A 122,392-nucleotide genomic window follows, 5' to 3' on the forward strand; every position below is an offset into this window, starting at 1 on the left:
TAATCCCTTTCAGTCTGATGCACATGAAACCAATACTGTGCAACACCTTTCTAGAGTTCAGGTATGAGGCCCTCTTTACCCAAACATTGAATTATCTGTAGCCTATCTGCACTTCATCTCCTTGTTGATATATATATATATACATATATATATATATATATATATATTTTTTTTTTTATTATTATTATTTTTTTTTCTATTTTCCCTCTTGCAGGAATCAATTAGGTGGCAGCTATTAAGAAGGGCCAGGGATAGACTGGCTGCTGTAATCAGTAGGGAGTCCATTGATTTTGAATATCTCCACTTCATCACCTATCACAGGGATGGGCAACTTCGGTCCTGGAGGGCCACTGTCCTACAGAGTTTAGCTCCAACCCTGAAAAAATCACCTGCCTGTAATTTTCTAGTAATCCTGGGGACCTTGATTAGCTTGTTCAGGTGTGTTTGATTAGGGTTGAAGCTAAACTCTGTAGGACAGTGGCACTCCAGGACCGAAGTTGCCCATCCCTGACCTATCAGCAGTGGTGGAATGTAACAAAGTACAAATACTTTGTTACTTTACTTGAGTACATTTTTCACGTATCTGTACTTTACTTAAGTAGAATCAACAGTGCATACTTTTGACTTTTACTTCATTACTTTTTGCAGCAATTATTATACTTTCTACTAGGGCTGGGCGATTTAAATCGCGATATTGTTATGCGCATCTCGTCAGTAAAGCCGGTTCCTTGATTAGTAGTAAATCGCCATCACCTGCTTTCAGATGGAGCGGCATTGACTACAAAGAGCCGTAGTTAACTGACAAGCTGAGCCATATCGCATTAATATCGCGGACGTAGGGCTGGGCGATATATCGCGCGATATTGTTATGCGCATCTCATCAGTAAAGCCGGTTCCTTGATTAGTAGTAAATCACCATCACCTGCTTTCAGATGGAGCGGTGTTAAATTAACACTCCTGGGGCTGTGAGTGTATATGAGTCCACACTCAAGAGTGTTAAAGTTAATGAGATAATTAAGAGATTAATTAAGTGATTATTGAGCATTATTGAAGACACCTGATGTTAGCAAGCAGAATCACTGAAGGAGGAAATCTCAAATTGTAAGTTACCATTAAGGTGATGGGTGTTTGCTTTAGGTGGGGTCTTGACCATTACGTGTTTACTTTAATTTTTACTGTTGTTTGACTGCTGTTATTGATTTATAACAGTTAAATGAACAAAGTAAAGTGTTATCTGATAGTGTTGGTTGTGTTTTGACATAATCATACTGTGATCTGAAAAATGAAACTTATTGAGATAGTTTGGTTTAACTTGTTATCAGCAGTTTTGTGATTCTTCAGCCTATGATTATCAGTATTTTATTTATAATTCAAAATATTTAATAAACAGTGTTCTGGTCAAAAGACTTTCAAATGAATTTTTTCAGAAGAACAAACATCAATAATCAGCCTGTGAATCTCAACAATGGTGACAATAATAAAGCATGTTGCAGTGGCTGCCACCAATCACAACTCATTAATGGCTCCCATCATGCATTGCGGTATGAATAAATTATGATCTGAATGGTCTATGTAATTTACTTTTCCTAATTGAATATTCTGCTCGTCACCATTGTTGAGATGCATAGACTGAATCTTGACGTCTGTGTGTGCCTAAAAGAAAGATTTTTTTTTTAAACAACTTTTAAGAAATCCTTTATATTATATCAAAAATTCTGGGCATTTATGCAGATTCACAGTTATGCTTTAACCAACAACATACATGAAGTCAGAAAGAAGGATCTTAATGAGTTCAGTGATCAAGATCAAATGATGATTATCATAATATAACCAACACCATCAGATCACTTTTTTTTCTTTGCTCATCTGGCAGTTATAACTCAGATACAGCAGACAAACAAGGTCTAAAGTAAATGTATAATGGTCTAGAGCCCAACTAAAGCAAATACCCATCACAATAATGGTAACTTACAATTTGTGATTTTCTCCTTCTGTGATTCTGCTTGTTAACATCAGGTGTCTTCAATAATGCTCAATCATCACTAAATTAATCACTTAATTATCTCATTAACTTAAACACTCTTGAGTGTGGACTCATACACTTCCAGGAGTGTTAATTTGACAGGAGTTTTTGCCGTGTACAAAGAGCCGTAGTTAACTGACAAGCTGATCCATATCGCATTAAATATCGCTGGCGATACGTCCGCGATATTAATGCGATATGGCTCAGCTTGTCAGTTAATTACGGCTCTTTGTAGTAAATGCCGCTCCATCTGAAAGCAGGTGATGGTGATTTACTACTAATCAAAGAACCGGCTTTACTGACGAGATGCGCATAACAATATCGCACGATATATCGCCCAGCCCTACGCGGACGTATCGCCAGCGATAATTAATGCGATATGGCTCAGCTTGTCAGTTAACTACGGCACTTTGTACACAGCAAAAACTCCAGTGTTAAATTAACACTCCTGGGAGTGTATGAGTCCACACTCAAGAGTGTTGAAGTTAATGAGATAACTAAGTGATTAATTTAGTGATGATTGAGCATTATTGAAGACACCTGATGTTAACAAGTAGAATCGCTGAAGGAGAAAATCGCAAATTGTAAGTTACCATTATTGTGATGGGTGTTTGCTTTAGTTGGGCTCTGACCCTTTTATGTATACTTTAGGTTTTGTTTGGCGGTTGTATCTAAGTTAAACCTGCCAGTTGAACAAATAATAAATAGTGATCTGATGGTGTTGGTTATATTATGACAATCATCATTTGAACTTGATCACTGAACTCATTAAAATCCTTCTTTCTGACTTCGATTTATGTTGTTGGTTACAGCATAACTGAGAATCTGAATAAATGGCCAGAATTTTTTATATAATATAAAGGATTTCTTAAAAGTTGTTTAAAAAAAAGATCATTCTTTTAGGCACACACAGATGTCAAGATTCAGTCTATGCATCTCAACAATGGTGAGTTGCAGAATATTCAATTAGGAAAAGTAAATTACATAGACAATTCAGATCATAATTTATTCATACCACAATGCATGATGGGAGCCATTAATGAGTTGTGATTGGTGGCAGCCACTGCAACATGCTTTATTATTGTCACCATTGTTGAGATTCACAGGCTGATTATTGATGTCTGTGTTTTAAATGATTATCAGTGTTGCCAGATGTATGATAATAATCGTATTTGTACAATAATTTTGACCTCTGTGCGATGTACGATCAATAATGGAAAAAATCCTATAATGTACGATAATTTCAGAACTGTGTGACACTTCAAATGATGGTCGTTGTAATAGGACTTCTCATTGATCTAGCCGTGGATTCTACGTCTACTGGGGGAAGAACGTGTAGAGAGAGGGAGCGAGAGACCTTGCGTGTGTGTGCTAGTGTGCCTCACGAAGCGCACGTAAGGACCCAACCAATCAATTGTAAGTGCGGGCGGGCTTTTATCTATACTCCCGAATCAGAGCCGAAATATATATATCGTGAGATTGTTATGCGCATCTCGTCAGTAAAGCCGGTTAATTGATTAGTAGTAAATCGCCATCACCTGCTTTCAGATGGAGCGGCATTTACTACAAAGAACCGTAGTTAACTGACAAGCTGAGCCATATCGCATTAATATAGCGGACGTATCGCCAGCGATAATTAATGCGATATGGCTCAGCTTGTCAGTTAACTACGGCTCTTTGTACACAGCAAAAACTCCAGTGTTAAATTAACACTCATGGGAGTGTATGAGTCCACACTCAAGAGTGTTTAAGTTAATGAGATAATTAAGTGATTAATTTAGTGATGATTGAACATTATTGAAGACACCTGATGTTAACAAGCAGAATCACTGAAGGATAAAATCTCGAATTGTAAGTTACCGTTATGGAGAATAGTGTTTGCTTTAGTTGGACTCTAGACCCATACATTATTAACTTTAGAGTTTCTGAATTATATTCACCAGTTGAACAAAGAAAAAAGTGATCTGATGGTGTTGGTTATGTAATGACAATCATCATTTGAACTTGATCACTGAACTCATTAAAATCCTTCTTTCTGACTTCGATTTATGTTGTTGGTTAGTGAATCTGCATAAATGCCCAGAATTTCTGATATAATATAAAGGATTTCTTAAAAGTTGTTTAAAAAAAAAAATCATTCTTTTAGGCACACTCAGATGTCAATATTCAGTCTATGCATCTCAACAATGGTGAGGAGCAGAATATTCAATTAGGAAAAGTAAATTATATAGACAATTCAGATCATAATTTATTCATAACGCAATGCATGATGGGAGCCATTAATGAGTTGTGATTGGTGGTAGCCACTGCAACATGCTTTATTATTGTCACCATTGTTGAGATTCACATGGGTGATTATTGATGTCTGTGTTTTAAAGAAATTTATCTGAATGTCTTTTGATCAGAACAATTTTTATTAAAATATTTAGAATTATAAGTAAAATACTGATAATCATAGGCTGAAGAATCACTAAACTGTGGCTAACAAGTTAAACCAAACTATCTCAATAAGTTTCCTTTTTCAGATCACAGCATGATTATGTCAACCAACACTATAAGATAACATTTTACTTTGTTCATTTAACTGTTATAAATCAATAACAGCAGACAAACAACAGTAAATATTAAAGTAAACATATAATGGTCTAGAGCCCAACTAAAGCAAACACCCATCACCTTTATGGTAACTTACAATTTGTGCTTTTCTTCTTCAGTGATTTTGCTTGTTAACATCAGGTGTCTTCAATAATGCTCAATCATCACTAAATTAATCACTTAATTATCTCCTCAGCCCTAAATGCCGCTCCATCTGAAAGCAGGTGATGGTGATTTACTACTAATCAAGGAACCGGCTTTACTGACGAGATGCGCATAACAATCTCACGATATATATCGCCCTACCCCTGCCAAAACAACACTGTAAAAAATGTTCGTAATTTTAACAGTAAAAAACTGTAAAAAGCAACAGAAAAAAAATGTTAATTCCTTAACGGTATGTACCCTTACTATATACAGTGAAAAACTGTAATAGCTCTCACGGGACATTTCATGTAATTTTACATTAATAATCTGTTAAATGTACGGATTTTGGAAGTACACTGTAAAAAAAAAAATTACCGTTGCATTTACCATACCTGGTTGCCAGTACTTTATCGTACAAAATACGGTATAAATATTTATGTTTTACGGCATTGAACTAAAGTTTACGGTAAAAAACTGGCAGCTGTGGTTGCCAGTATTTTACCGTAAAAAATACAGTAGAATTTTTTTTTGCTTTTACGGCACTGAACTAAAGTTTACGGTAAAAAACTAGCAGCTTGCAAGTGCTTTACCGTAAAAAATACGGTAGTAATATTTTAGGTTTTATGGCATTGAACATTGAACTGAACTTTTATATAAAAAATAAAAACCTGCCAGCTCTGGTTTCCTGTAATCTAATTATTGAGAATTACCAGAGGTTTAGACGATGTTTTATTGAAAATAATTAAGTTTGAAGTTACCATTATGGAGATGAGTGATTGCTTTAGTTGGGCTCTTGACCCTTGACTTTTTAACTTTAGATTTACTCTGACTGCCTTAACTGTGTGGTTATATAACACAAACATTATGGCATGAAAATCAGAGAGAAAATGTGACCAGGTGATGATGGCAGGTTAATGATGAGATAATCGTCATGTAATGGCCTGATTCACATAAAGAGTCTTATTTCTCACTTTATAAACAAAGTGATAATATTAATTATAATATTAAAATAAATATTTCATATTATTGAGTATAATATCTCTGTAAGTGAGCAACAGATAATCTGAAGAACTCTAAAATGCATGGTGTAGATAAAAGGTTTTGAACTACTGCTTGATGTAAACCAACACAGACATCAAGAATCAGCGTATGAATCTCAACAACGGTGAAAATCAACACAATAATCAAATAAAACTCTGAACATCACAAAACAAGCTACTAAAAAGCTGCAACAAAAACAACTTCAATAATAAAAGCAGATATAATAATAAAAGAAAATACTAAGGCAATTCAGCATAATGTATTCCTGCTGCAATGCATGCTGGGAGATACTGATGAGTTTTGATTGGAGGCTCCATCAAGTGCACTGCACTTTTATCATCACCATTGTTGAGATTCATTACGCTGATTCTTGATGTCTGTGTGTGTCTGAAAGATACAGCAGTTCAAACCATTATTGTACACAATGTTTTAAAAATTCTTCGGATTATCACAGTAATGATGGATCACATGCTGTACAGGGGCGATTCCAGGATTTTATAAATGGGGGGGGGGCACAGGGGGGACCAAGAACCAGTAAGGGGGGGCCCATGGGAAATCAGAAAATTCAACTGGAAAAACTTCTAAAGTAGAACAGTCTTTTTATTTTTCAATAAATTATTATGCAGTCTTTACTTGCATACATCATTGTTTATTCTTTCAAGCAGATATATTTATTTGTATGAATTAAATTTTATTAAAGCTATTATTAAAGAGCAGTGAATGCTTTTCTCTTTTTATTTTGTTGTTTGAACAATATTAAGTGTACAGAAGGCATTAGGTTTATTACGCACTGTCACTTTAAGACCGAGTGTGCAGATCCAATTGCACTGCTAATGCACATCCGATATTCTCACAACTGTACGTTCTGTAAAGACATAACCGACTGTGTTTTACGTGAATACTCTCAAAAACGGACATTTAGACAACATGTTGTGTGTATTTGTCCATTCAGACGCGAAAGAGAGTTCAATTCAGTCCATTGCGCGCAGCGCGCAGGGCTGCACTCTTCGGGTCGCGCGTGTGTGTGTGTGTGTGTGTGTGTGTGTGTTCGCACAGAAAAACATACCGAATAAAGCTCTCTTTCGCGTCGTCACTCTTATTCAGATCTGTCCATATGTCTGCCCTTCTCTTTCTCCCAGACGTTTACATTTTTGAACGATTTGTGAGACATGCAGCAAGCGCATTCCAACTCGTGTGCCGCTGGGTAGATCAGCACGTTACAATTCAAATGTGCGCATCTACCACAAACGCAAATCAGTTCTGACTGGATCTCTCGTCCCTCCCTAACATTTTCGTCTATTTTTTATTCGTTGTTCATAATTCATAGTTGTCGTCATTTAAAACTGTTTTTTATATAGTTATCGAACGTGTTAGTCTGTGAAAAAATGTCGTTGACGAAAATAATGACGAACATTTTTCGTCAACGAAATTTACAATATATATACTGTAATTGAGTGTGTATACCATAAACAGTGACGTATCGAGGTGTCTCTCTCCTGACTCCTGTTTAAAAAACGCAGACCAGAGATTCTGCTTTGCAAATCGCAAATCAAGCAGTGATTGACAGCGCTCTGATCCAATGGCGTTGGACATTGTCATGTTGACAGTAAATCTAGCCCAATGATGTTAGGGGGGCACCAGGGGGGGCCAATCATATTCCAGGGGGGGCCGGTGCCACCCCGTGCCCCCCTTCTAGACACGCCCCTGATGCTGTAGAATCATAGGGCTACTACAATTAATAATGTAAAATTAATAACACATATAATAAAAGATAAGAGCTCAGTGAATCAAACATGGTGATTGCCATCACTGGTACACAATCAACATCACATGATTCACTTTCTCTCTGATTTCCTAGCCATAATCAACATGTCTTATAAACACAGAGTTACAGCAGGCAGAGAAAAACTTATGTCAGAGAGTCAAGGGTCAAGAGCCCAACTAAAGCAGTCACTGATCTCCATCATGGTGACTTAAAATGAAACAATAAATCATCAACATCTAAACCTCTGTTAATTCTCAAACAGAACTGTAGACGTCTGACAGAAATAAAGTCAGTCTGGTTAGTAATAAGTGAAGCTGGTAATGCTGTTTGTGGAGTTGTTTAATCCTCCTCTGCTGAGATCTTCACAGATTTAATGTTTTTTATCTTCAGTTGATTTCATCTAAGACTGTGGCTGACGTCAGTTGTAGTTCTTGTGTTTCTCTTTTTCTCTGTTCTTATTGAATGTCTTTCATTCAGTGATTCTGCTTGTTGACAGCAGGTGTTCATCATTAATGCCCAATCATCACTTAATTAATCACTTAAGTATCTCATTAACTTTAACTCTGATTCAGAGTTATTTTAACTCTCTGTAGAGAGGGACCAAATGTTCTCTGAGCAGAGTTAATTTAACTCTGGGGATTTTGCTCTTTTAGCGCTCGTTAAGTAAGTACTTATTGAAATTAAGTACCTACTCATTGAGTATGCGGTCTCGAACGCAGCAATTGTGTTAAAAATGAAATGTTGGAAAATGTGAAAATGAAAAGGATTACATAAATTCTGATTTTAATTCAGCATGTGTGTAATTATATATATATATATATATATATATATATATATATATATATATATATATATATATATATATATAGTCAACGATTGTACCCTGTCAAAGCCAATTTTGTACCCTTTTTGAAGGGTCCATTTTTGTACTGTTAAATAAAGGTACACAATTGTCACCACAGGTACAAGACTGGTCTCTTAAGGTACAAATCACAAGGGTACAAATATGTACCCATATGCCAAGGGTACAAAAGCTGTAAATGAAACAATGTAAGTATTCTTTTAAATAATGAAACTAAAACAGCCAGTATAGGTGGCAGCAAGTAGCCTAACTGTTTAATCATTCACTCAGCTGATTAGTTCAATTCAAATACGGCGATTCATTCAGTATAGAAACACCACTAGCCTATAAAGCTCAGAAAATCAGCAGTTCTGCTGTGGTGTTTGGATACAAAACAGTTAAACATTCAAATAAAACCATTAAACAGTCTGTGTAAATATGCCTAATGTAACTTCAAAGTCAGTGGCATTAGTGATTTCGGACCGGAGGACAGTCTCACCTGAGTTCACAAATCATGAATAATGAATTGCTATAATATGTGTATGTCTATGCAGTGCACTGCAAATTTATAGCCATACAAATCTCAATTTCAAACCACAAACTGTCTTTTACTTAACGAAAAATAATCTCTAGCTCTGTTCTTGGAATGTTCTGACAAAATTAGTCTAACATTCTCAGAATGTTCTAGAAACCAAACATGTTTAGTTGGGTTTTGATAAAAGCATCTGCTAAATGAATAAATGAAGAAAAAAAAAGTCAAACCTGTCCTGAGGGAATCTGGATTCCAAACAGCAAGCTGAGCACTATAAAAGTCTTTGTCTTTTGCTATTTATCTTCACTCGCACTGTGTACATATATGTTCCTCAGCCAATCAGAATGCTTTGGTAGGTGATGTCAGATGTCTCCTTTTCTAGTAAATCACATGATATTATTGAAGCCTGCATTATAGAGGGTCTGGGAGGGGCTCATATCAACTGGGGCTGTGTGGTGGTTTCCAACAGGGAGATCTGCTGAGCCTTGTGGAAATGGATAAATACTCATAAACTCTCCCTCTTCAATAATGTATGCTAGGGGAAGGCTTGCAGATTTTACATTATCAAGGGCCAAACAGGAAATAATTCAATTAAATCCAAATATATAAATATAAGTATAAACATATTAAGTTATAAGCAATTGAAAACTGACAGAACGGTAAGTAATTGAACTAATACTCTTTTTCAGTAAAATCCCTGGTGTTAAATTTAACACCGGTCGGTGTTTATATGGGAACCACCAGCAGGGTGTTAAAAGTAACACTGAAACAGTGTTAGAGTTAATGAGATAATTAAGTTATTAATTGAGTGATGATTGAGCATTGAAGACACCTGATGATAATAAGCAGAATCACTGAAGAAAAGAGAAACACAAGAACTACAACTGACTTCAGACACAGCCTTAGATGAAATCAACTGAAGAGAAAAGAAGACATTAAATCTGTGAAGATCTCAGCAGAGGAGGATTAAACAACTCCACAAACAGCATTACCAGCTTCACTTATTACTAACCAGACTGACTTTATTTCTGTCAGACGTCTACAGAAGATTTTATTGAGAATTAACAGAGGTTTAACTCTAATGTGTTTCATTTGAAGTCACCATAAGAGTGATTAGTGTTTCCATTAGTTGGGCTCTTAATTCTTAATATATCTTTTGTTTATTTTGGCTGCTGTGACAGTGTAGAGGCTAAAGTGAAATGAAATCAGGTGATGATAGTTACCTGTTTATGGAATTATAATTATAAACAAGCAACCTGATTTACTGATGCCATTTAAATCGAACAAAATCTAAAAAAAAAAAAAAAATGTATCTGTTAATATATTTGTGATATATTAATCTGGCAGTATTGAAGCAATCCAAATTTGACAACAATGAGCACAATAATCTAGTATGTAGTGTAATGGTGACACACAGACATCAACAATCAGCGTATGAATCTCAACAATGATGACAATCAAAAGTGCCATGCTGCAATGCATGCTGGGTACCAGCATAGTACAAAACTCCCAAATTGTACAAAACTCCAAAACAGCTGAATTGTCCTATTATTTTGTTTAACCCTAAAATATTTCCTTTTATATTTTGCTGTTGTTTTGTAGTGACATTTAGTAGCTTTTTTGTGATGTTCAGAGTTGATCCAATTATCTGAATATTTTGTTGATTGTCACCATTGCTGAGATTCATACACTGATTTTTGATATATGTGTGTGTCATGAAAGATTAAAATAGTATGCTCATGTTTGTTAAAATCTTCTAACTTATTGTTGCAGTACTTGTGGATCTAATACAGCAAGATATAATGTGGGTTAAATGTGATAAAGGAGCAAGTAGTGCTGGTGAAATGAAGCTTTGTGAAGCACTGGGGCTTTCCCCCTTGACTGTATTATAAAATGGTTTGTTACTCAAAGCTTTTAAACACTTTGCACACTAACGACATCTTGTGGTCAAAAGGTGGAAAAGCTGCCTTTCTATCCCAGAAGACTGTTTTTAAAAATATATTTATTTTTCATTTAATAAATCACTTTGCGCTCTGTAAACCGCAAAGCAATCCAGTTAATCCTCATAATTCATGTGTTAGTGTTGATGTAGTTCTTATACAATGTATGAACAAACAACTGTATGAATTAATTTATGAAAAAAATTATAATGAATGGAACTTATTCATTTGTACAGAAACAATTCTTATGAATCTGCTTTGATCTACAAATGCAGCCTTATTCACATAAACTTTAGCCTCAGTCCTAATCCTACGAGTTCATAGGCAAGGCTCATGTAGGCATATATAATCAAAATAAAATAAAATTGTGTGGAATGGTGAAGTGCTTGTGAACTGGGGAGCTGACATTTTATTTTGTGGGTAATTTCATAAAGTTAAGTCTATATCCGAAAGTCAAATTTTTTTTTATTTACTACTACCGAAGGGCATGACACTCGAAACCTGCTCAAGGGGTTCGCGCTATTTTTGAATCTGAATACGAAGCATGTCACGTGACTGTAGGCTTGTTCGACTTCATACAGCTCTCCCCAGACCAATCGGCGGCTGACTTGAAGCAGTGCATGCCGGTTAGAAATTTTGTCAGACTTGATACAGCGCCGACGCCACGTGACTGTGACGTATGCCATACCGCGAGAGCGACTCAAGAGTAGCCAGAGAACTCAGCCAGCGCAGCTTCTCAAGAGCGGCTGCACGAGCTCTGATGACGACACAGCTGTTCCATGGTTGGCCGGATTCACCGCATGACAACGATCACGTTTGTTTCGTGTATTCGAACACCTAGTTCCTCTAAAGCTCACAAATAAAACATTTTATAACAGTAAACACTCTTTTCATGTACTTGCGATGTTATATTGTGTCATGTTTATCAAATTAAAACTCCACTTCAGAGATAGTAGCTTGTTTTGAACTTTATTCTTGTTCAAACAGACGCTGTATGAAGCAGTACATAAAGTATTGAATGAAAATGTCTCTGAAACATCCGTGTATTATTTGGCAAATATTGCATTTATTTCACTGCAGCTGTGGTAAAGTATGCAAACACCACGTGAGCGGTCACTACGGGAACCAGAAAATGTCCGACTTCACGTCTCCGTTTGCAGCTCCTCCCCGCCTGCACGCGGCTACTCTCGCCGATCGCTTACATACAGCCGCAGCCGATGTCAAACACACCTTGTGTGTGGAAATGAAGCTTCGGATGTCACAGATCACGTGGTTATGGCAAAACAAATCAAGCTCCAATACACTGCTTCAATGTGTGATACTTCATTTTTTTGATACAAGCTTCAGGCTACTTCATGACGATTATAAAACCATCAACAGGTAACCATCATCACCTGCTGATCTCATTTCACTTTGCCTTTCTTTGCAGCTGCAAATGTGCTTGTTGAACAATACTGTCACAACAGCTGAAATAAATCTTGTAAGAGTTAAGACCCCAACTAATGGACACACTAATCACTGTTATGGTGACTTCAGATGAAAGTTAAACCTCTGTTAAATCTCAATAAGATCTTTTTGGACGTCTGCAGAGATTTAATGTATTTTATCTTAAGTTAATTTCATCTAAGGCTGTGTCTGAAGTCAGTTGTAGTTCTTGTGTTTTTGGTCGTCTCTTTTTCTGTTCTCTTCTTCCCTTCAGTGATTCTACTTGTCAACAGGCTTATTAAGGCTGAGATGAGTCCATATTTAATATTCCCAGATGTTGTGGCTGTAAGGACCACACATTGGCCCAATGACGGAAATCCAACGGTATGGGCGAAGGGATAATGCGTGTATGTCTTTTCAGCACTCCAGTGAAGTTAATTTAATTTATTGGAATTTAGTTTCAATATTACTTTAGCTCTGCGGTTAATCTGACTCAAATTTCAAATGATAATCAAATTTAGATCGTGTTTCTTATTAGAAAATAGTCATAAATACTGATTATGAATTCACTTAGATCTTTCATTATTCTGAGTATCCCACACTTTCAGTTATTCATTCATTAAAGTGAATGCCACACAGAGTCACACGCCCCAGGTTTACATGGATCTCACAGACACAGCCTCGCCAACCTAATCTTGGTCAGTGGATGTAGAGTTTGCTTACATCTATTAAGTCAGTTGCCTTATACATACATACAATCATTCTTCAAGGCACACACAGAAATCAAGATTCAGTGTATGAATCTCAACAATGGTGACAAACAGAATATTCAATTAGGAAAAGGAAATCACAGGCTGCTGTAATCAACAAGTTAAACCTAACTCTCTAAATGAGATTTGTGATTCAGGTCAAATTATGATTATGACAAAACATAACCAATACTACTTGATCAACTTTTTTCTTTGTTCATCTAAGAGTTATAACTCAGATACAACAGCCAAACAAAATCTAACATTAATAGTTTAAGGGTCAATAGCCCAACTGAATCAAACACTGATCACCATAATGGCAACTAAAAAAGAGAGATTTTCTACTTCAGTGATTCTGCTTGTTAACATCAGGTGTCTTCAATAATGCTCAATCATCACTCAATCAATCACTAAATTATCTCATTAACTTTAACACTCTTGAGTCTGGAGCCAAATAAACTCCCCGGAGAGTTCATTTAACACTGGAGTTTTTGCTGTGTTCATGGATGGAATAAACATATGGCAGGACTTTTACTTTCTGACCCCTAGACTTTCCGCCTCTGCTTGAGTGTAGACTCAAAGGCTACGTTCAGACTCTCAGTTCATTTGATTATTTGTGTATCGTTGTGTGTTATGTTATGTTATTTATTTAATTTATTTATTTTATTTATTTATTTAGCTAAACTCTGCAGGACAGTGGCCCTCCAGAAACAGCATATCAGTGATTTCTGAAGGATCATTTGACACTGAAGACTATAATAATGATGTTGAAAGTTCAGCTTTGATCACATAAATAAATTATCTTTTAAAGTATATTCAAATAGAAACCCATTATTTTAATTGTAATAATATTTCACAATATTACAGTTCTTTTCTGTATATATATTTGATCAAATAAATGCAGGCTTGATGAGCATAAGAAACTTATTTCATGGCATTTTTTTTTTTTTTTGTCACTTACATGTAGGTTGTGAGAACTAAGTAAAGTACTATATCATTTGTTCCACCCCTTATAGTCTGGGGTTTATTTTAACCCTTTATTCAGTACAGTTTATGGTGACTGTACTGGGGCGTTGGTGAGATGTGCTGTAAGGACTATTTTACACCAGGGTTCCCCTTTATACAGTACAGCTTATTGCAACTGTATTGGGGCATTAGGACCCACTCAGGCCTCAGGTTGATCAGACCTGTGCTCTCTCTAACACCTCTTCCAGCAGCAACCCAGTCTCCCAGAGATTTCACATCCAGATGAAGACTGGGCTCAACCCTCCTAAGTTTCGGTGGGAGTGCAGGCGAAAGCTTCAGGTTGATCGCTGCTGGCTGGTGCTTCAGATCTCCTCACCACACCTCTCTCCAGCCACTGATGGTTGCAACAATGGTGACAGTAAAAACAAAAAAGCTTGGGAATCAAGGATGAGTTTGTATTATATATGAAGCCACCCATCATGCAATGCAGCATGAAGCTTTTTTGTTTTGATTGTCACCATTGTTGTGATTTATATGCAAAATCTTGATGTCTGAGTGTAACTGCATGATCAACTGGATCAAAATATTTTATTCTCATGATTTTTATTAACTTTTGGGTTAATGATCTTTAAAGTACATGTATGTTTTTCTGTGACTATATTACAGTGTTTATTTATTTCATAATAAAAATCTTGTTGCGAATTAATAGAAGTTTAGAAGTTGATGTTTTATTGAAAATTATAAAGTTTGATGATTAGTGTTTGCTTTAGTTGTGCTCTTGACCCTTCAATTATTAACAATAGTTTTTCTCTGGCTGCTTTAACTGTGTGTCTCTGATACATATTTGTTATGATAGAAATTAGGGCTGGGCGATTTAAATCGCGATATTGTTATGCGCATCTCGTCAGTAAAGCCGGTTCCTTGATTAGTAGTAAATCACCATCACCTGCTTTCAGATGAAGCGGCATTTAGGGCTGAGGAGATAATTAAGTGATTAATTTAGTGATGATTGAGCATTATTGAAGACACCTGATGTTAACAAGCAGAATCACTGAAGGAGAAAATCACAAATTGTAAGTTACCATTAAGGTGATGGGTGTTTGCTTTAGTTGGACTCTTGACCCTTACATTATTAACTTTAGATTTTGTTTGACTGCTGTAGCTGAGTTATAACTGCCAGATGAACAAAGAAAAAAAGTGATCTGATGGTGTTGGTTATATTATGACAATCAGAATTTTAAAAATAATAATAAGGATAAGAAAATCTTATGTCATGTTATACAACAAAAAAAAACAAAATGCTGAATGGATGTACGAGATACTGAACAAGGACACTGTGAAGAACAATTGTAAGGAGACCATGAGCTTTGGAAAGAATGAATTTGAGGGCACTGGCTATGATCAAGGTCATCTTGCTGCGGCTGCCAATCACAGATGGTGTCAGGAAGCCTATCATGACACTTATCTGATCAGCAACATGGTACCACAGAATAAGAGCTTAAACAAAGGTGACTGGAAAACTAGTAGGGCTGGGCGATATATTGCACGATGTTGTTAGGCGCATCTCATCAGTAAAGCCGGTTCCTTGATTAGTAGTAAATCGCCATCACCTCCTTTCAGATGGAGCGGTGTTAAATTAAAACTCCTGGGGCTGGAAGTGTATGTGAGTCCATACGTGTAAAGTGTTAAAATATGAGTGTTAAATTAACACTCAAGAGTATTAAAGTTAATGAGATAATTAAGTGATTAATTTAGTGATGATTGAGCATTATTGAAGACACCTGATGTTAACAAGCAGAATCACTTAAGGAGACAATCACAAATTGTAAGCCACCGTTATGGCGATCAATGTTTGCTTTAGTTGGGCTCTTGACTCTTATATGTTTTCTTTAAATTTTACTGTTGTTTGTCTGCTGTTATTGATTTATAACAGTTAAATGAACAAAGTAAAGTGTGATCTGATGGTGTTGGTTATGTTTTGAAATAATCATGCTGTGATCTGAAAAATGAAACTTATTGAGATAGTTTGGTTTATCTTAGCAGCAGCTTTGTGATTCTACAACATGTGATTAACAGTTTTTTTCTTATAATCCAAAATATTTAATAAACATTGTTCTGATCAAAACACTTTCAAAATGAATTCATTAAGAAACACAGACATCAATAATCAGCCTGTGAATCTCAACAATGGTGACAATAATAAAGCATGTTGCAGTGGCTACCACCAATCACAACTCATTAATGGCTCCCATCATGCATTGCGGTATGAATAAATTATGATCTGAATTGGCTATGTAATTTACTTTTCCTAATTGAATATTCTGCTCGTCACCATTGTTGAGATGCATAGACTGAATCTTGACGTCTGTGAGTGCCTAAAAGATTTATTTTTTTTTTTTTCAAAACAACTTTTAAGAAATCCTTTATATTATATCTAAAATTCTGGCTATTTATGCAGGATCACAGTTATGCTGTAACCAACAACATAAATCAAAAACAAAGTTCAAATGATGATTGTCATAATATAACCAACACCATCAGATCACTTTTTTTTCTTTGTTCATCTGGTAGTTATAACTCAGATAACAGCCAAACAAAATCTAAAGTTAATAATATAAGGGTCAAGAGCCCAACTAAAGCAAACAATGATCGCCATAACGGTGGCTTACAATTTGAGATTGTCTCCTTCAGTGATTCTGCTTGTTAACATCAGGTGTCTTCAATAATGATCAATCATCACTAAATTAATCACGTAATTATCTCATTAACTTCAACACTCTTGAGTGTGGACTCAAAAACACTCCCAGAAGTGTTAATTTAACACTGGAGTTTTTGCTGTGTACAAAGAGCCGTAGTTAACTGACAAGCTGAGCCATATTGCATTAATTATCGCTGGCGATATGTCCGCGGTATTGATGCGATATGGCTCAGTTTGTCAGTTAACTACGGCTCTTTGTAGTAAATGCCGCTCCATCTGAAAGCAGGTGATGGCGATTTACTACTAATCAAGGAACCGGCTTTACTGACGAGATGCGCATATCAATGTGATGCGATATATCGCCCAGCCCTAATGTTTATTCCACCCATGAACTCAGTCAGCTGATTTCACTAATTATAATTCTATCTCCTGGCTGAAAAACTGTCCTGTTGAAAAATGCTGAATATGCAAATTGGTCCTCGCCTCCACTCAATCACACCAGTATACTTAATTTATTTTGCGTACACGTGTACTTGTACTTTGAGTTTTGCACACAGATGTGTTTTCTCTCTTTGGCCAGGTGAGGGAGCCACATCATCTGACAAATATATTCTGCTCATTTTTTGTTTAAAAAAAATCTTGTAAAAACTTTCTAAGTGTCACCTCACTTCTTGTCACCATGGAGACACCGAACTGTCTCTCTTGCTCTTTAAAACATCAGTATAATATGAATAAGCATTTTCTCTGCCAAACAGCCATGTGTTTGTCATGTACTGTACACTGATAAAATCTTGATTTTTCACTGTATTTACACTGTTTTATCATTGCTTTTGTTGTTAGGATTAGTAACTTGCCATTTTGTGAATAAGTTCTGATATGAATATATGGAGTCTCACACAATAACTATTTTTATTACTCAGATTTTTTTAAGTACAGCACATTGTGGTTTAGAAGTGTGGTTTAGGTCAGTATTTTATTGTTTGAGTGAAATGTGTTTCAAAGGAAACTTCAACTAAATAGATACTATTCAACCTTTTAATAGCCAAGTTAAAAATGACTTATTTTCTTTGTTACTTTCACTTAACTTAGTTAAGTAGAGTTTACTTAAAAATATGCGTTCAAAAACTTGCCAAATAAAAATAAAGTAAAAAAAAAATTAAAATCTTGATTTTCTCCTTGATTCTTTTAACTCAAAAGTTAAAGGTATAATTGATGATATTGCTCCTGTTAAAGTCAGGAAGAAGAGTGGCAGACAAAAAGCACCTTGGAGAAACTCAACAGCAGTGCAAAATATGAAAAGACAATGCAGAAAAGCAGAGCGCATATGGCGGAAGACTAAACTTGTAGTCCATTATAATATCTACAAAGACAGCCTTCATGCTTTCAATATGGAACTAGGCAAAGCTAGACAGACTTTCTTCTCAAATATTATAAACAGTAATTTAAACAACACACGCACTCTTTTTGCTACTGTAGAGAGACTGACAAACCCTCCAAGCCAGATTCCCAGTGAAATGCTCTCAGAGAACAAGTGTAGTGAGTTTGCTTCTTTCTTCTCTGAGAAAATCAGTAATATCAGAAAGGTGATCAGCACATCCTTGAGTTGCGCTGGGATCAGACAGATCAGACCACCTGAGAAAGTAGTTACTATGTCTGATTTCAAAGAAATGAATGGCAAAATTTTGGAAGAAACTGTACAGCACCTTAAAACATCAACATGCGCTCTTGACACACTTCCCACATCATTTTTCAAAAGTGTGTTAAACAGTTTAGAAGCAGATCTCCTAGAAGTGGTAAATGTCTCACTTCACTCTGGGAGTTTTCCATACTCCCTGAAAACTGCAGTTGTCAAGCCCCTCCTGAAAAAGAGCAATCTGGATAAGACCATATTAAGCAACTATAGGCCGATCTCAAATCTTCCTTTCATAGGCAAGATCATTGAAAAAGTTGTCTTCAATCAGCTGAACAAATTCTTGAGCTTGAATGGATACTTTGACAATTTTCAATCTGGTTTCCGACCGCACCACAGCACAGAGACAGCGCTCATAAAGATAATAAACGATATTCGCTTAAATACTGATTCAGGCAAATTATCAGTGCTGGTACTACTCGACCTCAGTGCTGCATTTGACACTGTCGATCATAACATACTTCTTGACAGGCTGGAAAACTGGGTGGGGCTTTCTGGGATAGTCCTAAAATGGTTCAGGTCATACTTAGATGGGAGAGGTTATTATGTGAGTATAGGAGAACATAAGTCTGAGTGGACATCCATGACATGCGGAGTCCCTCAAGGCTCAATTCTTGCACCACTCCTGTTCAACCTGTATATGCTCCCAATGAGCCAAATAATGAGAAAGAACCAAATTGCTTACCACAGCTATGCAGACGACACACAGCTCTACTTAGCCCTATCGCCTAACGACTACAGCCCCATTGACTCCCTGTGCCAATGCATTGACGAAGTCAACAGTTGGATGTGTCAAAACTTTCTTCAGTTAAACAAAGACAAAACTGAAGTCATTGCGTTTGGAAACAAAGATGAAGTTCTCAAGGTGAATGCATACCTTCACTCTAGGGGTCAAACAACTAAAAATCAAGTAAGGAATCTCGGTGTGTCCCTAGAGTCAGACCTTAGTTTCAGTAGTCATGTCAAAGCAATAACTAAATCAGCATACTATCATCTGAAAAATATTGCAAGAATTAGATGCTTTGTTTCCAGACAAGACTTAGAGAAACTTGTGCATGCTTTCATCACCAGCAGGGTGGATTATTGTAATGGACTCCTCACTGGCCTTCCCAAAAAGACCATAAGACAGTTGCAGCTCATACAGAACGCTGCCGCCAGGATTCTGAGCAGAACCAGAAAACATGAACACATCACACCAGTCCTCAGGTCTTTACACTGGCTCCCAGTTACATTTAGGATTGATTTTAAAGTATTATTACTGGTATATAAATCATTCAATGGCCTAGGACCTCAATACATTGCAGATATGCTCACTGAATATAAGCCCAACAGATCACTCAGATCATTACACAGCAAAATCCCCAGTGTTAAATTAACACTCCTCAGTGTTTATATGTGTCCACACTACAGGGTGTTAAAAATTAACACTGAAGCAGTGTTGAAGTTAATGAGATAATTAAGTTAACACTGAAGCAGTGTTGAAGTTAACCCCCTGAGGTCGGATGACGCGCGGGCGCGTCAACTCGATGTTTACTAAATGTTTCTATTAATATCTCCGCGATTGTGCAGCACACATAAATGGTTCTGATTTTGCCGTAATCGATAGATTCTCAGCTTCAACGTCCTTATTCTCACGAAATCGTACGTGACTCAAACAGAGCAAGAGGGAAGACAAGATGACCGTTCGCCTTGCGTGATTGGTGGGCTAGCTTGCCTGTCTGCATTTTGTGTGAAACCAACCAATAGATGCAGTTGAAATCCCTAAGTCCCCTCCCATCTCCTCACAGTGAGGAAAATACAAGCTGACATGGAGAGAGAAAGAGTAAAAAAGTCCGCGAAAAAACATGGCAAAAACATAAAGAAAAAGACGATGAAAGATAATGGCGAAGACACTGACAGACGTACTTGCGGCGGTTTTGGAGAACAGCGACGAGGATGAAAGGCGAGTTTCCGAGCCTGATGGATTTTCTTCTGATGAAGATGAGGATTATGATCACAGAAGAGATCCAGTTGAAGACGGGTAAGCGTATTTATTTTATAAAAACATTGTTCGCATGGTGCACTTTGTCCTAGACTAACTGTGACCATATTGGCTAAAATAAGGTGCGCTGTGGTGCTTTGTGTAACGTTATCTGAACTTTGACAAATTGACTGCGCCTTTAGCAAAGTGTTTACTTTATGTAAAAGTTATTTTCTTGTGTAAAACTGGGGTACACTTACAAATAGTAACGTTGTAGGCATGTAGGCTGTTCTTGGTGGTCTAACTAATGTAATATTTCTTCACCTCATTTCACAATTTGAATAAAATTATCTCTTGTAGTGATGAATCAATATGTTTTGGCCAAATTGATAATGCAAGTCCTAACTTATTTGTTTTTGTGTTTTTTTTTTTTTCAGAGAGGATTCACAGCTACCAGGGCCCAGTGTAACACAGGAAGCCTCACCTGTGCCTGCCACCAGTCACCAGGTCACCACCAGCCCTTACACAGCAACCATCATCACCAACCCGGCCAGCCAAGAGGTCCCGTAACACCCCAGCATCAACCAGCACTATTTCTAATATCTAATATATAGTTCATCTTTGGTTTGAAAAAAAATGTTGAAAAGTTGACATATCATAGACAAGAAAACATGAAAATTTGTACATTTTGTGAATATTGTTAGTAGTGAGCTTTTTTCACAAAGTAAACATTTGCTTGAAAGAAATACCTGTTGTAATGCTACTTTTTCATTTGCACACATCCCATAAAGCTTGATATGTAGTAGGAAGTTATTTTAGTCCTATTTTATCTCAGTCCCTCTAACATTTGGTGAAGGTAGAGTCACAGACAAAACTTGTACTAAAAAACGATTTTTCAAAATGTCTCTTTAGACAATTATTATTCATTATCTACTATTTTATTCATATATTACACTACTTTTGTGACCCTAAGACTTTGGGGAACCCATATCAGGGGCCAAAATAATTCGTCCACATGAGTAATGGTATGTTTCCACAAGAGATTTGAAGAATTTCAAAAATCGGACTTATATTTTTCACCTTTTAGAGCCAAATTATCCCTCTCTCTCTCTTTACACAATGCTCTAGGACAAGTGGTGAGCTCATCAGTGAAAGAGCTGGGTTTTCTCTGCACATTTTGATATAAAACACATGTGATTATGTTATGTAATTGCCTTTAAAAGGTGAATTTAATAAGATATGTAAAATCGAAGAAAAAGTGAAAAAATGCCCTTAGACCTCAGAGGGTTAATGCAATAATTAAGTGATTAATTAAGTGATAATTGGCTATTAGTGGTGACACCTGATGATAACAAGCAGACTCACTGAAGGAAAGAGAAAAAACAATAACAGAAAAAAGAGAAACACAAGAACTACTGACTTCGAGTCATTACACATTGTTGCACTTATTATTACCAGTTTGACTTTATTTCTGTCATACATCGACAAAAGTTCTTGAGAGTCAACAGAAGTTTAGACGGTATTTTTTTATGGGATTTTTCTTTTCAAGTTACCATTATGTTGGTCAGTGTTTGCTTTAGTTGGGCTCTTGACACTTTTCATTTTTTAACATCAGTTTTTCTCTGGTTGCTACAACTCTGTGTTTATAAAGCACATTTGTTACTGCAAGAGAAAACATGACCTGCTGACAATATGTTTTGATGATAAAAACATTATCATGTAGTGACCTGATTCACTGATGTGAGAGTCACATTTTTTTACTATATGCTTGATGTCTTGTTTTAGTATTGGTGATTGTAGCTCTGAGATTCTACAGTTTGAGATCCAACAGCAATATCAAAAATTTTGAAAATACTTTGAGCAAACAAGTTATTCTGTTTAAACACACAGACATCAAGAATCAGCATATGAGTCTCAACAATGGTGACAATAAACAAACTAGTGACAAACAGATCAACTCTGAACATCACAAAACAAGCTACTAAAGTCAGAACAAAACAATAGCAAAATAATAGCAAACAGAAAAAACAATGAAAATTACAGGACAATTCAGCTGCATAATTTATTCATGCTGCAATGCATGATGTCAGCCATTGATGCATTCTGATTGGTGGCTCCCATCATGCATTGCAACATTAAGCATTTGTTTGATTGTCACCATTGTTGAGATTCATATGTAGATTCTTGATGTCTGTGTGTGATTTTAAAACTCTCAAATCATTAAAACATTGCTGGAAGTAACTATTGTAGTGAAAAATTAATAAAACAAATAGATAACCAGTTTATAATGCTGGGTGATATCATTGAATCAGGTCACTAGTAATTTCATCATCGAAACATAACCAGGGCTGAATTTCCAAAAGCATCTTAAGGCTAACTTGATTGCAGACCAACTGCAACAAATGGTCTATATGATCAAATTAGGCTTGCGATGTTTTCAGGAAACACAGCCCAAATCACAGTTTCTTTTGCCACAACACATATGCTCTATAAACACAGAGTTGGAGCAGCCAGAGAAATACTAATGTTAAATAGTAAAGTGTCAAGAGCCCAACTAAAGCAACCACTGACCACCATAATGGTGACATGAAACGAAACATTCCATAAAACATTACCATCTAAACTTCTGTTAAATCTCAATAAGACCGTGTGTAGATGTATGACAGAAATAAAGTCAAACTGGTAAAATAATAAGTGCAATAATGGCTCGAAGTCAGTAGTTCTTGTGTTTCTCTTTTTTCTGTTCTTGTTTCTCTTTCCTTCAGTGAGTCTGCTTGTTATCATCAGGTGTCACCACTAATGGCCAATCATCACTCAATTAATCACTTAATTATCTCATTAACTTCACCACTGCTTCAGTGTTAACTTAATTATCTCATTAACTTCAACACTGCTTCAGTGTTAATTTTTAACACTCTGTAGTGTGGACACATATAAACACTGAGGAGTGTTAATTTAACACTGGGGATTTTGCTGTGTAGGATCATATCAGCTAGAAATACCAAGGGTTCACTCTAAGCATGGCGAATCTGCTTTTAGCTATTATGCCAGCCGCAGCTGGAACCAGCTTCCAGAGGAAATCAGACGTGCTCCTACAGTAGTCACATTCAAATCCAGACTCAAAACACATCTGTTTAGCTGTGCATTTACTGAATGAGCACTGTGCCGCTGTTCGTCCGACTGTTTGTACTGTATTTTATTTTATTTTTCTAAACTGTTTTAATTATTCTTATTTCTTTTATTATTTTAATTTCTTCTATGTAAAGCACTTTGAATTGCCATTGTGTATGAAATGTGCTATATAAATAAACTTGCCTTGCCTTGCCTTGCCTAAATTTACAACAAAAAAAAATTCAGTGTAGCCTACATCTGTAGATGAAACGATTTACAGTGAAATTTTAATGTATGCAGATTCCCTCACTGCAATAATATAATATGCAAAGTAACTCATGCATGTTCAGTTCATATCTTATCCCATCTTAAAGAGAGATTGCAGATCGATTAATAAACAGTTTATCAGTCGCACAGTGGCATCCTGAGCATTTTTACGTTCACCATGAGAAACTCAACAACGACTGTTGAGATTTGAGGGTTGATGTGTGTTAAAGCTCCAGAGAAGCAGATATATTTGGGTTTTCACTCATCAGTTTGGTTCCCATAATCTGGACTCTCTTGAGGAGCAGAGAGGATGTGAGAACGCCTCGCAGAAACACACGTGTATTAAACATACAGTCATATCTCTGATCAGGTTTTGAGGATAGAGTCTCTGATTTCATGGCTACATTGTTTATAATTGCATGCTGGTTAATAAATCATAGAAAATGAGCAAACACTGGCACTCAATTTCTCCAGAATATACTGAATGATTGATTCTTGTGTCCTTCAGTGTCCTGTTAGCCTGGTTAAAACCAGACCATTCTCAGTAGTAACTGAGTTATGGTCTGGCAAAGCTCCTTTAATAACTCATTTCCAAAGGGGCGTCACCAACGGACGTCGCTCAAATGCCTCTGGGCGCAATTGGATAAACCTAAAACTCCTAAAACTAATCAGAGATCGTCATGTGTAAAGCCATATGCTGCGTCCCAATTCGCCTATGTTACCCTACGCCATATGTACTCTTTCTGTGAAGAAAATGTATTAACTTTTGAATCTGTAGCAAAAAAGTAGGCAACTTTGGGACATACTACTTCGTCATCTTTATCGGACGGATCTGTCGCGTGCATCCTGTCACGTAAACTGCCCTGTCAATCATCTTGTCACAGTTAACATCCTCTATTAAATCTAATTTAATTTCCTACCGTTTCGGAGAGAAATGTAGTAGCACGTTCATCTGCCAGTGGGTCTTTCATGGAGACTGTCCTCATGTGTTTGCAATTTGAATATAATAATGCATTTAAAAGATGGTGCGCTTCACCAACGGACGTCGGAGTGGACGTCGCTCAAATGACTCTGGGCGCAATTGGATAGGCTAGACCTAAAACCAATCAGAGCGATCGTCATGTGTAAAGCCCGCCTCAACGTTTCTGATTGGTGCCGCGATTTCTCATCATGGGGAAATGGACTTGAATGAGCTCTTTGTTGTCATTGTTGAAGTGATCTTGTTTTAAAATTGATGAACTTTGACGGCGTTATTTAACTGTATTGAATCAATATTGAACCTAGGCGGTTCATTCCTCGTCCTCTGTGACCTTTGCATGAAGGAACCAATAAGTTTCTTCAAAGACCAGAGGAATGAGGCGGGTGTTGAGGATATTTACAGTGCATGACAGGAAAACTCCAGTGGCTTTGTCAGATTTGAGTCAACTGCATGTTTCTTCATTGGTCAAGATGTTTTACCACTTTACCACACTCTAAAAAATGCTATGTTGGCTTTAATTAACTTTTTTATGTCATTCAGGTCAAATTATGATTATGTTAAAACAAAACCAACACCATTTGATCAACTTTTTTCTTTGTTCATCTGAGAGTTAAAACTCAGATACAACAGGCAAACTTAATCTAAAGTTAATGATTTAAGGGTTAAGAGCCCAACTAAAGCAAACACTGATCACCATAACGGTGTCTTAAAATTGTATTTTCTCCTTTGGTGATTCTGCTTGTTAACATCAGGTGTCTTCAATAATGCTCAATCATCACTCAATGAATCCCTTAATTAGCTCATTAACTTTAACAATCTTGATTGTTAATTCAACATTAATATTTTAACACTTTAACACTCTTGAGTGTACAAAAGCCATCTGCAGATGTGGGACGTGCAGACGCTGACTCTGAAATTGCATTAGACTATATTTACGCAGACTGTTTAATGAAAATGGTGCATGAATGTATTTACACTGCAATTACATTTGCATAAATAATGTTATGAGCTCGTTTTTTTTTTTTTTAAATCTAAAAATTTGGATATAGAAATATTAAATGATGGAAACAATGAAATTATACTTTTAAATAATGAAACTAAAACAGCCAGTAGGTGGTAGCAAGTAGCCTAACTGTTTAATCATTCACTCGGCTGATTAGTTCACACACGCTGATTCATTCAGTATGGAAACACCACTAGCCTATAAAGCTCAGAATTGCAGCGGTTCTGCTGTGCTTTTTGGATTTACACAAAACAGTTAAACATTAAAATAAAACCATTAAACAGTCTGTGTAAAAATGCCTAGTGCAACTTCAAAGTCAGTGGCAGTGATTTCGGACCGGAGGACAGAGTCACCTGAATTCACAAATCATGAAGAATGAATTGCTACATTGTTTCGGCCCACATCTGGCACTTGTGGAATGCGGATCTGGCCCACATGCAGCGTGGAATGATGGCACTTGACTGGGCCGCTCCTGTTTGCCAGATCTGGGCCACAAGCAGGCCATAGCAATGCCACATGTCAGCCAAGAGCAAAGAAATAAACCAGAACTGGACCTTATCTGAGCCACAAAGTCTGTGTATATTAAATATGGAGTCATCTCAGCCTTAATAAGCCTGTTAACAAGCAGAATCACTGAAGGAAAGAAGAGAACAGAAAAAGAGACGAGCAGAAACACAAGATCTACAACTGACTTCAGACACAGCCTTAGATGAAATCAACTGAAGAGAAAAGAAGACATTCAATCTGTGAAGATCTCAGCAGAGGAGGATTAAACAACTCCACAAACAGCATTGCCGGCTTCACTTATTACTAACCAGACTGACTTTATTTCTGTCAGACGTCTACAGAAGTTTTTATTGAGAATTAACAGAGGTTTAACTCTAATGTGTTTCATTTGAAGTCACCATAAGAGTGATTAGTGTTTCCATTAGTTGTGCTCTTAACTCTTATTATATTTTAACTGTTAGTCTTTTTTGGCCGCTGTGATAGTGTGTTTGTCCAACACATTTGCAGCAGCAAAGAAAGCTAAAGCGAAACGAGATGGTAATTTGTTGATAGTTGTATAATCATCATGAAATACTCTGTAAGAAATTCAGCTGTTCTGCATCAGATTTATCAAACATGAGCATTAAAAATTAGTCAACAGTGACACACACGCACATCAACAACCAGCACAATCTCAACAATGGTGACAATTAAAAGTGCCATGCTGCAATGCATGCTGGGTACCAGCATAGTACAAAACTCCCAGCATGCATTGCAGCATGAATAAATTATGCAGCTGAAGTGTACTATTATTTTGTTTAACCCTAAACATTTGCTTTCATTTTTTGCTGTTGGTGTTGCTGAGATTCATATGCTGGGTTTTGATATCTGTGTGTACTGAATCATAGGCAATTATAAATTTGTGCTCGCGTTTGTTAAAATCTCTCTATGTTAATTACAAAAATTGCAATAGGAAAGAAGAAAAAACAGTTATGCATGCAGTGAACTTTCTTTGATTACACAGATTAAGTGTTAGAAGTAATTTGTACCACCCCCCTCCACTGTGGTCTTTTTCCTGAAAGTCATGTGATTTGCTGGAGAGTGAGAGCAGACATCGGAAGACACAGATCCTTTTTGATTGGCTGACGTGTAAGACGAATAGGCTGCTATTTAAGCCCACAATGTTGTGGCAAAAGACTGCAGCAAAATAATTCAAGGAAGCAAGACACTTATCTTGTATAATTTCATTCAGAAAACTCAGTTTGCTGTTTTGGAACACAGATTTCCTCAGGTTTGACTTTTTTACATTTGCATGTATTGTTATTTCACTTTTATTAAAACCCAACTTATCATTTCTAATGCATGGGAGATTGTGGGAATGTTAGTTCTATTGGAACATTAGAGTGTCTTGGTTATTGAGAATGTATGTTTTATGTCTCACGCAGGTTATAGGTGAATTAGGCATGTGCTAAAATCTGAAAGCACTTGGTTTAATTCACAAAAAAAAAAAACTTGTACTGTGATATAGGCTATTTCTTCAGACTGTTTAGATCTGCAACTGCAAACCGCAAAAAAAATAAAATAAATAATAATAATAATAATAATAAGACATCAGGGAATGGATGCTGCATATGGATTGTGACTCATAATAGAAATATCTGAGTCACAAAGAAAATCTTTTGATCAATTGATTATTTTTAAATCAATCAAACCGGTTCAATCTATTGATTTAAATTAATTGCAATATATTTCAGGCTTAAAATTTTGGTTTTCCTAGTGTGATGTTTATGATGATAACTACAATATACTGTAATACAACACTAATTTGTTTAATGTGCCCCTATTATGCTTTTTCAAATATTATCTTTCATGCAGTGTGTAGTATAGCTGTTTGTCAGTGTAAAAAGTTTTAAATAGCAAAATGCGCTACGAACAAATGTATTGACTTCACAAATTACATTGTATTTAAAAAAAAAAAAAAAAGTCAGAAAGTCTGATCTTTCGCATGAACATTTTGTTGGTGTAAAAAAACAATTAATAACAAACAACCACTTTTGGTCACTAATGAGCTGTAAATAATATAATTTCCTGTCAAAACCTATCACTTCATCATCCTTGCTTCTTTTGTTACCTTCTTTTGTAAGGAAACACAGAAATAAAGGGTCTGGTTTGTAATAAGAGAAAAGTAATGTATTCTCAGTTGATTCATCTAAGGCTGTGCAAGTCAGTTGTAGTTCTTGTTTCTCTTTTCTTCAGTGATTCTACTTGTTATAATCAGGTGTCTTCAATAATCATCACTCAATCATCACTCAATTAATTACTTAATTATCTAATTAACTCTGAAACTGCATCAGTGTTACTAATAATGAACACGAGTGGTGTTAATTTAATAACATCAATTATTAAAGTTTTTTATGTATTATTAAAGGGGTCATATAATGGTACATGCACTTTTACAAGTTGATTGTACTGAAATGTGTGTTGGCAGTGCCTGTACACAACCATCATAAAATAATAAAAATCCATCCAGTGTTTAGGCTTATATGTTTCCCCCTCTCCTGAACCAACCCGTTCGACCTAGTGACGTCACAGGGTCGGACGCCCCTCCCACGATTGTTGAGTGACAGGAGTGTTTCAACACAGACCCGCCCTCGCTCGTGAGCGAGCTGTCAATCATAGCCCGCGCGGATCGGCACGGTCATTGTTGTGATAGCTGGAGCACTGTCTATGAGCAGAATGTCGTCTAGGCCAGCGGTCCCCAGCCTTTTATGCGCCATGGACCGGTTTAATATCAGACAATATTTTCACGGACCGGCCTTAGGTGCAGGCACGTGCACACATAGACATCAAAGGGGGCTTGAGCACCTGCCCTTTTTATTCCTGGAGAGAAAGTGCCCTTTTTTCTGGGGTGCTTTTTTTCTATTTTAAAAATAATATATATTCCTGTTTGCGCACAGCTTCCCTGTCAAACAAATATATTTATTTAATTAATTAATTAATAATAATTTAGCCGTAAATAAAATGACCCACATGATGACCTTTCACCTCATTCCTCACGCTGCACGCACATTTTTTTTTATTTCGCGCGGCTATGCGCACTACCAGAGGATGTCTTCAAATCTGCGGCTGCTGGTAAGTGGCGTTTCATTCTCAGCGAAGTGATTTTGATGTTCGTTTATTTATTATTATTTTACAAGGACGACGTGAAGAGAGCATGCAGAGATGTTGTTTATATTGCTGTGTGTAACGTTAGGCTATAGAAGTAACTGTTTTCCTGAATGCCATCAAGATTGAAACCGAGACTGATTTCATAGCAGGTCAATAAACAAATAGTTAAAATTAAGTCATTTACATTTTAGACGCAATGACTATTTTTGTTATGTTTCAGCAGCGAAAATAGTTCCAAACAAAGATCACTGCAGAACCATCGCGAATCTCACAGCAACACTTGTTGCATTACTGAATGATTCAGCGTTTTGAACGAATCGGTTGAGTCAAAGATTCAATTACCCATTCATAAACTGCCTCATTCTGAATAAATCAGCCGTTTGAATGAATCGTTTGAATAAATGACTCAATGACTCGCTCATTAAGACGGTCGCCTGCCGCCTCCTACTGGCGGTTTAGTTTTATAAAGTATCATTCTTTTCAACATTCCTTATTTGTATATTCAAAAAATATTTAAAATAATCCAAATTAATACAGTTATAATTTTTCAATGTTAATTATTTAATTTGATTGGTAACAGCCTAGTGTCTTATTATTTTAATTGAATATATTGATCAAATTTGAGAATTTGAAATAAAAGATGGAGCATACATTTAATAAAATTAGTGGAAAAATGCCCTTTTTAAAAGGTACAAAAAATTAGTGTTTTCAAAGTGATGTAATGAAACATTGACAATTTAAGTTTGAAGGGAGTAAAGCCTCTGTTTAGGCTATTAAGGAAATGTAATTTTGCCAAAAGAAGAACTTTTATTTTAAATAAATGTTCGTTTTAAATCAGCCTACTTCAGTGTGATATGTTACCATATTGTCATGCTTAACACTGAGAATTTGAATAATTGTAATGTGATGATCAGATGCAGATATTAAATCAAAGAATATGGGCGGTTTGCGGGTGGATTATTTATTTTTAACAGTGGATTCGGGTGACTCAAAGTGCACCAAATTAATGAATTTATCTTTAAAATGTACAAAATTTTCTTCCGGGGGGGCATGCCCCCGGACCCCCCTACAGATACCAAGCTCCACCAACAAAAATAATGTGGGAAACACATTAGGCTATATGATGATCTACAAAAAAATATGAATTTAATTATCTTATTATTAAAATACATTATTAGGATTTTTACCACCTCCGCCTCATTTTGAGGCTGTAAAAACCCTGTTACTGTATTTTGATCACAGCCCTATTTAAAGCCTTGTTCCATGTGCCCCCTTTTATACTTTGAGCACCTGCCCCTCCAGAGGTCTCTGCACGGCCCTGCTTAGGTGTGGCGGATAAATACAACTAAATAAAATGATATGACCGGCATAAAAACTGGGGTAGGCTATTTTTTAAATATATTAATAAACGTGAATCCAGTGTGTAGGCCTACTCGCAACTTTATTAGCAGCGTCCTCGTAACATCGCGCCTAAAGACAACTGAGAAAGCCTGAACACAAACAAAATGCCCCCAAAAAGAAAAAAATCTCCATGTTTTCGGTGCTGATGCGTTCATGTAACATGTAAGGGTGGCGCTGCTAAAGCACCTAAAAGCTGTCACAATGAACCGGCAAAATTAATGATTACGAATAGGCCTATGTAAAATATAGGAGGAGACATTTTAATTGTTCATTAATAAACCAGTTTTTTTATGTCAGTGTCGGCTGGAAAGATTAAGTTGACGATGCTGACTCGCGATCTTCGCAGTAGTGAACGCGCCAGAGAGAAATGCACAATTCATACGGATGAAATAATCAGAGAACAGTCAGTTTTCTTTCGTTTTGAATTGTTCTGTTTAAAAGTAGACATTTCAAGCTTTAGCTATATGTCTCAGGTCTGTGAGGCAAGTAGCCTACCTTACACGCTGAGTTTCGGTTAATTTCCTGAGACGAGCTCCTGTTCACGCGCTGGCGCCTCTGTGTCGTGATTATCTATTTTCTAATATATTTACTTCTTATTTATTAAATCCAGACAATTGGTTGATGAAACATTGATTAAAATTAAGATACAATTAATACAAAACGAAATTAAAATTTAAAGACACGTTTGTGCTTTCTGTTTGAGGTCTCTGTGAAAGTTTTAAAGCAGTCCAGTGACGCTTTCAGAGTGCTCACGTCTGTAACGGAGAACTGTCCCGTCTGTAACATTGTTTTTTTTTGTGTGTGAAATAAATTTCTGAAGGAATGTGACTTATACTGCCGTGCAAAGGCAAAAGACCGTAACTTCGTTTTTGGTCGAAAATTAGTTATTTATATTTTTGGCACATTCAAGACCTTCTTTATCATGTGGATAAGTATCTTGAATCAATTCCGTTTTTTTTTCGAGAAAATAATGATTTGTCTTAACAGTAACTTCCAAAAGCCCATGAGAAACCAAGGCAGAACACCGTAACATCAGTTACCGCTCTTTGGCTTTGTTTTGGAACGCTCAAATTACGAGTTACGGTGCTCTGCCTTTGTTTAGCCGCGCGTCAATATGAAGTTACTGTGCCGGTGTTCAATCAAATAATGCTACCTACCAGATTGTACGGTTATCTGCCTTTGTTTTAATGTCCATTAAAATTTAAAGTACGGTGTAGCCTGTGTACTTTGTACAGCTGCCATCAGTCGCTCTAACTTCTGATGTTCTCAGAGCGGTCAGAACATTTAGTATGGTCTGCTCCATCGACAAACGTGCGATATCGATCGCGAAGGATTATGCAGAGTTGACAGAAAAACGTTACACATTGCCGTATCAGATGAATACAACCAAGAATTAAAGCTTGGCAAACTAGCTGGCAGAGTGCCAAAACTTCGCCTTCAGCCCCGCCCTAAACGCGGTCGATCGAGTCAACGCTGGACTAATAGGTATTTTGTCATGTCAAATGTATTAATAATGCCATCAGAATGCAACCAAAGCACAGGATAGCAATAAGTAGATGGCTATAAATAATTGTAAATCATACAAAATAAATGCCATGATCACTAGATTTTATACAGGTGTTACTATAATGATTTTGTTAATGGTGATCAGCAACTAAATATTGATAATGTGGAAGTTACTGCCTTTTGCCTTGGCATGACTTCTCACTTTTTGCTGACAATACAAAGGCAGAGTACAGTAACTTTAAAATAGTGGTCAAAAGTCAAGTTTGAGCTCAAGATTTTTTTATGTATATAATTTCCATTACTAAAACATCTATTTGCCAGATTTCCAGTGTCCTACCTATAATTAATTTGGCGGGACAACTAAAAATCTTTAAAGTCATTTTTCTCAGTTCCACACTCTAGCGACTTAAGGTCTTTTGCCTTTGTAGGGCAGTATAGTCCAGTGCGACTTAGGCTATATGTTTTTTTTTTCTTCATGGCGCATTTTTTGACTGATGCGACTTATAGCCTACTCCGGAGCGGTACCGGTCCGCGGCCCGGGGGTTGGGGACCCCTGGTCTAGGCGATTGTGGTGTTCTGTTATTCGGTGCAATAACGAACACAGCAGTCATGCTGATGTTCCTAAATCCGAACCACTGAAGACGCAGTGGCTGAGTTTGTTTTCGAAGGGAATATTCCCCACGATCAACAGCAATGCTTTCATGTTTGCGCGAATCATTTCACACACCAGACAGCTTTACAAACGAGTTCAGTAAAAAGCTGTTTTTGCTAAGAAGCTGCTCCTGAAAAAAGGATCGGTACCAACTATTCGTGTTCCTGCTGCACCTCCAGAAGAACTGAAGTGAGTGTAACGTTTTATTAACCTTTATATTAATATTTATATTAATCTTTGTAAATCGCTTGCTGCACGCTTCACGATGAATGCGGCTGTTTACACTCAGGGTGAGGGTACATTACGGCATGTTTTCTATGTACAACATTCTCAATATAATTCATAATCCCACGTTTAGAATGAACAACGCGTTATGGTTACATTGTGTTATTGTGTTAGAAACGGTGTACGCACAGAACAGAGGGCGGGGTGAGCAATGCTCATTATCATTTAAAGACACATGCACTTAAACGGCGTGCTGAAAACAGAGCTGTTTTTGACCAGGTAAAATGAGTGTTTTCTTACAATACTAATGAGAATTTTTAATTAAAGTATATTACAAACTTTTAATTTAGACCCTAAAGAACCATATTAGCTTGTACAAAAATGGCATTATATGACCCCTTTAATGTTTTAATAAAAAGTATTGAAGTGGTTCTGTTTGAAGTGTACGTTATGAAATATGTTTTGTGCGTGTGTGTGTGTGTGTGTGTGTGTGTGTGTGTGTTTTAGAACAGATTCGAGGTAAAGTCAGAAGTTGCTGTTTATCTGACAGATCACAACAAACCCATTGATGTGAGTAAATATTTCTGTTTCTGTTTAATGTTTAAGTCCTGAATTAAGGAGAATTTTGACACTTTTTTTGTTTGTTTTTTACATTATTTTAGCAGGAAGAAGAGAGGATCCTTAGTTAAAGCTCTTGAAGAAGTGATAAAACCAGATTTGAACTGTGTACAAAGCCATCCTTCTGAATCTGATTGTAATTGTGAAGCTACTCTTGAGAAAGGGAGGAGAAACGCTGATGAAATTTTAGATTATAGCTAAGCATTTGTTGTCATTTTTTAAAGGTGCTGACAATTTAGAGAAAACTAAATGAAAGATTGAGAAGAGATGTGGCATTAAAATAAAATTACAGTAATTGCTGTCCAGCTTGTGATATCAAACGAGCAATACAAGGAATAGATTAAGATTCAAGCCGAAGACGTTGAAGGAAAATGTCTCAGGTTATAAGAGTCCCGTTCTTTAAAATGTCTGGCATTGAATCAGACTCTAAACCAGATGAAGATGTGTCATTTGTCAGTTCACTCTATAAATTAGTCAACGGAACTCCTTCTGATACTGAAATAAGGATAAGAAAATCTTATGTCATGTCATACAACAAAAAAACCCAAAATGCTGAATGGGTGTATGAGATACTGAACAAGGACACTGTGAAGCCCAATTGTAAGGAGACCATGAGCTTTGGAAGGAATGAATTTAAGGGTAACAATGACTATGATCAAGGTCATCTTGCTGCGGCTGCCAATCACAGATGGTGTCAGGAAGCCTATCATGACACTTATCTGATCAGCAACATGGTACCACAGGATACGAGCTTAAACAAAGGTGATTGGAAAACTATTGAGAATTACTGTCGGAAAAAAGCTGAGAATGCTGAAGTCTGTAATGTCCATGTGTACACTGGACCACTTTACCTGAAAAAAGAAAAAAAAAAAACGTATGATGAGAAGGAGGATGATTATGAGCGTGTTGACCCCAGTGAAATGCAGCCGTCGGGAGAGAAAGTGGTGCCAACTCACTTCTTTAAGGTGATAATTGTAGAGAATGAGGATGGGATGGTAAAAGAAAAAGACGTAAAATGCTATGTGATGCCCATATTGGATAAAGATACAGATATTAAAAACGAAGCAAATTTAGACAACACAGGAGCGGTAAAAGCCAAGTACGCTCAGCATTATGACAGAATTGAGAAACTCTCTGGGCTGAAATTCATAGAAAGCGATCCAAAAGTGAAAACGGACCGTATAAAGACGATTACATGGACAGGAGAAGGTAAAAAAGGAGAGTTATGCAGTGCCAAAATAAAAGTCAGAATAAGTTCAGTCTAAGATAGAAGTCACATCAGATGTTTTTCCCCAAACGTTTGCTTAAGACATTATGCTTGCGAAGCCAAGACAGATATTTTAAAATACTGTCATTGTGTCAGGATTTATGCGCTGTTTATGTCTTGCGCACGCTTCAGAAGAGTCAGTCAGCACTATAAGATCTTTTTGTTTTCATCAGCATGGGTCTGGAAATCACATTCACTGGTTCAGACTCATGCCATCGAGAATTTGCTATGAATATTCACAATGTTGGAATGCTGCGCTTTACAACTATACCGAACTTGTGCTGAGTGGAAGCACCAGTCGTCCAGAAGCGAGCAGAGAGAAATGTACACCTCTTAGAAAACGTACAAATAAAGATTGTTTTAGATGTTTAATTACTATTTGCAGCATTGGGATTGCTAGACCGGGGTTTAATAAACTCATTTCTGTGTAAACCTCAAATTCAACCAAATTTGACATTTGCACTTTTTGCCATTTGAGTTTGGATGAATGGACCATCTGAAGATCGGAAGAGGGAACATCTGACTAAGCTTGCAGTTGTATCACTGGTTAATAATCACATACTGTACATACTTATATATAGATGCACAACATTCACAAAATGCTTTCTCATGCTTTCAGAAATGTTTCTCATGATCTGAGAGCTTATGCTTAAATGCTTGAAGTGAATTGTGTTCATAATATGTTTATGTATTTCTTCCTCTTCTCACAAAGCAAATATTTTTTTGTGTGCTGGACACTTGCTGCCTGCTTATCTGCTATGCACCTCATTTCATCTCTTTATGGGCTGTCAAATCGATTAATTGCTATTAATTACATTCTAAATAAATGCCTGTGTTTACATAAAATATATGTGTACACATATTCTTCACTTATATTTACAACATATCTAATTCTGTATACTCTTTCTTACATGTGCTTGCACTGATTGTGTATTGTAATCGTTTTACAAGTAGCACGTTGAAACTGGGTCTGTGAATACTTTAAAAGTAATCATGAAACTAAAAAATAAGAACAATGTCATATCCTGTATTGGAAAAAGTTTTGCTGAAATAAAACCTGATTATAACCTGCATATCTATTGATAATCCTAAATGGACTGTGGAAAACTTTAATATTTACACTGAATGGTTCTTCGTGTTCTCCTGCATGGACTGAGGCACAGGCTCTACTCTTCAGCACAATGGTGACATACAAAATTTTATTTTAAGGTAAACTACTGGCAACAGTGTTGCTGTTTTTTAGCTTACAGTTTATTACTGTTAAAATACATTTTGTGGGTGTGTCTTTTTATCTTACACTGTTAACCCTTTCAACACCCAGAGGAAAATCCACACTACAAAAAGTAAAAGTAACATTGACAAGGTGAGATAATTCAGTGAATATGTAAGTGATTGTTGAGCATTAGTGATGAACACCTGCTGTTAACAAGCAGAATCACTGAAGGAGAGAGGAACACACGAACAGAAAATAGAGAAACACACAAACTACAACTGACTTCCAGCCATTACACATTATGACACTTATTACAAACCACTTTGACTTTATTTCTGTCATACATCTACATACGAGTTTTAAATGTTGGTGTTTAATTGTAAATGAGTGGTTTGGTGTCACCATTAGTTGAGCTCTTGACTAGTGATGGGCAAATGAAGCTTTGATGAATCAATGAAATGGGTTCATTACTCAAAGCTTCAGTAACAGCGCCCTCGCCTGGTGAAGTGCAAAGGCTGCATCTAATTTATCCCTGCTAGATAGTGGACAGGACATAAATCTAGTGCACGCAAGAACCCCACCTATGGGGCATGTTGTCACATTTCACTTCCATTCTTTCAGGGTATATCAAGAAAAAAATATACACTGTATTAATAAAACAAAACCTCATAATTGTGCTAGACATGTGGGAAATTAATGTGGGAAAAAATAAATACTCTGAACCCTAAGCAGATTTACACAAACTGAGAAAGTCAAAAAGCGTTAGGTTGTGCCCCGCTCTCCCTTACTCCAGGACAGATTTGAAAACCACTGCTGTAATGCATTCACTTTACCAAAATAGTTATTTCCTCTGTGATAGAGATGTTCTCTGTGTGTCCTGCAGGGGGCAGCAACTGATCCTGCTTTTATAAGTGAAGTTTGACTTCCATTCTAATCATTCCATTTATTTGGGGGAAAAAATATATATTGGGGTATTTTGATGTGGATATGAGTACTTTAAAGTGAATTAATTAAAAAGTGCAGATTTTCAACCAATTAAAAAAATATATCTATTAGAGTTTTGTTTGTTGTTGTTCTTCTCACTAAACTATTATGACTTCAGAAGACTTAAAGAACATAGTGCACCAGTCATATTGACTAATTTTATAAACGAGGCATTTATTGGAGCTCAACAGCCTCATAGAGCTCATTTCATTTTATTACTCTTCACTTTTCATTCTATTTAAACTGTTTTCTACAGAACTTGTTCATATCTGGAACAACATATAAATGAGTAAATTATAACAGGATTATTTCATTTAAAAACATCCTGGCCCACTCAGTTAGTTTTCACTGGTCAGGCTGGTCTAGTTTGATGGTTTTAAATAGATTTAAGCCACTTTTCTTTCTGCTGCCCAGCCAGTAAAATCAGCCATTCAATGATGGTTTTCACCAGGTTGTTTTCTAATTGATTACTTTCTTTCTAACTAATATTTCTTTCTTTCTTTCTTTCTTTCTTTCTTTCTTTCTTTCTTTCTTTCTTTCTTTCTTTCTTTCTTTCTTTCTTTCTTTCTTTCTTTCTTTCTTTCTTTCTTTCTTTCTTTCCTTCATTCTTTCTTTCTTTCTTTATAACTAATCCATCTTTCTTTCTTTCTTTCTTTCTTTCTTTCTTTCTTTCTTTCTTTCTTTCTTTCTTTCTTTCTTTCTTTCTTTCTAATCCATCTATCTATCTATCTATCTATCTATCTATCTATCTATCTATCTATCTATCTATCTATCTATCTATCTATCTATCTATCTATCTATCTATCTTCAAACTGTTTCTATCTATCTTCAAACTTTATCTATCTATATATCTATCCTTAATAACTAATCAATCTTTCTTTCTTTTTTACTAATCTTTCTTTCTTTCTTTCTTTCTTTCTTATCTTTATTTCTAACTAATCCATCTTTCTTTCTTTCTTTCTTTCTTTCTTTCTTTCTTTCTTTCTTTCTTTCTTTCTTTCTAACTAATCTATCTTTCTTTCTAACTAATCTTTCTTTCTTTCTTTCTTTCTTTCTTTCTTTCTTTCTTTTCTTTCTAACTAATCCTTCTTTCTTTCTAACTAATCTTTCTTTCTTTCTAACTAATCCATCTTTCTTTCTTTCTTTCTTTCTTTCTTTCTAACTAATCCATCTTTCTATCTTTCTAACTATCTTTCTTTTTCTTTCTTTCTTTCTTTCTTTCTTTCTTTCTTTCTTTCTTTCTTTCTTTCTTTCTAATATATCTTTATTTCTAACTAATCCATCTTTCTTTCTTTCTTTCTTTCTAACTAATCCATCTTTCTTTCTTTCTAACTAATCCATCTTTCTATCTTTCTAACTAATCTATCTTTCTTTCTTTCTTTCTTTCTAATATATCTTTCTTTCTAACTAATCCATCTTTCTTTCTTTCTTTCTAACTAATCCATCTTTCTTTCTTTCTAACTAATCCATCTTTCTTTCTTTCTTTCTTTCTTTCTTTCTTTCTTTCTTTCTAACTAATCCATCTTTCTTTCTTTCTAACTAATCCATCTTTCTTACTTTCTTTCTAATCTATCTTTCTTTCTAACTAATCCATCTTTCTTTCTATCTTTCTTTTTTTCTTTCTTTCTTTCTTTCTAACTAATCCATCTTTCTTTATTTCTAACTAATCCATCTTTCTTTCTTTCTAACTAATCGTTCTTTCTTTCTAACTAATCCATCTTTCTATCTAATCTATCTTTCTTTCTAAATAATCCATCTTTCATTTTTTTAAAATGTTTCATAGCACAGAGGGGGTGGGGGTGGAAAGGGATGAAAACATAACTTGCATGATGTTACACAATATTTTGTATGTTTGAATCTACTAAATGAACCATTTTTAATGTATGCAAGATGCTTGCAAGATATGTACCTTTGAGGGACTAATATGTACTCTTTAGGTACAAAAGTGTACCTTTTGCAAAGGTACCGCCACAGTGACAGCTTTTGTACCTTTTTTTCTGAGAGTGTATTATACTGTATTATATACTACAAGCTGTGTGCTTGTATTATAAATATATAAATTGATTAAAATCAATGGTTATATACATTTATTCTTTGAAATGTGGGGTTTTATTTGTAAAAGTGGAGATAGTACCTTATAATTCCAAACAGAATCAGAGCTCTCAGAATTATAAGGTTCTATCTCCATTTGGGCCATCTTAAAAAATCCCATTTCCAAATGTGCCAGGATTTTGATATTCTATCCTCAAAGTACCTGTAGGGTGATGGTCTTTTTGAGCTATAATAGTAGATTATACTACATAACAGTTTTGTCAGCTGGGATGTAAAAACTTTGATGCTCAATATCTCAGAACTACCCTAAACGGAGATAGAACCTTATAATTCTAAGCTCACGAGTTGTGCAGTTTTGGGGGGATATATGGCATTTTTTTTTATTTATTTACCAAAATTAGTAATTATATTTATATACAGGTTTATTAAAAATAGCACAATTTTATGTAAAATTCACATTAAATCTGTATTGTAAAAAGCGCTATAAAGGGGACTTGACTTGAATGCTATAGATGTAATGTAGCCTGGTTAAAAACAGACCATTCTCAGTAGTAACTGAGTTATGGTCTGGCAAAGCTTAATTAATAACTCATTTCCAAAGGGGAAGTGACCAACGGAAGTCGCTCAAAGACCTAAAACCAATCAGAGCGATCGTCATCGTCTAAAGCCATATGCTGCGTCCCAATTCGCCTAAGTTACACTACGCCATAAAAGTATGTACTCTTTTTGTGAAGAAAATTGTATATACTTTTGAATGTGTAGCAAAAAAGTAGGCAAGCTTTGGGACATACTACTTCGTCATCTTTATCGGACGGATCTGTTGCGTGCATCCTGTCACGTAAACTGCCCTGTCAATCATCTTGTCACAGTTAAAATCCTCTATTAAATCTAATTTAATTTCCTACCGTTTCGGAGAGAAATGTAGTAGCACGTTCATCTGCCAGTGGGTCTTTCATGGAGACTGTCCTCATGTGTTTGCCATTTGAATTTAATAATGCATTTAAAGGGATACTCCACTTTTTTTGGAAATAGGGCTCATTTTACAACTCCCCCAGAGTTAAACAGTTGAGTTTTACCGTTTTCGAATCCATTCAGCCGATCTCTGGGTCTGGCGGTACCACTTTTAGCATAGCTTAGCATAGATCATTGAATCGGACAGGACCATTAGCATCTCTCTCAATAAAATGACCAAAGAGTTTCAATATTTTTCCAATTTAAAACTTGACTCTTCTGTAGTTACATCATGTACTAAGACCGACAGAAAATGAAAAGTTGCAATTTTCCAAGCTGATATGGCTAGGAACTATACTCTCATTCCTGCGTAATAATGAAGAAACTTTGCTGCCGTACCATGAGTCTAGCAGGCGTAATGATATGACGCACCTATGGCATCATGCACTGAGAAGAAAGTGTGCACAGAGTGACGGAAATATGTCCCTGCATGCATTATGACAGGTTTTAATGTGCAGAAGTGAAAGGGGTGGATTGCAATCCACTGCTGCTTCAATGTATATGTAATGAGTGATTATAATCACTTCTAAATATCAAATGAGTTGAATGACTTCTCTGGAGATTTTACTTTGTTATAGAAGTTACCAGTGTGATTACTGAAATGTTCTTTTCATGTATTCTTTAATGTCTGTATTTGAAATCTGAATGCAGTAACAGTGCTTGCTCATTTAGACCGGCTTCCAGAAATTAAATAGGGACTTGTTTTGTGTTTGAGAAAGGTCTTCAACGTATTAAAACATAAAGGGTTCATTGAAGCTAATAGTTTAAGGGACCATTTCTTTGTTAAAGCCTTACTTTAGTTAGACTAAAGTGTTGCTCTCCTTGAGAGAAGAACGCATTATCTTGATGTTTTGAGAGGATATTTCTCCTGTTTATAGTTAGAGCCTGGCCAAATCCAACCTTGGAAAAGCTGTGTGTATGTGTGTGTGTGTGTTAGTCTTCTTGGTTACAGGTTAAGGAACCACTGGCATTATTGGAGATTGACTGAGTTGTTGTTAGGGACATGCTGGCACCCAGCAACCCAAATCTGCGACCTGGAAGGTCACGACGTGGCTTACTTCAGGGTCTGAGTGTCAGCCGCATAATCGATGGAGATATGCTTCAGTCTATCTGTATATGTGTGGAAAATTACTATGTTTATCTATTTCTTAGCCAATCAGAATCATTCAGCCTGAAGCAAGGACGTAGCTTAGACCTTGGAAAATGGTATAACTGCTGTGATCTGTGTAAATGAAAGCGGGGCGGCCTACAAACTCCTGTGTGAATCTTGAAGCTGACTTCTGCTGATGAAACTGCAAACTATCTTCAATAAAACTTTTCTTCAATTTATTATAATTCTGACTCCGAGTCTTCTTTCAAACATCTGGTCCTTGAGTCCTAAACTGTTACCCCCTAACAGAAGAGTCAACATTTGAGAGTTAGCGCAGACTTAAGACTCAGTCATGCGTTTCCACATTAAACAATGCTAAATTAAGTTGGTTTAAAACACATACCAAAACTTCAGCACCCTTTATTACCAATTAGCCAAGAACAAAAATGGGCAAAATGCACATTTACAAAGCTAAATTGATTGTAATATATTAAAAGGCCCCTAAATTAATGTCACCTCATATTGACCTTTTACTAAACAAGCAAGTAGACATTTTGTTTTGACAATAACACTTCAAGCAAACACAAACACAGTGAAATTCATATCAATCTTTATTTGTACTTAGAAATTTTGCGCAACAAATCTTTTCTTTTTTTTTTTGTTGTCCTTTTTCCTTAAATGATTTACACCAGGGCAGATTTAAAAGTCGATCTGAATCTCTCATGCCATTATTCCTGCGGGAGCGGCTGAAACGGACCTCTTACATAAAGTGCTTCTGTCAACGATCCTTTTCTTTTTTTGTTTTTGCAATAGAAAAAATGAAAAGACGGTGGAGGACAAAAAATTTCCATGGCTCACAAGTAGAGTGAAGAGGAAGGGGAATTCCTTTTTTAAAAAAGAAAACAGACAGAAAGAGCGAAGATAGTTCAGTTTCAGGCCGTTTCAGCCCAGGATCAGGCTGGATTTTCCCCCGGGTGGGTTCCTCCGGCCGGACGGGTTGGCAGCAGACGGGGCGGCAGCAGACGGGGCAGAAGGCTGGCTGGACTCCTCTTTCTGCTCCGGCACCACCTCGTCTGGAGAACAAACACAGATGGACAACGGTTAGGACTCGAGTGGAGCTCTACTACTCCCTCTGCTGTTCGTGACAGGGCTTCACAACTCACCACATGCTGGCTTACACTCAAACTATAATATTTGCCTGACAAGTCATGTCGCTTGGTAAATTATGAAGATGCAACATGGACGTGTTTGTGTGACCTTCCCTCGTCATCAAAAACGATTAATAAAACTACACAAAAGAAAATATGCATATGACATTAGAATGTTTCATGCTGCCAATAATTCATAAACCATGTTCCCCATAATCTGCATTTAAAGCAAGTGTCCTATTCAGTTTAATAACTTTGCATATCAATGGGTTTAGCCATTTCTTGTTAACTTTTTCCCCGCCAGAGTTTTTGAAAAACGTTGCCAGCCAGCGGAAGAAATTTATCATGTTCACAAGTTTCATGGCATATCTGAACATGCACTACATCAAAAGAAAAAATCAGAGCCTCTGTTTTAAAACAAAAAACAGTTTTATTCTAGCAAAATGCAGTCTTTTATCAACACTTGAATGTGGGTAAGTTTCATTAAAAAAGGCAACATTTGAGCAAAAAGCAGAGAAAATTGTGTTTTCCTCAAAGACAAAGTCTTCTCTATGTTTTGATCCAAAAATCCAGTCCTATAGCTCGTCCTTGGGTCGACATTTCATTCAGTAACATTAAGCATATTTGATTTATATGCCGTTTAATGTTGATGATCGCATTATTTTACATATACATTTGCTTACATGCGAGATAGCTAATTTCTGCTTCTTCTCATGTGTTTTGATCAGGAGATTCTGAACTCTTTCAGAAGAAGTGTAATAGCGCCCCCTTCCATATAACAGTGAAAATGCAGAAAGCAGGAAAAATCTGTCAAAGGCGGGAAAGGAGTTAAAGAGATTGTGACATAACTCAATATCTTTTGACATATAAAATGTCTTTGTACTATTAAAAAAATCCTGCAAGTTTAATAGCTTAAACCATCCTCATAAGCAGAACATGTATAGGACCAAGCTCCAAAAATGACTCGTTTTGATATAGTGGGATCTGTGACATCACCAGGGCAAACACACGTGCATATGACTGCCTCCAGACCAATAGTTATACATCACACCATAGTGTTTAGTCGCTAAATGGAATTATAAGGTTCTATCTGACACTTGTGCAACATTTTGTCAGTCATTTACATATTCTTATTCTGTGACAACTTACATTTTAGGACTTTTTATTTTTTTAGAAAACAAAAAGGGTCTATCTACAAAGTAGTATGAAATGCAAACACTTTAAAGCTCAATATCTCAAAACTGCTCAGAATGCAGAGAGAACCTTATAATAATCCCAAGGTGGAGATTTGCCTACACTGCATGTGAGCGTCGCGTCAAAAGCAAATATAAATCCATTATAACCACTGACGCTGTCTACACTGATACAGTTTACAGATGTGCATTCAGTTTCTGACACTTGAGTCTGTCGACAATAGGACCAATGGAAGAGTGAAAGAACCAGTTTAAACAGTTGTTTGTGTCTCTGTAGAGACTTCAAGAAGGATCCCAGCATCGGAAACAAGTGGATGATTCATTTTAATGGCACCCCGGATCAGGTCGGAGGACTATATGTTTGTTCGGAGCATTTTGTTTTGTAAACGAGGCACAGTGTAATGGAGAGTTCCAAAGAAACTTTTGTTGAAAGATGAAGCAGTGACTGGATTGGATCTTACAGCGGCTGAATCACAAACCACAAGTAAATGATTTCATAAAGATCTGTCCATACATGACAGTTTTAACTGGATAATGTTTTCAAAACACTTACTCGTTCAATAGCGAGTGGGCGTTAGTACTGTTTCCTATGCATTGACATTAACCAATTATAACAGTGGCCGTTTACTGACAAGCCTTAAAGGAGCCACACCTTAAAAACTGATCATTTCAGACAGAGGCTCAGAATGAAGGTTGAAAATAGTTTTTTCACATATATATTTGCGTGTGTGAGCGTGCAAAAAAACTTTAAAAGGAACACTAAAATTAACAATTAAAAAAATCCATGTCATGCATTTCAATGTTTGATTTTGAGTAAGCATTTAGTCTTTTGACACCTCAGAACTAAAATGGTTTATCGTATATGTAAAGACTGGGTCCAGAAGCAAAGCCAGTTGAGAAGCACTGCTCCAGAAAGACTGTATTTGTATTTTTTATTGATATCTATCTATGGATGTCAAAACAAAACTGGATCAGTACCATCAATGACTGGATCAACATTCACAAACTCACTCAGCACATCAGGGCCGAGTCTGTAATGGTTTAAAGGTCGGTATATTTGCATTTTATGGTGATGGAAACGTAACAGCTTGTCATTCAGACAGATCGAACATTTCCAGGAAGTTTATCTAAGTGTTTAAGTGTTCAGTAAAGTGTGACTCGGAAAAATATCTCACAAAATGATTCGTACCATCAGAGGGAAAGCATCCACCAGTAAGCCCTGAAATATACTCTACACAACTTTATGACTGCAAATGCATTTATAAATCTATATATTGTGTCCAGAAATGTGTCAGCTCAATTCATAATGCAACAAGTACAAACTGCAATATATAGTGGACATTTGCATAAACTGACCTGAAAGAAAACTGACTGTAGAAACACAACAGGCTGAAGAGAATCTTGCAGGTTAAAGTTTAGTTTTTATACAGCATTATCAAATGAAAACGACTCTTAACACTAATGTTTGTATTCTGATAAAGCATTTGCTCAGAGAAGCTGAAGTCAGATAGTATGCAAACGTGTTAACTGGTAAAAAGCCAAACCCAGCAGACATGAAGACCCCAGAAGAGGATAATATTTACACGATCAGCATTGACTAACGGCTGAACATGAAGACTAGAGCAGGACTGGTAAACAAACACTCGTTATATGAACCCAGATCAACCACTAACATGCCATGAATACTGATTCCCTTACTATCACAGGACACACAGACATTAGAGGCACAAAGCCTGTGTTTGTAGTGAGAGCTACAGTATATGCCATTAAACGGCATGAAAAAGTTACTAGTTTTAGACTACAAATATCTACTGAATTGATAATATTCATTGTAGTTAAAAAAAAAAAAGTGCAAACAATGATTTTACCCATTAAAAATTTTTTTTTTTATAATTTGTAAACTATAAACCAACATTAGTCACTAGAGTGAGTGTCATACAAAATCTTAGACCTTGCTATTACTGCTAGCATTTTTCATCTATTTCCTAGTTTTAAAAACTTTTAAAATGTAATATTAAAATGTTCAAAGTTTATAAATGTAGTAATTTATATTATATAATTATTATTAATAAATATTCAAAGTTTATAAATGTAATAACTTATTTTATCATTAAATGTATTAACTTTTTGAATTTAATATTATATTTGTTTAGTTTATTAATATTTTATATAACAATTTTTATTTTTAATATTATTTACATAATTTTACTATATACCGGTAATAATAATAAAATATTATTTTTTTTTTTTTTTTTTTTTTTATTATGAGTATTAGTAGTAGTAGAATAAATGTAAAATAAGATTACAAATACAAATTATTATTATTATTATTATTATTATTATAAAACATTAAACAAAAAATATTAAATTCAAAAAGTTAATACATTTAATACTAATGCAAGTTATTACATTTACAAACTTTGAACATTTAATACAAATAATTTTACACAAATTTAAAATCTATCTGTAAAACATTTAAAAGAGGGGAAAAAAAACAAATAAATGAAAGCTTAAAACTGTATTTAGATGTCCTCTAAATTAATGTAAAATAAAAGCTAATTTTTAGTTTGACCTCCTGAGTTTGTTGATCAACATCAAGGTTAAGCACTTCTTTTCACTGACCATTGCTTAAAAAAAATAAGAAAATTACTCGTGCCAACACATGATGAAAGCACATCAAATCAGCATGCGACCTTGAAACCGTGATTGTCTTGAACTCTAGACGTTTTGGGTTTCTACTGTAACTCCCTCATTCTGTCCCGCGAGAGCGACCGTCATCTGAGATCCAGAACCAGTGTTACTCAGCTGTCCTTAATGAGAAGACCAGACTGAAGCGGAGGCCAGCAGACGTGGAGTCATGGAACGTGTGCGTGTGTGTGTGTGTGTGTCTGTGTGTGTGTACGCCGTTAACGGAGGAGAGGAACATTCCAGAACTAATGCAGACCTCAGCAAACCGTTTATTAGCAGCATTCCTCAACAAATGTGAGTCACGCTTCACCGGAGAGACACACACACGCAGAGAGAGACAGAGACACGAGAGAGAGAGAGAGAGAGAAGAGAGAGAGAGAGAGAGAGAGAGAGAGAGAGAGAGAGAGAGAGAGAGAGAGAGAGAGAGAGAGAGAGAGAGAGAGAGAGAGAGAGAGAGAGAGAGAGAGAGAGAGAGAGAGAGAGAGAGAGAGAGATGAAAACACTGAGATTCACAAATGATTCTCACCGTTGTTGTCTTGCTCGTATTCATTTTGATCCTGCCAAAACAAGAGCAGATTTGAGATCAGATGCCTCTATTAAACAAACCTGGACAGTATTTGTCAAGATTCAGTATTAAATACAGTCTCTCCTGTCCTGACAACATGAAATGCCATTTATAACATTTTAATGTGACATTTCTGAGTGAAACTGAATATACAGTAGGAAAATAAAGGGCAGGACTTGATTTTATAGATCAGGAAGTATTAATTCTATTATTTCTGTCTGCATTTATTACATCAACTGAAAAACATTTCAGAGGCAGATTAAGTTACAATGAGTTTTGATGAAAGATCATGTTAATAAAAGTGTGCAATAATTAATTATGTGCTATAAGAGCAGAGACACTCAAGACAGAAAATAGAAAGTTTGTTAAAAAAAAAAAACAAGATAAAATGAGTAATAAATTCCTCCTGTGAAGGACAAATGAATGAAGTCCATCCACATAAAGAGCTGCGGTTTTACTGACCCAGAGAACAGCTGTGTGTGTGTGTCTGTGTGTCTGTGTGTCTGTGTGTGTGTGTGTGTGTGTGTGTGTGTGTGTGTGTGTGTGTGTGTGTGTGCCCTGCGGCTGTTAATTTGTACCCCACCCAGCTAACCGTGTTATTTTAGACACACATACAGTCAGTTTACAGCACTACTGTGACACCAAATACAGTTATGATCATAATTTAAACCCCTCTGAACGAAGTCACAGTCGACTGCACAGAAACACAAATGCTCATTTGATAGACCTTTTACAAAAAAGGAGAATAAAAAAAATATTTTAATGAACTCCTGTTTGTCTTAAAAGTCTCAACTAGTACAATAATAATATTTTTTTTAAATTAAGCAAAATCATTATTATGAAACATTGGAGAAAACAAATTTCATCAAAAGAAATAAATGAAAATAAATGAAAATAAATCTTTATTATAAACGTGTATTTTCTGTTTGTCTCGATTGTCTTTAGCCTTATAGCACTTGATTTCTTATTCATTTATTTTAATGAAATTGATAAAGCATTTATATTTTTGATTATGCATTTTCTGCCCGTCACAAATGTATCTGGCATTATAGTACTCGATTGCTTTATTTGATTTTTTATTGTGATGAAATGTTGCAAAAAGTATTTCTTAAAAATAATTTCATTTATAGCAGGTTCAATTTTATTAATTTTGCTTATTTTCATTCGTTCATCTTCAAAATAAATACATTTACAATAAATATTTATTTTTATTATCGTTTTTTTTAGATAAAGGGTTGCAGAATATGTATGTATTTTCTGTCTGTCGTGAACATGTCTGGCCTTACCGTACATGATTAATCATTGCACACTTAAGACAAATCTAAATAAATTCTTTAAATAAATCAAAATTCTAAATAAATTATTATTTTTAGAATTATTATTAGTTTTTTTTTGGGGGGGGGGGGGGGGGCACTAGCACTTGCACTCACCAGACTGTTGGCGGGAGTGCCGTTATCATAAACGATGGCGGGCTGGCACCGTCTCAGAGGAGCCGAGGGTTCACCGCACAGGACGCCCGTCGCTTCTCCACCTGTGAACACACACACACACACAGTTCATCAATAACACGACAGGACCTTTGGCTGAGCATCCAAACAAACTCTACCGCCCAACATCTCAAACTATAACAATATCAGGTGCAGCATTTCTCAGTCAATCTTCCTATTCACTCATCTCAGATTAAACGTTTTCCATATCGCTTGTCCAATGCAATCCATGATAAATGATCATGAACTTGATTTAGACAATTCTGGTAGAGTATTGGGTCAGCGCTTGATGTTGATAGTAATATCAGGGTCATAAAACAAAGCGTTTTAAATGGCATCACAATGACATGATGATACCGTGTTTTCTTGAATCCGCTGCTGACATAAACAAGACACACATTTGCATCTGGTTTGTTTAATGTGTGTGTGAAAAAAGCATCCAGTGACGTGAGTGAGCTGCTATTAACAGACATGCTTATTACCAGAGATGACATCAGGGTTATTATCATCGTCAACTAAAACCATTAATAATAATAATTAAAAAAACAAACATTTTCATTACTTTAAAAAAATGAACATGAACTGAAATAAATAAAATGGTGCCTTAAGTTTAGAAGTACAAAAATAAACTAAAAACTGAACTTAACCTATATTGACATTTAAAATAAAACCCCCAAAAATGAATAAAAATTACAAACACAAATTACAAACACAAATTACTAAACTTTGAAATGAAAAAAATCTAAATCCATATAAGTTTTACATGAGTAAAATCTGTAGTAGAAATATCCATCCACACACACACATCCCATCCCTCAAGGCTTTCATGAGTGTTTTGAGTGTGACGTGACCCAGAGGTCAAAGTGCTAAACACATCTAGGAGAATCACAGTTTGCTTCTCATGTGTTGAAATGCAAACAAAGAGCATTTTGTTTGACTGTCTATTAGAGTCTAACAACTGCAGCATCCTATTGTCTGTCAATGGAGTGATTATGAACTTTAAACGAGCTCAATAGTGACACACACACAGGAAGTGTTTCTGTCAATGGAGAAAGTTAAAGAGTTTCTGAGACAGCAACCAAACCAGCTCTGAAATAAATCACAATCTCACACATTTTGATTAAAGTAAAAAATAATTTAAATATAAAATAAGAAAGTTGTAAGAAAACTTTCACTCAGTCAACTACTCAACCCATGGAGCACTGTGAATAATGTAACCAAATAAACAATACAAAATAAAACTGCTAATTTAGTTACAATATTCACAAAAATGTATAAATACACAAGTAGTTTGAGGCTGTAGGGAAACGGACTCGATTACATCATTCACAGCGTTTCATGGGAGTGTCCGGTCACTGCTGAGCCATTTTGCAGTGATTCCTGTTTCCATGGTAACAGCCATCCTGTAGGATTATGGGAAGTGAAGTTTTCAACAGGAGTACTACTGAGACAAGCCTTCAAGGTTAGCAGAAAAAAAGAAAAGAAAAACAGACAAAGACTAGTGCTACACACAGCACTGGCAGGGAGACGAGGCCATGTTTGAATGGATGTCAATGGAGAAGGGAAGAACTGCTTTTTTAATGAATCGACAGACTCTCTCCTAATCTTCAACATTATGGATCCACCCAAATCTAATTTTTAGAGTTTACATTAAAAAAATAAAACATAATGCTGTTTAACGACAAATCAGACAATTTTGCATTATTTGTGATCTGAGTGACAGTTCATGCTCAGTCTATCTGTAAAGTTTTATACATTATTATAAAAAAAAAAAAAAACGCCATACACTTTAGGCAAAACCATTGTTCAGTTTTGAGATTTTGGTACATTTTCACTTCCATAACCACTACTTTCAGACTAGTGGACAGAAAACATCCAGAAGACACATTTAAGTGTTTATTTTATTGCACTTTATCTATTTGCGCCTGTAGATTTCAATTACAATACACATCTTTAAAGTTTTTTTCTCCACTTCAGCATCACTTATACACACCAAACTTTACAGTTTTATTCTCATCTATATTCTGAAGGTTTTTACTGAGGGGTTTGTTCATATATCATTCACACTGATTTATAGAACATGTCATTCCTAAAAACATGGTTAGTTTTTCTGGCTGTTGACAGTATTTTCTGATTTATGAAGTGATAAAAAAAGATATCAGAAATCCCTTCTGTAAAAACCTTTAACTATAATGTGTCAACTAAATCAAACAAGAACTTTGAATTTGGCTTCATCTAATGTTCAGATAAATCTTCTGGAATCAAATAGGAAAATGAGTGCATATCTAAATGTATATCTAATCATGTAACACAAAACAAATGCCTTAAAGGGATATTTCACCGCTGGAAAGATGAATGTGCATTTAAATTGGGTCATTTATGTAGTAGAAATGTGAAATTATTTTAGAAGTTGGTGCCTTATAGACTGAGAAAAGCCAGAACATCATGTCGATGAAAGACAACAACTCCCAGAATGCACTTGCTTCGCTGCCCTACGAGGCCACTCCCAAGCCCCGCCTACCGGTTACAGAGGGCAGTGTCGGAAGAAATGATACAACTAGGCTACTAGTCGACTCGAAACTGAAAAGATGGCGTTTCATAGTGAGCTCCCCCTATGGGCGGGTTGAAGACATGCGGGACGAGCTCCTCCTACTGGCTGTAGTCTCTCGCCTCTGGACAAAGAAGCCTCTGATGACGCTAAATGACGATTTTTGCGTCATCTGAGGTTTTTTTTTTCCAGACACACAATACAGAAATCTCACGTCTCAGGGGGACATGAGGGAGGGAAGCACAGTTATTCGAAAATACTACCGGGTTTCTACTGATACAAAGCTTAATGCTAATCGATGAAGTCTCCCTTTAATGTACTGAGATTAATCGACTGGTAAGGTACTATGCTGATATCAATTACTTAAAGGTTGACCCCATTCACCTGTGGTGTCTTGCCTTAATGGACAAAAATGTGAATGTGATTTTTACTTCTGGAACCGCCCGTTACAATCCATTAGCTGAAACAAAAAAACAAATAAAAATCGAAACCATTTCCAAAACACAATGGACAATCACAACGACGTCCTGTCCGGCACCTCTGGCCAACACAACACACTTCCTGTCCGGCAGGAGAGAAGCTCATTCAATCAGAGCAAGACTATGAGAGAAAATCCACACATCCGACATGGACCGCGTGATATACGGCGCACATAAAAAGGCCAAGAGTTTCCCAAAAAATTACCGGGAAACAAAGCCATTTAGAAAGTCAAGTTTCAAGACCATAAAGGGTTTGTTCAACCAAAAATGAAAATTCAGTCACCAATTACTCACTCATGTCGTTCCAAACACAAGACTTTGGTCTTCAAAAAAAACTAAAGACGATATTGTTAATGAAGTCAAGCATGTTTGAGCTTCTGTTTACCATATTGTAATTCTTCCGCTTGTTCAATGACCAAAATATTGAGAATAAAAGCATTAATTAAATCTGTTCATCATATAATGCCATCCAGTCTCTTCAGAAGACTTGTATTAAACTGCTAGATTCATATGCATTAGTTTTTATGATTTATGAATTATTTAACGCCATATCAGCAGCAATGGCTTTATTCATTGCAATCAAGTATTTCAATTTAAAAAAAAAATAGTTCTGATTATAATATCACTTCAACAACTTGTTTACAATAATTTAACAATTCTGTCTTAAATCAATATACAAAAACATACTAAATATATATCAATAACAACAGTAATCATAAAAATTACATATAATCTTTCAATTTAGTAAAACGATAGAAATACTAAATTTTCCAATAAATGATAGAAATTCTAAAATTATTCCATGAGAAACCTTTTTAAAAATGTCTATCAATATATTTTCTGAATAAAAACATTGTCTAATATCATTTGAAAAAGGATATTGTATTCAAATAAGTTATGATCTCTTTATGAATGTTCTGAACTGTCAGAATAGACATTCAGTGGAAAGACTCGGATTTTCATTAAAAACATCTTCATTTTTGTTCCTAAGATGAACAAAAGTCGTGTGGGTTTAGAACAGAATTCACATTTTTGGGTGATCTAGCCCTTTAAGACATGAAGTTCATATGTCTTAAATCTTTAAAAGCTATTCAGAGAGGTTTTTTGGGGCACCAATAATCAGCTTATGAATATCTAAGTTGCTTGCTACAGAATTTTGAGTTTTGCTCCCCGAGTTACAGCTGTAAAATAACCAGACGCAGCAAACGCTGCAGCGGGATCCAAAACCCCACAGGAGAGAGAGCCAACAAAGGCCTTCAGAGAGAATAAACAGATATAGGAACGGCACCTGCCCGGCTGAAGCATTAGCGCTGAATCAAAAGCTCAGATTATCCCGATACGAGCGTTTATCCGTATATGAGCTTGTGCAGGGCTAATCGCACGACTGCATTCAAAACGCTCCTGCATGCAAATACACGTTCCTTTTCACAAAACAAAGATGCTGTCAAACTCCCAACATACAAACAGCCCCGAGCCGCCTCGCTGTCTACATAGGCAACTCCCTTCTAAGGCAACATCCCACATAAGTGACGGATCTGGAGCAGCATGTGAAGCACATGGGGGAAACAACTCAAGAGTTGGACATGTTGCTAAACTAATGACGGGCTACTCCAAGACATATATTGGGAAACATTCCCACTGAAATTGAAAATGAGTTTTTGAATGCAGGTTTATTTATTAATACGCACTTCTCTGTGTAAAGCAGACCGTCCTGTAATGGATGCTTAATCATGATGTCACACACTAACATTCTCTACATCGTGAGTCACTTCCTGAATCACTGGACAGTCAGGATATCAGTCCAGGAAATGACATCATGCTAACAGTATGCTGACACACTCGTGGTCATGTGAGGGAACAGGCAGTTGAGAAATGTCCATGAAAATTTGTTTCCCCAAATATTTGAATGAATCAAATCATATACAAAAAAGAAATAAAAAAATAAAAAAATAAAAAAAAAGTCCAAATAATCAGATCAAATGTTCAGGCCTGTAAAAGAGGTCAACAGAACACAACTAGACTCATGTGTGTGAGAGCCAAACTGAACTGACCTACAAATGAAACAACAGGGACACATTCATACAAACGGACTAACACACAGACTGCAAAATATAACAAAATAAAAAAAACATTGCTTTCTTTTTCCTTTGATCACAGGAATAAATAACATTTTAAAATACTGTAGATTACAATAGAATATATCACAATATTACAGTTTCTACTGTATTTTTGATCTAATAAAATGCAGTCTTGGTGAGGAGGAGAGAACGTTTCCAAAACTGTACAGAAATCTTACAGACCCCAAACTTCTGGACGGTCATTTAGACGTTCGTGTAACATCAGATATACAGACATCATGAATTAAAAACATAAGGCCGGCATCAATGCCATGCTGGTTTCAGATAACGCAAGCTTTAAAAGCTAACCAAGCCCAGATCTGACCAGAAGCAGAATCTGAACCAGATGTGTGCGTGTGTGTGTGCGTGTGTGCGCGTGTGTGTGTGTGTGTGTGTGTGTGTGTGTGTGTGTGTGTGTGTGTGGTACCTGGCGGGTTGTTCCTCCGGTGGGCGTGAGGGTCGTCAGGTTCAGCAAAGATACTGGAGGCCATCTTGTTTTTGCGTGCAGGCTTCTCCTCATCGGTGCCGAAGGAGATATTAGAGGCTCCGCCAGGGGGACGCAACACCCTACGAGACATCGGTCAGAAGAACGACACGCAAGTCAACTAATCAATCTCACATACACACTCGGCCTCAGGACACTCGGAAACACACCATCAGAAGAAGCACTGGACATTATGACTTACTGTGCAAAATACGTCAATGGTGGAGAGTTCAATAGCATGATACCAGTAGAACTGACCAGTTTGTGTCGTTTAAATGTAAGAACAATAAAGCAACGCACGGAAATTCAAAGCAGGGCGTGTCAGTCGTTTATGCTTGACGAGCAATAATGCAACTTGGTGCGTTAATATTGAATTTAACGTTTTTTCAGTAGAAACAGTTTTCAGAAAACATGTTTTCATTAGTCTAACATCACATTTACATTACATTATTTAACGAATTATCAGAAGCACAAGGATATTTTTATGGCAAACTCAGAGAAATAGCCTAGAATAATCATAACAATAAAACTTCAATAGTCAATTAGGTTACATTCAAAAATAATTTAACAATTAAATTATCAATAGGTAGTAGCAATAGTAATTATATAAGCTCTTTCATTTGTTACCAAATCTAAAACCTTGCCAGACGTCTTTAAAATGACCATAAATTCATTACAAAACTGTATAAAAATATAATTTAAAGCAGGAAAGTTCAATAAAACATGCTTTATAGTCAATGAAGTCAAAAATCACATGAGCATTTAGTTCAGTGGATTATGCAAAATATTTTTGCACATGGCATATGCTTATAATAGATGATGTACATTTGATCGGTTCATCCATTTCCTGGTAATTGAACGCATGACCTTGCGGTTTGAGCTATACAAGAATTACCAGATGGTTATTAAAAATATGCACCACTTAGGGAGCATAAATGAATATTTTGTGATGTAAACTGTTACACTGATATAAAGCAACTCACACAATGGATTTTTTTAAATCATACTGCTGCCCACCCCTAAACTGGACACACACACACACACACACAGCTGACTAGTCCAGCTCATCTGCTCACAACAAGTGCAGATTCCATCGTTGGATGGTTTTCATTCAGCACATATGTCGAATCATTAAAAAGACACGAGGGCGGGTGTCAGCGCACCCCGGATGAAAAGCAGTGGCCCTGTGATTGATGTTTCTGAGGGAAGCCCTAATCAATGCTTGTGAAAACCTCCTCCTGGAGACCAGCTGACACCCGACGGCAGCTGTCAGGCTCTCGCCTCGTCCACACGCGACTTTCTGCTCCCTTTGTCAGAGGAATCGACGGTGCGGAGATTAGAAAACCATCCAGCGCCGTCTGGAGGCACTGGTTAAACAGCTAATGCCTTAACCAGACTAAAGCTTTGGGATCAGATCAGGGGACTTTAGCAGGAGAAGGAGGAGAAGGCCGCGTCGCTCGAGACCCCACCCAACCGACACAGGACACACACATGCCATTAAAAATCCTTCCTCAAGCCCAAGATACATGCTGAAAACATCCCTAAACCAGACCGACTGACCAATAAACACGCCTGCTCTCGGCTTGACCTACATTTCTGGCCGTCCTGCTGAGGGAAACCCCAGACACACAGGATTTGGAGAGGGAAAAATGGGGAAAATCACTTGGATTTTACAGGGAAATGAGCAGTCAGGGTGGCAACATGTTGCACCAAGGATGCCTAGAAACTAGACAATGCCAGAATCCTCATTTAAAAGCAACCTCGCTTCAGTGCAACAAAAGCCACTGCAACATTTTTTGACATGCAAATGCCAGAATGCATCTCCATCCCTCCCTCGCTCGCTTGAAAGTTACAGTGATATAATTTCTGCACACACAAACACACCTAAAAAAGAATAAAAATGAGTTAGTTTGGATCACACAGTCCTTTGGCCGGACGTGCAAATCTTCCACTGGTTGGAAGGCGTTCAATGCATCTGTTCCAAGCCTAGTATCAGAAACCTTTTAAGGACAATGGAGCGTGTATTTTTGGGCCAGAGCTCGAGGATACACTCAATAGTCAGATGACTGAGATTAAACAGATAGACAAAAAAGAAAAAAAGAAATAAGCAGCAGAGAAAGCATCCATTCATGAAATCATAAAGCAATGCACAATGCAAACAAAACTTTAAAGCAAATCTCCCAGTTTGTGATGCAGTGGCAGCCTGCCAACCCAATTCCTGTATAATGGGTGAAGTTTGGGCAGCAAAACACCAGACATCAGATCAAATACACGTCAAACCTGGGTATAATGTGCCTGGACTGGATCTCACATCAGAATATGGGTGGATATGGGTCTTCATGGGCAGGAGGAAGAGGATGATGATGGTGGTGGTGGCAGACAGTCTGGGTGAATTCAGATCAAATGGAAATGTGGATCAAGCTAAATCCATTAAAATCCACATATTAAGGTTGATTAGCTTCATTTGCACTCGCGTATTGGAGGATGAATCCATCCATCAGCCCACCACCACCACCACCATCATCATCATCATCATCATCATCATCACCTACAGCTCTTCTTTTGTCTGCCTGGCGAACGCAACAAACCCATTTAAATCCATTTACCTGGAGCTGTTTTTGGCACCGGGCTCCATGCCTGTGAAAGTGGTCGTCGTAGTCATGTTGAGCGGGTATTGTGCTCGCTAAACCGCGGTAGAAACCCTTCAGCTGGACTGAATTCGTGTAAGTCGTTTATCCCGCATGGACTCCGCCCGGACCAGCTGAAATCCGAGCGCAACGGAGCGGCCCTTTAGACCAGCCCACGAAACCCCGCCCACCGGGGCGACGCGCGACCTGATTGGACAGAGCTCAGCGGTCCCTGGCGTTCGATTGGAGGAGCGGCCGTCAATCAGACAACAGCCTTCCTGGATTCATGTAATGTGGTTTACTGCAGAATCACCCATAGGCTATTTACTAAAACGTGATGTGCACATATTTACATTATAAATGTATAAATTACATTAAAACTTTAAAGTTAAACCTTAATAAACGCCAATTTCTTTGAATTTTACAATAATTTTTAATATAAAAAATTAAAATGTTCATAACAATAAAACTTCAATAGTCACATTCAATAATAATTTAACATTATATTTCTTAACCTAAAATACATAGCATTTATGTAAGCTCTTCAATTTGTTACCAAATAGGGCTGCACGATAAATCGCAATTTATAAAATTGAAAATTTTTAATATAATTTTGAATCATATCTTAAATTCTTCAACCTACAATGCATTGTAATTGTGTGAAATTATATCTAATTATGTTAATAAGTCATTTAAACGTCATTTCGAATAATTGCTAAAATGATGTCAATATTATTTGAAACAAACAATTTAAATGTGCAATGACTAAACACACACACCGGTAGTTTGATAAAAAGAGAATATTTTATTTTCACAAGAGATTAGACAATACAGACAGATGCTGGACTTGTCCGAAACATGAATCCCCTCGTACGTACGAGTCGAAACATGTTTAACACAAGCGTTAAAGCACTATACATGATCACTACCATAAAAAAAAAAAAGAAGTTTTAAAACCAAATCGTCTGAATGGAAACCAGGAAATCAATTTGAACTGCAGGCTTAAGCTACAACATTTCTGTATGTTTTCTTTAAACACACAATCAAAATAACTTGGAAAAAGCCAGTGCGCTCATATCTGAACTTGCGCGCGGCTCGTGTCCTCGGGTCAATGATTCGAAAGAGGAAACATGTATTAGTTGGTCTATACACAGATGACAGTCTTCATGAAAGTTCAACTTGGGCTTCACGTGTCAGATTTCACAGATATTAACAAACCCAATGCAATAATTACTGTAGCAGGAAAACCCTTTATGTACAAAACCAAAAGAAAACGTGATGAACTGAAAACACTATACAACAGCAGTTACAGAAAACCATGAGGAGGGAGAGAGAGAGAGAGACAGAGAGAGAGAGAGAGAGAGAGAGAGAGAGAGGGAGAGAGAGAGAGAGATCTGATTTAGATGTGTCCTCCTGTCTGTTGCTGGAAAACGTCGATTGTGTCTTCATCCTCCATTTCCAACTGTGGAAGAAGAACATGAGGGTTATTATTCAGTATTATTAATAAACAAGACTTCCTGTTGACTGTGGAATCGACACCTATCCACTCTGGTTACAGTGCGCTTCTATCCCATGATGCAAATCTACAATGATGCTGTCAACCCGGATCTATTCAGTGGGCGAGATGAGCTCTGTGATATTACTGACTGAATCTTGTTTTATTGCTGAATCTTCATCTAAGAGCACATGATACCAGCTCTGTCTAAATCATGCATTAAACTTCTGATCAACATGGAAGATTCGGTGGGAAAATAAGGGCAGGACATTTCCATCAGGATTTGATTGGATGATAAAAAGTGGTGTATGATATGATTGGATCATTTTTCTCATTTATCAATAATAATACTCACTGGATTGTAATTTTGTACTGTAATAATAAAACAAACTGTAATTAAATTATTTTTTAAATTAATATAAAGGCACTACAAGAAACATGACCAATGTATTAATATGTAATATGTATATATATATATATATATATATATATATATATATATATATTAATACATTTATATATTTAATAACTTTATTTATTAAAAATAATTTGATAATTTTATATATATATATATATATATATATATATATATATATATATATATATGTATATGTATATGTATGTATTGAATACATATTACATATTAATACATTGGTCATGTTTCTTGTAGTGCCTTTATATTAATTTTAAAAATCTTATATATATATATATATATATAATATTTAAGTAATACATGTATATATATATATATATCTGTGGAAAAGAGCTATATTTGAATTTCAAAACGATGTAACAGAGTTGGAAAGAAATCTACATAATTATCATGAAAATAGTGTCACAGTGTAATTAGGCTTCATTTTCTTAATATGACTAATAATGCAATTAGGCTTTGTTTTATTAAGTATGGATTGAATATGAGCTGGACATTCAGGCTTTGTGAGCTTCGCCTTTTCCTCTGAGAAGAATAGAGTTCAGCTTGATTCCTTCTGGTCTTAAGGCCAGTTCACAGCGCACAGACAAACACGTTTGCTGGGTTTTGTCAGATCAGTGTGTGTGTGTGTGTGTCTGCGTCTGTTGGCGTTGGTCGGGGTTTGTTTTCACTCGACTGAACATGTTCAATCAGTGTCTGTCGGGGCAGTGTGAACATGACAGATATTTTTCATTAAATTATAAATCCAACAGCCAACTTGTTTGTTGCCGTTTGTCTGTGGGCTGTGGATTGGCCTTTAAACACCTCTGCACACAACCACACACACACACACAAACAAATATTATCATCATTATGGGGACATTCCATAGGCATAATGGTTTTTATACTGAGCTAATGATATATTCTTTCCTCTAACCATAACCCTACCCATCATTAAAAAAACATAATTTACTATAGATTTATAACCTTTTTTCCTCATGGGAACCGAGAAAATGTCCCAACAAGGGAAAAATGACTGGTATCACTATCCTAGTGGGGACATCTGGTCCCTATAACACACACACACATACACACACACACACACAGAGAGAGTGATGTCATACCTGTGCGGGCGTGTCTGTTTCATTGATAGGCTGTCCATCAAACCGGAACCGAATCTGCCTCATCGTCAGTCCCTGCAGAAACACACGAGCACATCAGTCCAACACACTTCACCAACACTCAACACTCAACATCTGTGCTAGTTATACACTGGTATACACTAGATTTTATTAATATGTTGAATTAGCTTCAGTTTTCATTTTAATTGTTGTTATATTTGAGTCATTTTGTAATGAGCTTTTGACATTTTTATTAGTTTTGGTTTATTTTAAATATGAATATTTATTTGTATTTTATTTTATATTATATACTAGTTTGTATTAATACGCTGAATTAGCTTCAGTTTTCATTTAAATTTTTGTTATATTTTAGTAATTTTGTAAAGAGATTTTGAAAATTTGATTAGTTTTTCTTTTTTAAATATTAATATTTAGGTTTAATTTATTTGTATTTTATTTTATATTATATACTAGTTTTTATTAGTGCGTTGAATTAGCTTCAGTTTTCATTTTCACATTTTAGTAATTTTGTGAGATTTTTTATTTTGATTAGTTTTGGTTTATTTTAAATATTAATGTTTAGGTTTAATTTATTTTTTTAGCATTTTTTATTTTTATTTATTAGTTATTAATGATACATTTTTATTTAGTTAGTTATTTTAATTCAAAATTCTGATCAAATTCTCTGGCAATTAATAAATAAGTTACTTTTTTCATCTACTATAAATATATTTTAATTTAATTTAATTTATTTCACCTTTATTTCAATTAACAATAATGTGTTAATAGTATTAGTTAGCGATAATAACCTGCTGAAAACCAAATAAACCCTAATAATGAATTACTGAATTAGACTTTAAGTTAAATTCTTTAATGTAATATTCATATTTTCTTTTTTTCATTTTTCTTAACTTTATTTCAATGAACAAAACCCGTGTTTTAATAGTGTTAGTTAGTGATAATAACCAGCTGAAAACTGAATATATCCTGAATGAATGACTCGATTAGACTTGTTCTTTTTGCCGAATCGGTTGAATCGACTGGCAGATCCCTCTGAGAAGAAAGCAGCGTTAACATCTGAGGGCGCATCCACATCATCTTCTAAACCTCAACCCGAGAAGAGTCAGACAGAGATCAGCTGAAACCTCAGGCCTTGATATGTGTTTTCTGCTGTCGACACGGGTTTCCTCCGCTTCCTTCCACTGAACGCTGTCCTACTTCTGCCGGCCAAACTCCCAGCGCCACAATGAGATTAAACCCTGCGCCTCTGCCAGGAGAACATGTTCCCGACCTGAAGATCACGAGGAGCATCTTAACCCCGTGTGTTAACAGCGCTGATAAACCCTGTGTGTGTACACAGATGTGAGGACGCCAGTCTGGTCCTGTGTGTCTTTCTTCATCATACGTGAACACTCGAGTCCTTGTTGTTTCTCTGAGCCTCGGAGCGGATGCGCAGGACCGTTAACCGGACACGAGGGAGTGATAGAGCCAGCAGACGGAGAGGCCATGGAGGAAGTTATTGATCAGGCTGAGGAGCTTTAGTGCCGCTATATCAGACTCGTATTCATATGTCCTGCTTCAATCCATCCTCAAGGTCTTTCATTGTTGTTTTAATGACAGACGGGTGGAATAAACCAGACTCAGGATTCGCCTGAACAATGCTCTAGAATATTATCTATCAATATCAGTCATCCTTATTCGTGCGATTTGTAAAAAGTACATAAATAAACAAATGTTTAGTTTACGACTGCATCTGTTTCTGAATCAATCATCTCATATCTAAGCTTTTAATCATAGTTTTCTCTCATTGTTTATGTATAGTGATTTTAAAGTCTCCCTGTGGTGAAAATCCAGCTTTTAATGGTGTTTAAATGTCTATGTGGCATTATTAATATGCTTTAAGACAAACCATGTGTAAATTCATAAGTCGACACCATAGCTGAGTATTTTCTGCTTAAAACTGCAGTGAACCAAAGACAGTCTCAAAAACACGGTGTGAAATCGCTGGTGTTTCTGACGTCACAAACTAACCAATCAGATCAACGTGTGATTGCCAACGAGTGGATCTCTGAGCTGCTGTGAGTGAGTGGAGGCGGGGCTCATTTGCATATTCATAGAACCGCACATACTAAATGAGGCAAGAGTGTAGAGTTACATTCAAGATATTTTAATGCACAAAGCATTTTTTTTCAAAGAAGAAAACTATTAAATATGTCATTTTAGTTTAGTTTTAAGGGATAAAATGATTGACCACAGGGGGACTTTAAACGGTTTCCATAAGGAAAGGAGACCAACGAACGTCGGACATAAAGATGCTAAGATCATGCTTAAAATATTAAAAGCATGCCTTAAAAACCCTTTGATACCACATTAATGTGTCCTAGGTGGCACTTCATTATTGAGTATATCTTTGAAATATGTTGTCATGCGGTTGCATTGTTTTGTGAGGGTGAAAAGGTCCGAGGTGCAATAAAACGAGAGCGCAGAATAGAGCGCAAGAGACGGTTCCGGTAGTAAAAACTCCATTCACTTTCTCCACAGGGAAATAGATTTTTTTAATGACAACTTATAAACCAACCTTTAAAGCCAGCCCTACTGTGAGCTGCGAGGCTGTTAATCGTGCTCCCGCTGAAGCCGTCAGCCCTCGTTACTTAAACTTATTTTAAAAAGAAATCATGTTAAAAAGTGCAATTTGTGGTGACAAACTGCATTACCCATAATGCTGTACAGAAAAGTACACCAATCAGAGTCTAAACAAGCAAAAGGCAACAAAATGTCTCGTCAGTTCCCATGAAGCACTGCAAACGACGTAATCGTGTCGATCTTTCTTTGATTTCAAAATACTGAAATATTTAAATAAATATTATTAATATTTTGCAATAACCTTCAAATATATCTATCTATATATATATATATATATAAATCAACATTTGTGATGAGTAGTTTTATGCTTCTCCATCGTTTTTAATTCGCTTATGCTGTTTGCAATGCATCATGGGATTGTAGTTCTTTCCCTCACTAAAGCCGTAAGTTCACAGTCTTGTACCTTTGTGTATTTTTCATATTTTCAAATACTTTTTTCCTTCAAATAAACGTTTGTAATGTTGTGATTCTCCTCGTAGCTGATTGTCTTGGCTCATGGCTAATAACTTTTTTTAATGATACTCTTAATTAGTGTATAATTAGGGCATTTCTCTCTTTTTGGGGTATGTTGTTTTGTATATTTTGTAAACAAATTATTTTTTGTGTGTAATAATAAATGCAGTTTAATTAATAAAAAAATAAAAAAATTGTTTCTGCTCAGAATTACATAAGTATAAACAATACTTAATTTCTAATCATATTTCGTGTTGTGTTGTTGTTGTTGTTGTGTTGACAAACAAGGAAAATTCTACTGTATGTCTTCAGCAGTGAAGAAACTATGATGGGCTTGTGGAAACCTCGTCTATATTTTGCACATGAACTCTAATATGTGCCGCCAGGACTTCACAATACTGTCGGGACAGTAAGTTGTCGATCCTTGTAGCTGAGAAGCACTGTGTGTGTGAGAGTGTGTGTGTCGTGATGATCTCACCTGTCTCTCGCAGTAGGCCTTCATGAGCTTGCTGAGGGGTGTGTGTCTCTTGATTTTGAACTGGACCACGGACCCGTCCTGTCCCGCCACCTTCAGGTTGATGTGGTCGTTGTTCTCTGTCTTCACCCCCTCCTGAGAACACAAAAACACACGTGTATGAATATGAGATATCTTACTTCACTCTTCCTTGCATGTTTTAGGTGCATCTCATTTGTAACTATTAAATGTAATTATGCATAATATATCGGACATGTTGGTCGACCAATACACAGAAAATACTGTAAGGAAGATTCTAGACAATGGCTCATCTATAATCTATAGTATGAAAGGAACCGTTTGTAGCTTGATGATTAAAAATGAATGAATGTGAGTCACATGACAATAACATGGAAAGGGAATGCAGCAGGCTATCATGTGACCATTGTGGCGAATATAGAAACTAGTTCCATCCTTTTTAAAGGAACCCCGGGTATTAAGACTTGTATGCCTTACTGTTCTCCCAAAGTACAGATATAATATACAATTCATGAAATATGTCTTAGGGTACGTTTCCACGACAACGATACGCTTAAAACGGAGAAGTTTTTCCTTTGAGTTTTCCGCGTACAGACGACACCATTGTCAAAACGATCCCCATTCACACGGATCCACGAAAACGACTAAACACGCTGTATTCTGCGGCCAGGCCAGTAGATGGCGATGAAACACTATAGACTGAACACGTAATACGCATGTGCGTGACGTCATCGTCTTCAGAGATTCGCGTTTTTGTTGTTTACACGGAGAACGTTTTCAAAATCTTGCACTTTGAAACCTGATTTCAAAAGTTTGCGTTTTCAGGGAACCAAAACGCCGTTGTCATGTAAACGAACGACCAAAATGCGTAAAAAGTTTTACGTTTTTTAGTTGAAAACGGTGTCGTGTAAACAGCCCTTAAGCTGTTATAAAATGTGGGGGGGAAAAGTTGACATTGCAATGCATTCTGGGTAGTGCTAGTGAGTGACATCAAATGGTGGCACTGATCTCGGCACTGTTATCTTGATTCCTCTGTGTTACAAAAATATCATCTGTTTAACTATTTTTCTTTTCAATTTGAGCCGGAGCGCATAATTAGCGAGGATGAAAACTTCAAAGACGTTCAATATAGATTAAATCAAAGCGAAGACGACCGGAGGCGAGAGGTGGGGCAAAACGGATGGTGTCTCTGTGGCTATTGCTTGCCGATGCTAACCGAGAGGGAGAGCGTTTGAATGTCTACCAGGATGGCATCTAGCGTTTCTTGTCTCTGGCAACATATTTAAAAAATTTTTCCTTGAAAAAAGCCCCGCCTCTACTCACTCACAGCAGCTCAGAGATCCACTCCTTGACGATCACACGTTGATCTGATTGGTTACAAGGTAGTTTGTGACGTCAGAAACACCAGCGATTTTAAACCGTTCTTGAGACTGTCTTTGGTTCACTGCAGTTTTAAGCAGAAAATACTCAGCAATGGTGTTGACTTTATGAATTTATTTGCACTTGGTTTGTCTTAAAGCACAGTAAAAACACCACATATAAACAACATTAAAAACTTGATTTTCACCACAGGGGGACTTTACAGGGGGGACTTTCACCACTGGGGGACTTCCTTTCAACTATTTGAATTATACACGATTTGGTGTGGGTTATATAATTAAACTAAAATGAACATGATAAATCCTCATTCATGTGACACACTCAGTTCAGTTTATTTTAGTCTTTTACATTTGGATGTATTGCAATAATAACAGACTCATGCATGTTCATCTTAGTGGTGTTTTTTGTGGCTTTATTGGCAGTGTTGTGCTTGAGTTGCTGTGCTTCACGTGATGGATGCTCACATTTGAATCACATCATCAGATCAAACCAACAGAAAACTACTTTCCATCAGGTCTCAGTCAGCAAATACTCGGTGCACACATAAAACACGCTTATATTAGCAATATATGTCTGATATTAGACCATTTCTCCTCGTTATTTTTATTTGAACGCGCCTGTGTGTGTCGCGCGCGGTGTGAGCTCGCCACGCGCGTTCACACGTCTTCTTCCGGTGTTTCTGAGGCGGTAGTTACAGGATTTATCCACTAAGCGCGATATTTCACATTAAATATGAAACCATCTGTGTCCTCCCATGTTTTCACAATCCCTCGCACGACTTAAACTGTGACTAAATAAAAGTAATCCCTTCATTTTTAAACGCCACTCACCTTGGGTTTCTCGTCGGCCATGGTTATTGTATTTGCGCTTCTCTACGCCGCCACACAAAGAATCCGCGGGGACGCGCACGTCCGCGCCCCCGATTAAAAACAGGCCCTGCGTGCGCGGTCACGAGCGGCGCGTCCGTTCTCCGCGCTCTGTCACGATTGGCTAGAGCAGGTCACATGTATCTTGTGACGCGCGACGGTGATGTAATGCGCGAGACCATGGAGCCAGGGAAACATGCACGCGCATTCGTGCACGTCTTATCATGAAAAAAAAAAAAACGTTGAACCAAATATGAATATAAATGACACAAAACGATGATTTCTCAATAGTAAATATCACATATAATCAGATACAAGACAGGGAATCTATTATGATGGCATACATCGAGTATTGTGTTGTTTCCGAGGGGAAAATGACCCACTGCTCCTGACACTGGAGTGGGAAGGGAAGCCATTTTGTTCTTTATGTAATTCACAGATCAAGCTGAACGTACCGCAGCCATTATTTATTAATAATTCAAAACGACTGTGAGGAAAAGGCCTACACTATAACAAACAAATGAAATAATTTACACTACATTCTGAATAAAACCTCTCTTATGATCATTTTATATCATTGACAGAAATATATATATATATTAGGGCCATATATAAAACAGTTTATTTCAAAGAAACATTACAATGTGTAAAGAAATCAGTTCAAGCTTTAAAATCACAAACAAAAAAATCCATAATTACACCATAATTTAAAAGGAATACCATTAAAAGCAAGTGTTTACAAACCCTGACCTTACATATAAAAGCAATATTTTAAGCTAGAACACTATTTATAATAACTTAAATTAAAACATGGAATTATTATTATTATTATTATTATTATTGCACTTTATATACTAGGGATGCACAATATATCGGCCACTATCTCGGTATCGGTCGATGTATGTTAATTTTTAATGTTATCGTTATCGACCCAATAAGAAAATGTGTCCTTTATATTAAAGCCGATAAATAATGGCTTATTTTCTTCAGCTGAGACACATGATGGTTTTGAATTGCTTGAAAATATGATTGGAATCACTTCAAAAAAATGAAAATACAGTTCAGTGCAACATGTGCAGCGCAAGTCTGTCAAATAGGCTGCATAAAATTAGAATGAAAACATTGTGTGTTTGTGACATGGCTTTTAATGATGAGACTTTTGTTTTTGTAATCAAAAATTATATTAAAATTTGATTTAGATTTATTGGGCAATTAGTTATTGGCTTTCAAATATAAGGAATCATCAGTTATCGGTATCGGCCAAAATGTTCATATCGGTGCATCCCTATAATTCTTATCAGATATGTTCAATTAAAATAGCTAGAATTGTCATCGGACCACTGAAAATCCTTTAGAGAACAAAAACACATGCGATTTGTAAATATTCAAAAAACGCAAGTCTTATTTTTCTCCTTTATTCTTCATCTTTATGAAAATATGACAAACATTTGTGATTGGTATGAATTGTTATTAAACACTACTGATAATTCTGAAACAATGTTTCCTTATAACAACAACAACCATATCATTTGAAACAAATATAAACAGAGCATAATTTATATTTAATTGTCGATTAGTGTTTTCTCTCAGGCGTTCAGAGCGTCGTACTAACCGCGCGCAGGCTCCAGGGGTCCTTCAGGCTCATGGCGCTCGATTCTGAGCGCTGAACGTATTGAATGTTGTTCAGATCATAAAACTGTTTAAAATCATATTTTTCACTGTTATTCAGGAGGATTTAATATCTCCGGATGATGGAGGAGGTGGACGTGGAGCCCAGTCCCACGGTACGTGCTGGTTTATGCTGGTTCTTCAGTCCATATGATTATTAATAAACAGTACAAGTATGCATATGTGAAGAATACACATGTTCTTTGGTGTTACCATGGTATCTGAATGTAGTATTACTAAACTATCATATACCATGGTAGTCCATAGTATTTCAATAAGTTGGTATATAATTATATATATACTATGGAACTAAATTATCATAACCAGGCTACCATGGTATATATGTATTGTATAAACTGATAATATAAACTGGCTTATTCTTATATATTACTGAATGATTACCATGGTATTGTTACCATTGTTCATATACTCCTCCATTTGTTTTTCTTGCAGTTGATTCCCGGCGCTGGATTTCATCAGAGGCACTTGGGTTTTGAATGGGGTCCTGGAGATCTGTTAGTCTATGAGACAAACTACAAACTACAAGGTATTACTAACATCCACACTGGATCCTGGAAAGAGTGTGTGTGAAAGAGGCATCATAAAAACTGTCAATGGTGTGTGTTCCTGCTCAGGTCCGAAGTCTGCGGGCTCTCCGTTCGTCCACATCGTGAGGAAAGATGAAGATATCTGCTCCCCCATCCTGCGTAAGCTCTTCAACGAGTCGCATCTCATCTTCGTGGGGCTGCAGAAAATCAAAGAGGACGTCCCGAGCAAAAACAAGAAGACGCAGTGAGTCCTCAGACCTCAAACGTCGCACGCAGAGTGTGTCCTGGTGTGTGTTTGTGATCTGTCATTGTTTCCCGCAGGTTCGTGAGCATCAGTAAAAACTACAGGTCTGTGATCAGAGCCTGTATGGAGGAACTTCAGCAGAACGCAGGTAAGTGGTCACATGACACACGCATCACGCATGAGGAGGATGATGCATTTGATCAGCTGATCACGCTGTTTCTCTTCCCAGTTTCAGCACAAGAGGGGTCTATAGCGTCACAGTATGGAGATCAGGTACATGCTGAAGTTCCCGTGAAATATGAATCGACTGATACAGTAACTCATGGCCAGTGCAGATTGTATTAACGAAAATGTTTTTTGTTAGAATGAAACTACTATCGAAACACTGGTTCTGCACATCATTTATCAGACAACTAAACACTAAAATAAAACATTAAAATAAAATAAATTTGAAATAACATATAAATATTACATGAGAAAATCAGAAATGTTGCATTGGTAACTAGCTGCAATAAAATGAGTATAATACTAAAATTAATAAAATTGAAATAGAAATTAATGAAAAAATTAATTGAAATAGAAATAAATGACAAAAACAAATATAAAAGAAATGGTTATAACTTAAGTTCAACATAAAATGAAAACTGAAAATCTAAAAATTATTTTGAAATATCAATAAATACTATAATAGCATATTAATACTACTAAAATAACACTGTCTTTTGTTTTATTTGAAAAAGATAAATTAATTATTAGATTACAAAGATATTAGTAAATACTCTAATATTATATGAATATTATTAAAATAACACTAATAATAACACTAATTTCTAATTATTTTATATGCATTATTTTATAAAGATAAATTAATTATTAGATTAAAAAAAATAAAAAAATACTATTATAATATATAACTATTACTATTAAAAAACACCATTAAAACTATTAAAAAAACTATTAAAAAAATTATATTTATTTTGTTTTATTTTATAAAGATAAATTAATCATTAGATTACAAAATATCAATAAATACTATATTAATATTATTAAAACAACACACATTTTCTAATTATTTTATGTGCTTTATTTTATAAAAATACATTTGTCATTAGATTACAACAATACAATCTTAATATGTACTTAAGTGTTTCTAAAAGTAAAAATGAAAAAATGAATAAAATCTCGCTCGGCCTCTGAAACAGTCTTTCTGCTGACATAACATTGTTTCTTTTGCTCATGTGACATTTATTATGATCTAATCAAACCGTGGTGGATCAAATCAGTGATTTTCAAAGGGAATATTCTCTCTCACTCAAACATGTCCTGTTATTGTTGATCTGATCTCTGTAGGTGTCTATTCTCTTGGCCATCGAGCTGATCTGGAACCTGTGTGAGGTGCTGTTCATCGACGCATCTCCAGGTACAGACGCCTGCGCTGCTCCGATTGAGACAGAGCGACACCTGTCATAATCTGAAGGGGGGAATCCAACCGTCTCCATTGACTTTGCATTGCGAGAAGCTGCATCCTTGTCATTTATGACTTTATTTGACAATATAATTTGACATTTATTTGATGGTTTTATAACACAAAACAATGTCTAAAGGCTGCCATGTGACAAGGTGAACAGCAGGGGTCGGCAACAGGCCAAGACTGGCCCGCCAGCAATAATATCTGGAAATAGATCCGTCATGACAGCAACAGTTACTCACAATCACTCCGTCTTTAGTGATTTTGCCTTCAAAATAAAGTACGAGAACGTTTTTGCAGCAATGTTTTATTTTGAGATTAATTGAGAGCTTTTAATTTGAAAACTTCTGAAAGACATTCAAAAGAGTCTGTGGATTGCTGGACACACCTCTAAAATAGCCGTCATCAAATGTCTACTATTATATTCTTTGCACTAGTTTCCACTATCGCAGCCGACACTGTCACACATTTATTAATAAACAATTAAAATGTCTCCTTGCTATATTTGAAACATTAATAATCGTTACTTTTGCCGGTTCTTTGTGACAGCTTTTAGGTGCGTTATTGGCAGCGTCACCCTCGGGTTACATGAAGGTGTCAGCACTGAAAACATGGGGATTTTTTAGACAATAATCGCACTACCTATTCTATATTCTATAATTAAATCAACTAATCGAATATTCGAAAATCATGACTCATCCCTAGTCACTCACTACTGCTTTATTCATTTATCCAGTGTGAAACCCGGACACTGACACACAAGTGTGGCTTTTTGTGAATGACTGTCAGTCTACAAACTACCAGTTACTACCAGATCTGTCTCCATCTGCTGGTCATGATGGTTGTGTTGTGTTGTGTTGTGTAGCCGGATCTCTGCTGGTCATGACGAGTGTGTTGTGTTGTGTTGTGTAGCCGGATCTCTGCTGCTGCACCTGCTGGACTGGGTGCGTCTCCACAAGTCAGATGTGGACTCCAGAGCGAGAGAAGTGTTGCAGAGCGAGAGCCCCACTCGACATCAGGCCTACTGGGACGTGGTATGAAGCGCATAACCTCTGACCTCCAGATGCTCAACACATCACCTCTGGGGTCCTCACGTGTGTGTGTGTGTGCAGGTGATCAGTTTAGTGCTGCAGGGCCGGATGGATGAAGCCCGGCAGGTTCTGTCCAAACAGGCGTCTCTGCGGGCCGAGAGCAGCTCTGTGTTCAGACGCATGGACCTCCTGCTCCAGAACATGCCCGTGTTTAACGTCCGTACACACATCAACACACAACACGCTCCTGATTAAAGAATTATTTTTTTTACTCTTTTCACTTCAGCAGCAATATGTCAAGTGCCATCTTTAAAAAGAGAACAAACTTTAGGTCTGTGCTCTAAAATATTCAAAACTTATGACTCTTGAATAATTTGAAAAATCTCATTTTCAGGTCTATGCTCAAAAGTGAATAAATGGATTATAACTACAATCAAATCTATAACTATAAAATCCCCTAAAAATACAAAATATTAAATTAAAAACAGTAATGAACTAAAATATAGTACAATTTTCTTGTTGAAAAAAATTAATTGGTCATTTGATCGACCAACGAAGAGCACCAGAGAGTTAACTGTAGTAAAATCACTGTAACAACCACCTTTAGGGCTCATTTCTTTTATAAACCAGTGTCACCATGAAATAATCACGTTGTGTGTGTGTGTTTAGCCCACAGGAACTCAAACGCTGACCGAGTTTGATATGAAATGGAGAAACTGGCACGAGGAGTGTGACCGCAGTCTCCAGGACAACACCTTCGCTAGCAACCGTCACCTGGAGACCATCTGCAAGGTGAGGGGTCGTGACCTCTGGTGACCCGTGATCAGGTATCATCAGCATCACCCTGATTGTGTGCGTCTCTGTCAGATCCTGGTGGGCGATGAAGACGCTCTGCTGGAGCAGAAGGAGCTGCTGAGCACCTGGTATCACTTTCTGGTGACGCGGCTGCTGTTCACACACCCCACCATCAAACCGCCCGACCTGCACTACTACGCACAGGTAGTGTTCCTTTACCGTCATAGGACAGGCACGGTTATTGAGTGAGCGTATGATCGTGGTTATTCAGTGTAATCACAATTATTTGAGATACCCGCAATAATTGTGCAGTTTAGATTACAGCTACATTTTATCCTCTAAATAAGGGAAATTTAAGTGCTTAAAGAAATGCCATCAAATGTGTGATGTCGTGTCTCCTCCTCCAGTGTGGAGGCCAGGGCGCTCCATACCCGGCTTGGAGCGCCTAGCCCCGCGGCCCTGGTGGGCCTGCCGGTGCAAAGGGTGTCCTGCAAGGGACCATTCTGGTTTTGGGGGAAGTGGGGTGACCGCTTCTCCCGGGGAGTCTGGGGATCGGCTCTGGGGGGGTCTGTGGCCCTGTGGCTTGGTCCTGGAGCCGATCCTCGCTCCCAAAACCTAAGTCCCAAATCATGTAGTAAAGAATGGAAAAAAAAAAAAAAAAATTATATATATATAAGCACACAAATATCAAAGGTCTTCCTTCATATGGAATTAAGTTTATATTATATTAAGGTTATTTAATTATATTACTATATTGTATTTATTATAAGATTATATTATATTTTATAGTATTATATAAATATTTATTTTGACAGCATTAAAGAAAATCATATGGGCCAATATTATATATTATATTAATATATAAGTAGTTATATATATATTATACATTTTTACAGCATTAAAGTAAATTAAATGGGCCTTCAAAAAAATCTTAAAACCGAATTAAATCATTAATTGCCATGATTTGTATGACAATTAATCGTTAGCACAAAATTCATGATCATGACAGGCCTATACTATTATAGTTCTATGGCTATTTATAATTTAATATTTTATGTTTTATGTTTATTAATTTGAGTAATTCTGTTGTTTTTGACATTTTTAGTAGTTATTTTTAATTTTTTTTCTATATATTTATTTAAGTTTCAGTTAAACAAAATTAAAATTAGAAATGCTACTTTCTTTATTTTATTTCAATTAACAAAGTTTGTAATGGTTTTAGTTAACTATAATAACCCATCTATATAATATAACTATAAGTCATGCTTCACAAAGAAAATTGTATTTTGCATCTTGCATCATTTATTTTTATCTCTAAATTAATTTTCACAACAGTTCAGCACTACACATTCTCTTTACAGTAGTATCCTAAAATCAGGCTTATGTTTCTGTGTTTTATTTATTTTAGTTATAATAACCCTACATGCAACACACACACACCACGAGTAAAGCTGCCAGGTATCATACAAACCGCTGAGAATTCATCATGCATGTCTGAACAGTATATATGTTTTTGTTACCTTATGAAAACTTCTGTAATGTTCTGCTTTTTGTTATATATTTTCTTATAATTTAGATCTTTGTCTGATTGTTTAGAAGAGAACACTCCATTTCTCTTGACAATGGGCAGCAGCAGCTCACTGTTTTACTCTCATATAAACAAGGAATAAATGATACAGTGTGAGTGTATAAACCCCCAGCTGACTGTGTGTGTGTGTGTGTGTGTGTGTGTGTGTGTGTGTGTGTCAGTCGAGCATGAACATGTTTCTGGGTCCGCGGGCGACTCCCGAGCCTCTGGACATCATTCTGCTGTCGGCGTTTGAGTTCGACCTGCATCAGGTGATCAAAGACTGCAGGTGCGTCAGCGCTTTCTCAGTACACACACACACATTCATCTGAACAGACCCTCTCACACACACATGTGATGTCTCCACAGCATCGCGCTCAACAACTGGTGGTTTGTGGCTCATCTGACGGACTTGCTGGATCACTGCAAACTGCTGCAGTCACACAACCTCGAGTGCGTATCTCACATCACATCATGCTTTCATTACACTTATGATCAGGTTTCTGCACACAAAAAGTAATTTTAGTGTTTATTTGCAGGGTTGGAAATTACCTTTTTCACTCCCCGGCCAATTTGGCCACAAAATTAAGTTACCGGCCATTCAGAATGTTCTACTAGCCAAAAAAAGAAAGGAAAATAATCTGATTAACTACGTCACTGCTTATTATTTATCTGTCATCCAGCATCTCCTCCCTTCCTCTTTTATCCTCATCCTTTTCACCAAAAATGTATTTTAGGTGGATAGATCCATAAAGTACAAAGAATGTAAAAAAAAAAAAAAAAAAAAAAAGTAGGATGTTGGAAAATGTTTTTTCTGTTAACCACATGCTTTTTAATCTTCGCTATTGTTTCAATTCAAATGAAGCGTGCCGTTATTTGTTGCATAGTGACGTGTGTGTTCAAGATATGTTCAGATTCTGCGCAATGCGCTGTATTTAATATCAGATTAGTCTTTCACAAACTTCCCCAGCAAAGTGAGTAAACATAATAATAACACACTAAATTGGCTAGTGATTTGACAGCGTTACCAAACCCTGTTTATATGATCATTTTCCACCCTCACTCCTCCTATATGTAAATGACCTCTGTTATGGTAGCTTTAAAGGAAAGGTAAAGGTACAGATTCATGCGTCTCTTTGAGAAGGTTTTGATGGATGTGATGGTTCTGTGTGTTTGTAGTTTTGGCTCTAATCTGCGTGAGTTTCTGGTTTTGGAGTACGCCTCAGGTCTCTTCACACATCACAGGTGATTAAACACATTATTTATCTCTGCTGAATTAATGAGAACATGTAACTAAAATTTATTTAAATAGCGCTTTTCACAGTACAAATTGTTTCAGAGCAGCTTTATAGAAAATGCTTTTTTCAGTGTTAAAATTTAATAAGTGTCTTCTGCTCACCAAGACTGCATTTATTTAATCAGACATACAGTAAAAGCATGAATATTGTGAAATATTATTACAATTTGAAACAGCTGTTTTCTATGTGAATATATATTAAAGTGTAATTTATCCCTGTGATCAAAGCTGAATTTTCAGCATCATTACTCCAGTCTTCAGTGTCACATGATCCTTCAGAAATCATGAAGATTTGATGCTCAGAAATGATGTATTTCTCATATGTGTGTGTGTGTGTGTGTGTGTGTGTGTGTGTGTGTGTTAGTCTGTGGCAGCTGGCGGTGGATTATTTCGATCACTGTCCTGAGTTCGGTCGTGTGTATCTGGAGCTGCAGATTGAGAGAGTCCCGCTCGACACCGAACGCAAAGCCATTAAAGTCCTGCGTATCTGTGAGGACCGACAGATGAGTGAACAGGGTGAGCAAACACACTCAAACACTGAGGTCGACTGATCAGTCACCAAAAACTGTGATCCTCTTCCTGTCTAAACCGGCTGCTCTTTTCCAGAAAGAGTCTATTACATTACATTCTGTGTGTGTGTGTGTGTGTGTGTGTGTGTGTGTGTGTTGCAGTGCGCAGTATCTGTAAGATCATGGCTAAACGAGCTCTGAGGAACAACAGACTGGGATCTGCTCTGTCCTGGAGCATCAGAGCAAAAGACGCAGCCTTCGCCACACTCATCTCTGAGAGGTTACTATCTATCTGTCTGTCTGTCCATATCTATCTATCTATCTATCTATCTATCTTATCCATCTATCCATCCATCATCCATAATCCATCTTATCTTATCCATCCATCATTCTTATCTATCTTATCCACCCATCTATAATCCATCTTATCTTTCTTATCCATCCATCATCCATCTATCCATCTCTTATCTTTCTTATCCATCCATCCATCTGTCCCTATCTATCAGTCCATCCACCCTACCTACCCCTGCCAATATACATAATTGGTTATCATGTTGTCTTTTTAACCTATAATTATTATTTTTTTACAACTTCAAATTACCATTACTGTAATGTTCTAAAACAGACTTAATTGTCTTAATGCTACATATAATATATAAGAATAAAAAAAAAAAAAAAAAATATATATATATATATATATATATATATATATATATATATATATATATAATTATTAAATTGCTCTTTTTCTCCTAACGCTTCTTTCCATGTGTTTTGCGCAGGTTTCTTCAGGATTACAGTAATAAAGGCTCTTTCACAGATCTGGATTTGTTGGATAATCTGGGTCCTGCCATGCTGCTCAGTGACAGACTGACGTTTCTAGGTACAACATGACAAACCGACGACATTTTTGTGATTTATCTGAAGAGCTGCTATAATACGGTTTCATGAATTTTTCATGAACAACTCATATTTCTGTCTGCTGGTTTTTTCACATGACTATTTATCACAGCTTTCACTTCGGCTGTCCTTCACTAACTGTGAAGGATTCATCAGTGCACATCATATTATCACATAGCTTGTCTTTCATCTAATAACTTTCTCTTCATGTATTAATACTGACCAATAGCTAAAGCAATTTATAAGTTATTGTTTTCAGCAAATGCACATTCAGCTGTGACTCATTCTGTTATAAGTCCATGTTTTTCTTGTCAGATATCCTGTTTCACTCTGAACGATGTCACATCACAGACTTAAAAACGATTACTAATGCCTTTTTATTCTTTAAGAAGGTCTGTAGTCTATGAGATGTATGACCATGTGTGCGTGTGTGTTTTTAGGAAAGTACCGTGAGTTTCACCGGCTTTACGGCGAGAACCGCTTCTCTGAGGCGGCCAGACTCCTGCTGTCCCTCATGACGGCTAAGATCGCCCCGCGCAGCCTGTGGATGACCCTGCTGACTGACGCACTGCCACTGCTGGAGCAGAAGGAGGTCACTCACACCTCATGCTTTACACCAACCCGTAACCTTAGTAGAGTAGGTGCTAGGAACAATGAAAGTTTGGCTATAGAACTTCATTCCCTCGGGTCATTTTGATCCAAAACTTTTTTTTAATTTAGTGTGCATCAGAGGGGTCCAGGACCATAGGACTTTTGTCACACTTGAACAACGAATACACAAAAAAACATTTTTTGATTGGATTCAAGGAGTTTTGTGGTTGAAATTTAAAAAAAAAGTAACAAATTCTTCCCTCACGGGTCAATTTGACCCCCTTAGGAATGAAAGGAATGCGAGGAATACACAGAAAATCCTAAACCTTTACCAAAAAATTATTTTCTAATGTCTACATGCGTATCTGAATGCATACTGAAGAGAAACTGAGTTTAGGATCCAGAAGAACAGCTCATTTGCTCCATATAGAGCTATAAGGCCATCTAGTAGCTAGAGTCATATTATCATTATTTTCACAAGAGGTCGGCAAAGACACCCAATGTAAGATATTTTGAGCTGAATTAAAAGGGTTATGCATGCAATTGTGAGTTATTTTGAATTTAAGTGGTAAGAATGTGAGGAATGTGCTTAAATTATTTATTTATTGATAAAATATAGTAATTTGAAGGTAAATAAAATAAAGAAAACTCCCCCAAAAAAATGCATTAAAAATGGAAAAAGTAATATCAAAAGGCGATCGAGACGCTTTGGCTTCACTTTTCAGCACTTGTGCGGCACGCTTGGTCTGTACTATCAACTGATTAAATATTTGCCTTAAATGCTAGGATAAAAGCGACTACCAAATGCATAAATATAAACATAAACATATTAGCTTAACCCATAAAAGTTGACCATAGTGTGTTTGGCATATCGTTTGAATCGCTCTGTTTTCCTGCATGTAAAGGTGATCTTCTCCGTGGATCAGACGTATGAGCTCATGTCCTGTCTGGAGGAACTGAACTCAGAAACCAAAGAGCCAAAGCAGACAGACCAGGTACTGCTCGTCCAGAATGTCCCAGAAGCACGTGAGCTGCCCATTATAAGGTTTAGCTGTAAATTAAGATGTTTCTAAGCTGTTTTTCCTCTGTGTGTTTTAGGATGAAGATATCGAGTCCACAAAGACGGAGCTCTTGCGACTGTCTCTGGCCCGTAACCTCGCCATGGCCATCGTTAAAGAGGGAACGATTGAAACATAAATTCATCCGATCATTTAAATAACATTTAAAGCTGTTTTTTTGTGTCCTGTACATAATTCAAAAAACTTGGATTAAAAAATGTGTTGTCTTTTATAAAAACTTTTCCAGTATTTGCAAAAAATGGTATTTCATATGGATTTATTTTGTCTTCATATAAAGGTCTTGTGACTTTGTGAGGTGTTAGGGGGTAACAGCTTAAGGACCCAGACCCAGATATGATGAAAGAAGACTAGGAGACGTGAGGTTCAATCAAATAGAGAAAAATTTACTGAAGAATAGTTTGCAGTTTCATCGGTAGAGCCAAGCGTCAGAGTCTCACGAGGAGGTCGCAGGCCAGACTCTACCTTACACAAAATCTCACACCAGTTATACAATTTCCAAGGGCATGAATTACATCATTGCTTACAGGTTAGCTACTTCTGATTGGCTAAGAGTCCACAAAATCAAAAACACATCTGCACACATGGATAGATATGAGTGTATGCCGCCATTAGTCAAGATAGTTGTCGTCCGATTCCTAGATTTAGTCCTGTGGTGACATCGGAGATCGTGGAAAGATGTCTCTGGGTCTGTTGTTGCATACCGAAGTGTTTCATAAATCCTATACAGGACCTGCACAAAACATCCAACGCACACACAAAGCACTAGGGAATCACAGTTTCCTCAAGGTTGGAGAGGGCCTGAGCTCACTCTCATACCAAAACATGCTGATAAAACATTCCCTCCTCAGGAAGATGTACAGATAATGTTCACTTTATTCATTAGAGAAATACACATAAAAGAAGTACAATTCTGTAAATCAAATCAGGAAAGTCACATAGTTTGACCACTGGAACATTAACTAGTCAACTAGAACAGATATATAGTCCACACATGGTGAGGGTCTTCTCCAGGCCTGAAATCTTCTGTTGGCTGTTTTCCACTACAAAGAGCCTGTTCTCTCAAGGCCGTCTTTCAGGTCAACAAAGATTAGTCTCGGACATCAGAGTGCACCTAGAAAGAAGCTGGTTAAACACTCACAGCAATATGTAGTTGAAAGTATATATGAATCATTCATGGAATATAAAAAAATGATTATATACGAAATAATGCTTCTTGATTATAATTTTTTATAGGAAAATGTAAGCACTCAGAAGGATATATATATATATATATATATTGAAGAGACGAGGGATTCTGACCCCAACCCTTCAGTCCCCCGTTTTAGACCGATGTGTGGTCCAATACCGCCACGTCTGGTCTATCAAGTGAGGTCACTACGGAAGGTGGAGTGGTAACGCATGCTCCCCTGACGGGTCACACTTGTCTCTTCGCCTCATCACGGACATGCTGGATACTAAAAATTCCAGTCCCCATTCCAAGGCTCTCCCACCTTCCACTCACAACAGGGCGTTAATGTTCTCTTTCCTCAGTTTGTCCAACAGGTGGTTCGTCAGCTTTCTTAGTCTCCTTTCCTCCTCGACAAGATTCAGTTTTCTGCAAGAACACCTGCATATATAGGAGAAACAAAAACAAACACACAAGCAAAGAACAAACACTCCCAAACAGGCTCCAAAAGCATTCAACACACATTTAACATTCCCCATGACTATATCCTCCGATGCAGTCACAAACTCCTCCCACTTTTTACTCAAAAGAGTGGCCTCCCATTTAGCTTGTCTTTGGTTAGAGATAGAGATGAACATAGAAATGACAATGTTCAGATCCTATCTCATGTAGGATAGTTGCGGGATTGGCCACCAGAGGGTGCATTTTCTCAGAAACTGCATTCAAAACTGTAGAGTTAATTGTCAAGCGCCAACTTTCTTGGAGAGCTGGTGGGAGAAGAGCATGTAATTATGATTCCTCGTTTACATAACTCATCTACAACATTGTCAGCTCCCTCTCGAGCCTCATTTTTCAAACGGTATTGTCTTTTGGCTTCATGCATTGGACCTTTGGCTTCATGCATTGGACCTGGGATGTTCAGTGGTTGAATCTGTGCAAGCCCACAATCGAATTTATCTTTTGCCCATACTTCTGGGAATTTCGAAATTACAAACTTCCATTCAGGACGAGTTTCATTTATACTAACAGGATCAGCCACTGCACATCTCTGCTCATGGTGGGGGCCAGTCTGAGATAAGCCAATTGTTTCATTGCACCCAAGCACTAGCTTATCTTTAGAACGCAAAACATCAGCTTCGAGTTCTTTTAAAATGTCAACACCAATTATTGTCCCTACAGTATTTTCCCCCACCCAGAATTCAGTCCAATACACTTTTTCAGAATTAGAAATGGTTAGAGGGAGAGAGACAGATTTATGATACACCTTTTTGCCATTTAGACCTTCTATATTCAAAGTTTCAGAAGTGATCTCAAGATCAAGATCGGTAATCGATACTGTCACACCCGTATCAATCAAAGCAATGCATTGCCGGCCTCCTAACAACGCGTTTATGAATGGGCGGGTGTCAGCACAATTACAGGAACCGGAGGCCGCTGACGCCTATTCTTCACCTATCAGCTGTCTCAGCTTTTCAAGCTCAGCCTGAGACAAGGTGTTAGGTTTGGAAGCTTCGTTTTTGGGACCTTCCTTTTTCCAGTTTCCTTGATTTTTCGGCCTACGACAAAATTTTACCAAGTGGCCCTCCATATTACAATTTCTACATCTTGAAATTGGCTGGGTACAATTTCTGGAAGTATGACCCATCTCGCCACAATTATAGCATGTTATATTATTGCGAGGATTAGTTTCCACTGAAACAGCAGGTGCTTCACCCACAGTGGCATCTTCACGTGTTTGCAGACGGCTCCAGCTGACGGAGCACCAGCGAAGCAAATCTTGCCAAGTTTTAATGTCAACAGCACTGTTCAACAACATCTCTTTGTATTGTGTGTTCAGCCCGCCTGTGGCAGTTTCTATCACTATAGCAGAATCATGGTCTTCAAAACTGCTGTTTACAGCACAGTAAGTCTCATAGGCCATGCGGAAACGTTCAACATATTCTAAGGGGCTTTCACCAGTTCTTTGCCTGACCTGTGTCACACTGGTCCAGGAACATGAACCCCGACCCAGAAGATCTTTCACCCTTCTCTTATAGTCTGAATAAGCTTCACAGAACTCGGTCCAGTCTGTGGGGAATCTGGGATGAAAGTTTACAGCCTGAACGGCTCTAAATTTACTGGTGGGAACTAACCCTTCTACCAAAGATTGTATATCAGCCATACCCAGATTTTGTTGTCTAGCAACGGCCTCTAATTTGTCCCATATTTTTTTGTTTGGGTTATACAACTTAAAAAGTTCCAACCCTGCAAGCAAACAATTTTTTTCAGCAGCTGTGAGTCTGGTCCATTTACCATCCTCACATCCAGCACCCATTTCAGTATTCAAACCTCTAATTGGGAAGGTGGAGGCTGTTCCGGTGGGCTTGAATGCTTCCATGGGGGTCAGGTCAAGATTTCTGACCCCGGATCTCTGCTCATGTTGTTTTGCTTGCATAGCAGGAATCTCTGAGGTGTTGTAAGGAGGAGGGGGTTCAACCGCCACACTCAACAGTCCGCGCTCCTCCCCATATGGCCCATCGTTCTGACTATCAGTCCGGCAGGCAGGGCCTGAAGGAGCAGAAGAGACGGCAGGGGCGGAGGGAGCAGGAAGAACCTTCTCACATTTCTTAGCATTCTCTGCCTTTTCACAAACTGCCTCTAACCCTTTGCTCAAACTGCACAGATCATGCCCTACTTTTCTTCCAATAATTTTTGCCATCCTATCACGTTGGGCAATTAGGCTGTACCACCCATCAATCACGTTAGGGATTGCCTTTTCAGGGGTTAAAGGTATACCACCCATCTTACAAATCCATGAACAGGCAAAAACGGCTAAAAATTTGACTTTGTCAGCCTCTTTTTTTGTTTGTAGCCAGTCAAGCTGCTGTGGGATTTTTTCTAATCGGAATCAAAACCCTGGTTGACCATTTTCTTAATTATCTCTGCGTATTTCTTTGAAGAAGAAAGCGCGTCAGAGCAGAGCTGTTTACAGCTTCTGCCTCATTACTTTGGTCAGGACTAATTAGGATATTTATTTTATCGATCATCATTTTTGTTGGTCACAGTTGAAAACCACTACAGAGAATATTTTAGCAGCAAATATAAATGTATTCAGTGGAAAAATATGTTTTAGCCGCAAACCTGGACTTCTACACAATGAAACCACAAAGTATTCTTTACAAACTTCCGAGTCACATATACTGGTCCATGCCAATTTGGGTCACAATTGATATTTTACTTGGTGGGATCGGTCCTGATGCATCCCTGGCAAACAACCCTGTTACAACAGACGTTAACAACCCAGACGTTTTTTACAGTGTAGATAATGTCTATTGTATTGAAGTTTTCTGAGATGTGAGCTCCAGGCCGTCAGTCAAGTCAAGTCAAGTCATCTTCATTTATTTAGCGCTTTTAACAATGTAGATTGTCTCAAAGCAGCTTTACAGAGATAAGCGTATAATTTAAGGTAACAGAGATTGTTTCGGCTTTACAGCAGAGTTAAGTTATTTCCATCTAAAGTTAGTTTTGATTGATTTGCTTCCGTCGCAATGATCATTTGTTATTAAATTAGGGGCCGCTAAGACGACACCATTCTCTCTACACAGACTTTAAACGCGAACCTGTGAGAAACGCTGATGACATGCGTTCACCTGAGCATTTTAGAATGGGTTCTATAGTTATGTGCGTTTGAATATACGCAGGTTTGGAATTCCCTACAAGCCAAGCCTAAACAAAGTACTTGTCTTTCCTTATAAATTTTGATAAAGAATTGTATTTTATTTTGTTGCTTTGGGGTAGGAACGCGAGACGAATTTTCCCGACAACGCCTTATCTGCACTCACAAAAAAAATTGTGTCTAAAAATAAGATTTATGTATTTAAATTGCATAACAAATTCCCATGCATTTGGATTACATAGTTTTAACATAAACCAATCAATAATCTGAATGTGATTCATATTTTTAAGTCATATCTAAATGAAACAGATAAGATGTATGTACTTGTATTAATAAACTGAATGTGATTTATATTTGTCAGTCGTATGTAAATGAAACAGGTAAGATTTATGTAATAGTACACAGAAAAACACCCATGTTAAATTAACACTGCTCAGTGTTCATATGTGTGCACACTACAGAGTTAAAGCGGTGTTGAAGTTAATGAGATAATTAACTGATGATTGAGCATTAATTATGAACACCTGCTGTTAACAAGCAGAATCACTGAAGGAAAGAGAAACACAAGAATTACAACTGACTTCAGCCACAGCCTTAGATTGACATCAACTGAAGAGAAACGAAGACATTAAATCTGTGAAGATCTCAGCAGAGGAGGATTAAACAACTCCACAAACAGCATTACCAGCTTCACTTATTACTAACCAGACTGACTTTATTTCATTTCCGTTTGAATGAAATCAATAGTTGTATTTTAAAGTCACCATGATGGTGGTTAGCGTTTGCTTTAGTTGGGCTCTTGACCATTGACTCTTTAATATAAAACTTTCTCTGGCTGCTATAATTATGTGTTTATAAAACACATTTGTTGCAGCAAAAAAGCCAAGAGAAAAAGAGATCAGGTGATATTGGCTGTTTATTGATGAAAGTGTAATCATCATATTGTGGCCTGAATCACTTGTCTATTTCAGTGTCTAATGCTTTGATTATTGGGCTTATGTGATTTTGTTTTATTTATTATAGTAGCTGTGTGACCTGACAGCATTAGATCCAACAGTTAATCAAATAATATAAAGAATTTTAAAAACATTTAGTGCATTAAACTTTTTCTACATTATTAGACATCAAGAATCAGTGTATGACTCTCAACAATGGTGACAATCAATGAAATGCTTCATACTGCAGTGCATGCTGGGTACCACCAATCAAAACTCACCCATATCTCCCAGCATGCATTGCGGCATTAATAAATTATACATCAGGATATTTTGTATCTTTTGTCACCATTGTTGAGATTCATATGCTGTTTCTTGATGTCTGTGTGAGTCGAAGTAATGCCATAGATGAAAGGTTTTTGTGCACTAACTATTAAAAAAATATATATATTGTTTGATAAACAACACTGTTAGATTTCATGCTGTAAAATCAAATTGCTTCTGTTATGAATAAAACAATATTAAAAAGCATTAGACACTGAACAAGATCAGTGAATCAGGCAATTACATGATGATGACTTTGTCGTCATCATCATCATCATCAATAAACAGCCAACATCACCTGATCTCTTTTTCTCATGGCTTTTTCGCTGCAACAAACGTGTTTTATAAACACACAATTATAGCAGCCAGAGAAAATGTTATATTAAAGAGTCAAGGGTCAAGAGCCCAACTAAAGCAAACGCTAACCACCATCATGGTGACTTTAAAATACAACTATTGATTTCATTCAAACGGAAATGAAATAAAGTCAGTCTGGTTAGTAATAAGTGAAGCTGGTAATGCTGTTTGTGGAGTTGTTTAATCCTCCTCTGCTGAGATCTTCACAGATTTAATGTCTTCGTTTCTCTTCAGTTGAAGTCAATAAGGCTGTGTCTGAAGTCAGTTGTAGTTCTTGTGTTTCTCTTTCCTTCAGTGATTCTGCTTGTTAACAGCAGGTGTTCATCATTAATGCTAAATCATCAGTTAATTATCTCATTAACTTCAACACCGCTTTACCTCTGTAGTGTGCACACATATGAACACTGAGCAGTGTTAATTTAACATGGGTGTTTTCTGTGTACTATTACATAAATCTTACCTGTTTCATTTACATATGACTGACAAATATAAATCACATTCAGTTTATTAATACAATTACATAAATCTTATCTGTTTCATTTATGTATGACTTAAACATATTAATCACATTCAGGAGTATTGATTGGTTTATGTTAAAACTATGTAATCCAAATGCATGGGAATTTGTTATGCAATTTAAATACATAAATCTTATTTTTAGACACAATTTTTTTTGTGAGTGTGTAGAGTGGTAGTGGGATCCTCCATAGGGAGAGGCTAGTTGGCACTTCAGCACTGCGTTGTCATCGGTCCAGGCGAAGGTTCTTCGTCAGATCTGGATACGGCCTGGATCCGGCAGGCTGCAGGAAAACCTCGGGATAAACACAGACACTAAAATTAGCGTAGATGCCATTCTTCTCATGATGTAACGAGTACATCAGGATTTTTGGGAAGTGTTCCCGGTTCCGGCTGACCTACTATATGCAGCCTAACATTAAATTATAGAAGTCTATAATGTATTATGTGAAAGCTAGGTCAAAGAGATGTGTCTTTAATCTGGCTTTGAACTGACAGAGTGTGTCTGCTTCCCGGACAATGGTAGGAAGACTGTTCCAGAGTTTTGGTGCTAAGTAGGAAAAGGATCTACCGCCAGCAGTCGACTTTGATATTCTAGGTATTATCAACTGGCCGGAATTTTGAGATCGCAATAGACGTGACGGACTATAATGCGTTAAGAGCTCGCTCAAGTACTGCGGAGCTAAACCATTCAGTGCTTTGTAAGTGATCAGCAATATTTTAAAATTGATGCGATGTTTAATAGGGAGCCAGTGCAGTTTTGACAGAACCGGGCTAATATGGTCATACTTCCTGGTTCTAGTAAGAACTCGAGCTGCTGCGTTTTGAACCAGCTGTAGTTTGTTTATTAAGCGTGCAGGACAACCACCCAGTAGAGCATTACAATAATCTAGCCTTGAGGTCATGAACGCATGAACTAATTGTTCCGCATTTGTCAATGAGAGCATATGGCGCAATTTAGATATATTTTTAAGATGGAAAAATGCAGTTTTACAGATACTAGACACGTGACTTTCAAATGAAAGATTGGTATCAAAGAGCACACCCAGGTTCCTAACCGACGACGAAGACTTAACAGAGCAGCCATCAAGTGTTAGACAGTATTCTAGATTATTACGTGAGGAAGTTTTTTGTCCAATAATTAGAAACTCTGTTTTTTCAGAATTCAGAAGTAGGAAATTACAAGTCATCCAATTATTTATATCCGCTATGCATTCCGTTAATTTTGTGAATTGATAAGTTTCGTTAGGTTTTGAAGAAATATAGAGCTGAGTATCATCGGCATAACAGTGAAAGCTAATGCCATGTTTCCTAATGATATCTCCTAAGGGTAGCATGTACAGAGTGAACAGCAGCGGTCCTAGTACTGAGCCTTGTGGTACGCCATACTGAACTTGTGATCGATGAGACATCTCATCATTTACTGCTACAAACTGATAACGGTCAGATAATTATGATTTAAACCATGCTAGTGCATTTCCTGTAATGCCAACATAATGTTCTAATCTATTTAAAAGAACGTTGTGGTCAATGGTGTCAAATGCAGCACTAAGATCGAGTAACACTAATAGAGAGACACAACCACGATCGGATGATAAGAGCAAATCATTTGTGACTCTAACGAGAGCTGTTTCGGTACTATGGTACGGTCTAAATCCTGACTGGAAATCCTCGCAGATATCATTTCTTTCAAGAAAGGAACATAGTTGTGAGGATACCGCCTTTTCTAATATCTTTGACAGAAAAGGTAGATTCGAGATCGGCCTGTAATTAACTAATTCTGAAGGATCAAGTTGCGTTTTTTTAACAAGCGGTTTAATCATACACTGTTAACCCTTGCTGTAAAAAAAGGCCAAATTCTGACAATATCATACCATTTTCCATTAAAACAGTGATATACCGTAGAAAATAAAACTAGCCTACAGGAATATACTGTGAATTAACAGTGCTCAAAGTCGACACTCAGAGGCTGTTTTCCCAATCACACCCTATACCCTCATTCACTATTCCCTACATTAGTTCACTAATATAGTCCACTTGAATGAAAAGAAGTGAGTGAATTGAGAAGCTGATGAACACTGATTAGCAGAATCACTGAACGACAGAGAATCAAGAACAGAAAAAAGAGAAACACAGAAACTACAACTGACTTCCAGCAACACTGAGTGTGAAACCAGTTTACAAACCAGTTTACGATTATTTCTTTCATACATGTACAAAAGTTCTTGTTGAGAATTAACAGAGATTGAGTTAATAATAAAGTTTGTTGTCACCATGATGGAGATCAGTATTTGCTTTAGTTGGTCTCTTGTCCCTTGACTTCTTACCTTTCATCTCTCTCTGACTGCTGTAACAGTGAGTTTATAAAACGCATTTGTTATGGCAATAAAAAGTCAAGAGGAAGATGATTAGTTGTTTTTGGCTTTTGTGATGATTTAACATTCATCCTGGACATGTCTGATTTTCAGAACTTTCCTGTATATATTCTTTGAATTTATGGGTATTTCATATTTATCTGTGAATCTACAACATGAAATCAATATCTCTGTAATCATGTCTTCTGAACAATATTGTAATCATATAGTGCATTAATACATGTTCAACTCCTGCTTGACTTAGACACACACAGACATCAACAATCAGCACATGAATCTCAACAATGGTGACAATCAAAAGTTTCATGTCGCAATGCATGCTGGGTTCCAGGATAATATAAAACTCCCAGCATGCACTGCTGCATGAATAATAAAAAAATATTGCCACCATTATTGAGATTCATGTGCTAAATTATGATATCTCTGTTTCTAAAAGTCAGCATGGCTTTTTTTTTTTTGGTTTATGCATGATGTGTTAAAAAAATAAGTCATTGTAATTTATTGCTGTGGTTTCACAGTGGTGATAATGTAACACTTTTGATTGAGGATTAAACTCTGAATGAGTGATAACAATTTCCTTAGTGAATGAACAGGCTATATGAAGATTTTATCACCATAATCAACATAACCACCATCATTCATAAACTGTGTGTGTGCACAAGTGCGTCTTGCAAAAACACAGCTCAAGCAGCAAACAAAAAACTAACGCTTTAGCATCAGCATCCCAACTAAAGCAAACACTGATCTCTGTAATGGTAACTTCAATAACCAAACATTTTCAATTAAACATCTCAACAACAACTTCTGTAGATGTATGACAGAAATAAAGTCATACTGGTTCATAAGAAGTGTAATAATGTGTAATGTCTGGAAGTCAGTTGTAGTTCTTGTGTTTCTCTATTTTATGTTCTAACAGCAGGTGTTCATCACTAATGCTCAACAATCACTTACATATTCCCTTAATTATCTCACTGCAACACTGCGTCAATGTTACTTTTTACTCTTTGTAGTGTGGATTTCCCTGTGGGGTTGAAAGGGTTAACAGTGTAAGATAAAAAGTCACACCCACAAAATGTATTTTAACAGTAATAAACTGTAAGTTATAAAACAGGTATATACTGGCAACACTGTTGCCAGTAGTTTACTGTAAAATCTTGTTTTTTGGGTCACCGTTGTGCAGAAGAGTAGAGCCTGAGCTTCAGTCCAGGAGAAGATGTACAAACATTGATGATACGCTGCATGTTGCTTTATTTAAAAGGCGATGACTGTGTAGTTGTTGGTCTAGTGGAAATCTCTTTATTTACCAAAAAATGTTTGTTGTTTCAAATGAAAAAAGTTCACAGTAATACTTTGCTCACTTTATTAATGCATTATACATTTTAGTTAATACATTTAAATGACAGTTGGTTCATTTAAGACAGTCGGTTTCTGCAAGTGAAAGTAGTTAACTCGAGTTTTAGTGCATTTTTACAGTAACATACTGTAGATTGCAGTAAAGAACTGGCAACAGTGTTGCCAGTATTTTACTGTAAAAAAACCCGGTAAGGTCTAACAGTGTAGCCAGCTTAAAGTTTTTTGTATCCTAGAGACAAAGACGAATTAATGATATTAAGAAGAGGATCTATGACCTCTGGAAGTATTTCTTTCAGTAGCTTAGTCGGTATAGGGTCTAACATACATGTTGTCGTTTTAGATGATTTAATGAGTTTAGTAAATTCTTCCTCTCCTATAGCAACGAATGAATCAAATTTTTCCTCAGGGAGACTACAATGCACTGCCTGATGCGATACTGTAGTAGACGGTTGCATAGTTATAATTTTGTCCCTGATATTATCAATCTTATAAGTGAAGAAGTTCATAAAGTCATTACTGCTGTGTTGCTTGGAAACTTCGGTGCTTGAAGCTTTATTTTTCGTTAGTTTAGCCACCGTTTCAAATAAATACCTAGGATTATGTGTATTTTCTTCTAATAGGGTTGAAAAATAAGCAGATCTAGCAGCTTTTAAAGCCTCTCTGTAAGTAATTGAGCTCTCTTTCCATGAAATGCGAAATACCTCTAGTTTTGTTTTCTTCCAGTTGCGCTCCATTTTTCTGGCTGCTCTCTTAAGGGCCTGAGTGTGCTCGTTGTACCACGGTGTTGGACTATTTTCTTTAATCTTCTTTAAGCGCAACGGAGCAACTGTGTCTAAAGTGCTGGAAAAGAGAGAGTTAAACGTTTCTGTTGTAATATCTAGTTCTTCTAAGCTATCTGAGATGCTGAGATGATGAAACTGATTAGGAAGATTATTAATAAAGCATTCTTTAGTAGCAGAAGTAATAGGTCTCACATATTTGTAACACGGAGTCGGCTTTGCAGCCTTGGCTAAATGCAAATTACACAAGACTAGGTAATGATCTGAGATGTCATCGCTCTGCTGCAGAATTTCAACGGCATCCACATCTATTCCGTGTGATAATATTAGATCTAGAGTATGATTACGACGATGAGTAGGTCCTGACACGTGTTGTCTAACTCCAATTGAATTTACTATGTCTTTAAATGCCAAACCCAATGCATCTTTTTCATTATCGATGTGTATATTAAAATCACCAACAATTAGTACTTTATCTGCAGTCAATATTAATTCTGATAGAAAGTCCGCAAATTCATTGATAAAGTCTGTATGGTGCCCTGGTGGCCTGTATACAGTAGCCAGCACAAATCTCAAACGTGATTTATCGTTTACACTATATATTTTTACATTAAGCACCAATGCTTCAAAAGAATTATATTTAAAACTTGATTTCTTAGTGGTTTTGAAACTATTACTATAAATTACAGCAACACCACCCCCTTTGCGTTTCAGACGAGGCTCATGTTTATAACAGTAATCTTGCGAAGTTGATTCATTTAAAGTAATGTAATCGTTTGGTTTTAGCCAGGTTTCTGTCAAACACAGCACATCTAGGTTATTATCTGAAATCATATCGTTAACAACGAGTGCTTTTGAAGTAAGCGATCGAATATTCAACAACCCAAGCTTTAGCATTTGCTCATCTGTAATATAGCTGTTTTTTATTTGTTGAACATCAATTACATTTTTAACCTTAGATGGGTTTAAACGTTTTTTGGATTTCCAAATTCGGGGAACAGACACAGTCTCTATATGATGATAGCTAGGTGAAAGAGGCTCTATGTGATGGGATCCTCAGCAGTTGTTCAGTTGTTCAGCGCTCATTTTCCCGCAGAGAAAAGCTTAATCTCGGCCAATCCTTCAGGAATGTACCTCTGGCTCTGATGTGTTAAACATGAGATGTAATTTTTGTAAAAAAAAAATTTTTTTTTTTTAAATTCAACATTAATTGTGGGAGCAAAAGTGATGTTGAATTAATGCAAATGACACATTAACAATGACATAACATTGATTCGATGGTTGCTTGCTATCTAGGACCCTAATCAAACACACTTGAACCGTCAAATCAATGTCTTCAGGATTATAGAAGCTACAGGCAGGAGAGTTTATCAGGGTTGGAGCTAAACTCTGCAGAGCTGTGCCGCTCCAGGACACAGATTCCCCATCCCAGTAAAACAACACTAAAGCAATTCATGAGATTATTAAGTGATGATTGACCATTAGAAAAGACAACTTCTGTTGATGAGTAAAAACACTAAAGAGGAACAAATAGTTATGCATGCAGTGAATTTCTTGACACAGATTAAGTGTTGGAATTCATTTCCCACCCCTCCACTGTGGTCTTTTTCCTGAAAGTCATGTGATTTGCTGGAATAAGAGAGCAGACCTCTGAGACACACAGATCCTTTCTGATTGGCTGGCATGCATCTTGCGTGACACAAATAGGCTGCTATTTAAGCCTGCAATATAGTGGCAAAAGAATTCAAGAGAGCAAGACACTTATCTTGTATAATATCATTCAGAAAACTCAGTTTGCTGTTTGGAACACAGATTTCCTCAGGTTTGACTTTTTTACATTTGCATGTTTTGTTATTTCACTTTTATTAAAACCCAACTAATTATTTCTAATTCATGGGAGATTGTAGGAATGTTAGTTCTATTGGAACATTAGAGTGTCTTGGTTATTGAGCATGTATGGTTTATGTTATGTCTCACGCAGGTTATAGCTGAATTAGGGATGTGCTAAAATCTGAAAGCACTTAAGTTGGTTTAATGCACTAAGAAAAAACTTTTACTGTGATGTAGGCTATTTCTTCAGACTGTTTAGATCTGCAACAGCAAACCGCAAAATAATAATAATAAAAATAATAATAATAATAATAATAATAATAATAATAAGACATCAGGGAATGGATGCTGCATGTGGATTGGCATGTGGACACATAGCAGAAATATCTGATTCACAAAGAAAATATTTTGATCAATTGATTATTTTTAAATCAATCAAACCGGTTCAATCTATGGATCTAAATTAATTGCAATATATTTCAGGCTTAAAATTTTTGTTTTCCTAGTGTGATGTTTATGATGATATGATATACAATATGATATAATATACTGTAATACAACACTAATTTGTTTAATGTGCCCCTATTATGCTTTGATGCAGTGTGTAGTATAGCTGTTTGTCACTGTAAAAAGTTTTAAAGATCAAAATGCGCTACGAACAAAGTTATTGACTTCACAAAATACTTTGTATTTAAAAATAAAAAGTCAGAATGTCTGATCTTTCGCATGAACATTTTGTTGGTGTAAAAAAACAATTAATAACAGACAACCACTTTTGGTCACTACTCACTAATGATCTGTGTGAATAATGTAATTTCCTGTCAAAACCTATCACTTCATCATCCTTGCTTCTTTTGTTACAAAAAAAAAAAAGAGTGTTTTATTTTTTAAACACTGTTATGAAGAAGAAAAACTGACATAAAATGGCAAGTCAAACTGCCCAACTAAAGGAAACACAGAAATAAAGGCTCTGGTTTGTAATAAGAGAAATGTAATGTATTTTCAGTTGATTTCATCTAAGCCTATGTCTGCAAGTCAGTTGTAGTTCTTGTTTCTCTTTTCTTCAGCGATTCTGCTTGTTAACATCAGGTGTCTTCAATAATGCTCAATCATCACTCAATTAATCACTTAATTATCTCATTAACTCTAACACCGCTTCAGTGTTACTAACACCCTGCCGGTGGTTACCATATGAACACGAGTGGTGTTAATTTAATACCGGGGAATTTACTGTGCATTGTCATTAATTTTTTTTTTTTTTTTTTGTCTTAATAAAAAGTATTGAAGTGGTTCTGTTTGAAGTGTACGTTATGAAATATGTTTTGTGTGTGTGTGTGTGTGTGTGTGTGTGTGTGTGTGTGTGTGTGTGTGTGTGTGTGTGTGTGTGTGTGTGTGTGTGTGTGTGTGTTTGTTTGTTGTAGAACAGAAGTGAGGTAAAATCAGAGCCACAGAAGTTGCTGTTTATCTGAAAGATCACAACAAACCCATAGAGAGCCTAAGTCCCTCCCCTCCGCTTCCGGCTCATGGGACCTTATTTCGGAAAAAATATGTATGGTAGTCAATGGCGAGAGACAACTTATCTTTTTATTCCGTCTGAACTGTGCCCTGAATTACACATATGATGTTTGTAAATTTAAAAGATAATTATGAAAGTCAAGAAAGTCGCAATTTCTCATAAAACAGAAGATTAACATTTAGTTTTATGTGAAAATCGCTCAGTGAACTACATCTCTCGTCTCGCACTATGTACGTCACCGTCCTTTGCTCGTATGTGTGCAGTCTGGTACAAAACACTCAGGCATGACGGCGTAACGTTACAATTATAACGACTATAGAAAAAATGACAGACGTTAGCTTCAGTAAAGTTAGCTTCATTCATTGAGAGAAAAGGTATGACGTCACATGTGCGCCTTTTGGGTTTGTAGTCTTTGTAATTACGTATTTTCGCAGTCTTACACCAACAGTTTTACATCAAACTGCGACTTTCTTGACTTTAAAATGTATCTTTTAAATTGACAAACATCATGTGTAATTCAGGGCACAATCCAAACGAGATCAAAATATTTATTGTCTCTCGCCATTGACTACCATACAATATTTTTCCGAAATAAGGTCCCATGGTGGTCAACCGGAAGGGGAGGGACTTAGGCTCTCTATTGATGTGAGTAAATCTTTCTGTTTCTGTTTAAAGGGATACTTCAGGATTTAGCATTAAGCTTTGTATTAGTAGAAACCCTGTAGTATTTTCGAATTACTGTGCTTTCCACCCTCATATCCCCCTGAGATGAGAGATTTATGTATTTTTTGTCTGGAAAAAATCCTCCGATGACGCAAAAATCGTCATTTTGCGTCATCGGAGGATTTTTTGGCCAGAGGCTAAAGACTAGGTCTACAGCCAGTAGTAGGAGCTGTCCCGCATGTTTTCAACCCTCCCATAGAGGGTGGGATCTCACTCACAGAATGTACACACAGTATCAGCCATCTTTCTTTGGAAGCTAAGCTATCAGGCTCTTGTTCTGTGGAGAAAGCTGAGTAGTAGGGGTTACCATACACTTTTTCCCGGACATGTCTGGCCGTCGAGATCGTCCAAAATGTCCGGGAATCGGCTTTTGCTTTCTGCAGTCACCATTCATTGTTTACATGCACACCTTTTGTTTCAATCTAACTGAATTCATTCCGATTGGTGAATCTGAATGTAGAGTTTACATGAACGCTAAACAAGTGATCGGTTGATGTGCGTTTTAACCAAGGGGCAACATTCTAATCTGAAAAATGAAGCCTACCCGGAAGTGCGAAAAACTGCAATACATCGAAAATCCGCTAGAGGGAGGTCCCAAAAAGGAGGAAATGTCATAGACCACCATGTTAAAATGTCCGTTTTCACAGCATAAATTCATGTTTTTACAAGTTGGTCCCATGGACTTTTATTGTATTTTTCGATAGGTTCCGAGTGCCTGACAGCTGTGAGGGGGGTGATTTTTTTTCTTACTCATTAGTTTAGATCGTATTTAGATATAAAATGTATGACAAATAAGGGCGTGGTTAACTTTGATTGACAGCTTGATTGACAGCTGATAACAAGCATAGGCTGCACCAAGGAGAATGACAACCTAAAAAAAGCGCCATTTTTTAATATACAGTTGAAATATTTTTTATTTATAAAGATTTATGAAAAATTTTATCCAGGTTGTGAGATCCAGATGATCACCGGGCGCTCGCCGCTCATGTACCCCGCCTGGAACAGCCTTTCCTCGGCTAGTCGTTCTGGCGTTTGCCGCTGACTCTGGCGTCTCTGTAGTGGTTAAACATGAGATACAATTCGGCTTGTGTATATCTAACGGGCGATTTTTGGTCTCGTGAATCTATAATTTGTTCCCTGGCCAATCGTTTTGGCTGAGGGCTAACTTAAGTGAAGTTTCATTGTTTGCTTTATTTGTATAGCTTCTTGTACCTTTTATTTATACTTTTATAATGGCTAATATTGATAAAACTGAAATTTAACAAAAAGAGACTGGGTTGAGTTTTGTCATTTAAAATTTTAATAGAATGAAGATGATCTGTAATGTTGTTTACTGCAACATCTGTTGTTTAGTACAAATGCACATATTGCCTGGACCATATTAAAATGTTTAATATTTTTATATTATATTTAAACGAAAAGAGGCAGGGTTGTGTTTTATATTTCGTTTTGTTATAAATAGGCTAACATTATATGCAGTGAATATAATCAATACGCGTTGCCTGAACCACATTTGTGTGGCTATAATGTTTAAGATTTCTTTAAATGAAAACGAAAAGAGTTAGTGTGTTTTATAACATATTTCGTTTTATTGTTGCCTAAAATATACATACAGAGTCAGAGATAACCGGAGTAGCAGAGCGAGCTGAGTGACGCGCGCTGTTCCATTTACAGAGATAACCGGACTTGCGTCCTTTACCCATATATGGATTGGCCAGAAGGTGGGCGGGGTTAGGATTTCCCAAGATGGCGCCGCCCATACCCCCCATAAACGGCCTCAAAACCGTTCTTCAGAAAGTCTATGGGTGACGTCACAAACGCTTTGTCCATATTTTTTACAGTCTATGGTTTTAACATTGCTAAGAAAATTCCCGCTCCTCCGTGAGAGATACGAGACCGATGCGTCTCAGTAATGACGCCACCGGCCTCGCGCCGTTCTCCCGCGGCCCTCCGCCTCGTCCTGCTCGCCACAGTAAACATGATGAATGGCCATGTGAATGGCGAGTGTAGAACGCAAAAGCCGAATCCCGAACATTTTGGGCGATCTCGAAATCCCGGGCAAACTCGTCACGGAGACTCACTAGCCTAACCTTGTTGTTTTCAACTGCGTTCTCTAACCGGTAGGCGTGGCTTGGGAGTGGCCTCCTAGGGCAGCTAAGCAAGTGCATAAATTACCTATTTTAAATACACATTCATCTTTCCAGAGGTGAAGTATCCCTTTAACCCTCTGGGCTTCTTCGTAAAATAGTCACACTTAGCTTCCTCCCGCCCGAAAACGGGCGAAGCCTTAAAATTTTACTTTACTTTTTCCCAGGATAACCAATCAAATATATTTTTGTTCTATAATGTTTTCTGATTATTATTTAGAATTTTTTGAATTTTTTAATTATATAATTTTTATGAGCTATTTTTTCCATTAGAATTAATATGTATATTTTTATTTTATTTATTTTATTTTATTTTTCAATAAATGCAACATTTCACATCAAATTAGAGTACAGGCCTAAAAAAAAAAAAATTTCAAGTGAGAAGAGCGCCATCTAGTGGCTTCAAAATAATTTTAAAGCTTAGGATCTCAGCTTTTTAATGCATCTAATTACATTTATTAATTCCTAACGAATGCTGAGTAATCCCTCTAAAACCAAGTGTACCGCCAGCAGGCGCCACCTAGCTGTGAAAATATTCATTACCATATTTTTCAAAAATCTTGCCTTGATTAACACAAAGTTGATGTCATTTGAAAGCTTAGAGTCTGAACTTTACAGTGAATGTATCCACTTTGAAAAACTCTTAAGTATTGTTGAGTAATTTGCTGATAAATAGAATTTCTTTTTTTTCATAATCTATAAAATAATGTACTGCAATGTGTCAAAAACATCATACAGCTCATGAAACATTCTCAGATAATTGAAAATGGCACTTCATTTTTTACAGCATATTATTACAATTAAAATGAGCCCAAAATTAACATAATCTATTGCTTTTATGACAAGATATTCTTCATGGAGAAAAAATTGCCCATGAGGGGGTGTCAAAGACTGTACAAAAAGGCTATCTCTTTTCAAAATGCTGTAATTTTTGATTCCTTTATCCAAAAATTATTATTTTTTTATCCAGATGCAGCTAACATGTAGGGGGACTTCACTAAAAAAGAATTTTCCTCCTACCTTATTTCCTTCCTGAGTTATTCCATGACAAATAAGAAAGATATGCAAAATCATATTAAAAATTATATATATATATATATATTGTCTTTTATCCGCCGTTTCTTGGCAGGACAATGTCCAAATGTACACAGCAAAATCCCCAGTGTTAAATTAACACTCCTCAGTGTTTATATGTGTCCACACTACAGGGTGTTAAAAATTAACACTGAAGCAGTGTTGAAGTTAATGAGTTAATTAAGTTAACACTGAAGCAGTGGTGAAGTTAATGCGATAATTAAGTGATTAATTAAGTGATGATTGGCCATTAGTGGTGACACCTGATGATAACAAGCAGGCTCACTGAAGGAAAGAGAAACAAGAACAGAAAAAAGAGAAACACAAGAACTACTGACTTCGAGCCATTATTGCACTTATTATTTTACCAGTTTGACTTTATTTCTGTCACACATCTACACACGTTCTTATTTAGATTTAACAGAAGTTTAGATGGTAATGTTTTATGGAATGCTTCGTTTCATGTCACCATTATGGTGGTCAGTGGTTGCTTTAGTTGGGCTCTTGACCCTTTGCTTTTTAACATTAGTATTTCTCTGGCTGCTCCAACTCTGTGTTTATAGAGCATATGTGTTGTGGCAAGAGAAACTATGATTTGGGCTGTTTCCTGAAAACATCGCAAGCCTAATTTGAATTGTATAGACCATTTGTTGCAATTGGTCTGCGATCAAGTTAGGCTTAAGATGCTTTTGGAAATTCAGCCCTGGTTATGTTTCAATGATGAAATTACTAGTGACCTGTTTCAATGATGTCACCCAGCATTATAAACTGATTATCCACATGTTTTATTAATTTTTCACTACAGTAGTTACTTCCAGCAATGTTTTAAAGATCTGAACGATTTAAAATCACACACAGACATCAAGAATCTACATATGAATCTCAACAATGGTGACAATCAAACAAATGCTTAATGTTGCAATGCATGATGAAAGCCACCAATCAGAACGCATCCCTGGCTGACATCATGCATTGCAGCATGAATAAATTATGCAGCTGAATTGTCCTGTAATTTTCATTGTTTTTTCTGTTGGCTTTTATTTTGCTATTGTTTTGTTCTGACTTTAGTAGCTTGTTTTGTGATGTTCAGAGTTGATCTGTTCGTCACTAGTTTGTTTATTGTCACCATTGTTGAGATTCACATGCTGATTCTTGATGTCTGTGTGTTTAAACACAACAACTTCTTTGCTCAAAGTATTTTCAAAATTTTTGATATTGCTGTTGGATCTCAAACTGTAGAATCTCAGAGCTACAATCACCAATACTAAAACAAGACATCAAGCATATAGTCAAAAATTTAGACTCTCAAATCAGTGAATCAGGTCACTACATGATGATGTTTTTATCATCAAAACATATTGTGAGCAGGTCATGCTTTCTCTTGCAGTAACAAATGTGCTTTATAAACACAGAGTTGTAGCAACCAGAGAAAAACTAATATTAAAAAATGAAATGGTCAAGAGCCCAACTAAAGCAAACACTGACCACCATAATGGTAACTTGAAAAGAAAAATTCCATAAAACATTACCGTCTAAACTTCTGTTGAATCTCAAGAACTTTTGTCGATGTATGACAGAAATAAAGTCAAACTGGTAATAATAAGTGCAATAATGTGTAATGACTCGAAGTCAGTAGTTCTTGTGTTTCTCTTTTTTCTGTTATTGTTTTTTCTCTTTCCGTCAATGATTCTGCATATTAACATCAGGTGTCACAACTAATAGCCAATCATCACTTAATTAATCACTTAATTATCTCATTAACTTCAACACTGTTCAGTGTTAATTTTTAACACCCTGTAGTGTGGACACATATAAACACTGAGGAGTGTTAATTTAACACTGGGGATTTTGCTGTGTAATGTAATTTATATTTTCAAAAAATTTAAAAAGAGTTCTTTCAAACGATACCTACCTTTTGACTCTCCTTGCTATAGTTTTGGAGTTATTATGATTATATAATTTTTATATAGTTTGGGGCAAAATTGGCTGTTTCAGTCTTACCAGTTCATTTCTCTCTGTGTGTGTGTGTGTGTGTTTGTGTGTGTAGGTGTGTGTGTGTGGGGGGGAGGGTGTCTTATTTGCACTCTTGATGTTTTAGAGTGTCACCCCTTCATTGCTGTACACTTTTTTTCAGCACAGTGGCTGATCTGTAGCTTGTACCACCAAAAGTTTCTCTGAGTTTTCCTATTTTTTCGTATTTCCCATTCATTTCCTATGTCGCCCGTTTTCGGGCGGGAGGAAGCTAAGTGTGACTTTTTTTTTTACGACCCTTTAACATATCAGAATCATCTCCTTGATTTTTTTGTGTGTTCATATAGGTAATAAAAGAAAAGTCACCAAGTTTCACCCCATCCGATGAAGCAAAAAAATTAAACAATTCGAAACGTTCAAGTTTTCGCCCGTTTTCGGGCGAAGAAGCCCAGAGGGTTTGTGTAAGTCCTTAAGGAGAATTTTGACACTTTTTTGTTTGTTTGTTTTTTCCATAAATTTAAGTCCAAAGTAAGGTTGCTACCATATTTTTTACGGTAAAATACTGGCAACCAAGCTACACTGTATTTCACATTGAAGTTTTCTGAGATGTGAGCTCCAGGCCGTCAGCAGTTGTTCAGTTGTTCAGCGCTAATGTTCCCGCAGAGAAAAGCTTAATCTCGGCCAATCCTTCAGGAATGTACCTCTGGCTCTGATGTGTTAAACATGAGATGTAATTTTTGTAAAAAAAAAAAAAAAAAATTCAACATTAATTGTGGGAGCAAAAGTGATGTTGAATTAATGCAAATGACACATTAACATTGACATAACATTGATTCGATGGTTGCTTGCTATCTAGGACCCTAATCAAACACACTTGAACCGTCAAATCAATGTCTTCAGGATTATAGAAGCTACAGGCAGGAGAGTTTATCAGGGTTGGAGCTAAACTCTGCAGAGCTGTGCCGCTCCAGGACACAGATTCCCCATCCCAGTAAAACAACACTAAAGCAATTCATGAGATTATTAAGTGATGATTGACCATTAGAAAAGACAACTTCTGTTGATGAGTAAAAACACTAAAGAGGAACAAATAGTTATGCATGCAGTGAATTTCTTGACACAGATTAAGTGTTGGAATTCATTTCCCACCCCTCCACTGTGGTCTTTTTCCTGAAAGTCATGTGATTTGCTGGAATAAGAGAGCAGACCTCTGAGACACACAGATCCTTTCTGATTGGCTGGCATGCATCTTGCGTGACACAAATAGGCTGCTATTTAAGCCTGCAATATAGTGGCAAAAGAATTCAAGAGAGCAAGACACTTATCTTGTATAATATCATTCAGAAAACTCAGTTTGCTGTTTGGAACACAGATTTCCTCAGGTTTGACTTTTTTACATTTGCATGTTTTGTTATTTCACTTTTATTAAAACCCAACTAATTATTTCTATAAAACTGAAAAAAAAAAAGACAGCAGGGAATGGAAGCTGCATGTGGATTGTGAATCATAATAGAAATATCTTATTCACAAACAAAATCTTTTGATCAAATGATTATTTTTAAATCAATCAAACCAGTTCACAAAAAAAGTGTGAATGATTCTTCTCTAAAATCATGAATCTGATTCTAAATCTCAAGAGAAGCAAACCGGACAATAGATTTCCATTGGTGAATGTAAAGATTTACTGGATAGGCTATCTTTGGATATAAATTAATTGTAATTTCAGGGTCAAAATTTAGATTTTTCTAGTGTGATGTTTATGATGATAACTATAAAATTATATAACATATTATAATACATCGACGACTTTTTAAAAAGTTTTAAAGATCAAAGTGCGCTACAAAAAAAGTTATTGACTTTCCAAAAGAAAGAATCAATTCTGATCTGCCAAAATGAGTCATTAGCATGCAACAAATTTTCAAAATGCTAGAGAAAAATTTCTACTTTGACCATCAAACACTGTAGTTGTTTCGTGTTGTCTACATCATGTTAAGAAGACGCTGTTTTCCGCATCGTGAAAGCAAATTATTTTATCCTAATTCCCATGCCATACCACAGCAGAATAACCTTTAGTTGTGTTACCGCTTCTCTTTTGTGATGTGCAATGTATATCATGAGAAAATGAAAGTGTTTTTTTTTATCTTGCATGCATGTAAACCTACAGTAGGAGACCGCAAAAATAAAGTTGACAACCTTTAAAACAGCATAATTGGGGCACTTTAATCTAATAATCTGTGCAACAAAGACCTACATATTCCCACAACAGCGAGATTAATCAGTCAAGAATTTAAATGACCACTCGGTCAGCATAAACAGCTGTGGAGGGAAGGGCTCATTCAAATGGAAACTTGCCAATGACTAACACATTGTGTTCAATTTGCTTAATTTACTGGAGGAGCTGGACAGGCATGAATAAACCTCTTTGAAGAACTGTGATGGTGAATCTATTGATATTTCTCATGCCAATATATGTAAATTCCACAGATTTCTCTGGGACATTTACCAGAGCCAGTACTCTAGACTGAAGCTTGCAAGATTTTCTATGGATTTCTACTAGAACAGACAAGGTAAGGACTTTAATTCACTTCTTATACATAACAAAACTACTTTTTATTGTCCTAATCCACTTTTTATATATTAAATCCATGACTTAACAGTTTCAGATGGAATATGAAGATATGAATAATATGATATGCTACAAACAAGCAGTTAAAATTCAATGGTTGGTAAAATGTTTTGGTTTCCAAAATCAGATGTAGTAATATATCTAATAATATACTGTATATATATATATATATATATACACTGCTCAAAAAAATAAAGGGAACACTTTTTAATCAGAGAATAGCATCAAGTCAGTTAAACTCCTGGGATATTGATCTGGTCAGTTAAGTAACAGAGGGGGTTGGTTATCAGTTTCAGCTGCTTTAGTGTTAATGAAATTAACAGCAGGTGCACTAGATGGGCAACAGTGAGGGCGCTTTCACACTGGCAGTTTAGTGCGGACCGGGGCACGGTTCGCATGAAAAATCGCTAATGTGAACGCTGTCATCGGACCCGGGTGCGCTCTAGAGTACCGAACCCGAGACTACCTGGAGGAGGTGGTCTGAGCTCGGTTGCTCCCGAACCGTGGTGCGGTTCGCGTTAATGTGCAAGCAACACGGACTCGGGTGCGCGCTTGTTCAGGAAGTATAGTATCCCGCGCATGCGTATCACTGTCGATATCATTGTTTCCTCACACACGTGTGCGTTCCGTGTGCGTTTGCAATGACGTAAGATCACTGCAAACGCACCTGGGTTCGATACAACTAATTGAGTGTGAAACCAGACCAACGCTGCGGGGGGCGCCGGGAACTAGCGCACTCGGGTTCGGACCGCAGCAAACGAACCCAGTGGAAAAACGCCCTGAGACAACCCCCAAAACAGGAATGGTTTTACAGGTGGAGGCCACTGACATTTTTTCCCTACTCATCTTTTCGGACTGTTTTTCACCAGTTTTGCATTTGGCTAGGGTCAGTGTCACTACTGGTAGCATGAGGCGATACCTGGACCAGGTTGCGCAGGCAGTCCAGCTCCTTCAGGATGGCTCATCAATACGTGCCATTGCCAGAAGGTTTGCGGTGTCTCCCAGCACAGTCTCAAGAGCATGGAGGAGATTCCAGGAAGACAGACAGCTACTCTAGGAGAGCTGGACAGGGCCGTAGAAGGTCCTTAACCCATCAGCAGGACCGGTATCTGCTCCTTTGTGCGAGGAGGAACATGATGAGCACTGCCAGAGCCCTACAAAATGACCTCCAGCAGGCCACTGGTGTGAATGTCTCTGACCAAACAATCAGAAACAGACTTCATGAGGGTGGCCTGAGGGCCCGACGTCCTCTAGTGGGCCCTGTGCTCACTGCCCAGCACCAGGGAGCTCGATTGGCATTTCCCATTGAACACCAGAATTGGCAGGTCCGCCACTGGTGCCCTGTGGTTTTCACAAATGAGAGCAGGTTCACCCTGGGCACGTGACAGACAGGAAAGGGTCTGGAGAAGCAGTGGAGAATGTTATGCTGCCTGTAACATCGTTCAGCATGACCGGTTTGGTGGTGGGTCAGTGATGGTCTGGGGAGGCATATCCATGGAGGGACGCACAGACCTCTGCAGGCTAGACAATGGCACCCTGACTGCCATTAGGTATCGGGATGAAATCCTTGGATCCATTGTCAGACCCTATGCTGGTGCAGTGGGTCCTGGGTTCCTCCTGGTGCACAACAATGTAGCCTCATGTGGCGAGAGCATGCAGGCAGTTCCTGGAGGATGAAGGAATGATACCATTGAAGGGCCACCACGCTCACCTGACCTACATCCAATAGAACACCTCTGGGACATTGTGTTTCGGTCCATCTGACATCACCTGGTTGCACCTCAGACTGTCCAGGAGCTCAGTGATGCGCTGGTCCAGATCTGGGAGGAAATACCCCAGGACACCATCCGTCGTCTCATTAGGAGCATGCCCCGACGTTGTCAGGCATGCATACAAGCACGTGGGGGCCATACAAACTACTGAGTACCATTTTGAGTTGCTGCAATGAAATTTCAGCAAAATTGACAAACCTGCTGCATAATTTTTTCACTTAGATTTCCGGGGTGTCTTTGATGATGTCATGTTGTCATTTCCATCAAACGATGTGGCATCCTTTCGTTCATAACACATTACCCAGTCCATATTAGTATAGATATCCAGCATGATATTTTCCCCAATGAGATCTGATGTGTTTTCAAAGTGTTCCTTTAATTTTTTTGAGCAGTGTATATATATATATATATATATATATATATATATATATATATATATATATATATATATATATATATATATATAAAACAATTGAATAATAAAAAATATATAAATAGAGTGCAATACAATGTGGATGAAAACATTTGTGTGAAGATGAAACTACACGCATGCAGCTGCTAAATAAGAAATGGTTTTATTGGTCTTAATAAAAAGTCTCGAAGTTGTTCTGTTTGAAGAGAACATTATAAAACCTGTTTGTGTGTGTGTGTGTGTGTGTGTTTGTTTGTTGTAGAACAGAAGTGAGGTAAAATCAGACCTGCAGAAGTTCCTGTTTATCTCAGATCACAAAAAACCTGTTGGTGTGAGTACATTTTTCTTTTTCTGTGGAAATGAGTCCTAAATTAAGGAGAATTTATGAGAATATATATATATATATATATATATATATTAACATTAATTTATCCATGCAGGAAGAAGAGAAGATACTTAGTTTAAGTCTCGAAGAAGTAATAAAACCAGATTGAGTCAGGGGTGCCTTGTTTCTTAACTTTGTTCCTCTCCTGCAACAAGATGAGTTTTCAAAGTCAGCCTCCTGAATCTTCTGGAAATGGTAAAACCACTCGTAAGAAAGGGGGAAGAGACCCACCTGATGTCAGTTTAGATTACATAGTTAATGATTTGTTATCATATTTTAATGAGATCAAGGAATTACGTGATGCTAAAACGGAGGCTGAAAACAAATATGGCATTAAAAATGAGCATGTTTGCTGGCCAGAGGATGATATCAAACGAGCCTGGGGAAAAACACAAAGAATGGAAAAAGAGTCATCCAGGAGACGACACTGGACTCTTGTGATAATGTTGCAGATTATAGAAAGACAAATAAGAAAAGGACTGTTTAATATGACTGAGGTTGGACATTTAGTCCAGAGATATGGAGAGTTGAGTTTGAACAATACGCCTGACGCTGGAAGAGAGAATGGAAGAAGGGAAGATGATCGTCAGTCAACTGTTGATATGAGTCAAGCTTGTGGAAATTCAACTTTTAATAAAACTGATGAGAAGTCTGAAAATCCTTCAAAAGAGAAGCTTCAAAAAGGAGCTGGAACAGGGGAAATAGGTTCAGAGAAATCTAATTCTCAAACCGTCTACATAAAGATCCCACTTTCTGCACTGTCTGACAGTGAATTGAAAGATGCAGGTCAAAATGTTAGCTCTCCCTATAAATTTATAGATGGATATCCTGATATCCTGAATAGGCCTACTGTTATAAGGAGAAAAAAATCTTATGTCACGTCATATAACAAAGAAACCAAGAATGCTGAATGGGTGTATGAGATACTGAACAGGAGTACTTTAGCTGATAATCACATAGATCTTAGCTTAGGCAAATGCATGCAGAACGTAGGCTTTCAACAAGGTCATCTTGCTGCAGCTGCCAATCACCCATGGTGCCAGGAAGCCTACAATAGCACGTTTTGTTTCAGCAACATTTCACCACAGTTTAAGGAATTAAACAAATGCATCTGGTTTTCCCTGGAGAATGCTTGTCGAGATAAAATAACAAATGATGAGAAACAAAAAAACCGAAATATCCATGTGTACACTGGACCAGTACTAATAGAGGATGTCTCAGAATCATCAGGGGAGGAGTGGAGTTCGAGGAATAAGTACAAATCGAAACGAGCCGCTCCGTTCTTAATTACGAGTAAGAGGAACCCAAAAAAGAAAAAAACAATCAATGGTGTTTCAGAGAATGTGAAAGAAGTGCCAACTCAGTTCTTTAAGGTGATAATTGTCGAGAATTATAATGGGACAGTAGAAAAGCCAGTATGCTATCTGATTCCCAATGACAAAAAAATCTTAGAAGACATTAAAAAAGTAAAGAGAATGGTTGGTTCAGAAATGAAAACAGAAGAAATCCTGCAAAACTATGAGAAACCACTTGAAGTGATTGAGAGATTATCTGGGCTGAAGTTCACAGCAGAAACAAGCAAAAAGGGAGGGACGGACTGTATAAAGACAGTGAAATGGGAGGGAGAAGGTGGAAATGGAGAGAAATGTACAGCTGAGATAAAAGTCAGAATAAGCCAACCACATACATAATGATAATATTGATGCCTATATCTGACATAAGTTCAGTAAATACTGCCCAAATATCAGTCACTGGGGGGACATTCTACTTCCTGTTTCTCAACGCTACCACAGTGACATCACAGTGGTCTGTCTCACATGGTGAGCTCACAGTCAGAGATAACAGATTTTTCTTATATGACATTAAAATCTCTGAGGATCTCAGCAGAGGAGGATTAAACAACTCCACAAACAGCATTACCAGCTTCACTTATTACTAACCAGACTGACTTTATTTCTGTCAGACGACTACAGAAGTTTTTATTGAGAATTAACAGAGGTTTAACTGTTAATGGTTTGTTTTGTTTGGTGTTACCATCATGGTGATCAGTGTTTGCTTTAGTTGGGCTTGTGACCCTTGACTTTAAATTATTATATTTTATTTTGGCTGCTGTAACTGGTTAGTTAAGGCACATTTATATGGCTAAAGCCAAAATATAGCTTTTAGTTGTAGCATTATAATATTTAATAATCCCATACTGTAGACAGATACAGTATGGGATTACAGATGCACACCATTCAAAGTTTTGTAGACAAACATTTAATTATGCTAATTTTATAATTGAGCAGTTCTGCAAATTTTAGCCGAAGGGTGGCTACTTTGAAGAACCTTTTTGATTTTTTTTTTTTTAGCAACTACATAATTATTCAAATTGTTTTATCATTCTTATTATTTTTCTATTATTTGAAAGTGTGTAAAAAAGACATAATAATAGTAGTTGTTTAAAAAAAAAAATTTGAATAATTTATTCGAGTGAACAGCATTTACTGAGTTGAATGTGTTTTGATAAGCAGTTAGATATTTGTTCATATTTTTGTTCATAGTTCTCTAATCAACATCTATTGTGTAATAGTTTTGCAAGTCAGAGAAACACTTTCTTCACTGTGACAAACAGACGAATTACAAAAAATATATATATAATAATTGTCTGTAATGTCTTGATATGTCTGTTTTACATAATACATAGGCCTATATATATATATATATATATATATATATATATATATATATATATATATATATATTATTTTATCTTATTTTGCTGGCATTTTATTCAAATCGTTCTTTGTTAATGTTTGTTATTGTTTTACTGTATATTTCTTTTGTCGTTATTTTTTTTTCGTGTGATAATGCTATGGCAATATTGTATGTAAACACAACCATGCCAATAAATACTTTACACTGGATTTAATTGAAATTGAACTTGATTGAAAATGCATTTGTCTTTTTCACCCAGTGAGTAAAAGCCAAAGGCAATTTTGAAAAACCTGATCTAAACATTGTTTTTGTTTTTTTTCCTGGGAAATAGAAAACAGGATACAGTGATTTAAAAATAAATTACATTTCATAAAAAAAAATAAATAAAAAAAAAACTGTTTTCATAAAAAAGACTTCAGGGCTCTCTTTGCAACTCCTCCAAGATAATGTACTGAAAGCTTGCTGACTGGAAAAGGTCAGTTGTTATTGCACAACAGGAAAAGCCTGAACAGGAAGCACAATTGGTCAAAACAGCTTTCAAATTTAGACCTTAGTGAATTTGAACACTGTTTTGTTGTACTCAGTTGAATTTAGTTAATTTATAACCAAAAAACTGTATGTGGCGCAGCTTTCAAATGGAAAGAAAAATGTGGTTTATTGCCAGAAAATCAAGCATGACCATTATGTTTAAATGATAACTAAACCTTCAATTACTTGTATTTTTGTTGTAAATTAGCATGTATCTATAGTCTGAATGAGAACAGTTGTGTTTGTACATGAGCAGATATTGTTTATGTGATGTTTTACTCCTGAATATTGAATATTTTGTAACTGTAGATACAGTATTTTTGGTAATAACATGTCTTGTGTGTCTGTCCTGGACAATTTCTCTCTGTTGTCTGTTCTGATGTTAGTGTGTCACAAAGAGACATTCAGTGCAGTGCAGATTTACTGACATCTAATGGTGAAATTGTGCAACTGATTCAAAACATTAAGGATCTCGAGGCCACTACTTTAAATTGCGTGTCCAGGACATATCAATGTCGATACCTCGACAAAATGATCTCACGGAAAAACTAAGTGAACTGAACATGTGCCCTCCTGGTCCCCGTATAATCTCTAGTATATGGTGGACATTGAAGGGGCCTTTGAGTAAATGTATAATAATGGACTTTATGGTGCTTTCTTATATAGTCCTAGTGGGGCTGTGGTGAACAGTGAGTCTTGATCTGTGGTCTCAGACAAGACAGCGGTCTACACAGTATTTCCACACAATAAAGGCAGTAAATCTTAACCATAAATCAGTAGGCCCTATATCTTCTCCAGCTTTCTTCAGAAGTCACACAAGTGTCTTACATATTTCATTACTGCATTTTAAAGTTGACTTGCTGTAAATTTAAATATAGACTGAATTATAAAATGGTTTTAATCTGTATTTTCTTTAATTGTGCTTGTTTTAATCTGTTTGCTTCCATCAGAAATGGATCAGTTTAAAGTGTTAGTAAACATTAACAATTAGAAAATCTCAAACTCGTCTCTCTCTGATCCCGTAAGCCAAACTAATATGTGCGTACCAGTTCTGTCTACAAGTTAAAAATCCCTCTTGATCCCTCTTGATTCTTGTCCTAATATGTTACACTAAATCTAACCAGCACTGTGGCCATGAGGAATACCCATAAGCAGTGTGTACAAATGGTACATAATACAGTGTAATACAGTGTAGTGAACGAGTGTTCCACTGTAAACAGTCGTGCATACATAAAGATGCCAGATGACCACTGAATGTTCTTTGAATGCATATTTTAAGTCAGTTGCACTGTTAGACCTTACCGGGTTTTTTTACAGTAAAATACTGGCAACACTGTTGCCAGTAATTTACTGTTAATTGTGCAGTTCTTTACTGTAATCTACAGTATGTTACTGTAAAATGCACTAAAACTCGAGTTAACTAATTTCACTTGCAGAAACCTTAAATTGACCAACTGTCATTTACATGTATTAAACTAAAATGTATAATGCATTAATAACGTGAGCAAAGTATTACTGTGAACTTATTTCATTTGAAACCACAACAAAACTCTTGTAAATAAAGAGATTTCCACTGGACCAACAACTACACAGTCACCGCCTGTTAAATAAAGCAACATGCAGCATATCATCAATGTTTGTAGATCTTCTCCTGGACTGAAGCACAGGCTCTACTCTTCTGCACAATGGTGACCCAAAAAACAAGATTTTACAGTAAACAACTGGCAACAGTGTTGCCAGTATATACCTGTTTCATAACTTACAGTTTATTACTGTTAAAATACATTTTGTGGGTGTGTCTTTTTATCCTACACTGTTAACCCTTTCAACCCCACAGGGAAATCCACACTACAAAGAGTAAAAAGTAACATTGAGACAGTGTTGCAGTGAGATAATTAAGAGAATATGTAAGTGATTGTTGAGCATTAGTGATGAACACCTGCTGTTAATAAGCAGAATCACTGAAGCAAAGAGGAACACAAGAACAGAAAATAGAGAAACACAATAACTACGACTGACTTCCAGCCATTACACATTATTACACTTATTATTAACCAGTATGACTTTATTTCTGTCATACAGAAATTGTTATTGAAAATGTTTGTTTGAAGTTACCATTATAGAGATCAGTGCTTGCTTTAGTTGGGATGCTGATGCTAAAACATTAGTTTTTCCGTTGCTGCTTGAGCTGTGTTTTTGCAAGTCACACTTGTGCGCACACAGTTTATGAATGATTGCGGTTGTAATGCTTATGATGACAAAATCATCATATTGCCTGTTCATTCACTAAGGAATTAATTCTTATTCATTCAGAGTTTAATCCTCAGTCAAAAGTGTTACATTAGCACTCCTGTTAAACTACAGCAATAAATTACTATGACTCATTTTTTTTAAAACACATGCATAAACAAAAAAAACAAAAAAAACAGAGCAACACTATGTTTTAGAAATACAGAGATATCACAATTTAGCACATTAATCTCAACAATGGTGGCAATATTTCTTTTTTTTAATTATTGTTCATGCAGCAGTGCATGCTGGGAGTTTTATATTATCCTGAAACCCAGCATGCATTGCGACATGAAACTTTTCACCATTGTTGAGATTCATATGCTGATTGTTGATATCTGTGTGTGTCTGAACCAAGCAGGAGTAAAATAAAATTGAATGCACTATATGATTGTCATTTTTCAGAAGACCTGATTACAGAAATATTGATTTCATTTTGTAGATACACAGATTTATGCTAAATATGACATACCCATAATTTCAATGAATATATACAGGAAAAATCTGAAAATCAGATAGTCCAAGATGATTGTGACATCATCACAAAAGAACAAAAACACCTGATCATCTTCCTCTTGACTTTTTCTTGCTACATCAAATGTGTTTTATAAACTCACTGTTACAGCAGTCAGAGAGAGATAAAAGGTAAGAAGTCAAGGTACAAGAGACCAACTAAAGCAAATACTGATCTCTATCATGGTGACAACAAATTTTATTATTAACTAAATCTCTGTTAATTCTCAACAAGAACTTTTGTACATGTATGAAATAAATAATCGTAAACTGGTTTGTAAACTGGTTTCACACTCAGTGTTACTGGAAGTCAGTTGTAGTTCTTGTGTTTTTTCTTTTTTCTGTTCTTTTTTCTCTGTCCTTCAGTGAATCCGCTTATCAGGTGTTCATCAGTGTCTCAATTCACTCTCTTCTTTTCATTCACTCTGTCAAGGGGACTATATTAGTGAACTAATGTAGGGAATAGTGAATGAGGGTATAGGGTGTGATTGGGAAAACAGCCTCTGAGTGTCGATTTTGAGCACTGTTAATTCACAGTATATTCCTGTAGGCTAGTTTTGTTTTCTACGGTGTATCACTGTTTTAATGGAAAATGGTATGATACTGTCTGAATTACGCCTTTTTTTACAGCAAGGGTTAACAATGTATATGTAATTGTCATTTTGGCAATATTTGATTTGTTGCTCCTCCAGCTGAATCAGCTCGCTCATCAGAAGGGTGAACCTGTGCAAATCAGTTATATTTTAAGTAGGGCTGGGCGATATAGCCTATATCGTGAGATTGTTATGCGCATCTCGTCAGTAAAGCCGGTTCCTTGATTAGTAGTAAATCGTCTTCACCTGCTTTCAGATGGAGCGGATACTACACAGCAAAAACTCCAGTGTTAAAGGAACCGTATGTAGGATTGTGGCCAAAACTGGTACTGCAATCACTTTAAAAATACTGTAGAGCGGTGTATCCCCTCCCCCTCCCCCCTGACTCGAGGTTGCCAGATAAGCTGCAGGATTCAGCAGAAACGTAGGCTGCTTCAATGAGCTTCCAATGGCAAGTGACGACGAGACGTAGCCTACACACAGTAAGTTTGCTTTCACAGTAAGTGCTGGGGCCATAATAGCTGAAGAGATAGCGTTTTTGATTTGATATTTTATTTGATTTGATTTCTTTATTTTGAACATATAAATACAATTACAATAAAAAAAAAAATCTGAGGAAAAAAAAAAGGATAATAGTAAAACAAAACAAAAAACATATAAACAACAAAATAAAACTTCCTTATTTTTCAATACGAAAAAAACAAAACAAAAAAAAAACACCTCGATTTACTAGTAGCCTACTAAAGTTTTTGTCACAAGTAGGCTAAAAAATAACCAAAACATTTGCCACAGCAATTATAACGCGGGACAAATTCAATATCACCAATGGCTATCACAGGGTTGTTGTCCCATCAGAAAATATTGTTACAGTAACTAAATTACATTAGCAATGGTCATACACACAGCAAAAAGTCCAGTGTTAAATTAACTCTCCTGGGAGTTTATATGGCTCCAGAGTCAGTGTTAAAATATGAGTGTTAAATTAACACTCAAGAGTGTTAAAGGTAATGAGCTCATTAAGTGATTCATTGAGTGATAATTGACCAATATTGAAGACACCTGATGTTAACAAGCAGAATCACCAAAGGAGAAAATCTAATTTTTTTAAGATACCGTTATGGAGATCAGTGTTTGCTTTAGTTGGGCTCTTGACCCATAAAGCATTAACTTTAGATTTTGTTCTGAGTTATAACTGCCAGATGAACAAAGAGAAAAGGTGTTGGTTATGATTAGATAATCATAATTCGACCTGTATAACAACTCTCATTTAGAGAGTCAGGTTTACCTTGTTGATTACAGCAGCCTGTGATTCTACTGCAAATGATTTTTATCATTATCAATATAATCCAAAATATTTATTAAAAATTGTTTTGATAAAAAGACTTAGAAACTTACTTTATTTAGACACACTGACATCAATAATCAGCCTGTGAATCTCAACAATGGTGACAATAATAAAGCATGTTGCAGTGCATTCTGGGTGCCACCAATCAAAACTCATTCATGGCTCCCATCATGCATTGCGGTATGAATAAATTATGATCTGAATTGTCTTACTAATTTCCTTTTCCTAATTGAATATTCTGTTTGTCACCATAGTTGAGATTCATACACTGATTCTTGATGTCTGTATGTGCCTAAATGAAAGGTTTTGTTTTATCAGAACATCTTTTAAGAAATCCTTTAGACTAGTTAGAAAAAAGTTCTTATGCTGTAGAATCACAGTGATGCTGTAATCAACAATATACATTTAAGTCAGAGATTAGACTCTAAATGAGTTCAGTGATTCAGGTGAAATTATGATTATGTCAAAACATAACCAACAAAACCTGATCAACTTTCTCTTTGTTCATCTGGCAGTTATAACTCAGATACAACAGCCAAAGATAATCTAATGTTAATAGTTTAAGGGTCAAGAGCCCAACTAAAGCAAACACTGATCTCCATAACGGTGTCTTAAAAAATGAGATTTTCTCCTTTGGTGATTCTGCTTGCTAACATCAGGTGTCTTCAATAATGCTCAATCATCAGTCAATTAATCACTTAATGAGCTCATTAACTTTAACACTCTTGAGTGTTAATTTAACACTCATATTTTAACACTGACTCTGGAGCCATATAAACTCCCAGGAGAGTTAATTTAACACTGGACTTTTTGCTGTGCAGGTCAACTTGCACCATGTGTAACTTAGTCCACGATATACGTGAAGAACGAATGAATATTTTTTTCTGAGGTAAAGTTAGGCTTCTGTCGTTTCAAATTGCCATAATGGGCGTGCTAATGTTGTTTTCCTCAGCGTCTCAGCATAAGTACAGAGAAACGGGCTCCTATAATGCATTGCTAATGTTAGCATACGTCCATGTGAGCTAACGTTATGTTACTTTGCACGAACATGCATAACTTTGTTCGACTGTCATGAATATATGAAATGTCCATTGACATCAAGTAGAAGTTAGCCAAGCATACCGTAAAACTTCAAATAATAGCCGAGTCCCAAATAGACGCCTGTCTCTTTTAAACGCCCGGTGTGACGACAGGTTTGGGTAAATAAACGCCGGTCTCAAATAGAGGCCTGGTCGGTTTTTTTGTTTCGGTTTGTATTTAATCTTCTAAAACCTGTCAGATCATCTTTTTAAACCAGTTCTATGGTGCAGATTGCGCACGCAAGAGAGCCGTGCGCATCTGGGCGGGAGCTGTTAGTGCAAGCAAGGCGGAGAGGGAGAAGTGGACGGGAGCGACGAGGAGGAATTCGCCAATGAACTTGTAGTTGAGGTGTATCGCGGTGAAGATGATAGTAATGAATGTTTTTTTTTATGCTGCCAATAATCTCGCACACAAGACGAGAAGCGCCACGCTACGTCAATGACAACTCGAGGTATTATGATATTATCTATTCAGTTAACGGACGCTCTGAGGTAAAGTGTTCAGACTGCAGACTTAGCTACGATTGTATTTAATTGTACAATCATCATAACATAGTACAGTACAGACATTATATTAACTCCATAATGTCCTTAAACATAAAAATATTGCTGGCCATAAACTGAGCAAGTGCGCGACCGGTGTGTGATAACGTTACCTCGAGTTGTCCTAGACGTGACACGACGCAATATAATGTAATTCTTACATTAACTGATTTGTTAAAGACATTCAAATTATAAATAAAATGTAATATAATGTGGTTAACTCTTACTGTCATGCTTTCTGTCTGTCAGCCTAAATTCTATGGATGTGCTACACTCAATGAACAACATCAACACTGAATTAAAGGCCTGTCTCTTATAGACGCCTGTCTCAAATACAAGCCGGTGCAGTTCGGCGATTTGGGAAAATAAAAGCCCGGGCTATTATTTGAAGTTTTACGGTAAATTAATCTTACCTGTCCAGGAGAAAATTAGCAACGTTGGCGTCTGTGTTCAAATTCTTCTCCGTTTTCAGCCGTCTCCATCTTTCAAAAGCATCTCCAATACAAATTCTGGTTTTATTTCGGACTTTGTCACGAACAATTTCTGAATTATAACGAGGTCTTTTTGATTTAGTAACGTTAGACATTTTTATCCGACTAGAGTTAGGGTAGGTTAGAGCAAAGCTGGCAACCCCGAAACACTACTGACTTCGTGATTGGTCGATAGGTGGAGGGAGGCGCGTCAGGCCAAAACACAAAATGACAACATCAACATCAGTTGAGGGCTGCAAGTCCACTTTTTAAATGACAATATCCTAGCCATACTACTGTTGTCGGTGATATAAGTATTTGAAATGAACATGATTTCTTAATGTCTAGTGACACATCAGGGCAATTTTATGATTAATTGAAATAGATTTCTTACATACAGCTCCTTTAAATTAACACTCAAGAGTGTTAAAGTTAATGAGATAATTAAGTAATTTTTTAGTGACGCTTGAGCATTATTGAAGACCTGGAGCACGTTCAAGTTCAAAACGGTGCGCAACGTTTTGCTACACTGTTAGACCTTACCGGGTTTTTTTACAGTAAAATACTGGCAACACTGTTGCCAGTAAAATACTGTTAATTGTACAGTTCTTTACTGTAATCTAGTTTGTTTCTGTAAAAATGCACTACATTCTAATTCAAGTTAACTAATTACACTTGCAGAAACCGACTGCCTTAAATTGACCAACTGTCATTTAAATGTATTAACTAAAATTTATAATGCATTAATAATGTGAGCAAAGTATTACTGTGAACTTCTTTCATTTGAGACCACTAAAAAACTATTGTACTTAAAAAGATTTCCACTGGACCAGCAACTACACAGTCACCGCCTGTTAAATAATGCAACATGCAGCATATCATCAATGTTTGTAGATCTTCTCCTGCACTGAAGCTCAGGCTCTACTCTTCAGCACAATGGTGACCCAAAAATAAATTTTACAGTAAACTACTGGCAACAGTGTTGCCAGTATAAACCTGCTTTATAACTTACAGTTTATTACTGTTAAAATACATTTTGTGGGTGTGTCTTTTTATCTTACACTGTTAACCCTTTCAACCCCACAGGGAAATCCACACTACAACGAGTAAAAGTAACATTGAGACAGTGTTGCAGTGAGATAATTAAGTGAATATAAGTGATTGTTGAGCATTAGCGATGAACACCTGCTGGTAACAAGCAGAATCACTGAAGGAAAGAGAAACACAAGAACAGAAAATAGAGAAACACAATAACTACGACTGACTTCCAGCCATTACACATTATTGCACTTATTATTAACCAGTATGACTTTATTTCTGTCATACAGAAGTTGTTATTGAGATGTTTAATTGAAAATGTTTGTTTTACAACACAAATGTTTTTGTGTTACCATTACAGAGATCAGTGCTTGCTTTAGTTGGGCTGCTGATGCTAAATCATTCATCTTTCTTTTGCTGCTTGAGCTGTGTTTTTACAAGTCACACTTGTGCACACAGTTTGTGAATGATTGCGGTTGTAATGCTTATGATGACAAAATCATCATATTGCCTGTTCATTCACTAAGGATTTCATTCTTACTCATTATCTGAAAAAGTGTTACATTAGCACTCCTGTGAAACTACAGCAATAATTTACTGTGACTCATTTTTTTTAACACATCATGCATAAACCAAAAAAAAAAAAAAAACAGAGCTACGGTGTGTTTTAGAAACACAGAGATATTACAATTTAGCACATTAATCTCAACAATGGTGGCAATATTTCTTTTTTTTTTATTATTCATGCAGCAGTGCATGCTGGGAGTTTTATATTATCCTGGAACCCAGCATGCATTGCGACATGAAACTTTTCACCATTGTTGAGATTCATATGCTGATTGTTGATATCTGTGTGTCTGAGCCAAGCGGAGTAAAATTAAATTGATGGCACTATATGATTACGATATTTTTCAGAAGACCTGATTACAGAAATATTGATTTCATTTTGTAGATACACAGATTTATGCTAAATATGAAATACCCAAAATTTCTAGAAATATATACAGGACAAATCTGAAAATCAGACAGGTCCAGGATGATTGTGACATCATCACAAAATAATAAAAACACCTGATCATCTTCCTCTTGACTTTTTCTTGTCATAACAAATGTGTTTTATAAACTCACTGTTACAGCAGTCAGAGAGAGATGAAAGGTAAGAAGTCCAAGGACAAGAGACCAACTAAAGCAAATACTGATCTCCATCATGGTGACAACAAATTTTATTATTAACTCAATCTCTGTTAATTCTCAACAAGAACTTTTGTACATGTATGAAATAAATAATCGTAAACTGGTTTGTAAACTGGTTTTACACTCAGTGTAGCTGGAAGTCAGTTGTAGTTTCTGTGTTTCTCTTTTTTCTGTTCTTTTTTCTCTGTCCTTCAGTGATTCTGCTTATCAGGTGTTCATCAGCTTCTCAATTCACTCACTTCTTTTCATTCAAGTGGACTTTATTAGTGAACTAATGTAGGGAATAGTGTATGAGGGTATAGGGTACGATTGGGAAAACAGCCTCTGAGTGTCGACTTTGAGCATTGTTAATTCACAGTATATTCCTGTAGGCTAGTTTTGTTTTCTACGGTATATGACTGTTTTAATGGAAAATGGTATAATATTATCAGAATTTGGCCTTTTTTTACAGCAAGGGTTAACAGTGTACGGTTTCCGGTTTGAACGTCATGTTTCCTGGAAAGTTTGAGTTTGAGATATATGGGGGTATTATTGTTGCAATTTTCCAAATAAATAGATTAATATTCACAAATAAATGTAAAGAGATTCACAAAAATGTATCCAATTCACAAATAAATAGATTAAGATCCACAAATAAATGTAAAGAGTTTCACAAAAAAATATAAAATACACAAATAAATAAAATGAGATTTGCAAATAAATAAAATATTTACAAATGTTTTATTATTTTACAAACACAACTCTGCCTGGCATTTATTTGTGAACCGCTTTCTGTGCATTTGTAAATCGCTGCACACATTTGTGAATCGGTTCCTGTGCATTTGTGAATCTCCTCACGCATCTGTGGATTTTTAAACACTTCTAGCGTCGACGTGCAGACTATAGCTTAGATTCTTTGCCCGAACCCGAGCCCGAGGCCGATATTTCCCGCAACTGTCCTCGGGCCGGGTCGGGTCGGGCCCTTGATAAAGCACGTCACATGTCATGCGCAGCGTCTCGTACACTCGCACTCGCAGTCTCGCACGCGTGACACTAGTGATGGGAAGTTCGGCTCTTTTCAGAGAGCCGGCTCTTTTGGCTCAGCTCCCAAAGAAGAGCCGGCTCTTTCGACTCCCGAAAGGCTCTTAATTTAGGATTTTTTTGTAGGGCCTTTATTTTACCATAACTTTGCAAAAATGAATGGTTTGTGTGTTGAAAACCCTTTCATGTGCAGTGTTTTTATGCATTTATTGCACAAATTAACAACAAAACAGCAAATAAACAGCTCTGTTGTCATTGAATGCAAGTTTTTTAAACCTAGGGATCCTATATAAAGCGACGAGAATACTTTTTGTGCGCAAAAACAAACAAAAATAACGACTTTATTCCACTATTAATTTCCTTCTCTCTGGGCCTCGAGTCTTTTCACGTAGTGTTTTTGCGCAGCGCGTCAGTGTTGTACGACACACGCCAATAGTGAGCCTACGTGGTGACGTGTAACACAGACACGCTGCGCAAAAACACTACGTGAACTAACTCGAGGCCCAGAGAGAAGGAAATGAATAGTGGAATAAAGTCGTTATTTTTGTTAGTTTTTGCGCACAAAAAGTATTCTCGTCGCTTGATATACTTAACATTGAGCCACTGTAGTCACTTGGACTATATTAACGATCTCTTTAATAACTTTTCTGGGCCAGCAAGTTTCAATCCCTTATAAGCCTATGGAGAAGTGATCCAGCTCTCAAATTTAATCAAAAATATCGTCATTTGTGTTCCGAAGATGAACGTATACGGTCTTACGGGGTTGAAACAACATGAGGGTGAGTAATTACTGACAGAATTTTCATTTTGGGGTGAACTAACCCTTTAACGTTGTTACGACTCGTTAACTTGCAGTGGAGTGCTGCTTCGCTTCACCCACCTCTCTGTTTTTACATAATGGTATGATCCCATATCGTCACATCTGATTGGCCGCGATGCGATTGCTGACCAATCAAAACAAAGTTCTGCCTTGAGGAAAGCAGAGAAAGGAAAAAAACTGGGAGCCGGCTCTCACTCGATGCGAGCCGGCTCTTCTGATTCACTACAAAGCATCGGCTCTCAGAGCCGCATCTTTTGCGCATGACACATCACTACGTGACACATCACACCTGCTCTGCGTGCTGTAGCATATATTATTCTGTAGCTTAAGTGCTTGAAGAAGCAAAGAAAAAAAATAAAACAGGAGAATTAACTTTGAGCAAGTTTGGAGGAAAATCGGAGGTATGGAAACATTTTAAATAGTCGTGGGGAGTGACAACATATGTGTTGGCTTTGTCTCGTGCATTAAATGCAGCACGCTGCCATGACAGCAAAAAAAAAAAAAAAAAAAAAAAAAAAAACGGGGACTTCGACGATGAACAGACACATGAAGTGTGTCTTGCCATGACAGAAATTATGATAGTAGTCAGCCTCAGCCCTCGATGTCCTCTTTTGTTACTTTTCCGATCCATTCAATTATTTCTGAATAAACAAACAACGCAGTTTACATGCTTCTTCCTTGTCGCATTATTCATTAAGATAATAATTAATAAATGCATGCACAATTGTGAATATGATGTTACAGATATGTTTTACTATGCACAAAAAATGCCTTTTAACATGTGCAAAATTCAGAATTAAATGAATGTGCTGCAATTTGTTCAAAAAGAGTCTGTACGTGTTTTAGCCATTGAATAAGCACATTTAGTTTCAAGTTTGTTAAGTTTTGTTTTGAAGAAAGCTTTTCTTTAAAGTGAATTTCGTTTAGTATAAATTGTATTTTAATTTTAATACATTTTTCATCAACCAATTGCCTGGATTTATAGGCCTAAAAAGCAATTTACCAGACATCATGACATGGAGTCGCGGGCGGTCACAGCGCCGCGGTCACTTACACCATTTGAAACTCGCGCTGTCACCGAATTTTCAAATGCACATCTTGCTTGTTGCTCACACACACATATTATGTTGAAATAACAATATGTTGAAGTAACATTAGTAATAATAATTAATCTTTAAGAATATTTGATTGAATGCTGAATGTTGTGCTTGTCCAATTTAATAAAATTAAAACTTTAGTTGTGATAATAAAATAATTGAATATTTAATGGCCAATTTTTGCTCATTTATTAATAGTATTTATATTATATAACTGCGCATATAATGATGATTATATGATTTCATGATGATTATAAAACCATCAACAGGTAACCATCATCACCTGATCTCATTTCACTTTATCTTTCTTTGCTGCTGCAAATGTGTTTGATAACCACACTGTCACAGCGGCCAAAGAAGACAAAAGATATAAGAAGAGTGAAGAGCCCGACTAATGGAAGCACTCATCACTGTTATGGTGACTTCAAATGAAACACATTAGAGTTAAACTCTGTTAATTCTCAATAAAAACTTCTGTAGAGTTCTGACAGAAATAAAGTCAGTCTGGTTAGTAATAAGTGAAGCTGGTAATGCTGTTTGTGGAGTTGTTTAATCCTCTGCTGAGATCTTCACAGATTTAATGTCTTCTTTTCTCTTCAGTTGATTTCATCTAAGGCTGTAGCTAAAGTCAGTTATAGATCTTGTGTTTCTGCTCGTCTCTTTTTCTGTTCTCTTCTTTCTTTCAGTGATTCTGCTTGTTAACAGGCTTATTAAGGCTGAGATGATTCCATATTTAATATACACAGACTTTGTGGCTCAGATAAGGTCCAGTTCTGGTTTATTTCTTTGCTCTTGGCTGACATGTGGCATTGCTATGGCCTGCTTGTGGCCCAGATCTGGCAAACAGGAGTGGGCCACTCAAGTGCCGTGTAGATCCACGCTGCATGTGGGCCAGATCATCTTTCCACGTGTGCCAGATGTGGGCCAGATCTGGGCCGACACAATGTTGCTATGTGGGTAGCCTAATGTTCGTGTGATCGAGATCAGCCCGCACAGCTGCTTTGTCCGCGATCGCTGTTTTATGGGCCGAGCTAATAATGCGCTGCTCAGATCAAACAAGTTTTGTTCCGCTTTTTGAGCGTTTGACCAAAATGTTTGCATTTGATATTTCTCATATACGCAACGCAAATGACAGCGAATAATCAAAGAGAGTTGGGTAATTTTGTAGCAAAAGTTCAAATTGAAACGTTTAGTTGAAAAGGTCGCAAAATTATACCATATTCGAAGTCTGGAACCCCGACGGCAAGTTTGGTGCTATTTATAGAATGTGTTTAGCGGGCAACTCACAGGCACCACGTTGGAGCCACTGCTATTCAAATATAATGTAAGCAAATTTAAAAGTGCAGCCTTATAAAACTAACTTTCTGTCAGTGGCTATAGGCCGACTCTTCTTCCTCAGTTGTTGTTTTTTACACGTAGCATATAAGTGATCATATTAGTGCCCCTGCTGTTGGCTGTTCATATTGCTTTATTTGACTTTTTTTTTTTTTTTTTTTTTTTTGTGCCGACTGCCCTCGGTTGGACGGCCGTTCTGGACTTTTCCAGAACGCACAGATTGTCAGTCCGTCCCTGTCTAAGCATATTAGACACACATATTAATGGCAGACACAATATAGAATTATGTAGTTGCATGATGTTTGATTATAAGTCCATCAATAATTGTTTTGGGATGATTTTATGTATTTTTAAAGTCTCACCCAGTCAACACTATGATCTCACAGTGATGTCACCATGTGGTCACAACGTCAGCAATCTGAGTTCACAGTGTTCTAAAAGTGTAACCGCACAGCGCTCTCACTGTGTGCTCAAACTATGACCACAATATGAGCTCATCCCAGCTAGAAATGTTATTGTTCTTTGAATGTTTTGAGAGCATTATGTTATGTTCTTGTAATATTTTCTGTAGCTAATTTTATTTTTGTAACCAGAATGTTCTCCTAAAAGGTAGGATAACACTCTCTATAAACATTTCAAACATGTTTAGTGATGACATTGATAGAACATTATCCCCCCTAACATTCTTAGACAGTTATAGCGGGAAGTTTCGATGTTTAGAAATTATGTTTTAAAGGTTTACATGTTGAAGTTTGTTTGAAGAGTTTGGTTTGGTCACCATTGTAGAGGTCAGTGTTTGCTGTAGTTGGGCTCTTTGGTCTTGACTAGGACTGGGCGATTTAAATTGCGATATTGTTATGCGCATCTCGTCAGTAAAGCAGGTTCCATGATTAGTAGTAAATCGCCATCGCCTGCTTTCAGATGGAGCGGCATTTACTACAAAGAGCCGTAGTTAACTGACAAGCTGAGCCATATCGCATTAATATCGTGGATGTATCGCCAGCGATAATTAATGCGATATGGCTCAGCTTACGGCTCGTTGTACACAGCAAAAACTCCAGTGTTAAATTAACATTCCTGGGAGTGTATGAGTCCACACTCAAGAGTGTTTAAGTTAATGAGATAATTAAGTGATTAATTTAGTGATGATTGAACATTATTGAAGACACCTGATGTTAACAAGCAGAATCACTGAAGGAGAAAATCTCAAATTGTAAGTTACCATTATGACGATCAATGGTTGCTTTAGTTGGACTCTAGACCCATATATTATTAACTTTAGATTTTGTTTGTCGGCTGTTTCTGAATTATAATCACCAGTTGAACAAAGAAACAAGTGATCTGATGGTGTTGGTTATGTTATGACAATCATCATTTGAACTTGATCACTGAACTCATTAAAATCCTTCTTTCTGACTTCGATTTATGTTGTTGGTTAGTGAATCTGCATAAATGCCCAGAATTTTAGATATAATATAAAGGATTTCTTAAAAGTTGTTTAAAAAAAAAAATTCTTATTTTAGGCACACACAGATGTCAAGATTCAGTCTATGCATCTCAACAATGGTGAGGAGCAGAATATTCAATTAGGAAAACTAAATTACATAGACAATTCAGATAATAATTTATTCATACCGCAATGCATGATGGGAGCCATTAATGAGTTGTGATTGGTGGCAGCCACTGCAACATGCTTTATTATTGTCGCCATTGTTGAGATTCACAGGCTGATTATTGATGTCTGTGTTTTAAATTAATTTATCCGTGTGTCTTTTGATCAGAACAATGTTTATTAAATATTTAGAATAAGTAAAATACTGATAATCATAGGCTGAAGAATCACTAAACTGCTGCTAACAAGTTAAACCAAGCTATCTCAATAAGTTTCCTTTTTCAGATCACAGCATGATTATGTCAAAACATAACCAACACTATAAGATAACATTTTACTTTGTTCATTTAACTGTTATAAATCAATAACAGCAGACAAACAACAGTAAATATTAAAGTAAACATATAATGGTTTAGAGCCCAACTAAAGCAAACACCCATCACCTTAATGGTAACTTACAATTTGTGATTTTCTTCTTCAGTGATTCTGCTTGTTAACATCAGGTGTCTTCAATAATGCTCAATCATCACTAAATTAATCACTTAATTATCTCCTCAGCCCTAAATGCCGCTTCATCTGAAAGCAGGTGATGGTGATTTACTACTAATTGTGTCCATAATATGAGCACACAGTGAGTGCACAGTGCGGTTACACTTTTAGCTCACTGTGAACTCACATTGTGGTCATATGGAGAGATCACTGTGAGATCAACGTGTTGACTGGGCAGTCTCTTTGGTTTTAAGAGATTTGATTTCAACCTTGGGGTCATTGAGAGTTCCTTAAGAAGAAGGCGGTCTGTTTTGTATCTGTCGTGGGATCCAGCAACTTCAGCTGTTATCTTGATCGAGCACCGAGCTTTTGCCATCTCTGAACCAATCAGTCTTTCCCAAACAATCTAACATTGACAACGTTCTTCCTTTAGTTTGGCCATAAAAAGTTCTTAGTGTAGCCTGGCTGGAGCCTGGATTTTATGCCTCTGGATTGGTGATTTGGGGTCTGGAATGTT

General features: G+C 36.6%; 5 protein-coding genes and 1 long non-coding RNA gene across 10 annotated transcripts in view; 3 read left to right on the plus strand and 3 right to left on the minus strand.

Moving 5' to 3' along the window:
- LOC307157256 (uncharacterized protein) overlaps positions 1 to 9,285 on the minus strand; it is a 15,385-nt gene extending 6,100 nt beyond the window's left edge. Inside the window, exons 1-2 of one of the 4 annotated variants that reach the window (XM_079869123.1) lie at positions 9,175 to 9,217; positions 6,047 to 6,193 (exon numbers count right to left, since the gene is read on the minus strand). The gene's annotated coding sequence lies outside the window, so the exon portion shown is untranslated. Of the gene's footprint in view, positions 1 to 6,046; positions 6,194 to 9,174 lie in introns of all 4 variants that reach the window. The other 3 variants (XM_079869126.1, XM_079869124.1, XM_079869125.1) reach the window with 3 other exon arrangements.
- An 18,086-nt stretch (positions 9,286 to 27,371) lies between these two features.
- Positions 27,372 to 36,127, plus strand: LOC307165063. Its single transcript, XR_013822396.1, has 3 exons — positions 27,372 to 27,509; positions 33,678 to 33,740; positions 33,833 to 36,127. It is a non-coding gene; the product is annotated as an uncharacterized lncRNA (long non-coding RNA).
- A 5,866-nt stretch (positions 36,128 to 41,993) lies between these two features.
- On the minus strand, positions 41,994 to 56,931 carry jpt1b (Jupiter microtubule associated homolog 1b). Its single transcript, XM_079882348.1, has 5 exons — positions 56,721 to 56,931; positions 54,058 to 54,197; positions 48,430 to 48,530; positions 46,961 to 46,991; positions 41,994 to 42,478 (listed from the first exon to the last, which is right to left on the minus strand). The coding sequence occupies exons 1-5, from the start codon at positions 56,774 to 56,776 to the stop codon at positions 42,348 to 42,350; spliced, it is 459 nt and encodes a 152-aa protein (XP_079738474.1). The 5' UTR covers positions 56,777 to 56,931; the 3' UTR covers positions 41,994 to 42,347.
- Positions 56,932 to 57,526: 595 nt separating this feature from the next.
- On the minus strand, positions 57,527 to 65,707 carry sumo2b (small ubiquitin like modifier 2b). Its single transcript, XM_079875103.1, has 4 exons — positions 65,566 to 65,707; positions 63,341 to 63,472; positions 59,770 to 59,841; positions 57,527 to 58,203 (listed from the first exon to the last, which is right to left on the minus strand). The coding sequence occupies exons 1-4, from the start codon at positions 65,584 to 65,586 to the stop codon at positions 58,141 to 58,143; spliced, it is 288 nt and encodes a 95-aa protein (XP_079731229.1). The 5' UTR covers positions 65,587 to 65,707; the 3' UTR covers positions 57,527 to 58,140.
- Positions 65,708 to 67,214: 1,507 nt separating this feature from the next.
- Positions 67,215 to 77,541, plus strand: nup85 (nucleoporin 85). Its single transcript, XM_079883577.1, has 19 exons — positions 67,215 to 67,385; positions 67,723 to 67,816; positions 67,905 to 68,061; positions 68,139 to 68,209; positions 68,291 to 68,334; positions 69,412 to 69,481; positions 70,442 to 70,563; positions 70,642 to 70,776; positions 71,230 to 71,352; positions 71,428 to 71,559; positions 73,105 to 73,211; positions 73,292 to 73,375; positions 74,102 to 74,167; positions 74,584 to 74,735; positions 74,891 to 75,008; positions 75,511 to 75,611; positions 76,069 to 76,220; positions 77,125 to 77,214; positions 77,318 to 77,541. The coding sequence occupies exons 1-19, from the start codon at positions 67,350 to 67,352 to the stop codon at positions 77,414 to 77,416; spliced, it is 1,953 nt and encodes a 650-aa protein (XP_079739703.1). The 5' UTR covers positions 67,215 to 67,349; the 3' UTR covers positions 77,417 to 77,541.
- Positions 77,542 to 99,308: 21,767 nt separating this feature from the next.
- On the plus strand, positions 99,309 to 105,882 carry LOC307165042 (uncharacterized protein). 2 transcript variants are annotated; one of them, XM_079882313.1, is made up of 4 exons: positions 99,309 to 99,400; positions 100,503 to 100,585; positions 103,091 to 103,159; positions 103,269 to 105,882. In XM_079882313.1, the coding sequence occupies exon 4, from the start codon at positions 103,369 to 103,371 to the stop codon at positions 104,902 to 104,904; it is 1,536 nt and encodes a 511-aa protein (XP_079738439.1). In that variant the 5' UTR covers positions 99,309 to 99,400; positions 100,503 to 100,585; positions 103,091 to 103,159; positions 103,269 to 103,368; the 3' UTR covers positions 104,905 to 105,882. The 2 variants fall into 2 exon arrangements, with proteins under 2 accessions (XP_079738439.1, XP_079738440.1); XM_079882314.1 differs by having other exon boundaries at positions 99,334 to 99,400; positions 103,096 to 105,882.
- Positions 105,883 to 122,392: the final 16,510 nt, after the last annotated feature.

Source organism: Squalius cephalus (genome assembly GCF_949319135.1).
Source record: "Squalius cephalus genome assembly, chromosome: 1".
Classification (NCBI taxonomy): domain Eukaryota; kingdom Metazoa; phylum Chordata; class Actinopteri; order Cypriniformes; family Leuciscidae; genus Squalius; species Squalius cephalus.

Bases quoted from the DNA above. Each gene is read 5' to 3' on its own strand.
- jpt1b (XM_079882348.1), bottom strand. From the start codon at position 56,776: ATGACTACGACGACCACTTTCACAGGCATGGAGCCCGGTGCCAAAAAC. The intron at 48,531-54,057 runs GTACCACACACA...GTGTGTTCACAG, and splicing joins CCGGAGGAACAACCCGCCAG to GTGGAGAAGCGACGGGCGTC. The intron at 42,479-46,960 runs GTGAGAATCATT...TTTGTTCTCCAG, and splicing joins ATACGAGCAAGACAACAACG to ACGAGGTGGTGCCGGAGCAG.
- sumo2b (XM_079875103.1), bottom strand. From the start codon at position 65,586: ATGGCCGACGAGAAACCCAAG. The intron at 59,842-63,340 runs GTGAGATCATCA...GTGTTTCTGCAG, and splicing joins AGGCCTACTGCGAGAGACAG to GGACTGACGATGAGGCAGAT. The intron at 58,204-59,769 runs GTATGACATCAC...CTTCTTCCACAG, and splicing joins AAACAGACACGCCCGCACAG to TTGGAAATGGAGGATGAAGA.
- nup85 (XM_079883577.1), top strand. From the start codon at position 67,350: ATGATGGAGGAGGTGGACGTGGAGCCCAGTCCCACG. The intron at 71,560-73,104 runs GTAGTGTTCCTT...TGTGTGTGTCAG, and splicing joins ACCTGCACTACTACGCACAG to TCGAGCATGAACATGTTTCT. The intron at 75,009-75,510 runs GTTACTATCTAT...TGTTTTGCGCAG, and splicing joins GCCACACTCATCTCTGAGAG to GTTTCTTCAGGATTACAGTA.
- LOC307165042 (XM_079882313.1), top strand. From the start codon at position 103,369: ATGAGTTTTCAAAGTCAGCCTCCTGAATCTTCTGGAAATGGTAAAACC.